Here is a 144,179-nt window from a genome sequence, read left to right on the forward strand (position 1 = left end):
AAGTGGCTTTTAGACACAAAGCAAAGCAAACCAGCCTACAGATTACAATCCCAGAGAACCTAGGCACCAATGAGGACTCTAAGAGAGACATGCATGGATCTAATCTACATGGGAAGTAGAAAAAGACAAGATCTCCTCTGTAAATTGGGATCATGGGGACCATGGGAGAAGGCTGAGGGGGAGGGGAGAAAAGGGAGGGAAGCAGAGAAAAATGTACAGCTCAATAAATTCAATAATTAAAAACAATAAAACAGACATAGTCTCAAAGAGAAAAAAAATTACCCATGTTCCCCTTCCAAAAACCCCACCTATAGCCTGGAAGTAAGCCTAGTAACTCATTGGTTTCCCAGAGTGAGCTTTGGTGGAGTTGATCTTTGATCTGTCATTGGAACTGTAGAAGGATTTGAAGAAGCTGTTTATTACTCCCACGGAGAAAATTCTTTAAGCTCCATTAGTCAATCACATTGTTGATAGTTACAGAGTTGCCTCAGCAGTATCCAAAAAAATTTTGACCATTTCACATGATGCAAACAAGCAGCAAAATCACTAGCATGGCAAAATGTTCTGGAGATAAAATAATGTGAAGGGCAATGCACCACTTCCCAGCATTCTCTGCTTCAAGAGTTTAGCTGGGTGGGTACTGGTGAAGTCTCTTTACAAGACTTGACTAGAGGAGACCTGTATCCAAGCTTGTATGATTGTTGGCAGAATTTTAATTCTTGCTAAATGAGAGAGGGCTACCTGCCCTTTTGGCTAGAGGCTCTTCTAAAAATTTTTGTCACATGGGATTCACTATAGGTTGGCTCACAGCTTAACTTGCTCCATCAAATTCTATTTATGCAGTATAATGAAATGATGTATCCATGTTGTGAAGCATTACACTGTCTGTCATAAATAGTATGAAAACTAATGATGAAATAAAGGAAACAAAAAAGAGCACATCAGATAAGGAAAGAGGCTGCTTCTAAAGGACAGTGTGCTTCCACACTGGGAGGGAAGTCAGTTCTGGGGAGAGGATGCTTAAAGAAATTCATCTTCTGGCCTTTTTGAAAGAAATTTGGAGAACAATACTATGATCATTGGGGAGGATAGTAAATGAGGGGACATTGTGTGCACAGTCTGCACAATCTACATTCTGATTGGAAGTATCTCATGGTGGTTGAAGGTTCAAGGTTGCACAGAGGCTACAACTATACAATGTGGCAGTGAGTTCAGGTAGACACAGTGCTGTTCAATGGCACTGCTGACTAGGAGTCCTTCCTACAGTGTCCAGTGATTAGATCAGAGGATGTTCTAAAACCAGCAAGGGGCTGACTCAGTGCAAGAACAAATAGAACTTTGGCTAAGCACGGGTGTTTTAATCTCTTTAAATTTTTTTTTATCATTTCAAAATAGCGCTACCCAGTGTAATCAACAATACATTTTTCTGGTCTTGTTCTGGATTGCTACTAAATCTTTTTAAGAATTGTTGGCAGCAAGCACCATATAACATAAAGTGTCTGTAAAAAAAACCTTGGTATTTTATTGAGTTCTTTATGAATTCTCAAAATTGTATTCCAAAGAATGTTTACATACTCTGTCAGAAATTATAGGCGAGGAGATTTTCAAAAAGGTTTTGAGAAATGTTAATATACTTGGCATAAATGACAGTCATTCACTTAAAATTAATTAGAACACTTATTGAAATAAAAACTCTCCTTTCTTGGTCCTTGATAAGTCTGTCTTCTTCCACCAAGAATTATTCCATGTCAGTCTTTCTCTGAATCCAGTGGTTGGGAATGTAAACAATAGTTCTGTTGACACCTATGCATGACTTAGCACATGAAAGACACATTCATAACTCATGACTGCCTGATCACACCTCTAGGTATTTCCACTTAGAGCCTGTCTGAACATTCATGTGTATGATGCAATACTAACCTAATCAGTTATTTCTGCTTCTGTCTAGGCCACAAAGTTGGGTGTTCAGAGGTGGCTTGTTGCTTGGAACATTTCGTGGTTTATACTTTTGCAGATGTTCCTGTTTTCAACTAGCTCTCGATGTTGCAAAGTTTCTTGAATCTAGTGCCTTAACCAGCTCCTGATCAAGCAAAGTTTTTAAAATTTTCCATGTCCTTACATGCTCACCTAATTATTGAGGACTAGGTAACTATTAAACAAGCATTTTAGAATAAGCAAAGGAATACCTATGTGTTAAGACAATTTCTTTTCATGAGAACTAGTATTTGTTAAAATATTTGGGTCAAAATTTTAATACCAATATTTGAGATGTTTGACCCCCCCTCCACAATTATTCATGTACTAAGCATGGGCAACTCTTGGTTTGGTATTGCCAGGCTGGGTGCTACTTCCAGGATAAATGCTTCCATTATTATGTCTGTTTGTTATATAGGTGGTTATATAAACTTCTCAGGAAAATTATCCTTCAACCAAAGAGCAGATCAATTGCATCTTGTAAAAGATTTATGTTGGTCACTTTTAGTGTTTGCCCAACTTCTTGCCTCTATCTGTTCATGTGACTGGGTTAACTGTGCAGCTTGGCATGTGCACTGATTTTTACCTCCTTGTGACCAAAGGAGACATGATTGAGAAAGTGATTATGGATTGCAGGACCACAGTGTTTTGGGCCAAAGGTATAAGGCCGTGTCCTTCTCCAAATCACCAAATCAAGACAGAATAACAAAAATTATATGACTACCCTGGCAAGCCTTTCTTAGGATGGAGATAATGAAATTTTCTCCCCTTTTTAAAAGAAAGAATTGTGGCCTGCCTACTGATCCTCAAGAACCATTATTTTAAGAGAGGTGTAATTGTCTTTCCCTTCTTCATCTTTAACAATCTATCCCTAGAATCTTAGTTCCACTCATGGCTTGAATTATGCCCCTCAAACCCAGGAAACTAAATCAAAACTTTAAATGTCAGTTCTTTTCTTTGTGACCTTATTTGAAGTAGAGAATTTGTATATTTGTTCAGTAGAAATTAGTCAAAAATGCTGTGGAAGTACTTTGTACTCCTTCAGTCAATAGCCTTTAAGATGCCTGCCCACTTGGACATGGTCTCTTATACTATAAATGCAGCTATAAAGCCTACACACTCTCTCTCTTGCTTCTGGCTCTCACTTTTGGCTGCTAAACTCTGTTTTTTTATCCTCTTTCATGCAGAGGATTGTGATATAGGAAGGTGATCTGTAAGTCTCTCCTAAATAAATAACTCTTTATTAGACATAATTCTGAACTAGTGTGATATTATTTTGTATCTTCCGCCATCATCAAAAAGGTATTAATCTAGTGTGGTTAGTGTCTGTACATGAGAAAGGACATTTTGTAATAAAGCTGTTTAGAATTTTGCCATAAATCAAGTTTTCCATAGGACTCTCAGAACCAAAAAAGAGGCCAGGAATAATACTGATTTGGAGGCATTGGATGGAGAGTGGCCCTAGCAACTCTTGATTTTGGAGTTTTTTTTTTTTAATTTTTTTTTTATTGCGAAAAGAAGAAAAAAAACATAAACAAAAAACAAGTTTCCACCTCCTCCCAGCCTCCCATTTCCCTTCCCCTCCTCCCACCCTTCTCCCCCTCCTCCCACCCTTCTCCCCCTCCCCCCACTCCTTCCCCCCCTCCCTCTCCAGTCCACAGAGCAGTCCAGGTTCCCTGCCCTGTGGTAAGTCCTAGGTCCTCCCCCCTCCGTCCATATCTAGGAAGGTGAACATCCAAACTGGCTAGGCTCCCACAAAGCCAGCACATTAAGTAGGATCAAAACCCCCTGCCATTGTCCTTGGTGTCTCATCAGCCCTCATTGTTCGCCATGTTCAGAGAGTCCGGTTTTATCTCATGCTTTTTCGGTCACAGTCCAGCTGGCCTTGGTGAGCTCCCAGTAGATCAGCTCCGCTGTCTCAGTGGGTGGATGCACGCCTCGTGGTCCCGACTTCTTTGCTCATGTTCTCCCTCCTTCTGCTCCTCCTTGGGACCTTGGGAGCTCAGTCCAGTGCTCCTGTGTGGGTCTCTGTCTCTATCTCTATCCATCACCAGATGAAGATTCTATGATGATATGCAAGATATTCGTCAGTATTGCTCTAGGATAGGGTCATTTCAGGTTCCCAATCCTCAGCTGCCCAAGGAACTAACTGGGAACCTCATCTTGGGCACTAGGGAGCCCCTCTAGGGTCAAGTCTCTTGCCCACCCTCAACTGGCTCCCTTAACTAAGAATTGTGGTTCCGTGCTCCCCTATCCACCTTTCCTTTATCCCAATTCTCCTGTTTCCCAGGTCCCCCCTCCTTCCCTTCTACCTTTTCTCTCCCCATCTCCCTTTACCCCCATCCCACCCCATCCCCAAGATCCCATTTTCTCCCCGGAAATTTGGTCTACTTCCCTTAGCCAAGAGGACAACTATATGTTTTTCCTTGGGTTCACCTTCTTACTTAGCTTCTTTAGGTTCACCTCTTGTAGACTCCGTGGTCCTTATTTATGGCTAGAAACCAATTATGAGTGAGTACATCCCATGTTCATCTTTTTGGGTCTGGGACACCTCACTCAGGATAGTGTTTTCTATTTCCATCCATTTGCATGCAAAATTCGAGAAGTCATTGTTTTTTACCGCAGCGTAGTACTCTAGTGTGTATATATTCCATACTTTCTTTATCCATTCTTCCATTGAAGGGCATCTAGGTTGTTTCCAGGTTCTGGCTATTACAAATAATACTGCTATGAACATAGTTGAACAAATGCTTTTGTCATTTGATAAAGCATCTCTTGGGTATATTCCCAAGAGTGGTATTGCTGGGTCCAGGGGTAAGTTGATCCCGAATTTCCTGAGACACCGAAACACTGACTTCCACAGTGGTTGCACAAGATTGCATTCCCACCAGCAATGGATGAGGGTACCCGTTCCTCCACAGCCTCTCCAGCAAAGGTTATCCTTGGTGTTTTTGACTTTAGCCATTCTGACAGGTGTAAGATGATATCTCAAAGTTGTTTTGATTTGCATTTCCCTGATTGCTAAGGAAGTTGAACACGACCTTAAGTGTCTTTTGGCCATTTGAACTTCTTCTGTTGAGAATTCTCTGTTCAGTTCAGTGCCCCATTTTTTAATTGGGTTCATTAGCATTTTAAAGTCTAGTTTCTTGAGTTCTCTATATATTTTGGAGATCAGACCTTTGTCTGTTGTGGGGTTGGTGAAAATCTTCTCCCAGTCAGTAGGTTGCCTTTGTGTCTTAGTGACCATGTCCTTTGCTTTACAGAAGCTTCTCAGTTTAAGTAGGTCCCATTTATTCAATGTTGCCCTTAATGTCTGTGCTTCTGGGGTTATACATAGGAAGCGATCTCCTGTGCCCATCTGTTGTAGGGTATTTCCCACTTTCTCTTCTATCAGGTTCAGTGTGTTCGGGCTGATATTGAGGTCTTTAATCTATTTGTACTTGAGTTTTGTGCACGGTGAGAGATATGGGTCTATTTTCATTCTTCTACAGGTTGACATCCAGTTGTGTCAGCACCATTTGTTGAAGATGCTTTCTTTCTTCCATTGTATACTTTTAGCTCCTTTATCGAAAATGAGGTGTTCATAGGTTTGTGGGATAAAATCCGGGTCTTCTATACGATTCCATTGGTCGACTTCTCTGTTTTTATGCCAGTGAAAGTGGGTGGGGTACCAGGTTCACACTCTGAAGGAGAGCTAGGTTTTCAGGGCCTAGCCATTAAACTGAGTCTCAGAAAAGGTCTCTATCCCTACACTAAGCAATGGAGGAGAAACCCTTAGACTAAGCCAGCATGGGGGCTAGGTGCAAGAGTTGAAGATGACAAATAAGAACGCCCAAATCAGGCTTGTCAAAAGGACCACCATGGCCTGGAATCATGACATGGAATCTGAGATGGGACAGATTTACTTCCAAGTTTTACCTAATTGATCCAAGGGGCTCCGATGGGGGCTATGGGTGCATGTTGCAGGAGGTCCTCCCACTCCTCCAGCCTATAGCCTCTGAAATACCAGCCCATTGGGGCGTGGTCTCTCTCCCTTTAAAAAAGCAGCCACTTCCCTCTCCTCTCTCTCTTCACTTCCTGCTCAGCGGGCGACCAGACTCCCTTCCTGGTTGCTTAGAGGGCTGTTGTCTGGGACGGAGATCTGTAAGTTTTTTCCCCTTTAAATAAATACCACCCTATTAATCATAATTCCAAACTGGTGTGGCACTGTTTGTGACTTATGCCTTCAGGTGCAGACAGCCTGTGTCAATACTAACCTGGGTGCTGAGTTTGGCCTAGGTTTCATCAGTAGTCTAAGCTGGAAAGACCCTTCAGAGATGGAAAAGTGAACAACACCAGGGAACTGTTCATTTTGTTCATGATTGTTAGAGACATGTGGGCAGTTTGACTGGGAGCTCCAAGAGCATCTGCTTTAGACAGACACTGAACATAAGGCTCGGAAAACCCATGATCAAGGTGAATTTAACCTGAGAATGTAGGGATGTTTCAACACACAGTCATCAGTAAATTTTATAAATTATTTTAAAGGAAAAACACCACATGGTCATTTAACAGATTCAGAAAATGCCTTTGATAGCAATTCAACAAATGGTGCTGGAGAAACTGCATGTTCACATGTAGAAGAAAAAGTTAGTTCCATATTCATCACCACTTGCATATAACTAAAATCAAATGGATCTCAGATCTAAACATGAAACCTGAAGCACTGAAACTGCTCCAAGAAAACACAAGCAGCACCCTATATGTGGAGGTGGAGGAAAGGGTTTCCTGATGGGACTTCTTTTGTCTGCAAATTCTGTTTCACATTTGACATCGGTACTCAGAAAAACTACAAAGCTTGTGCAAAAACAACAAACCAACTACTCAAGTAAAAAGAAACCTCAGAGTGTGAGAGAATCTTTGCCAGCTACATATCTGACAGAAGATTAATATTTAGAATGTACTAAGAGCTCAAAAATCAGTCAGAAAACCAAATAAACCAATTATTTAACTAAAATATAATTGCACAAGGCTACCTTTCCTCTCTCTCCTTCTTCCCATGTTCTCCTTGTATCCCGCCAAATTTCTAGACCCGTCTTTTCTTGTTTTATTTACATATACACTAACTAATCAATATAAATACATTTTACTGAGACTTCTAGTGTAGCTTTAGTGCATGATTTATCAATACTGACCCCTTAGCTCTGGATAAGCAATTAAAGGATTGATTCCTGGGAAAGACTGGTTTTTCATGCCCTAGAAGGTGTTAACTGCTTGCAGCTCTTTCATGTAAAACTGAGGCCCTGTGGATACTCTCATTATTTTTTTGAGAAATTTGTACTCTTTACACAGATTTAAAAGAGATTTGAGGAGTAATGTAAATTACATTATTATGCTGGCAAAGTTTCTGAATTTGACTCTACCACTGATTTTGAAACAAAGTTTTATAAGCAAGGTTTTGCTACTTTCCCTGAATAGATTTAAATTCAGTATGCTAAGTGTAATTTATAACACTGTCTATAGCACAGAGTTATAACAGGTGTGAGGATATGACAAAGTCAGGAGGAGACAGAGTCCATATAGGGGGATATTTCCTAGTCTGATCACCATTGTATTCATAATTGATAAAAAGATGCTATAATTAACAATCATATTACTTTAATGAAACAAAATAGTAGAAATATTGATTTCTTCCTTTTCAAAAAAATTATTTTTGGCTATTATTTCATGTAATTCTTTTACAAGTTTTAATAAATATATTTGTTAAATATATTCTGATTATCTACCATACACTCGCTTACATTTAAATTTTTTAGTTTGAAAGTACATATATCTTAACTGAACCATTAACAAACTATAAATGATAAATATATATGTGTATGTTTGTATATGCATGTATAATATCATTGTAAATAAATATAATTTTGTTACTGTATAAGTTGCATATCAAAAATTAGACTTATATGTTATGTAAAATACTGAACAATATTATGTTTTTTAAAAGGAAGTTTTTTAATCTTTATTATTTACTTAATATGTACACAATGTTCTGTCTACATGTATACTTGGATGCCAGAAAATGGCACCAGATCTCATTGTTATGATGCCACCATGTGGTTGCTGGGAATTGAACTCAGGACCACTGGAAGAAAAGCCAGTGCTCTTCACTTTTGAGCCATCTCTCCAGTTCCCAACAAACAATATTATGTTTTAAAATATATTAATAAATTATCTTAATGTAATTTTTATGAATTAGAACCTGATTTGTAGGCCTTAGACAAATCTAATCCAGATAGTGCATCATAGAAATTTTTGTGGAGGTCCAATTATCAGCTCATATAAGCCTCTGGTAGATGCTATTTTTTTGTGTTAAGTAATGATTGTGTCAAATATAAGTTATATTTAATATTATTACTCTTCTTCTGGAAAAAAATGAAGTATTATATTTTGTTGTTCACATTTTTCTGCATACAGCTATCCAATATGAAAAGCATAATTTGTTGAAGAGGCTGTCTTTTGTCTTATGTGTATTTATGGCTTATTTATCAAAAGTAGGTTTCCAAAGGCATGCCAGGATTATGTCTAGGTCTTCAATTCTATTTTATTGCCTGCTGTATATGTTTTTTGTGTGTGCCAATTTATATGATTTTATTAGCATAAGCTTAGTAATACAGCTTGAGATAAGGGATGGTGATACCACCAGGGAAGGATTGTTTTAGCTTTCCTGGTGTTTTTACATTAGGAGGAAAGTTATTTTTAATTTCTGTTTAGAATTGTGATGGAATTTTGATGGGAATTGCATTAAACCTGTAGATTGCTTTTGGTGGTTTGGCTGTTTTCACCCCATTTCTACCAATCCATGAACATGGGAGATCTTTCCACCTTTGGGCACTATCTTCAATTCTTTTTTTAGTGTCTTTTAGATAACATCATGCAAGTCATTCATATATTTGGAAAGACTTATTCCAAGATTTTTTTAGTATACTCTGAATGATATTGTTCCCCTATTTTTTCTGTTTGTCATTTGTCTATAGGAAAGCCATAAATTTTTGTGTATTAATTTTTTCCTGTTACATCGTTGTAAATAGTTATCAACTGTAGAAACGTCCCAGTGTGTTTTATGTATAACATCATACCACCTGCAAATTATGATACTTTGACTTCTTGTTTTCCTATTTGTTTCCCATTCATGCCTTCAGTTGTCTTATTGCTATAGTTAAGATTTCAAGTAGAGCAGTAACAGGTATGGAGAAGACATACTTGTCTTGTTCCTGAGTTTAGAGGAAATGGATTGAGCTTCTCTTCATTTAGCTTTATGTTGGTTGTGGGCTTGCTACATATCACCTTCATTGTGTTGAGGTATGTCCCCTATCTCCTGGTCTCTCCAGGACTTTTATCATCAAGGGATGGTGGATTCCTCAAAGGTCTTTAATGACTCTACTCTGTTGACCCCATGGTTTGTGTCTTTCATTGTTTGTGTGGTGTATTTTGTTTATCAGTTTACATATATGTCATTATGGGGTATTGGCCTATAATTTTCTTTCTTTTTGGGGTTTTTCTATGGTTTAGGTTTCAGAGTTGAATCCTGTCTTTGTGCCTTCTTTCCATGTTCATCAACTCCAATAATTTCCTCAAGTATTTCAAATCTTTTTATCATTGTCTTTTGTAAAGCCTGAATCTCCTGGCCTGTATATTTTTCTAGTGATTTCATTGAGGCACCTGGCCACTTGTCCTCATTCTGCACATATGATTTCAAGGTCTGAAGTTTCTCATTTAAAGATAACATCTCATCCTTGGACATTACTTGAATAGTGTACAGAATACCATCCTAGAGAGAAACTCTATCTGCTAACTTATCATAAATTTTTAACAAATTTTGATTGTCAAATTCAACAGTATTAATTCTTTCAAATAACTTCTTAGTACCCTTATATATAGATTCAATTTTGTCTGTCAAATTAATGTTATTATTTTTAATAGTATTAATTTTTAGGCAACTTTTGATTTTTGATGGTATTAATCCTGTCATCTAGCTGTTCATTATTAGAATGTAAAGACTGTATCATTCCTTAAAGTGCCATATTCTTTCTTAATGATAGCATATGGTAAAGAAAATTGAGTCCCAATACCCAATAAACTGAAATATCACCATAACCATTAAGCTTCGCATAATACAATCCATACTATTAACAAAAAGGTTTCTAAAAGTTTCAATATTAATGTAGTCTTACATATTGATTTATTAATGGCCTGTTAAGTGATCTGGTAAACTGTAATCTTTATTGTCCAGCAGATGTCATGGTTTCAAAGTTGTGACTAGAAGCAATGCAACCAGAGGTGATAGGAATGGTCCTGGGCTACTTAGTTCCCAGCTTCTATAGTTTCCTGCCTTGGTACTGGTTAAATACTGAGAAATATGCTTTGCTTGACAAATTAAAAGCAATTAAATCAATTCCATACACAGAGCAAGAAAACCAGAACTCACAGGCAGGGAGCAGGAACTGGAAGCTGCACAAGTCACCACGCTGCAATGAACCATGCAAAGGAATGTGGCAGTTGTGCATGCACTAGGAAATTTTCCCAATTGCCACATGCAGTAAACTTTGCTGTGGCATGGGTTCTACAAAAAACTGCTTAGATAAAAGCAAGCAAAGCAGGCAGACTTGGGAGAATGCCTGGGCCATGGACCGGCTAGGCTGTTAGACAGTCCACCAGGTAGGCATGGAGTCCGAATCCATGTGGGCGCCCAATGTGGAAGGACACTTAAAAGAAATCCCACACTAGCTCAGAATTGAGAAAGAGATGGTTATTTATTTGGGGGTAGACTCACAAATCAGATTCCTCTGGTTAAACAGAGGTCAGAAACCAAATCCTGAAGCTGGAAAAGTCAGATGCATGTTCTATACCGGCATATAGAGCTTAAGATGTCATGCCCCAGTGGGCGGGTAATCACTGGCCGTCATTCCTACAGCAATGCTCTTTTCATAGATTCCCAGTGAAAAAAACAGCGATGCAAACTCAGGCTGGTGTCACATGGGTGCTGTAAATGTCTATAAAAAAACTGTAGGAAGGCATGTGTTTATTTGCCTATGCTTTGGATGGTACCAATAGATTTTGTAAAGATCATGGTTTCAAAGAGTAGCAGTAATTTTTAATGAAATTAATAGAAGCAGCTAACTATTAAAGATTGCCTCTTCTTGTTCTACCTAGTGTGCTTTGTAGAAAATCTCCACTTTGTTTTTTTGAAGAAGTTGGGTGAAAATATATAAATAATGATATAGAGAAGTATATATGACTCAATGCAATCCTACTGAGTACAATCAGGCAAAAATAATTAAAATAGCATTGTGTTGAAAAGAAACTTTGCAAAATCTGGTTATTGTGTTATACTGTAAAACCCATATAAAAGACATATCTGTTTTATATTATTAATTATTATATGTAATTTACTCTCCACTAGTAAAAATGATAACCAACAAAATTAATGTTTTGCATTGCTCCTTGTTGATCTTGCTATATGGAAAAGGGATTTGATAAATTATTACATAAACTATATACCTAGTCAGAATTAAAGAAAACGCTGCATTTTTTTATGGGTGCCTATTTTTCCGTTTTGGATATTTTTTGTGGGAGGGGATGAGGTGGGTAGAGTGTTGAGACACGATATTTCTGTGTAACGGGTGTGGCTATGCTGGAACTTGATCTTTAGACTAGCCTGATTTCAAATTCACAGAGATCTGCATGCCTCTGCCTCCCAAGTCTTGGGATTAAATGTGTTCTCCACTACTGCATGTAGTATTTTTATTTTCTTATTTTTTCAAAACATTTCATTTTTTCAGAACAATCTTTTCTGATTTAGCATACCAAACCCAGTTTCCACTCCCTTTCCTCCTCCTGCTTCCCCACCTCCCATCTCCCATCTGCTCCTCAGAGTGTATAAGACTTCCCATGGGAAGTCAACATAGTCTGTAGCTATATTTTTTGTTATTAATTTTTTCTTTGTTATTATTGCACTATATATTTTCTCTGCTTCCATCCCATCTTCCCCTCTACACTTCTCCCTTCTCCCATGACCCCCATGCTCCCAATTTACTTAGGGGATCTTGTCTTTTTCTCCTTCCTATTTAGATCCATGTTTGTCTGTCTCAGGGTCGTCTTTGTTGTTTAAATTCTCCGGGATTGTGGATTGTAGGATGGTTTTTCTTTGCTTCATGTTTAAAAGCCACTTATGAGTGAGTACACATTAAAACAAAAGATTTAGGTAAGTGGAGTAATGGTATCTTTTTTACTGGAAGATTAAGGAAATATCCTCTATTTTTCAATTTTATCTATTGATCTAATGAAATTGCAATAAACAATATCATATTAACAGAACACTAACCTTTCAAAAGGGAGGGGCTGTACTACATCTCACTCTTTATGTGTCAAGTGTTTTGCCTTGCCAGTTTACAAAATAACCTTGGTCATGCTGCTTTCCAAATAAGTTCAAAAGTTTCAAAAAAACAAACATTGCAAACAACAAAACCCTCCAAATACAATACCATAAAATAAAATCAGACTAAAAAAAGGAAAAGAAAATAAACAAACAAAAACTCCACCAAACTGTAACCAAATTAAAGCATAAACACACAAAATGTGGAGTCCATTATGTGTTGGTCAGTTATTCTGGAAAGTGAGGCCTGTCCTGAATGGGTATCCAGTGTCACGCTATAAAAGAAAAGTGATTATCCTTGTCTGAGCTAGCGTAACTGACAATTCTTTTGTTAACTTTTATTATAGTGTCTTAAGTGTTCATTCATTGAATCATTAATACATTTTTTTAAAAATATCAAAATAAAATGTAAAATAAAACAAAAACTATCGCATCCAAGTTGGGCAAGACAAACCAACAGTAGGAAAAGAGTCCAAGAGAGGGCGTAGGAATCAGAGATCCACTCAGTCACACTCAGCAATCCCATAAAATCATTAAACTGGAGCCATAAGGTAAACTCTGCAGACCTGGTGCAGGCAGACCCTGCAGACCATGTCCATGCTGCTTTAGTCTCTATGAGTTCATAAGAGCTTTGCTCCTGTTGACTCTGAGGGCCATCTTCTCTTGGTGTCCTCCACACTGTCAGGCTCTTACACTATTTGCCACCTCCTATTTTATAAAGTTCCCTGACCCCCAAGGACATGAATTTCATGGGTACATCCCCTTTATGGAAAAGTGGTTCAAAGTCTCTCACTCTCTGTACAAAGTCTGCCTGTGGGTCAGTGTATTTGCTCTTATGTGCTACAGAGGGAAGTTTCTCAGATAATACCAGAACAAGAAACTGATCTATGAGTTTATCAAAATATCATTAGGAGTAATTTTATTAATGTATTTTTGTTAAACCTGCATTATCATAAGTGTATTATAAACTGCAATATGAAAATGTATTGTTTATATATATATTATTAATGTATTTTAAGACCACCATTATTTCAGTTTTCAATAGATCTTTGGGTTATTTGTTTAGGGAGGGAAAAATGATCAAAATACATTTAAATTAAAAATTTTTAAATAATGCAAAATATAAGAAGGAAAAATCTGTGTCTTTCTGATTGTGTGTGTGTGTGTGTGTGTGTGAACATGTGTGTGTAAGCTCAACCTGCTGCTACAAGACAAAACAAGAAGTATATAGTGCTACACACCACTGTTACCTCAGGTCAGAATAGCTGGAAAAACTAGAACTAAAGCTTTTTCTTTTTTTTTATAGTTACAATATTTATATCTTTATTTTTTACCATAACTAAGGAAAACTATAACTATATATTCTTCAACTCCATCAAAGAATCCAGAAGGATATAATATTAAGAATTATAGTTACAATATTTATAACATTATCTTTTTTTCTAAATGGGATTTTTTTATTTATTTTTTATTGAAAAAAATATTTCTGCCTCCTCCCAGCCTCCCATTTCCCTTCCCCTCCTCCCACTCCTCTCCCCCTCCTCCCACTCCTCTCCCCATCCCTCTCTAGTCTGAAGAGCAGTCAGGGTTCCCTGTCCTGTGGAAAGTCCAAGAAGTCAGGACCGTGAGGGGTGCACCCACCCACGGAGACAGAGGGACTGATCTATTGGGAGCTCACCAAGGCCAGCTGGACTGGGACTGAAAAAGCATGGGATAAAACCGGACTCTCTGAACATGGCGAACAATGAGGGCTGATGAGAAACCAAGGACAATGGCACTGGGTTTTGATCCTACTGCATGTTCTGGCTTTGTGGGAGCCTAGCCAGTTTGGATGCTCACCTTCCTAGACCTGGATGGAGCAGGGAGGACCTAGAACTAAAGCTTTTAACCTGGAAATGGTTCATTCAGGGAAGGAAACTGAGACAGGGTGGTAAAATATTCCACTTGACTGAAGAACTTGTAGTCATAGTGATCTCCCCACTGGAGGTGGAACTAAGGAAGAGCTCTAAACTGCTAAAGGCTCTTGCAGACCCCTTTCCTGCTCAGATCTACAAAATCCCTGATTAATTAATGGTTCTCCCTCCATGACAAGTGACGTGGTCTTCAAAGAACTTCTTTCTCCCGCTGTTGGTCTGAGGTGAGGCCTTAGCTGCTCCACTGCAGAAGCTATGTAGTCAGAGAACGCCATGGACAGCTGGTCCATGAGCTTCTTGCCTGATGGGGATAGGTCTGTGGGTGTGGGAAATGTGAAGGGGTGAGTGAGGGGTCAGAGGAACTTTGCACGCAGAGACAATGCTTGAGCCACATTTCTGGAGTCAGACCAGCTCTGTGGAGATGGTGTCAGAGCAGATGGGAGTCTTTTTACTGTATTTTAATGAAACAATTTTCTTAAATAATCAGACATTCCTCTCTTATATGAAGTGATCATGCAGTACAGTTTATTCTTTTCAGTTTCTTTACATAAATATAAATGCTTTATACAGTGTGGTTGTTCTGTCACCCTTTCTTTTGTGACTATCTATGCATGTAGTACTATTCAATCTCTATTCTTCCATTTTGCATAATATAATACCTTATGTGATGATAATAGTATAAATCTCCTATTGTAATGTCTATGCTTCTAATTTTCTAGTGGATTCTGCTTTTGTATTAATGACATTGGGAACCTAGTAGGCATTTTCTGGAAGAGATATTGTCCATAGTTCTAATAAGCCTGAGCAAAATTAATGTTTTCATAGTAAAAAAACAAATGGCTACAAGATCAAATTCTGAATCACCTAACTTGATATTGATACATTTTGTATCTAATGGAGTCATATACATATGTAGTTTGGAAATTTATCTAGTGTACCTGCACCATTAGTGCTATAGACATGATCCCATTGCAGTACATGCAACATGAGAGGTGTGATACACGTTTCAGCCTACCAGAGAATCTACAATGCAAGTCTGGAAAACACTCATCAGCTTCTCACAGTGTTTGCACTCTGAGTGCTGGGTTACTTGTTGGTGGTCACCCAGAACCCTCCAAAGGAGGTCTGGGATATAGGTGTCAGCATCTATAGTATAATAACAATGAGTCCTGGGTTACATCAGCTTGTCCTTCTCACACGAGTGCTTCTGAGATACAGTCATCAGCCTTCCACATTATATGCACAATCAAATATGTGTGACAGCCATGAGCCCACCACAGTATATGCACCATGAGAGGTGAGATACATATCTCCCACAGTATGTACCATGAGAGCTGGGTTATAGCCATGTGCCCATAGCAGTACATATACCATGAATGCTGGGTAATAGAGAATCCCATCCAAAAGTACATACACTATCAGTTCTGGGTTATAGCTATAAGCCTACTATTCTATATGAACAATGGATGCCAGGTTATTGGCATGGTCCACCCACAGTGCATGCAGCTTGAGTTTGGAGTTCATTATGGCACAGTACATTCACAATGAGAACATGGTGGAGGACACAAGTCCACTACACTATGTTCAATAAGAATGCTGGACTGATGGTTTGAGCCTCATACAGTAGATCACGAGTGCTGCAATACAGCTGTCCAGTTCCCATTGTAAATGCACGATTAATGCTGAGAGCTAGACATAAGAACACCACAGTACATGCTGGGATATATGTATGACCCTGTCACAGTACACCACCATGTGTGGTTGGAAATGTGTCAGCCCTCCATAGTACATGCACACTGAGTGTCAGGATACAACCATGAGCCCACGATAGTGCTTGCACCATGAAGGCGTGGATATAGGCATGAGACTCTTGCTGTATACACATGACTTGTGCTCAGTTACTGGTTTGAGTCTCACACATAACATTCACAATGAGTGCTGGATTTTAAGCATGAGTTTCCCTTTAATGTGCTGGGATTATGGTTGTATCTAGAACTCATGGCTCATGTCCTGCTGGAAGCTCTTACCAAGAATTCATTGTTCATGAATTATTGTGGGCTTATGGGTGGAAACCAGCACTGAATGTGAATGTACTGTGGGAGACTTAGATGAGTCTCACAGAACTCATGGTGCATGTGCTGGGGGAGGATCATGCCTAAACTCCAGCAATAATGTGAATGTACTGAGCGAGACTGAAGAACTAATGGTTTATGTGTGGATGGAGACTCACATAGCTAACCTATCACTCATGGGGCAGGTACGTCAGAAGTTCATGTCTATATCCCACCACTCACTGTGAATGCACTGCCCCAAATGCAAACCAGTAGCCCAGCACTTCCACTGCATGCACTGCAGGAGGCTGACACAGCTGCAGCAGCACTCATGGTGCATATCCTGTGTGAGACTGACACTTGTACCAGCAAGCATGGCGCGTGCACTGCAAGGTGCCTGCAACAGTCTTATGAACCAGCTTCCAGGCTGCTGACAGCACTGAAGGAAAGTCCACAGTGTAGCACAAACTGAAACTTCTTTATCTGAGGGCTTAGGAAATGTACACTCAGAGCTATTCTGAGGGATTCCTTCTTTATTCTCTCACGGTGCTTTCATGATGCCCCTTTGTTACCCTCCCTGCTTTCTCCATCTCTCATTCTAACTCTGTCTTTACTCTGATGTTTCGCTCCTGATTCTCTCACGTGTGACATTATTCTTCTAGCACATTTTAACTCCTTCTCCCATGGTTTTCCTCTGATGCTCCAAAGTTTCTTTGTTCTTCACAGCTTAGATATCCAAAATTTTTTTCAAGCAATATACAATTTATTTGACAAAAAGTATCATCTGATGTCAGGATAAGCTCTGGAGCACCCTATACATTCTTTGTATTAAGGCATGGCCATGTTGCTTGGTCATTAAAATGGATCCTTGGCTTGCTTCATGCCATGCTGTGGTCCTAGATCCTTTGTGGTTAGGATTATCCTAGGTCAAATGAGATGAGGGTGTGGTTCAAATGCCCTTGAATTTAAGCTTGCTCCAGATGCCTTGGTAATTAGGGATCTGCCACACTGCCAATGATGTCCCTGGTTCTTTGTATGGACTGAATGTTTCTGTGTCCCTTCCGTTTTACATGTGGTTCCAAGCTTTGAATTCTCAGATTAATGGTTTTAATTTAGAATACCTGTTAAACCCAGAAAGCATGAAATGGATCCTTAGAGGAGAACAGGCCTGGAGGGAAGTGGGATGGCAGAAGAAATGCACTGTGGATAGGGTGAGGGAATCTTCCAAGTGGAAAGGTTTAACCAGGGATGGAAGAAGTGTGGTGTTGGGGAAAGGGGTAACCAAAAGTATGCATGGAGGAAAAAATCCTTTTGGACAAATATTACATTTTAAGTTGTTTACATTTAGCATGTTAAGGTTCTTGATGCCAACCATATAATGTTAAGTTTGATGTTGGGAAACCACATAGAAAAAGGTAAGAAAATGACCCAGAAAATGATCCCCTGACCTCCATACATGGACCGTGGTTTGCCACCAAGCCTAATGAATGAAGTTGCATCCTTGGAAGCCTAAGTAAAACATCTGAATGAAGGAGCCCTGCATGCATGGATAACGTTCCTTCAAGAAGATTAAGTTGACTAAACAAAGACCCCAATACTATGGCATAGTTCCCTCTGAGCTGTGAAGTAAGGGGGGCTTCTGTCAAACATTACCAGCTCTTGCCAATGTCTGCATTTACACATGAGAATTAGATTGTAGGACTCTTCTGAACACACTACACCCTTGGATATAGGACATTTAGAAGCCATGTTGTGTCCATGCTGGCTAGCTTTCACAGTACTAGAACTTCTATGCAAGCTACTGGATGAGAGAAGTTGACAATGATTCTACCCATCTGTAGACCCTGCGTGTGACAACTTGCCTGGCAAGATATTCTCTGTGTGTTGACTCTTATAGGAACAATTAAACTTGTGATTTGATTTTAGATCTACCACATAGTGGGGAACTCTTGGCTGGTTCTGTAAACTTGGTTAAGAGCCCAATGACTGAGGCCATGGTGATGTAATATGGAAATATGTCTTATTCTAGAGACTGGAGCATTTGCTTGACATCACAGCCAGAGTTCATAACACACATTGAGGTCACTTAAGACATAAGGCTGCTCTCCTACTGTGTACTCAAATTGTTTAGCCAACTTTTAAGAGAAAAATGTAACAATTACCAACACTTTCCTTGGTCTTCATAATAGCCACCTTTTACAAATTAAACTAATACTTAATTGTAATGTTAAATTATGTCTTCTTCTGTGCCCCTGATCCAGAACAATTCAAGTATATCATTTGTATAAAAGAGCAAACATAGAGGTTGAAAACACTTCTAAATGAGTATCCACCAAAACAGTTGGGCACAGCCAGCATTACTGGGCAATCATGGTATTTGTAATTTTTTTCCTGTCTGGATGAGTTGTGTTCAGTTGTGCTCATTACCTTAATCCCTTGTAAGACTCCATGAATGATTTCTGTAAAGGATCCCACTCCTTCCCCATGTGATTCTTATGGGGAAATTCAATAAAAGAGAGCAAGAAAAGGGAAGACACACAAATTCACACATAGGGACACATGTAGGGACAGACAGACATAGGGACAGACACAGAATCAGACACACATACACACACACACACAAAACCAGACAAAAGGAAAGGCAGACTTCTTCAGAAAGGTGCAGATTTGGAGGGAAGACAGGAAACATGGAGAAAATTCAAACCTGGAAATGACTCCCAGTGGAAGTGCTTTTATTTCCTTACTGCCATGCTGATGCAGTATTGGTGACTCTGAGTTAATCACTGATGTGGTGAATCCACACAATAGGCCCTCTGTTGTTGTTTTGTTAAAATTACATGGCATCAAGCTGCCTTCTATGTACTCTCCCTGACACCTATACATTTGAGCAACTGTGATCCCTAATGAGAGAGGCTTCTTTAGGAAGTGGACTCTGCTGACTGCACAGACTCACACCTGGCCAAAGTTTAGAGAATACATAACTGTGCAGTTCTCAGACCTCAGCAGGACACCTGAACCACAACACACTGCAAGACTCAGGGATCACTTTGGAAGAGAGAGGCAGAGGTTGAAGATTGTTCCTGTGAAATGGTGTCCAGGACACAATGATAATCATACACAGGAGGGGCTCATAAGGCCCCACCCTCAGTGAGGGACTTTGCTCACTTAACATGTGCTGGTGATGGAATGTCATAAAAAGTAAAGAGGGAATGAAGGTAAGCAGCCACAGTTTAAAATCTATGGATGTTAAGGCCAATAGAGTAGTTCAGGTGGTGTTTTTACTCATGTGAGAGCAGCGTGAGAATGGAAACCTCAACATGACTGGTTTGTGCCTTGGAAAATCCACTAAAATTCATTGAACTCCAGTTTCCAAAACTGCAATTGCAGGTCCAGATACCAAGAAATGGGCTCAGCCTGGACTTTTGGAGGATTTCTGGAGGGTAGGTAAATCCAACATTCCTTAAAAACTTGTGAAGCTACTTCCTCTTCTCAAAGGGGTCATTTCTCTTCTCACTGGCAGTAGGAAAAGTTGACTCTCTGTGGTCATTATCTATTACTATAACAAGGTACAGACTAGCCTCCAGGTCCTTCAGTAGCACCAGTACCCACTGGACATGTCAGAGTCCATGCTCATGTTCTAGGTCTTCGACCCTGCTCCCTACCCTAAACTCCCTCTAGTTCAGAAGCATCCCTCTCCCAGCTTCTCATTCTCTTTCTAAACCTATCTCTCTGTCTCCCCCTGTCTCTATGTTCCTCTCCCTCTCTCTGTGTCTCCTCTTCTGTCTCTCTCCATCTGCCTCTCTGCTCTGCTTCTGCTTCTATCATAGGCAGGTGCAGTTGACTATGTTCAGCCAACATCTATTTCTGCTCTGGGCGATTTGATATGCCACTGTCTGTTCTATCTCTGATAGCTATAATAGAAGCTTTCTCCTTAAACATGACACCAAGAGGTCATGCCATCAGCTTGTACAATACAGAGAAACAGTTTAAAATATTTTCATAGTACATTTTAATGAAAAGCTACTAAAAACTTATATACAATATTCAATATATACTGTATCAATTTTCAGAACAATATTTAACATAATTTCTAAATTTTTTCTGAGAGTAAGTACAGATTTTATTTATTATTATTATTAAAAATTTTCACCTCCTCCCATTTTCTTCCCCCTCCCCTCATTCCCCCTCCTCCTCCATCTCCAGTCCAAAGAGCAGTCAGGGTTCCCTGCCCTGTGGGAAGTCCAAGGTCCTCCCTCCTCCATCCAGGTCTAGGAAGGTGAGCATCCAAACAGACTTAGGTTCCCACAAAGCCAGTACATACACTAGAATCAAAACCCAGTGCCATTGTCCTTGGCTTCTCAGTCAGCCCTCCAAGACCAGAGAGTCTGGTTTGATCACATGCTCCATCAGTCCTAGTCCAGCTGGACTTGGTGAGTTCCCATTAGATCAGCCCACCGTCACAGTGAGGGGGTGCACCCCTCGGGGTCCTGACTTCCTTGTTTATGTTCTCTCTCCTCAGCGGTAAAAAACAATGACATCTTGAATTTTGCATGCAAATGGATGGAAATAGAACACACTATCCTAAGTGAGGTAACCCAGACCCAAAAAGATGAATATGGTATGTACTCACTCATTAGTGGATTCTAGCCATAAATAAAGGACATTGAACCTATACTTCGTGATCCTAGAGAAGCTAAATAGGAAGGTGAACCCAAAGAAAAACATATAGTTATCCTCCTGGATATTGGAAGTAGACAAGATAGCCAGGCAAAAATTGGGAGCTTGGCGGTTGGGTGAGGTGGAGAGGGGGAGAGAGAAGTGAGAAGGGAAGGATGGGGAGAGCTTGGGGGAATGGGTTGGTGGGGATGGAGGAAGAGTGGATATGGGAGCAGGGAAGTATATATCTTAATTAAGGGAGCCATTTTAGAGTTCGCAAGAGACTGGAATCTAGAGAGGTTCCCAGGTGTCCAAGGAGATGTCCCCAGCTTGTTCCTTGAGCAGTTGAAGAGAGGGCGCTTGAACTGTTCCTATCTTATAGCCACACTGATAAATATCTTGCATATCACCATAGAACCTTCATCTGGCAATGGATGGAGATAGAGACAGAGACCCACATTGGAGCACTGGACTGAGCTCTCAAGGTCCAAATGAGGAAAATTTCTAAATTTTATAAAATATTTCTGACAGATTGTCACTTGAAAGCCAATGTAATAACATCATTTTTAAAGATGTCTTATATCTTTAATCTTTCAAAATAATGTACAACAGGTTAATAGTTTTTTTTTAGAATACCAAAAAAGAGGTGGAATAAGAAGGAACTAGATTACATATATATATATATGAAGGAACCAGAAACAAATTATAATTTATTTTTTATATATTTTTTCAGTATTCTTTCATCCCCTGCAGTACATTCCACATGCTTCCTCAAAAGCACAGTTTTAAAATCATGCATTCTGAAAATATTGAGCTCATTTAAAAGACCAGGTATTTTAATTGTACATATATAAATATATAAACCCCCACAGACATGTGCCATGTTGATTTTTATATTCTAGCCCTAGCTGGGCCTCTTAGCCTCAACAATTCTCTGGAATTTTTCATTTTTGAATGTTGAAGGGTGCCAAGGAACCCATACATATCTATATTTGTATTCATAAAGATGTGGCAAACTCGGCATCTAATATTTGTCATCTTTTGTTACAAATGAGCAACTCTACTCATTTTCTGGAAATCTCATGAAATTCATTCTAGGCAGAAATTGATTTCAATATTTTATCAGATGGCAGAATAATGAATTTATTGACCTCTTGGAAATACTTTTGACCCTTTGCTCCTTTCAACTCTCCATTACAGCTTCTTAATCTTCTTAGAATTCCGCACAACTAGGAGGCCTCTGATCAAGGACTAAGGGAGAAAGTCCAAGTAGCAAAATATTTTTGTTTATCTTTCAGAATTTATCAGTATGTTCCACCAGATAAAGTCAAATTCCTATTGAATTGTGTATCCCCTTAAGTTGTGTCCTCTCTCTGGGGATGCATGTACAGTACATGTTTAAATAGGTGAATGAAAGTTTAGCAAGCTTTACATGTTCTGAAAGCATAATAAGGTCTGTAGAATCAGATAAGATTTAATGTTTTAATGCCTGGCCAGTAATTCAAGGAACAAAACACTATATGTAATTTATCCACAAAAGTGGTGAAAGATGGATGTTATGTCTCCCTCCCTATATTAATAACTCACTTAGTCCAACTGATAATGTCCACATGCAGTTGGCTGTGGGGGATCCTACTGGAAGTCATACTCCTTAAGATAAATGATACAAAAATGGGATGAGGACAAGTTAGGGGATGGGATGGAGGCAGAGGACAGGGATGGGAAAGATATGAGCAACATGGGTGATCTGAATTACATACATTAAAATGCCAGAGTAAACTGAAAATATTCTTCAAACAATAAAATGAAAGAAAACCTCAAAAAATATTTCTGACAGATTGTCATTGTTGACAGGAGCTCCTCATATGTTGTTCAGCAGAAACTAAAAAGAAAAGCAAGAATTATCAGTAGTATCAAGAACATCATTGGCAGCATCGTCAAGATAAGAAGTAACAGAGGCATCACCCGTAGAATCCTATGTAGTATCAGGTCACAATGAGTATCATTGTATTTGAGAATGGTAAGAATGTGGAGTCTTGTTTCATTGGTTTTATTCTCAGAGGTTGTTTCTTTTGGGGTGTTTGTTTCCAAAATAATGCTGTCCACATAAGTCACAGTGTATGGACACAGAAAAATAACAACTAATATCTAACAGTTACATTTCCCTGCTTAGCCATTCAGAAAATACAAGTTTCACATTAAGAGTGAAAATCATTTCCTCATTCCAGCATGGGAGGCAGCTGTGTGCTTACCAACTTTACTTGATCAGTTTGGTTGGACTAAACTGATTTTGTTAATTTTATGTGCTGCATTTTCAATATGACTAGAAAAGATAAATCATTTTTCTAGTTTTAGATAATATCTAAAGAGTCCTATACAAAGTATGAAATTTATTTATCATCATGTATATTAGAGCCAAAGAGAATTGGATTTCTCGCACAGAAATATTTATCTATTTTAAGCCATTAATGTGGTCTAACTTACCTTGTTAAGCTCCTTGTCACTTTAACTGTGCAGGATTTCTAAAATAGATTCCATACCCACATCAAAGTCACCAACTGCAGCAACCACACTGGCGATGTTAGGAGGAGCAAGGATGTGGTTGCTGCCCAAATTAAAAAAAACTTGGAGTGAGTATTTCCTGCATAGCTGGTGCACTCAGTGGGACTTGAAGCAAGAACCCGCATACAAGCATTCTGAGGGTCCAACGCGTCACCTGGGATACAAACAAGAGCAGATTCCTGGTCAGTAGTGAAGCTAAGACACTGTGTTATCTTCTATGCAGGTATCAAGAACAGGGTCAGAAGGTTTCACAGGGTCCATGGTGTCACCACTGTAGCTACCAGGAGCAAGCTCAGGGACAGCATGTGTTCTCCCCCTTGCATGCCCAGTATAAGTACCTAGAGAAGGTGTGTGATCCATGCTGATGTTGTTAACAGTAGTTTCCTCGGATGACTGACGATTGTCACCTCTTTCACTAACGCTGGTGTTGTTAACAGTAGTTTCCTCAGATGACTGACGATTGTCACCTGTTTCACTAACATGAGAAGTTGATGTGGCATCGGCATGGGCAGGAGGCTGGGGCACGATGTCATGCATATTGGATGGAGGAAGGAAACCTCCCTTCTTCGTTTCAACCTTTAAGGAAATTTTGAGATGTTAGATTTCATTGAAAACTTCACTTATTTTTATTCATTTTAGAGCTTATCTGTTAATGTCAGGGTATTGATTTAGAGTCCCCAAATGTTTGTTTTCTCAGGCTAATTTTATCATTATAATCGCTGGTATCCTGAAACTTTTGCTTCCATTCTGGTTTAGTCAAAGGCCCAGAGTTTGAGAATCTTAAAAGAGGACCTGCTCAGCTTTATGCCTTCTTTTCTTCTGTTCTTTGCTACCACTCTATAATGGAAAGATAAGAAAAAAAAGACACAATGTGTCCTCTCCTGTCTTTATGACAAGGATTTTACATTCCATCCAGATTAAGAGAATGTGACAATCGGGGGCTTTGGAAACAAAAAGAACCTCCCTCTTCTGCACCACACTACTGCTTTCCCCATGGCTTTCACAATTGCCCATTAGGTTCCCGGGATAACAGAATAGTGAGGGTGACTTTTGAAATGAATGAATAAAGTGTGCCACTACCCACAGCAGATGGAAACTATGGAGCTGAAGGAAGGGTTCTGGGAGATGCCATCCAAACTCTTACTCCTTAGCTATGACTGTTTTTATATACGGCTGATGAATGCGATGGCCTGTTCCAGCATCTCTGTGATGGCTTGAATGAGAACAGACTCATGGGCTCATATATTTGAATGTTGGTTTCCAGGCAGTGGAACTATTTGGGGGGAAGGATAGGGGGTGTGGCCTTGTTGGAGGAGTTGTGTGGTCTTGGGTTTCAGAAGACTGGTGCCATTTCTAGTGAGCACTACGTTTCTTGTATAGAGTTAAATGTAACTCTCAGCTGCTGCTAAAGCACCATGCCTGCCGGCCTGAATCATGATGGTGATAAAATTGTATGTATCCCATTAGAACCATGTGCCACACTCTGAATAAACCCTTCCTTCTAGATGTTGCTTGGGGAATGGTGTTTTATTACAGCAATAGAAAATAATCTAACCATCATCCAATGACATGGACAGAGCCTGAAGGATGCATTTGAAGGGATGAAGGGGTATTTCGCAGTGGATTATGCCAAAAGAGTTGAGACAATTCCATAATGTTTTCTTAGATAGGATACAAAGAACACCACCTTATTTAATCAGATACATTTAGGAAGTGCCAGTTTTGAAAATGCATTTGATGCTGTTTGTCAGAAGGGGAGCCTCCCCAACTTTTATTCCAATTACCAATAATGATGCCAGCCCTTAATCATTCATGACATCTCAGGGAGACTCCTAACTTAGCAGTCTATGTTTACCTTTCTGTACCAGGTTTGAGGAGGATTTGTGCTACTTCTGTGAAAATTCAAACGTTCCAGAGCTTACCCAACATGATCAAACAATGTAACGTGGAGATGGTAAACAAAATAGCTTGAGAAGCATTGTTTGTAAAGGAAAACAGATGAGGAAGTACACATACTACATGTGTGTCCAAACTGCTCAAGGGCATCATGTGAAAATGTTCAGTTCATTGGTTTCCTTGAGAATGATGAGCGTGAACACATCAAAGTTCGAGATTTGTGAGCCTTAGATACATTTTCACACGCCATATGTTTCACTCATTGCTTCATCATTAACTAAATATGCTTAAGCCAGTTATAAAAAGGAAATGAAAGGGCCACATGGTACAAGTATAGTTTTCCAGGACACATGTCACATGGAAATTAGAAACACTGAAGATGACTGAGAGACCCTGAAAATATTTTCCTTATATGTTAGTTACACAACAGGAGTGCCAATGAATATATAGACACCATTTATTATCTGAATAATCAATATTGTATCATCCTAAAAAATACTGTTGGAGTGTGTGTTTGCTTGTGTGCTTGAATTAATATGCCTGTTTGTGCTATGCTAGTGCGTGTGTGTATACGTGCATGCATGTGTGTGTGTGTGTGTGTGTGTGTGTGTGTGTGTGTGTGTGTGTGAAGGGCAGAGGATAACTTTCAGGAGGCGGCTCTCTGCTTTCACTGGGTGAGACAGGGTCTCTCAATGTTTCTGTGCCTCTGTGTGTTCCAGTCTGGCTGCTGTGTAGGTTTCAGAGCTGTTCTACTCTCTCAGCCTCCAATCAGGATTTAGGGGTGTTGAGATTACGTATGTGAGACACTTGTTTGTTGTGTTCTCTGGGATGAACTCAGATCAATAGGATTGCAATGTAAGGGCTCTGATCTGCTGGCATATGTGTGTGTGTCTCTTTGTGTGTTCTAGCTTTTCAATGAAAAGAAGTGTGTGTGTGTGTGTGTGTGTGTGTGTGTGAGAGAGAGAGAGAGAGAGAGAGAGAGAGAGAGAGAGGAGAAAAAACAGAGATAGAGGTAGAGATTGGTTTTTATCAGTTCAGAATGAAGATGGAGAAAAACTCATTGTGATGTGAGCTTTTTCTTTCTCCTAAGCTAAGCATCATCTTTGTGCCTTTGAAGCCTGTGTCATTTATCAGCGTGTCTGACTGTAGCTCTTCATGAAGACTTCTGCTTAGTATTCTGTTAGCATGGGGAACTAACATTATCTAGATCAGGTGGTGATTTCATACTCGTTACACTGCAATCACCAGGCAATGGGTTCTGGAAAACTCGTGTGTTAATATGGTTTTATGCAAATCTAATGTCGTAAAAGTGATGTCTGTTTTTATTTCAGTCACATCTTTGAAGCATAGAAACAACTGCCCTTTCACTTTATTTGACTCAAGAATATGCTAAGATCTCATTTCTGTTAGTGATATTGTGGTTTGTATATTGTGGTTTGTATTCTAATCCTTTGCATATCCAAGATGTTGGTCCCTTCATGCCAAGGGGAACACTCCATGGTTGCCACACTCATCACATTACCATTTACTTTCTGTATCAACCTAAAATTTCGACATTAGTCTAAATTAATCATGTCAATTTATATGCTAATGATTTTCACTGAAATCTTGGAAGATGTCTGGCAACTGAATGTCTGTTTATTAAAATCACTTGAGATCTGTCTCCCTGCTAAGACCTCCCTTGACCAATGACTCACTTTGAGCATACATAATAGCTAATATTAATTTAGAAACCAAGTTGGATTAGGCTTAAAAGAAAGAGCATTTGAGTTTGGTTCTGACAATGTTAAAATTACAGTTACTAATGGTTTTATTAATTAAGTGTAATAATTATGTCAAGTCTGCCCCTGTCTCTCCTAATGCTGAATTTAGATGGTTCAAGGTAACTAGCTAGTTGTTAGCCATTTGTAATGGAAACTGGCAATTGGTTAAGTAGGGGATACAAACAGAGCGAGCTCTGCTGCTTGCTTTATACCTTCTGAAGGTTTAAAACACAAAAGAAAATTGTCCATTTCCTTTACATTTTCCACTTTTTTCGAATACATATTTTTGAAATATGACCTGATAATTCTCTGGATTTCCTCAGTGTCTGATGTTATGTCCCCCTTTTCATTTCTGATTTTGTTAATTTGGATTTTGTCTCTCTTTCTTTTGATTAGTTTGAATAAGGGTTTGTCTATCTTGCTGATTTTCTCAAAAACCCATCTCTTTGTCCCATTGACTCTTTGTTTCATTTACTTTGTTTCTATTTTATTGATTTTAGTCCTCAAATTGATAATTTCCTGGTATCTACTCCTCCTGGGTGAGACTCCTTTTTGTTCTAGAGCTTTCAGGTGTGCTGTTAAGATGCTAGTGTGAGATTTCTCCAGGTTCTTTATGTAGGCACTGAGTGCTGTGAACTTTCCTGTTAGTACTGCTTTCAAAGTATCCCAAAGAATTGGGTATGTCATGCATTCATTTCCATTAAATTCTAGGAAGACTTCCTTTATTTTTCCTTGATCCAGGGGTAATTCTGTTGAAAACTGTTCAGTTTCCATCAGTATGTGGGAGTTTTGCCATTAGTGTTGCTGAATTCTAACTTTATCCCATAGGTGATCCAATAAGACACGGGGTCATTTCCACTTTCTTTATCTGTTGAGATTTGCTTGTGATCAAATATGAGGTTGATTATAGAAAAAAACCCTGCAGAAACAGCTGACCCAAGGTTGTGGGAGCTCACTGGCTCCTGACTGACAACTAGGGAACTGGCACAGGACCAAGCTAGGCCCTCTGAATATGGGTGACAGTCATATGGTTTGGTCAGTTTTGTTAGTCCACTGGCAGTGGGTCCAGGATTTATTTACCCCTAGTGTGTGAACTGGCTGTTTGGAATCCATTCCCAATGGAGGGATACTTTGCTCAGCCTAGATACAGGGAGGATGGCCTTAGTCCTGCCTCAAGGGATATGACAGACTTTGTTGACTCCCCGTGGGAGACCTCATCCTCTATGAGGAATGAATGGGGAGTGGGGGAGTGGGGAGTGGGGCGGTGGGCAGTTGGGAGAGCAGGCGGAAGGGAGGGGGAGGGAACTGGAATTGGTATGTAAAATAAAAAAAAAGATCTCTTAAAGAATAAAAGAAAAAGTAAAATAAATAAATAAAAAACAAAAAAGGCTATTACTTTTATAGTTGCTGTGACAAAATATCTGACAGAGATTATTTAATCAAGGGAGGAAGGCTCAGGGCTACAGGGAACTAGTTTGCCTTCCCTGCTCTAACTGACTGACTTTCCCTGCAGCAGTTGAAGTAGGGAAAGCAAACAGGGAAGCTTTGTCTGTGGCAATGGTCTATTGCTTCTCACATGCTGGTAGACAGGGAAGAAGACAAATCTGAACTGATTCCAGAAGTAGTGATAACCATTAAGACGCACCACAGACAGCCTTCTGCTAACCAGACCATATCCCATCCCAAAGGTTAACCAATCTCCTAAAAGGTAACAGTGTATTCAAACACATGATATCCCTTCTCTCTGTGTCACTCTTTTTCTCTTGTTTGGTGGTGGTGGTGCTGGTGGTGGTGGTGGTGTGTGTGAGTGCTACAAAATTTCAGTCCAAGTGTAAATCAGAGAGCCAGTGTGATGGCTAAATGGATGAAGGCACTTGCCAGCATGACTGATAACTTGAAAATGATACCTGAGCCTAAAATGAGAAAACTTACCCCTATATACATTATCCTTTGACCTCCACACTTCTGCTTGGTGCACTTGTTCCTTGCCTCCCCCATCCTTCAAATAAATAGAGACCAGGGTGTCCTTGGACTGACAGAGAACAGCCAGCCTCTGCTTCGTGATTACAGGGATTAAAGGTCTGCACCAACATGCCCAGCCTCCTATTGCTCTTTGTGCTGCCTCTGTGTTCTCTGGACTTCAATGTGTCAAAGTGGCCTAGGGCTAGGAAGTTAGCAAACATCCTGAGACTGACTACTCATTTCCACTGATCATCTACTCTATTTGTGTATCAAACGTATTCATTCTGGGGACTGGAAAGATGGCTAGGTAGTTTATGACACTTGTTCCTCTTGCAGAGACCTGGACTAGATTCCAGCACCCACACATATGCTGACAACCATCTGGAACACCAATTCCAGGAGATCGAATGCTGTCTTGGGTGTCTGTGGGCAGCACACACACAAGGTGAATGGAGAGAATGCATGCAAAATATTTATACACATAAAATAAATCAGTTTAAAACATTGTATGTATGTTATGTGCACTCATGTTGACAGTTATGACTCCAGGAGTCTTTATTTTTTATTCTCTATATTTCATGAATCCTCCACAACTGTGATAAAAGTTACTCACTTTCTGATTTTTGTTTCCATAGTCTAATTTGCTATCACTTAAACCTTAGAACAGGGATTCTCAACCTGTGAACCCATTTGGGGATTATAGGACCTTTTTACAGAGATCATCTAAGGCCTTCTGGAAACATAGATATCGACATTATGATTCATCACATTAGCAAAATTACAGTTATGAAGGAGCAGCAAAAATCATTTTACTGTTAGGATCACCACATGAGAAAATGTGTTAAATGTTCACAGTATAAGGAATATTGAGAACTACTGTCTTAGAAGGGGACAGGCTAGCTGGGTATTCATAGGAATGAGAGTATGATGGAGGTGAAAGATATGTTCAAGGCTTTGTCTTCTCTGACATGATTTGCAACTATACAGACATAGAAACATAAAGTCAACATTCTTCTCACATGCAAATATGTTACTTATTAAATTAATAGGAATTACCATCAAGCATGATTTCTTTCTAGAGAATTCAGGCAGTGCCTCTCCCAGACTATTTAGGTCCATTACTGATTTGCTAAGACCTTCTTGGTCCCGCTTCTTCATTGCAGCGATCTTCTTGGAATACAAAATTTGTTTCTGTATGATCTGCAATGAAAAGACAGAGGATCAATTTTCCTAGTTTGATTAGGAAATGAACTCTTGATTTGGGGTGCACAATATCAAAGCTACTTTATTCCTTACTAGCTAGATTGAGAAAATCATGAACTAAGAAATTTGGCCTTTCCCTGTGATTCAGACTAAACTGAACTCACTATATTTTAAAATTTCTGAATGTTATATGAGATGATTATTAATTTTAATAGCCCCCCTTTCATCAGTGTTTCTCTTCTATGTTTGGGAGGCAAAATTCATATTATTTTTCACTTATAAATAAACTCTCACTAGTGTCCTCCATATCATAGGATCTGTGAAACTGCTTTATAGAAACCCATTTTTCTGCTGAGTCTCATTCAAAAGTCATTAATATTCAACTTCTGAGTCACACAACCCTTACTCTAAGGCTCCAGGTTACAAACAGGATTCCTAACCTCCAGCAGCTCACAGTGATGAGGTCATTTTACTATGAACACATAAATGCTAAGCATAACACTAAAATATTTTAAATAGGTTAACATGATACAAAGAATCAGAGTGTATATTATTGTCAAATACAGAGCAAATATCCAGAAACCAAAGTGCTACTATATGGTAATTGAATCTTCACATCTACAACTGCTGGTTAATTGGGGAAAAATACTTACTGTGTACCTGGAGGAAGAGTTGTCAATATCCTCCTAGTGGAATCAAATAGAAAACACACTGTAATCTCTTCATAATGAAAACTCGGTTGAACAGATTACAAATAGCTAAATTTCTTGCTAATGTAAATACAGAAGAAAAGAGACAAAAAGAGGAGATGCTCTTATCTGTGATCCTGAAATAGGAATATCCAAAGGAAGAGAAAACCTACCTGCCATTATGCTGAGAGAAAAGGCATTTGGGTGATGCCTGGACCACTACAATAACTGGACCCTTTAAAATGTATTCAGATTCAATTACCAGAGTTGTTTTTATAATCAGTCTAATGTGTATCTATTTCTGCAAACCATCCTTGATCAAGCACCAGGCACCATTGATGTGGGAGTGTCATATATCAATTTGTTGATTTCATTGGTTAAGCAATAAAGAAACTGCTTGGCCCTGATAGGTTAAAACATAGGTGGGAGGAGTAAACAGAACAGAATGCTGGGAGGAAGAGGAAGGAGCCATGCTCCTCTCGCCCGGCCAGTTGCATGCGATGAAGCTCCGACCCAGGATGGACATAGGCTAGAATCTCCCTGGTAACCCACCTCGTGGGCTACACAGATTATAAGAAATGGGCTAGTCCAGGTGCGAGAGTTAGCCGAGAAGAGGCTAGATATAATGGGTCAAGCAGTGTTTAAAAGAATACAATTGTGTGTTATTATTTCGGGGCATAAGCTAGCCAGGTGGCTAGGGTGCAGGGGATGCAGCCCTGCCGCTCATATTACTACACACCTTCTAATATATGAGAACTGCACTCAATCTTCCACTCCCTGTGTTTCCAGTTCATTCTCTTATTGGGCCACCGCTATCTGCAAGAACTTACTGCTCACTGGAATTTATAGAAAGGATGGTTCACTGATACCAAACACTTTTCTCTGACCAAATTTCCATATAAAACTGTAATAGGTAGACTACAGCTGCATTTTAACAAAATTCATAAGGAAACAAATTTCACAAAGGAGAATTTTACCTTAGTAGTGTTGGTGGCCTTGTCCTCTGTTGTAACATGAGGGTTTTCAGAGAGCCTTTAGAATAAAAACATGCAGTGAGGGGTGAGTTTGGTCCTTAGAGCATCTCTCTTAAGAGATTTGTTATCTGTGCACTAAGTGACATTTTTGCATTTATGTAATTCAATGTTGACCCCCGTTTTAAAAAGTTTTTGCTTTGGCAGTTTCAACTTGTCTCAATCTATGTAACATTCACTAAAGACTCACTCATAGTTCTATTTAAAAATGAAAATTTAAAAAAGCCAGTGGTTTGGGAGATGGCTCAGTCAATAAGAATGTTTGCTGCCAACACAGATCAACCTGAGTTTGAATCCTCAGCATCCACATAAAAAACTGGGCATGGACACATGCAGATGTAACCCAGTACTGTGGGTGGAAGAGAGGCTACCATTTGGGCTTGTTGGCTGCCAGACCAGCTCCAGGGTCAGTCAGAGATCTTATGTCAAGTGGATAAGTTAGTGAATGATGCAAGACACCAATATCCTCCTCTTTCCTTCATGTCTGCACAGAGAAATATGCAAAGCATGCAACAGGCACAGGCACATGCACACATGCAACACACACACACACACACACACACACACACACACATCCAATCACATAAGAAGGGGAAATGGCGAGTTTTGCACATACTTGTTATGATGCTTGCAGTAACTGATTGTTTTGCGCACTTAATGCTCCTATTTCATTTGTTCCCCTAAACCTAAAACACCATAGCCTATTTTTTTGTTAAAAAAAATTAGGCATTTCATGTCATAGCACTCTCTCCCAAGGAGTTGCTGTGGAAAAACATGAAATGTACTCTATGTCTAAGCATTAAGTTGCCATCAGTCTCAAGAGTCACCATATTTTGGGGCCTTGAAGCAATGTTTTGATAGTATGTCCACATGCATATGTTGGAACTCTTTATACTCATGGTATTTCTGAGTCATTTTATAGGACACTGGAGAGCAACATTGTCCCCTCAGCTTTGCTTCATCTGAACTACAGCTAAAAGTTCCAAATTTCAGGGTTTCTGATTGGCAAACTCTGGAACAAACACTTTCTTTTTCTAACTTCCTTGGGATTCACCACAGAGGTGGAACTCATTAAGACGGAAATAAACCTGCTGAACAGAAGCATGTCTATAAGGCCATTCTGAGGTGATTTTCTCAGCAAAGTCTGGGAGAGTTTTGCCCACACTCTTCCCAGCAGACAACTTGCCCCAAACATACTAGTAAACAGGATTAATAGCCTGAAAACTAATATTTTTACATATATGTACATGGCATGTTATGTAAGTATGTGTGATTTCACATACATACGTGCCAGTGTGTAGGTGTGGTGATTGGAGTACAGACTTGGGTGTTGACCCTCACCCTCAGTTATATGGGTGAATCTCATTCATGAATGCAAGCCCCAGGTTAGCAATCCAGGCAAGCCATCCAGAAAATGTGAGGGGATGCTCTGTCTCCACCTGCAGTCTCACCAAAGCTTGCCAGGATTTTAGAAGTGCACAAGACCAACAGGCCTCATGTGGACCCTAAGCATCCATCTCCCATTCTCCCATTTACACAGCCAGCACTTTATCTGCTGAATCACCACCACAGACAGGGAGTCCTAACAGCATTGCACGCTGTATCTAAGGCATAATTCAGCTTTCATTAGCAAATAATCAAGAAGCTAAAATTGTCTTACACAGAGGAAAACATGGTGCCAGCTTCTAAACTTTATATTCTCTACATACTCATTGTATTTAAAAGCTAGACATTCTTACCCGAGTGAGATCTGGTCTTGATTTCTTCCATTATCTACAGAGTAGAAAGGCAAAATATGTTATAAGCAACTGTAGAAAAAAGAGCATTGAATGCCAAGGCCAATGCTTCGTTACTACATATACTTTGAATATGTGTAGCCTTTAAGGTGGATACTGATATATAGACAATAAATACAAGGATAACTCAATTTACATTTCTTTGTATGTTTAAAATACAGAAACAATTTTACCAAAAGTCAATACTAACAATAAATTGGTGTACAAAACACCTATGATCATGAGCATTATCAAACAGAGAAACTGACATCTTAACCAGAATCAATATCACAAGCTGAAGTGTTACAGTAGTAGCACAGTGTTGCTGCTGCTGGATTTGTCTCTGGACTAGTGGTGTTAGGAGAATTGCAAGTGAGCATACTCATCTTGCATGGAAGTGAAAAGAGCCTCTCTGAAGATTAAGTTGAATTTATTTCGTTGAAGATGAAAATTCCAGACACAAGGAAGCTAAGTCTACGAGGACTGCTCCTTGCAGCATAGCAAAACTTAAGACACACAGGTAGACCAAGGGCAAAGAATTTCCAGATGCCAGGGTGGCAAAGCTACACAGAGAGAGAGGGCATTGTGTGTACTCTCCTCAAGTGCTTCTGAGGAGGCTGCAGAAGCCCCTCAGTTCCAGCTTCTGGTCCCTTGCTAATGGGCAGTGCAAAGAAGCTCAGCACTAGCTGCTATCACCTCCCATGGTAAGAGCTATGGGAAAGCCCCCTGCAGTAGCTATGCACCCTGAACTGTATTTCTAGGGTGAGAAGGATGGAAGAAACGTGGGGACCAAGCAGCAATTCCATGGGAGTAGTACCTCACAGGAAACGTTTGTGTCTACACATACACAGCTTCAGTGAGCAGCTTTTACTGCATGCTAACAGCCCGCCCTCTACAAAGGAATAAAGCAAATATTTGCTTATTTCATTCACAGTATGGGAACTGCAGTATAACCTCCTTGGCATTGCCTATGGCTCAGGCAGAGCATTAGTCCCACAACAAATGAACTGCCAGTGAGGCTTGGCATGTGGGAGACCTCCATCAACCATCGTCACCACAAAGGAAATTTAGTGTGGAAATAATGTAAACAACAGTCACCCACATTACAATAATGCTGACTCTTTTCAATAAAGTCTTTCAGATTCCTCTACACTCCACGGACTCCTATTCACTTGATGCTGTGCTCTCAATAGGCAAGGTAGGTGTGAAAGACACTGTGGTGACGGCTGAGAGCCCAAATTCTGTAGTGTTCCTCCCACTCTTAGAATCTTATCCAGACTCAGTGGACCAGTCAGTGCTGTCCCCTGCAGAATGATACTCTTTTCTCAGCCTTCCTCCTACTGTGGCAAATTGTTCTGGAAATTATGTCTATCAGCATATAAACCAAGTATCACCATATCTTACACTAATAAAACCAAAGAAAAAGGTGCTGGCGGTATAGCCATTAGGGCGAGCGCTAGTCTAGAGTGCTTAGAATGGCAATGTTCAATCCGCAGCACTGCCTACAGGACTCAAAGTCCATATTTTAAAAAGTTGACCAAGCCTATTATTTCTTATGCCAAGACATAGTCAGATTAAATAGCAGATAATTAAAGATAAACATAAAACCATATGTGAATTTCCTAATATGTCTAAGTAGAGAAATTACAGAAAGGAACAAAACCCATAAAAATGTAGTTAATTTAGTTCTCAAAATCCTTAATGAAAGTAATTGAATACTGTATTTCTGTTTTTTACATGATCACCTTTTATTGACACTAATATATGCAGCATAAATATATTTATTATAAAAATGAAAGAAAAATTCAAAATTGCTGTCACATAACTCTAGAGGACACATACTGTGGACTAGTTAGAGGTCCTTATATTTATACAAAGATACTGTGTGCATCAGAGGCTCATGTTAAATAAACAAACATGGTTCAGATAATATAGTTTGATACTGAAATTTCTCAGAAAATCATTTCTTAAGTAATTTTGAATGTGAAGAACATTAGGAGGCAAATTTTAAAAAATGAAATTGCGTTTATATCTTATTTACTTTGTTCCTTTTTTGAATGAATTAAGTTGCTATTGAAACTAGAGAAGTAGCAGCAAGTATTCATGATTACTCTTACCTCCACTGATCTGAAGAGACTTCTTAAGTATTGATTTCAGCTCTCCAGATGGTCGTACGCCGCTGTGGCATATTTTAAAAAGTAATATTTTAATATTCATACAAGAACATTTACCGAATGCTTTGATTATTTGTTGTTTGATTTCCTAACATACATTAGAGATTTACAGTCAAGCAAAAACTTGTCCTTCAGTTGATTAGGTTTGGTGACACTTTTTAAAGCTTTTCCCATGTGAAAGAAAGGAAAGAATTTAGTCCACAGAAATTAGTCCACCAAAAGCATAGAAACACACAAGGGAGAGAGAGGGAGAGAGACAGAGATAGATAGAGAGATAGAGAGAGAAAGAGAGACAGAGAGACAGAGAGAGAGATAAAGAGAGAGAGAGAACACCAAAGACACTAGTTTTGGGGGTGGAGTGGAATGGGGATAAGGGGAGATGGGGAGAGAACAGTGAGAAGGGGAGGATTGGGAAAACTTGGGGAAACGGGATGATTGGGATAACGGAAGGCTGGATAGGGGAGCAGGGAAGCACATATCTTAGTTAAGGGAGCCACCTTAGAACTGGCAAGAGACTTGAATCTAGAGTGGCTCCCAGGTGCCCAAGGCGATGTCCCCAGTTAGTTCCTTGGGCAGCTGAGGATAGAGAATCTGAAATGACCCTATCCTATAGCCATACTGATGAATGTCTTGCATATCACCATAGAACCTTCATCTGGTGATGGATGGAAATAGAGACAGAGATCCACACTGGAGCACCGGACTGAGCTCCCAAGGTCCCAATGAGGAGCAGAAGAAGGGAGAACATGAGCAAGGAAGTCAGGACCACGAGGGGTGCACCCACCCACTGAGACAGGGGCTGATCTATTAAGAGCTCACCAAGGCCAGCTGGACTGTGACTGAAAAAGCATGGGATAAAACCGGACTCTCTGAACATGGCGAACAATGAGGGCTGATGAGAAGCCAAGGACAATGGCATGGGGTTTTGATCCTACTTCATGTTCTGGCTTTGTGGGAGCCTAGCCAGTTTGGATGTTGACCTTCCTAGACCTGGACAGAGGGGGGGGAGGACCTTGGACTTCCCACAGGGCAGGGAACCCTGACTGCTCTTTGGACTGGAGAGGGAGGGGGAGAAGAGTGGGGGGAGGAGGAGAGGAGTGGGAGGAGGGGGAGGGAAATGGGAGGCTGGGAGGAGGCAGAAACTTTTTTTTTCTCAAAAAAATTTTAAAAAAAAAAGACACTAGTTTTTCTCCAGCACATTTTTTAATGCTGTAGTAACTGATAGTCACTCTTGTGCTCAATGTAATTAGTACCCCGATTCCACTTGTCATGTCATCATCTGCTCCTAGAGCATCACAGAACCCCTCTCTCTCAGGTTACTTTGTGGGCTCTCAATGCACGTGATGCTATCTCTCACAAGGTTCTTTGTGGACCATAGAATAGATTCCTGCTTCTGCTTGCACTCTGACGAGATACCATGGCCTAGGATATGCTCAAGCTGCCCCTTAGTAGTCCATTCATGAGTGAATCTTGAAACCACAATCTATGCCAAATGAGCATTGCTATTAATTTAACGAGATAAAAATATGAACAAACAGCAATATAAACTCAGTGGATAATTTCAGGTTATTAGCTTGAGACAGTTTAGAATTCCTAGTAGAAAGGAACATGGTTTTTAAGAGGTGTGTCTTTGAACAGTTGTAGCTACTGTAAATTATGAATCTGCACTTTGGACATTAACTGTGATGCATTTTGGACCTTTTAACTTGGAGTGATTTATTAATAAATCATTAGTAATAAGCAATTTACTAATGTGTATCGAATGTTTTATGATACATGTTCCCACAAATGATAACACAATTGTCCTCTATTACGAAAGTAATCAATTAAGATGAGCACAGAACTAGCTCGACATACCACCTTTAATTTTCTGCCAAATCAGTGTCTGAGATAGCAGATCACTGACAGAAGGGGCCTCTAGTCTATGTTCATGTCCTACTGATGGGGAAGACAAAGCCCCTTTTATAGACACATAAAGAGTAACCATGCCACAGTTTGGCTCTCTATATCCAGATAATCTACTGAGATCCAGAGACTTCATTACTGTAGAAAACAGCTCACAGGAATGGAAAAGTGATGGATGGAGCACTGTGGTAGGAGGAAGGCATGGGATCTTCCACCATCTATAAAAGGGTCCTACGCAGAAGAAAAGGGCCTCTGCACGTGGAGATGGTGTCAAAGGAAGAAAATAATTTGTTGGCTTCTTGTAATACTGTGTGATAATGCAGAGAGATCCCAAATCCTGTCAGCTCTCAGAAAGACAAATGCGATGAAGATCTAGTTCACTAGCTGAGTTCAGAAAAAAATTGAAAAGGCAAGGAGTGTCAGATGGACATAGTGAGTGTGGTTATCATCAGTAGGCTCATTTTCCAAAACGCAGAATTGGTACAGGGGAAATGATGGTTGAGTATACACTTCATGTCCATGATCTAAAAACAACAGTATTTCTGGCTAAAATACATTGATAATACTATGGGGATTGTAAGACAAAGCAAAAATTGAGTGTAAAAATCAGTATCTATCTGAGAATACAACTAATAATTGGCTTGTTATCTTGGAATTTCCTTAGGATTACTTTATTCTTAGACCTTACCTGCAAAAAGGCTTCTTATCAGTATTGTAATGTATTTCTAAAAAAAAAAATCAAAATGAATTTGTTACAATGCTAGAGAAATAGAACATATAAAATGATTAGATACATAGTATCCATTTTTGAGACTAATCTAGACTATTCTAGAGTAAATACTCTTTTGTAGGAAATTTTTTCATGTAGAATTAATCTATTTTGTTTATTTCAAATCAAACAAGACTTAAACTTATCAAGCATAATACCTAAAAACAAACACTCACCCTGTGATTCCCAAGACAGCCAGAACTACATAACAATAAAACTGTGTCTCACAAACATAAAAATAAAACTGTGTCTTCTGCTAGCACTCTGACAAAATTGAAAATGGAAAAAAAAAATCCATAGGCCTATACACATTTTTGTTCTTCACGGAAACGAAGAACCTTGTTGAACCTTTTAGTAAAAATTGTTCATTTTGTCAGGCAAATTCCTAACACTGGGACTATATGTATGGCTTCTGTCTTTTGTATCAGGATGAAACCTGGCAGAAAGAAAGAGAAGAGGGACAAAGACTTTTACATAACAGCTCAAGGGAGGGCAGGCATGAAGCTTCCTCTCCTCATCCCCTTTGGGGAAAGAATATCCTTAGTTCCATCTGTGTTCCCAGACTTATATGCAGCTTAAAGGATGCTCATGATAGCAGGCATCATCTCCCCTGAAATGAATTACTGGAAAGATCTCTCCCTTGGGAGTAATAACCCCAAGCTCGACCTCAAGTGCAAGAGCATCAGAGAAGCAGCTGTGAGACTGGAGCAGCAAATTCCATGGGCTTCCTTCTGACATAGGATCATTGTACAAGTTCACATGTGTAAACAATAAACTCACTCAATCCTTCACTGTTCACTTGCAGTTTGCTTTTAGAAATGAAACATTGGAGGCTGGCAGTGGTGGCTCACACCTTTAATCCCAGTGCTTGGAAACAGAGGCAGGAGGCTCTATGGGAGTTCAAGGCAAGCTTGCGTAGAGAATACATTAAAGGGCAGGCTCTAATCTACACACAGAAAAACCTTATCTCTAAAAAACTAAAATAAACATTAACCAACCAAAAAAGAAATGAAATGTTTATTTATTTTTTGTGTTGTTTAAAGTCAAGGAAACTTAGTGTGTCTTTTTAGCATTCCCACATGTCGCAGGACAGCCATTTGAGCCACCAACTAGTGGACTGGGATTGCGGCTCAGTAGGAAAGCCTATGCTTATTATGCAGGAGGCCTCAGTCAGTTCTCACCACCACAAATGCCATGAACAGCAAACTTCATAATACAGTGACACAAAGCTGTGTCCATTACAATAATATTGACTCTCTTCATCTTACCTCTTGAGGAAAGAGAGTTTTGGATGCACTACCTAGTGTGGTTGCCGCTGGCAACTTAGGTATAAAAGACACTGTGATGATGACAGTTACTGAGAGTAAATACTACGTGGTGTTCCTGCCACTGCCACAAAGTCTCTCCAGACTCAATGGAGAAGCAGATAATTCTTTGAAATACAGAATGATGTCATTTTCTTCACTTTGCTTTTTCTTTCAGTTTTTATTCTTGAATCATGCTATGCAGCATGGAAATGATATACACCCTTACCATGTTCTATTTAACTAAAACAGAAGGCAGAGATTATGGGTAGGGTGCTTGCCTAGAATGCTCCCAAAGCCTTATGTTCAACCTCTAGCACTTCAGAGAAAAGAAAGAGAAAGAAAGAAAGGAAGAAAGAAAGAAGAGAGGGAGGGAGGGATTTAGGGATGGGTGGAGGAAACAAGGGGAGGCAGGGACCAAGAAAAAGGAAGAAGGAAAAGAAAGAAAAGGAAAACATATAAGGATTGGTAAGTCTCCCTAAAATCAATGCATTCACTATAAAAGAAACACTTCCACCCTAAAGTAGGAGATTTCTAAAGAAAACAATTATACAGTATGCCAAAACTTTCCAAACTGAGAACTTTCACAGACATTTAAGAACTCAGATGATTTAATTACATCATAAGGTAGGAAATTAGTTAATGAAAATAATTGATTAAGGTTTTTTGTGACATAATTTCATTTTAGTGGCAGTGAGATGTGTTAGCGATATGCAGTACAAAATACAAGGCATTTGTCATAAACTCAAGGAGAATCTGTATTTCTGACAATCCTATTTGCTGCAATGTGACTATGGAGGACATGTGCTGTGTAAAGATGTTTTCTCATTTATTCAATGGCTGTACAGATATCAGCATTAAGGTGAAATAAGCAATGTTTTGACAAAAATACTTCACAATTGAAAGTGCTTGATTTATACTTGTTATCCTTAACTCTTTTTTGGGATCTAAAATCTTTACTCTTCCTTATTTTCTTCAGGGAAGGTAGGACAGATGGAGTAATTCTTACCATCGTTGAAGGTGACACACTTTTCCTTTCTCTGCTCCGGCTCTCTTGTTATTGTTCCTTCACTGTGACATATGTTGAAAGTGATCATCATTTAACTATCCATATAAAAACACTTAGCATGTTTCTCAATTCTTTATTTTTGAGTCCCTAACACATCTTACATTACATATTTACAAAAACATTTTTTGAAACAGGATCTCATTATGTATTTCAGCTAACTTTTAATACACTATATGTTTCATGTTTGTCTTGAAATCAAAGAGATCTATGCCTCCTGCCTCCCACATTCTGGGATTAAAGGCATGGGATAGAAGCCCAGCCAAATAATTCTGAATTCATTCTTCAACAGTTGGTGATGATTAATGACTGCTCTCCTTTCCACCTTTCCTCATGGAGAAAAACACAGAAAATTTAGCTTTTGATTGAAACACACACACGCACGCACACACACACACACACACACACACACACGCACACACACACATCCAAGCACACAAGACAGGGGAATGGCGGTTTTGCCACATACTTTGTTCTGATGGTAGCAGTAACTGATTGTTTTGTGCTCTAAGTACTTAATGCTCCTATTTCATTTCTTCCCCTAAACCTACAGCACCTTGTCCTGTTTTCTGTCAAGAAACTCTTTAGGCATTACATTTAGTCACTCACTCTCTCCCAAGAAATTGCTTTGGGAGCAACATCTTGATCTAAACATCAAACATCTAAAAATCTAAACATCTAAACATCAAGCTGCCAACAATATCAGAATTCACCATATTTTGGTGATTTGAAGCTGCTTTATTGGAAGTCTGTGCACAAGTACATGATGAAATTCTTTTTTTTTCTTCCTTTTAATCCTTTTTTTTTTTTTTTTTTTTTTGGTTTATTGAGACAGAGTTTCTCTGTAGTTTTGAAGCCTGTCCTGGAACTGCTTCTTGTAAACCAGGCTTGCCTTGAACTCACAGATCCGCCTGCCTCTACTTTCCTGAGTGCTAGGATTAAAAGCATGCACCCAAACCACCTGGATCTATGATGATCCTCTTTATATTCAACGGCCATTACTTCCTGCACAAGTCTTGAGTATTTACAGGGCACTGCAGAGCAATACAGTACCCTCAGCTCTACTCCATCTGAACTACAGCTAAGAGCTCCAAATTTCAGGGCTTCTGGTTGGTAAGCTCTGGACCAACCAGTTTGTTTTTCTAACTTCATCTACCTTGTGATTCACCATAGTTGGGGAACTCATTAAGGGAGCTATTAACCTGTAGGACAGAAGCATGTCTATAAGGCCATTCTGAGGTGATCTTTAGCAAAGCCTTGGAGAGTTTTGAACCTTGCCATATTTTTCACACTCTTCCCACAGACAACTCAGCCAAACAAATTAGTGAAAAAGATTAATGACTTGAAAATGGATCCTTTTACATATATGTGCAAAATATGGTATATACTGTGTATTTCTATGTATGTGTGATTTAAGGTACATACATGCCAGTGTGTAGGTGCGGTGATTGGAATATAGACTTGGGAGTTGACCCTAACCTTAAACATTAGTTTACTAGCTGGGTCTCTCACTCATGAATGCAAACCTCAGGCAAGCAATCCAGAAAATGTCAGGGATGCTCTGTCTCCACCTGCAATCTAACCATAAGCTCACCAGAATTTTAAAAGTGCACAAGACCAACAGGCCTCATACAGACCCTGGGAATCTATCTCCCATTTTCCCATATACACAGCCAGCACTTTATCCGCTGAATCACCTCCACAGACAGGGAGTCCTATAGCATTTCATGCTGTATCAGAGGAATAATCAGTTATTTAAAACTATATGCTTCTCCATAGATAAATATTCAGCTTTGATTAGCACTAATCAAGAAGCTGAAACTGGCTTACACAGAAAAAAACATGATGACAGCTTCTGAACTTTATATTCTCTACATACTCAATGTATTTTAAAATCCAGACATTCTTACCTGAGTGAGATCTGATCGTTTGGTCTTCGACTAGCTATAAAGTAGAAAAACAAAATATGTTATAATCAATTGTAAAATATAAGAGCATTAAATGCCAAGGCCAATATTTTTTACTACATTTGCTTTGTCCCCAAAGGAGGCTAAAATTTAAAGTGAATATTGATTTATAGACAACAAATATATGGATAACAATTAATTGAGACTTCTTTGTATGTTTCAAATGAGACAAATTTATCAAAAGTTACTACTTATAATAAATTGGTGTACAAAACACCTATGATATTAAGCACTATAAGACATCTTAACCAGAATCAGTATCACAAGCTGAAGTGTTACAGTAGTAGCACAGTGTTGCTGCTGTTGATTTTGTCTCTGGACTAGTGGTGGTAGGAGAATTGTAAGTGAGCATACTCATCTTGTATGGAAGTGAAAAGAGTTTCTCTAAGGTTTAAGTTGACCTTATTCCACTGAAGATGAAAATTCCAGACACAAGGAAGCAAAGTCTACGGTGACTGCCCTTTGCAGCATAGAAAAATGAAAAACAAACAAACAAACAAACCCCACAAGCATTCCAAGGACAAAGGACCCTGCAAAGAATTTCAAGCTGATAGGTTGGCAAAGCTCCAGAGAGGGGTCAAGGTGTGTACTCTCCTCAAGTGCTTCTGAGGAAGATGCAGAAGCCTCTCAGTTCTAGCTTCTGGTCCCTCACGAATGGGCAGTGCAAAGAAATTCAGCATCAGTAGCTATCACCTCCATGGTAAGAGCTATTGCAAAGCACCCTGCAGTAGTTATGCACCCTGAACTGTATCTCTAGGGCAAGAAGCATGAAAGAAACGTGGGGACCAAGCAGCAATTCCATGGTAGTTGTACCTTACAAGAAACATCAGAGTTCCCACAGACAATGCCTCAAGCTCCCAATACATGCTAAAAGCCCGCTCTATGAAAAGGAATGAAGCAAATTCTTGTTTATTTTATTCACAGTATATAAACTGTAATATAACTTCCTTAGCATTGCCTATGGCTGAAGCGGAGAGTTGGTCCCACCAACAAATGGGTTGCCAATGAGGCCTAGCAGGTGGGAGACCTCCAACAACCCCCTTTCACCACAATGAAAATCCAAGGTGGTGCCTGTTAACCTGCAAGCTCCGTGGAACCCTAAAACACAGATTGTTCCAATACTGAGGGCCCCCAAGTGCCTGCAAGCACCGTTGAATTCTGAAATACAGCTTGCTGCAAATCTGAGGAGACCAAAGAGACAGCCACAGCAATGATTGGACCAAGATGCCAAGACACTGCTGGCCTCATTTGAAGGAAGAGATGGGTAGGTGCCTATGCAAGAATTCCTCCAACATCCCAAAAAAATAGCATGGTAACACGAGAATCCAGTAGACACACAAAAGGAAGACTTGACCATTCTAACCCAGAAGTAGAAGAAAACGACTTTGAATGTAACTTTATGAAAATGATGAATACCTTTAAAGAGGAAGTGAAAAACCCTCTTAACGAAATTTAAGAGAAGACAAACAAAGTTGGAAGAAATTAATAAATCCTTCAAAGAAACCCAAAAATATCCATGATAAAACAATCAAACAAGTGAAAGAAACAGTTGAAGACTTGAAGACTGAAATACATGTAATAAAGAAAACACAAACCAAGGGAATTGTGGACATGGAAAATCTGGGTAAATGAACAGGAACTACAGAGACAAGTATAACCAACGGAATATAAGAGATAGAAGAAAGAATCTCAGGTGCTGAACATACTATAAAGAAAATTTTCATACGTCAAAGATAACATTAAATCCAACAAATTCTTAACGCAAAACATTCAGGAAATCTGAGCCACCATGAAAAGGCCAAAACTAAGAATAATAGGAGTAGAAGAAGGAAAAGAACTCCAGCTCAAAGGCACAGAAAGCATATTCAACAAAATTATAGAAGAAAACTTTCCCAACCTAAAGAAGGATATCCCTATGAAGATACAAGAAGCTTACAGAACACCAAATAGACTGGATCAAAAGAATAGCATCCCCTAGCCATATAATAATCAAAACAAAGAACATACAGAATAATGAAAGAATATTTAAAAGGTGCAAAGGAAAATGGTCAAGTAACATATAAAGGTAAGCCTATCAGAATTATGCCTGACTTCTCAATGGAAACCATGAAAGCCAGAAGGTCCTGGATAGATGTGTTGCAGACACTAAGAAACCATGGATGCAAGCCCAGGCTACTATACTCAGCAAAGCTTTCACTCACCATCTATGGAGAAAGCAAGATACTCCATGACAAAAACAGATTTAAACAGTACATATACAAAAACTCAGTCTTACAGAAAGTACTAGTAGGAAAACTTCAACCCAATGAAGCTAACTACACCCACAATATCACAGAAATCAGGAAAACCCCTACCAGCATAACCCAAAGAAGGGAAAAACACAAACACCACTACTCAAAGAGAACCAGAGTTAACAACCACTGGTCATTAATATCGCTTAAATCAATCTACTCTTAGACACAGGCTAAGAGAATGGATATGAAAACAGAATGCAGTCTTGTGCTATTTACAAGAAACACACTTCAACATCAAAGACAGACTCTACCTCAGAGTAAAGGGGTTGGGAAAAGGCCTTCCAATCAAATGGACCTAAGAAACAAGCAGGTGTGGCTACCCTAATAAATAACAAAAATGATTTCAAACTAAAATCAATCAGAAGAGATAGAGAAGGACACTTTATACTCATGACAGGAACAATTCATCAAGATGAAGTATCAATCTGAATATCTATGCACCAAATATAAGAGTACCCATATACTAAAAGAAATAATACTAAAACTTAAATCATACATCAAGCCCCACACACTAATAGGAGATTTCAACACTCCTCTCTCTCCAATGGATAGAACAACTAGACAGAAACTTAAGAGAGAAATAAGAGAACTAACAGATGTAATGAATCACATGGACTTAACAGATATCTATAGAACCTCCCCCCCCCAAAAGAAGAATATAACTTCTTCTTAGAACCTTGTGGAACCTTCTCTAAAATTGATCACATAATCAGTAACAAAGCAATCCCACACAGTTACAAAAATTTGGAGTAAACCCCTGTGTCTTATCAGCTCACCATGGAGTAAAGTTAGAACTCAACAACAATACTACTCCCAGAAAGCCTACAAACTCATGGAAACTGAACAGTCAACTACTGAACCACCCCTGTGTTGAAAAAGAAATAAAGAAAGAAAAGTCTTACTTGAATTCAACAAAAATGAAGGCACAACATATCCAAACCTATGGGACACTATGAAAGCAGTGCTAAGAGGAAAATTCATAGCAGTAAGTGCCCACATGAAGAAAATGGAGAAAGTTCACATTAGCGACATAACAGCACACCTGAAAGCTCTAGAAAAAAAGAAGCAGACTCACCCAGAAGTAGTAGAAGACAGGAAATAATCAAACAGAGGGCTGAAATCAACAAAACAGAAACACAGAAAAGAATACAAAGAATCAATGACACAAAGAGCTCTTTCTTTGAAAAAAAAAATCAACAAGATTGACAAACCGTTATATAAACTAATCAAAAGATGGAGAGAGATCACCCAAATTAACAGAATCAGAAATGAAAAGAAGGACTTAACAATAGACATTGAGGAAATTCAGAGAATCATTAGGTCATACTACAAAACCTGTACTACACAATATTGGAAAATGTAAAAGAAATGAACAATTTTTTAGATAGATACCATATACTCAATGGACCAATCAGTGCTGTCGACTGTAGAATGATGCACTTTCTCAGCCTTCCTCCTATTGTGGCAAATTGCTCTGAAAATTATGCCTATCAGCATATAAACCAAGTATCATCATATCTTAAACTAACTAATAAAACCAAAGGAAAAAGATGCTGGTGGTACAGTCAATAGGGCGTGTCCTACCAGAGAATGTTTATAACAGCAGTGTTCTATCCCCTGAACTGCCTACCGGACTCAAAGTCCATTCATTTCTTTAAAATGTTGAGCAAGTCTATTATTTCTTAGGCCAAGATTTTTGTCAAGATTATTCAGATTAAATAACAGATAATTAAAGATAAACATAATACCATGTGTGAATTGTCTAATATGTCTAAATTGGGAAATTATATAAAGGAGCAAAATCCAGAAAAATTTATTAGCATTTAGTCCTCAAAAAACAAAGTAATTGAATACTGTATTTTTGGTTTTTTAACATGATCATCTTATTGACATTGACACTGATGTATATAATAATATGTAGCATAAACACAATGTGGTTTTAATAAAAAATTCATTTATAACAAGACAACTTGCTGTTACATGACCATTGAGGACACATAGTGTGGACTAGTTAGAGATCTTTTTATTTATACAAAGATACCGTGTACATCAGAGGCTGACATTAAATGAACAAACGTTTCAGATGATATAGTTTGAGACTGACAATTTATCAGAAACTACTTCTTAAATAATTTTGAATCCAAAGGACATTTGAAGGCAAATCAAAAGAAGAAAGAATTACATTGCTATATTATTTCCTCTGTTCATATTTTTGAAAAAACCAAGCTGTTCTTGAAATTAGGGAGGGGGCAGTCAAGTATTCACCTTCACTCTTACCTCTCTTAATCAGGAAAGACTTCTTCAATAGGGATTTTAGCTGTCTTGCTGGTCTTACTGCACTGTGGTATATTTTAAAAAGTAATATTTTAATATTCGTATAAAAACATTTACCAAATGTTTTCCTATAATACATTAGAGATTTACCATCAGCCATTAAATTGTCCTTCAATCAGTTGATTAGGTTTGTTGACAATTTCCTTAAAACTTTTTCTCATGTGAAAAAAAGAATTTAGTCCACTAAAAACATAGAAACACACACGAAGAAAGAGACTAGTTTCTCCACAGCACTTTTTTAATGCTGTAGTAACTAATGGTCACTCTTGTGCTCAATGTAATTAGTACCCCAAGTCCACTTGTCATGTCATCATCTGCTCCTAGAGCATCACAGAACCCCTCTCTCTCAGGTTACTTTGTGGGCTCTCAATGCACGTGATGCTATCTCTCACAAGGTTTGTTTGTGGACCATAGAATAGATTCCTGCTTCTGCTAGCACTCTGACGAGATACCATGGCCTAGGATATGCTCAAGCTGCCCCTTAGTAGTCCATTCATGAGTGGATCTTGAAACCACAATCGGCCTGTTTCTATGCCAAATGAGCATTGCTATTAATTTAACGAGATAAAAATATGAACAAACAACAATATAAACTCAGTGGATAATTTCAGGTTATTAGCTTGAGATAGTTTAGAATTCCTAGAAGAAAAGAACATGGTTTTTACAAGGTGTGCCTTTGAACAGTTGTAGCTACTGTAAATTATGAATCTGCACTTTGGACATTAACTGTGATGCATTTTGGACCTTTTAACTTGGAGTAATTTATTAATAAATCATTAGTAATAAGCAATTTACTAATGTGTATCAAATGTTTTATGATACATGTTCCCACAAATGATAACACAATTGTCCTCTATTATGGAAGTAATCAATTAAGATGAGCACAGAACTAGCTTGATATACCACCTTTAATTTTTTGCCAAATCTGTCTGAGATAGCAGATCACTGACAGAAGGGGCCTTCTACTCTATGTTCATGTCCTACTGATGGGGAAGACAAAGCCCCTGTTATAGACACATAAAGAGTAACCATGCCACAGTTTGGCTCTCTACATCCAGATAATCTACTGAGATCCAGAGACTTCATTACTGTAGAAAACAGCTCACAGGAATGGACAAGTGATGGATGGAGCACTGTGGTAGGAGGAAGGCATGGGATCTTCTACCAACTATGAAAGGGTCCTACACAGAACAAAAGGGCCTCTGCATGTGGAGATGGTGTCAAAGGGGGCAAACAATTTGTTGATTTCTTTTTTAATTCATTTATTTATTTCTGCCTCCTCCCCGCCACTGCCTCCCATTTCCCTCCCCCTCCCCCATTCAAGTTCCCCTCCCTTTTCAGCCCAAAGAGCAATTAGGGTTCCCTGCCCTGTGGGAAGTCCAAGGACCACCCATCTCCATCCAGGTTTAGTAAGGTGAGCATCCAAACTGCCTAGGCTCCCACAAAGACAGAACGTGCAGTAGGATCAAAAACCCATTGCCACTGTTCTTGAGTCCTCATTGTCCGCTATATTCAGCGAGTCCAGTTTTATCCCATGCTTTTTCAGACCCAGGCCAGCTGGCCTTGGTGAGTTCCCAATAGAACATTCTAGCCATAAATAAAGGACATTGAGCCTATAATTTGTGATCCTAGAGAAGCTAAATAAGAAGGTGAACTCAAATAAAAACATATAGGCATCCTCCTGAATATTAACCTTCATCAGGTGATGAAAGGAGACAGAGAGAGAGACCCACACTGGAGCACCGAACAGAAATCTCAAGGTCCAAATCAGGAGCAGAAGGAGAGAGAGCATGAGCAAGGAACTAAGGACCGCAAGGGGTGCACCCACACACTGAGACAATGGGGATGTTGATTTCTTGTAACACTCTGTGATAATGCAGAATGATCCCAAATTCTGTCAGCTATCAGAAAGACAAATGCGATGAAGATCTAGTTCACTAGCTGATTTCAGCAATTTTTGAAAGGCAAGGAGTGTCAGATGGACATAGTGTGTGTGGTAAACATTAGGAAGCTCATTTTCCAAAACACAGAATTGGTACAGGGGAAATGATGGTTGAGTATAAACTTCATGCCCATGATCTAAAAACAATAAATTTTCAGTCTAAAAATACAGATAATACTGTGGGGATTGTAAGACAACACAAGACAAAGTGTATAAATCGGCATCTATCTGAGAATACAACCAATAGTTAGCTTGTTATCTTTGAATTTCCTTAGTCTTTATATATCATTAGACCTTACCTGCAAGAAGGCATTATGTCAGTGCTGAAATTTTCTTCTGAAAAAAATCAAAATTAATTCATTACAATGCTAGAAAAATATAACATATAAAATTATTAGACACATAGTATAATTTTTTAGATGAATCTAGATTATTCTAGAATAAGTACTTCCTTGTAAGAAATGTCTTCAGGTGGAATTCATTCATTTTCTTTATATTTCAAATCAAAGAAGACTTAAATTTAACAAGCATAATACTTAAAGGTAAACACCCACCCATAAACAATTGAGATGATCCTAAATGATCTCTCTCAGACAGATGGAGAACAGCATCCTTACCAGTATAAGCATCAATTGACTGTGTCACAAAATAGCTTCTGTGGTTCTTGTTTGATTTTGGGATAATGACACTTGAGAAAAATTCTAGAGTCTAGATGGTGGCACACAACTTTAATCCCAGCACATGGGTGGCAAAGAGAGGTCGATCCCTGTGATTCCCAAGACATCCAGAACTATGTAAAAATGAGACTGTGTCTCACAAACAAAACAATAGATTCAAAATGGAAAAAAAATCCATGAGCCTATACACATTCTTGTTCTTCAGGGAAACAAAGAATCTTGCTCAGCTTTTTAGTTAAAATTGTTCATTTTATGGTGCAAATTGCTACCACTGGGACTAGATGTATGGCTTCTGTCTTTTGTATCAGGGTATAACCTAACAGAAAGAAAGAGAAGAGGGGCAAAGACTTTTACGTAACAGCTCAAGGGTGTGCAACAGGCTTCCTCTCCTCATCCCTGTTGAGAAAAGAAATTCCTTAGTTCCATCTGTGTTCCCAGCCTTATATGCAGCTTAAAGGATGCTCAAGAAAGCAGGCATCATCTCCCCTGAAAAGAATTATTGGAAAGATCCCTCCCTTGGTAGTAATAACCCCGAGCTCTACCTCAGAGAAGAAGCCGTGAGACTGCAGCAGCAAATTCCATGGGCTTCCTTCTGACATAGGATCATTGTACATGCTTACAAATGTAAACAATAAACTCACTCAATCCTTCCCTAGACACTTGCAGCTTGCTTTTAGAAATAAACATTTGAGTTGGGCAGTGATGGTACACTCCTTTAATCCCAGCCTTGGTAACAGGGACATGCAGATCTCTGTAATTTCAAGCCTAGCCTGGTCTACAGAATGAGTTTCAGGTTAGGCTCAAAGTCAACACACAGGAAAACCCTGTCTCACAAAACGAAAATAAACATAAGAAAACAAAAATGAAATGAAACCTTTATTCATTGTTTTTGTCTTGATTAAAGTCAGAGAAACTTAATGTGCTTTTAAGCATTCCTCATGACTCAGGAAGGTCATTTGAGCCATCAACTAGTGGACTGGGATTGCGGCACAGTAGGAAAGCCTATGCTTATTATGCAGGAGGCCTCAGTCAGTTCTCACCACCACAAATGCCAGGAACAGCAAACTTCATAATAAAGTGACACAAAGCTGTCTCCATTACAATAATATTGACTCTCTTCATCTTACTTCTTGAGGGAGAGGGTTTTGGATTCTCTACCTAGTGTGGTTGCCACTGGCAACTTAGGTATAAAAGACACTGTGGTGACAGTTACTGAAAGTAAATACTACGTGGTGTTCCTGCCACTGCCACAAAGTCTCTCCAGACTCAATGGAGAAGCAGACAATTCTTTGAAATACAGAATGATGTCATTTTCTACACTCTGTTTTTTGTTCCAATGTTTATTCCTGAATCATGCTTTGCAGCATGGAAATGATATTCACCCTTACCATGTTCTATTTCAGAAAAACTAAAGAGAAAAGTACTGAAGGTAGGGATAATGGGTAGGGTGCTTGCCTAGAATGCTCCCAAAGCCTTGTGCTCCATGTCTAGCACTTTAGAAAACCAAAACAAAACAAAAAAAGAAGGAAAAAAGAGAAGAAAGGAAGGAAGGAAGAAAGAAAGAAAAAGAAAAGGAAAACATGTCAGGATTGATAAGTCTTCATAAACTCAATACATTCATTACAGAACGAAGCTTTCACCCTAAAATGGGAGATTTCTAAAGAAAACAATTATACAGTAGGACAAAACTGTCCAAACTGAGAAATTGCTCAGACATTAAAGAGGTCAGAAGATTTTAATTATATCATAAGGTAGGAAATTATTTAATGAAAGTTATTGATTACTGAGGTTGGTTTGTGACATAATTACATTCTAGTGACACCTACCTGTGGACTGTTATGCAGTACAAAATACAAAGTTTGTCATAAAACTCAAGGAGAATATGTATCTCTAATAATCCTATTTGCTGCAATGTGACTATGGAGGACACGTGTGCGTAAAGTTGATTTCTTCTTTATTCAACGGCAGTACAGATATTAGCATTAATATAAAATAAGCAATGTTTTGACAATATATTTTCACAGTTGAAAATTCTTTGAAATAATTTCTTAATTAATTCTGACTTTTCAGAATATTTGAAAACCACAGAACGGCATTTATCTTTGATTGCCTTAACTCCTTTTTGGGGATCTAAAATCTTCACTCTTCCTTATTTTCTTTAGGGAAGGTAGGAGCAGTTGGAGTCATTCTTACCTTTTTTGGAGTTGGCACATGTTTTCATTGATTGTTCTGATTCTACTGCAGCTGCTCATCCACTGTGACATATGTTTAAAAGTGAACATCATTTAACTATTCATATAAAAACACTTAGCATGTTTTCTAAATTCTTTATTTTTGAGTCCCTAATATATCTTACATTAGATATTTACAAATAATTTTTTGAAACAGGATCTCATTATGCAGTCCAGCTGACTTTAATCCCACTATATGTATCATGTTGGTCTTGAAATCAAAGAGATCTCTGTGCCTCCTGTTTTCCAAGTTTCTGGATTAAAGGCATGGGCAACAAGGCCCAGCCTAAGAACTCTAAATTCATTCAACAGTTGGTGATGATTAAAGACTGCTGTCCTTCCCACCTTCCCTCATAGAGAAGAAACAGAGAAAATTTAGCTCTTGATTAAAACTCTCTCTCTCTCTCTCTCTCTCTCTCTCTCTCTCGCACACACACACGAATGATAGCAGTGCTTTTTCCATAGATTTGCTTGGAATGCTCCAGTAACCTTGTATTTATATGCTCGTGGTGTCAGTGTTCCTGTTCCACTCATCTGCCTGCTTGTCCCTAAGGCCCCACAGTCCTATCTGTCAGAACTCTTTGGAGGTATTTTGTTGAGTACTATGCTCTCAATGGTCAGTATATGAAAAAGTATTTTTATTTTTTTGCTTCTAAGCATCCTTCTGCCTGCATTCTCAGAAGCTGTGACAGTTGTGGCACCTTCAAATTGTTTTAACAGTTCTTCCATGTGTGAATGCTGAAACCACCGCCTGGCTGTTTCTTTGTTCATAAGCCTTTTTGTGTAATCCTGAGTCTTTGTAACTCACAACCAGCTTCAAAACTCAAGGAAAGCAACACTCTTTTGTCAGCTTTATTCTTCCCAGGTTACAGCTACAGCTAAGACTGCTGTACTTCAGCGCCTATTGCCAGGATACTCTGGACCAGCAGCTTTATTTTCCTAGTTTCTGCTTTGGCTGTCATCATGGTCTTGGAGCTCGTCAGGGGACTTTTCACCTGCGGTGTGAACCTTGTCCGAAATAGCACTGCTGCTGAAGTGATCTCCAGAAAACTAAGAAAACCTTCGACCTCGACCACTATTTCCAATGTCTTTTTAGCAGATAATGATCCCCAGTCTTATTAGATCAACAACCTAAACTTACTTTTTCATCTTCATATTTGATATGCGTTCTTGTTCACATCTGTGTATGCATTTGTGTCTGTTGATCCTAGTGCATGTTTTTTAGGTCAGAGGACATCCTTGACTGGCAGTCCTTGCCTCCTAACTTAGTTTTGAGGCAGAGTTTCTTGTTAACAGCTGTAAAAAGCAAGACTGTCTAAAGTATAACTTTCCAGACAGTCTCCTGTCTCCATCTCCCATGTCCCTCAAGGTTCCCTGAGGCTAAGATGCACACATGCACATGAGGCCCTTTCTGTGTTCTGAGGAGTTGAACTCTGAAATCTTGGGTTTGTGTGATAAGTACTTTATTCCTGAGACATGTTCCTAGTCATGAATTCCTAAAACTGTGCTATTCCATGTCAAAGTCATAAGCATACTTTATTTTCATCAAAAGTACCAGCTTTACAAATTTCTGTAAGAATAAATGACCTCAAATGGTTCTTCTTAGAGGGAAACACAGACCCTCCAACTGGATTAGAGGTTTAATTGAAAGTGCTCTGCACTCAGAAGCCTTAGTTCCATAATTATAACCACCTCTTTAATTTAGGCTCAAACTCTTCTTTTAAAAATTGACTGTTCACGTACTGGCTTTGGGGGAGCCTAGGCAGTTTGGATGCTCACCTTACTAGACCTGGCTGGAGGTGGGTGGTCCTTGGACGTCTCACAGGGCAGGGAACCCTGGTTGCTCTTCGGGCTGACGAGTGAGGGGGACTTGATTGGGGAAGGGGAGGGAAATGGCAGATGGTGGCGGGGAGGAGGCAGAAATCCTTAATTAATAAATAAATAAATAAATTTTAAAAAATAAAAATTGAGTGTTTTAGAGCCAGATAGATGGCTCAGTGGGTATACTTAATTGTCACATTAGCCCAGAATTTGAATACCTGGAATTCAACAAAAAGTCAGTCACTGTGTAATGTATCTATAATCCCAGCACTTTTATAGTACAAAGGAAGTGGAGGTAGTAAGATACCAAAGAGGCTTCCCAGCCTGCTTACCTGGAGTAAGTGGCCAACTGCCAAATAAAAATTTAAAAAATGCCTCAAATAAGATGGAAGACAAAGCCATCACACAGTGTTGTACTGTGTCTTGGTTGGGAATATCAGTGCATGCATGTCCTCTGACACAAAAACAAGTACATGAAGATGAAGGATGCTAAACCATTTTTAGAATATATGGTATGTCCAAAGTGTATTTTCAATAAAAACATACACAACACACAGGCTTTACTTTTTAATTCATCGGACTTTAAGCTTGTATGTATGAACAAAAAAGGTAATCATTTGATTTTTAATGCTGAACTCATCTTAAATACCAAGTATTTAGAGCTGCTATTTCTATGATAAAACACCATGACCAAAATGAACTTGGGGACCAAAGGATTCATTTGGTTTATATGTCTGCACCATAGTCCATCATTAAAGAAAGACAGGGCAGGAACTCAAATGGGGAAGGAAGCTGGAGGCAGGAGCTTACAGAGGCCATGGAAGGGAGTTGCTTACTGGCTTGCTCATTCTTCTTTCTTATAGAACTCACGGCCATGAGCCCTGGAACAGCACCTCCCATGATGTGTTGGGCCCTTATCCATCAATCACTAATTAAGAAAATGCCTTACAACCAGATCTTATGGAGGCATTTTCTCAATGGAGTCTTAGTTCTTTGTACTCATTTTGGACAAGTGTCCTTATCCAGATTAGCTGTTTCAGAAATTTGGGTGTACATATTCACATCTGACTAACACAGTGTCAAGATATTTCAGACAGTAGAGGGGAAAAAATAATAGCATCTGGTAATATCATCTAATTGATGGATACCCTAATCTATTTGCTGATTCAAAATTCACTTAAAGTAGAGTGAGTGATCAAAGAGACAACATGATTTGAAAAAAAAATTAAGTTGAACATATATAAGAAGAAAATATATAAGGAACAGGCTAAGAATAATAAAACTATACATTTCAGTGTTGAAAATAAAGTTGAAACTTTTCAAAGTAAACAACATTAATGTGAAGTTGCCTTAACAAGTAGAAAATTGCCAATCAAATCAGATTAGAAATGACAACTTGTTTTTAAATGGGAAGCTGAGCCCTGGTACACACTGTTCCTTTGTTTATGTTGGAACAGTCTCTTTTCCAGCTCACACTCCCTGTGAGATAGTCTTTCTCAATATGTGCTTATGAGTTGAAGCCATATTCCCTCTAGCATTTTAGTGTTCATTACTTAAGCAATGACACCCTCAAGAACAGCACTAAGATTATAAAAAAGAAACAGTACCTATATGGTGTAAGCTCAGAATGTGCATCCGCACCGTTATCAATTAAAAACTGCGCCATTTCAAGTTGATTTTCAAACAAAGCGAGTTTATAGGGTGTCAACCCACACTGTAAAGGAAAAATTTCACTTTATAAATTGACATGCTTCTCAAATGAAAAATGTATCACACATTTTTGTAAACAAAATGAGTCACAAAGGGATAGATTTTCCTTCAGTCCTTGCTGCAGATTCACACACACAGGGCTTCCCTTTCCTTTGAAACATCTTCCCCTGTCCAACAATGCCCGTGAACACCACTATTTCCAGAACTTCCCACAAACACTTGCTGGTTCCAAGTTTCTTAGCTCCATGGAGATGTGCCTCCATTGCCCCAATCCTAAAACGTGGAGATAGATTTGGTATGCCTCTCTTGAATGAGTGAACTCAAGTGGCATCTCTGGAGCAGTTTCTCAACCTGTTTTTCAAAACTATTTTCCCTAACCTAAAAATTTTCTCCCAAACCAAACATCGTTTCCTGTTGTAGTGGTCCAAATGATGCTGGAGGAAGACCTCAGACTCAAGTGTTATGTAAACACAAAGAATGCTTATTCTTCAGAAATAGCCAGCATGCAACAGTCCATCACCCATATAAAGTGATAATGAGGACCACGGACAAAGACATACAGGCCCTTCTAAAGTGGACATGGGAAATTTTTAATCTTTTAAACATCTTTTCAATAATTGAGCAGTCAGGGAGCAGTTACATGGGGGGCATGTTGATTGGACAGAATTAGTAACAGTTTCATCCATTGTGGGATTTTTCTGTCACATGTGGTCAGTAGCAGCCAGATCCTGCAACTCTGGTCCCGGCCCTATACGGCCAGGTTTGGAACTGTTTACCCAATTGGCTAAACTTGACTGGGGAACGTTCTGGATTCAGTCTTAGGTCATTAATTACAATGGAATTGCTCCTTGTCTAAGACAGAGTCCCATTTTGGCCCCTTTGTTATGTACATATAAAATCTGAAAAAGTTAAGTGAAAATGTCTTCTCAGTATGTTTTCTTCAATGATCAAATTTCCACATTTACCTGTGTGCCTGTGACCTTCCCACTCTAGCCTCATCTCTGAGGGACAAGTCACATCAGTAACTTCTTAATTGCAACAGATTTCTGTTTTTTCTACAGACATTTAGCTTAAAATTATTTTTTTCTATTGTTTGTGTGTATGTGAAGTATGTGTGGGCCCAAGTCCTTTACTTCTTGAATTTTACAGAAAAGCCCAAGTCTGAAACAAAATGTGCTGTGCTGAGTTCCTTTAAGTTACCTACAAAACTATGAAAAACAGATTTGGAAAAAATGCTTTACTCTGAACAGATTCAGTGAGACTGCTTGTGCTTCAGAATGTGGAAAGTGATCTGAGTGTCATTGCTGGAAGTACATTGTGAATGAAGTTGAATGATTCTTACCTTTGTTTTGGCTTTCATATCTACATTATACTCCAGCAGTTTGCTGACAACTCTTAAGTTCCCTCTGCAAATGGCGTGGTGGAGGGCAGCATAGCCACTGTCATCTACAATGTTGGGATTAGCGCCGTGCATGAGTAGAATAGAGATGCATTCTACATTGTCCCATTGGGCGGCCTGTGGGTATTGGATAAAGAAAGAGACACTGAAATCAAGAACTTTAATAAGCATTCCAACAATTCCATTGACTAGTTACCCTTGGATCAGACCAATTGTTTAGGTCATGCATATTATCCCTCTCAAGTACCCAGACTTTCCTAAATTCATAACCTCTCCACCAAAGTTTTCCAAGTGGTAGAGTTTCAGAGGTGTGCCACCACACCTAGATATTAAAGGATTTCACTAGCACTGTTTGGCCATTGTTGTAGTGGGGGAGGCAGCTTGTTCATTTGCTTGTTTTGATAACTTGACACAGGTTGAAGACACCTGGAAAGAAGGAACCTCACTTGAAGAATTGCCTCCACCAGACTAGACTCTGGGAAGCCTGTATAGTATTTTCTTGATTGAGGTTGATCTGGGAGGGCACAGCTTCCTAGGGGTGATGGCATGACTGGGAAGGTTGTCCTGAGTAGTATAGGAAATCTGAGCAAGCCTTGGAAAAAGCCACGGAAAAGCATCGTTCCCCCATGACCTCTGCTTCATTTCCTGACTCAGGTCCTGATTGAACTCCTGACCTGGTTTCCCTTCATGGCTGACTGTGATGTGGAATTGTAAGCCAAATAAACCTTTCCTTTCCTGGGATGGTTTTGGCTAGTGTTTCATCACAGCAACAAAAACCAAACATGGATAATTTCTAATCCATTTTATACCAAAAGTGTTTCCCGATAGCTACCTTTATTAGGGGCGTGCAGCCTTCATCATCCTTCATATTAATATCGGTACAGTCGTTGGATGATAGCAATCTTACTACATTTGGATGATTATGGGCAGAGGCGTAGTGAAGTGGACTCCTACAAATTGAGAGGACATTTTAGGAAATTACAGATTATTATGTAAAGGTACACTCAAGTAGACACCAATGTGCATTTCCTTCTGATGTAAGAGAAGAAACTAAAATTTTCTTATTTACTTATTTCTCTCCTCAGGTGTTCATTTTCTGTGCTAGGCATATAGCGCATGGCTGTCCCATTCAAGGCGAGTGCTCTATCACAAGCTTCACCCTTCCTCAGAGCAGCCTCTCTGGATAACAGGAGAATGCCCAGTAGATTAAACTCAGATTGGATTTGAATCCTACTCTAATCACGGAGTGTTACTAGTTACAACACAGACTTCCTATGAGCTCCACAAATCAATCTCTCCATCTGTAGAATGGGGATTCAACACTGCAGCTCTCTTACACAGTGCTGCTGTGACGCTTCAACTCACATCTTCAAGAGCATGTACAAATGCTTCCAGTACCTGACAGCTCAGTGTTTGCTGGATACAATTACAATTTGTTCCTAATGGTAACAAACACAATATTTCAATGAAGAGAAATAGCAGAATTATACCTACTGCAGATGTGAAAGTTTTTACTCAAGTATCTTTACAATATTTTAAAACTATATTCCCTAAGCTGGCCTTGAACTTGGTAGGTAATCCTCCCAGTAGGTAGGAATGCAAGCAGTACCACCGCACCCACCTTACTTTTTATTTCACACTTTAGCATCGTTGATGTCTGCCACTTATAATTCATATTTTATGAATATAATAGGCAATGTTTTTTACTTTGCTACCATACAAAATAAAAGGTCACCATGCAGTCCATTGTGCCTTACATCCAACAAAATATGACACAATCCACAGGCCCATGACACTTCTAAAGGTCACATATATCTATGTAGCTCTTAAGACTATGAAACGTAAACATATTTAGAATAGCAATAACAAACTAAAATCTAAGTTTTCATTCATCAATACTTTAATTTTTTTCATTTCTCAATGCCCAGAATTAATGTTTCTATATTTGCTGCCAATAGGGACACAGCATAGTCCTCAGTCAATAGACAGAATGTCCATGTTAATATAGACACCAGGTGGTAGCAAATGGCTTTGCCTTATACCTCCATGAATTAGCACCAAAACTGAGCAAATATATCCAGAAGGAGATAACCCTTGGTATCATAGCTCCCTTGCTTTGATTTTCAAAAAGCTTAAAGACAAAAAAATACTAGGGATTCAGTTGAGCATCATTCCTTGTTTTCACTATTTAAATTTATAGAACGTCAGGAAAACACACTGGACAGAGAAATGTAATATTTTAAGAATGAGAAGGTCTTGAAAGCTAGTAGATTTGTATGCTGTACAATAGATATCTAAGTTACGTGCAGGGAATAAGTGGATTGGCATAACGGATAAATACAGCTGGAAAATTCACTGTTTTTAAAGAATACACTTATTAAGCAAAAATACTTTGAACAATAATTTACTGTCCTATTATTTGTATGAAACTCTAATTTGGAAGACTGAATAACTATAGACTAAATAACCTCACAACTACAGACATGATCAAGAAGCATGTGAGCTATGGAGAACCTACTGTTGAGGGTCATTGTTTCCTGCCTATAATCTAGTGAGAAACAGGAAACAAGGACTAGGAAAGAGGACCGCAGTGATTGTTACAATTCAGTTGGGAAATCACTCACCCTGCAAGCCTGAGACCCAACTTCAGAACCCCCAGCACCTTGAGAAACTGGTGCTGGAGATGTGGATACAGGAGGATCCCCAAATCTATCTTGCCAGCAAGTCTAGGTCAATCAGTATACTCCAAGACAATCAGTCAAACACAGCGGGGATTTGGGTGAGAGAATCTGTCTAAAAAGCTGAGGTGGAGGAACCACAGGGTGGTTCATGAGGTAGGGCACCTACTGGCAGAGCCAATGGCCTATGTTCAACCCCAGAATCCACAATGTGGCAGAACACAGCTGTCGATAGTTCTCTTCGGACCTTCACACACTTACTTGGCATGTGTGAGGCACAGGTGCAAACACACATATGATATTTTAATGAGATGAAAAGAAATTTTCAAAGAGAATGCCAACTGTTAGCCTTCATGTATGTACCAAAACACACACATGTATATAAGGGGCCGGGGGACAGAGTTATAGTTCAAGTTGAAAATTTCCTTATGAAATCCCTCAGCAAGCATAAAACAGACATAAGAACATAAGATTTCTTGATAATTCTTTGTTTTGTTTTTTTTTTTGGCTTTGAGTTGGCTTTTTATGTGAAAATTTATCTTATGATACAATTTTCTGTGTTGCATATAACATAGCATTAAAAACATATACATTAAAGGGCTGGAGAGATGGCTTGGCATTTACAAGCTCTAGTTTTTCCTGCAGAGGGCCTGGGTAGGATTCCTAGCACCCACACAGCAATCACAACTGTCCATGACTCCAGTTCCAGGAGATCCAACACCTTCTTCCTATGCTTGTGTGGTACACTGAAAATACACTCAAACCTAAAAAATTTTAAGTGTACACATAAAAAGATGTATGTGGTTTTTTTTAGCTAACTTCCTGTAAAGCCCTCAATAAAGTGCTCTAAAAGAGACAATGTAAAGGGATTTGTAAACTAACTGAAGTTCTTTGTTTTGCTTCTCTTAAAGAAAGTCTCAGAGATGCCCTTCCAAGGTGTGCAGGTTTCAGGTGCCTAGGAGCCTAAAGCAGGTACAAACCCAGAGGTCTCCATGAAAGAAGAGCCTTAAGCATGACATCTGCTCTCCCACAGGCTGCAGCTCTGGAAGGTATGTTTCTCCCTGGTAGACCCTGACTGTCCCCAACAGTTTCTGCCCCTCCTGCCCCTCGCCCCTCCTCAGACCCCATTACCTGCCCCTCCGGTCGCACTCGTTAACCTGGTGTTCACTGGCATTGATCAATCTCTCCACTAAAGCGACATCGCCCACAGCGGCTGCCCTCTGGAACCGTCCCACAGGATCGTACCCAATAAGGTACAAGGGAAATCGCCGCTTTTTTCGACACAAGCACCCACAACCCCGGCATGCAGACCACAGGCGGGTATACCAGCGAGTTCGCTGAGGGGCCCGAATGGTAAGGGCATCATAACTGAAATCTTCCTGCATGTTGAGGCTCAAGGCTCCACAGGCCGTCCCAGACCTCCTGGCCCTCCTGGCCTTCCTGACAACCCCGTACCCCCCTCCGGCCCTCCCGGCCCTCCTGGCCCTCCCAGCCCTCCCGGTCCTCCCGGCCCTACTGCCCCTCCCTGCCTTCCCCTTTAGCCACCCGCACCCTCCCAAATCCAACAAGTAAACGTTCAAAATCTAGTTAAAACTCCCCACTGAACCAAATAAGCGTCCTGCTTGGGCAGATCCTTGGTTCAGTGTGAGCTGAATTCTGCTTCCTCCTTAGCAACACAGTTACAGGGGCATAGTGATGCGCTATGAGCTCACAGTGGTACTCAGCAGCTGTGCACCATGTGTGTGTCCTGTGCATGCCCATGTCAGACTCAAGCGACAAAAGCATACAGTGCTCAGTACATGTAGACAAATATTGTATGTTTTCTCTTTTAAGGGTGTTAAGGTTCTGATGATACGGGAACTTCAATCTGAATACCCACAGAGGTATGGAACCTAGTAAGGGACCAGGAGAAAGAAGCGTATCTCTCAAGGAAAGGAAAAAGTCTATAGTGTTATGTAGCTATTAAGGAAAACTAGAATTGGATGGTTTAATGAAAGGGGGATGGGCAGAAAGGTAAAGGAAGGAAAATGGAGAGAGACAACCAATACTAAAGGCCCTTTGAAAAACTATATGAACACTGACTATCCCGGAACCTTCCTATACATATGTGAAAGGAATCCACAGGGAGAAAAAAAAAAAAACAACAGGGGAGAGAAGACTTCAACTAGATATCTAGTGCCACCAAATGACACCTCCGGTGCCAGGAACAGGTTACAGCCTGTTGAGTCATTCACCAAAGGGACCCATGGAAACCACCAAATAGCACAGGCTATTGCCATGGCTCTTGGTTGCTCACACAACCTGATGTTAAGGTCTTGTTTCTGGAGGGAACACTTCTGTCACTGAATATGGAGAAGTTGAGCTGGTGTCTAACTACATTATTCACCTACTAACCACAGTTCACTGTACTGGAAGGTACTCTACATGCCCCTGGAGGAGAAAAGTAGTCCTCAAAACCTCTCAGCACAAACCCTTCAACCTACAACCACACCCATATGGAAGGAAGCTCACAGATATTTATATCTAGGGGATCCAACACCCTCTTGTCTCTTTGCAGGCACCAGACATGCACACAGTGAACATACATAGATGCAGACAAAACATACATAGACATGAAATGAATATGATCTGTAGATATTGAGAAGTAATACATTTATGTAGTAAGTTCACTCTTTTTTTTTTTTTTTGGTTTTTCGAGACAGGGTTTCTCTGTGGTTTTGGAGCCTGTCCTGAAACTAGCTCTTGTAGACCAGGCTGGTCTCGAACTCACAGAGATCCGCCTGCCTCTGCCTCGCGAGTGCTGGGATTAAAGGCGTGCGCCACCACCGCCCGGCTAAGTTCACTCTTTTAAAGTATATAAGCCAGTAGGTATTTTTACTATGTTCTTAAAATTATGCAACCATCATTTTTTTACTTTTAAAATAATTTTGTCATTTGAGAAAAACCACTTTATTCATTAGTAGTTACTCTCCATTTCTCCAGACCCCCATCATCTATTAGTTACCACTCTAACTTTCTGTTTCAAGTGTCTCATTCTGGGTATTAAAGAGAAATCAAATCATCTAATAAAGAAGTGTCCCACTCTTCAGTCCTTTGGCTACATTCAGCTGAACTTAATGTTTGTGATATTTATTCATGTTATAGGATGTATCTTTTCTCTACCCCTTTCCATGACTATAAACTAGACCACTGTATTAACACACCACCCTTTGTTTTCCTACTCATCAAGCAGTAGGTAATTGGGGTATCTCCCTTTTTTCTTATATAAATGCTCAGGTGCTGGTGGCCGCACCATTTTAATCTACATTCCAGCAGTAATGTAGCAGGTTCCTGTTCTCTGGTATGTTTACACTCTCACATATGTCCCAGCACCTGTGCATGCTAGACAAGTGCTTTCCCTGTGATTTATATCCTCATCATGCAACATGTACTTTTCAGTTTTTAGACCATATTTTGCTGTCCAGCTTCAAACTCATATGTGATACACACACACACACACACACACACACACACACTCCTCTACCAAGTGCTGGAATTGTAGAACTGTGCCATCAGGATTGACTTATCTTTTGTATTTTCACTATCTTAATGATATCAAGTATCATCTCATTGAATTTTGATTTGCAACACTTGACGGCTGATGGTGTTGAACATCTTCCAGTGTGCCAGTGGGACATTTAGAAATCTTTCCAGGTCCCACGGCATGTGGGTGAGGTTCAACCCGCGGCTGGTAAGGGACAGACAAATATGCCATGTAGATGGAGATTGGGTGCGAAGTTTTATTAAAAGGGGAGGTGTAGTGGGGAGGAAGGGATGGGAGGAAGGGACAGAGAGAAAGAGAAACAGAGAGAGAGGGAGGAGGGAGAAGGAAAAGAGGCTGAGACCTGCTTTCCTCAGTGGGGGAAAAGAGAAGAAGAGAGAGAGGGAAGGGAGGGAGAGAGGAAGGGAGGGAGAGCACTAGAGAGACTGAGAGTGAACGGAGGGTCTCTTAAAGGGACAGGATACCATTTGCTATACAGCCAGGCAGATGGTGTGAGGTGCTGTGTGAGGGTGTGCCTGAATACTAACAAAATTTCTCTTCAGATCCATTTATTTCCCTCTGTGTCACTGGGCTGTCATTCTAGTGTTGAGTTATAAGAAATCTTAAATTCTGAAGAAAATTTCCTATAGGCCTATATATGGTTATATACAACACATGAGAATAAATCAAAGATCAGGGGATATATAATGATTTCTTCTGGACCCATGTATGAGGCAAGCTCACACTACCCCCAAGCTCATGCACAGCCCTATGTTTTCCTTACTAGCTAGCATTTTACAAGCATTTGCTTATTTAGGGAGGGAGAGAAATATAAAAAAAACACTTCTGTTTTTATTTTTTAATGGAAAGAAAACATGGGAAAAGGGCCATTGAAATGGCTCTGCACCTAAGGACATATTCCATACAAGTCTGATAATCTGAATTCCATTTCTGGAATCCATGATAGGAGAATTAAACCAACTCCCAGATGGTGTCTCTGACCTCTACATATCTTTCTTGTCTTTCACAAACACAAACACACACACACACACACACACACACACAGAGAGAGAGAGAGAGAGAAAGAGAGAGAGAGAGAGAGAGAGAGAGAGAGAGAGAGAGAGGCAGGCCAAGGAGCATCACTTCTTATTGGCCTGTTCCCTATGGCTTTCTCAGCCTGTTTTCTTATGGGAATGAGGACCATCTGTACAGATTGCTGCTACCCACAGTATGCTGGACCTTCCTACATCAATCATTAATCATGAAAATGACTCCAATGACTTGCCTACAGGAAAATGTGATGGAGAATTTCCCTCCCTTGTCCCACATTATGTCTAGGTTTCTGTCAAACTGGTAAAAATTAACCACCACAGCAGCACCCAAGGCTCTGGTGTTACTGTAGAAGAGGGAACAAGAAAGGGTATAAAAGTCAGAGTTGGGGGAGAATTGCTGGAAACTGGGTCTTCAGGAGAGGACACAATGACTGCACTCAGGAATTCCATGCAGCTGTGTTTTCCTGAAGCAGAGCTATATAATACTGTGGCTTCACCACTCCATCATTCATTGAGAAAGGCTCATAAGGTCCCATCCCTCTATGAGGAACTATGAGAAGTTAATGGAGGGTAGGTGAGGGATCAGCATAAAATTTTTACAGAGGAGAAACATGTATGTAAACCATTAATATACTGCTTTTTCTCTCTACCAAAATATTTGGTAATATGAATAATATTTAAGGCGGTAACATTTGGGCAGAAGGACTGGTTGCCACGTTAAAAATCCACCAAAAAGCTATTGATGCCATAAAGAGTTTTAAATGAATGATTTCTAATTAGTGCATTTTAATAGAAAACTCTTAAATATGCAAACACTTCAGTAAATTTTTGTCATCATTCAGAAAATGCTTTTCTTTAAAATTTTCATATGTTTTTAATTCTTCCTGACATAGATTGTGAATGTCAGCATACTGATCCTGAAGGAGGAGCTTACAAGGAACAAGGATGTATTTGAGCAGAACCTAGACAGAAAAGCAAGAGTGATATGCTCAATCTCAAAGGCTTAGAAATAGGTTAGCATAAGCCAGTAAGGCATATTGAGAGAACCACTCATAGCTGAGAATAAAATTATGTAAGTACCCCTACATTACAAAATGAGAAGAATGCAATATGCTTATGTTTACACCCAGATTTTGTTATCATCTAGCTAAATGCTGGATTGATTTCCTTTGTTATCTAGTCAACAACCATGTACTAAAACAAGCAGTAGACTCATGACAAGATCCACTATTCAGCAACCATATGATATAACTCTCCCAAATCAGATGGTCAGCATGTCCACACTGGCCATATTGCATGTACGTGTAGTACAGGAAACTACTGGAGCACACAGAAGGCTTATGTGTCAGACTTGGGCCAGCACTATAGGCTCTAAGGTGGAGAACAGTGAAGACAAAGTAAGCCAGAAAGACAGGCAGTACCTGCAAAAAGCCAGAGGTGAGAAAGCACACATCTGGTGGGAAGCTACAGAGAAAGGAGTGGATGGGGCAGTTGGTGAGAGGTGAGGATGAATAACTGGACAACTTAATTGATAAGGATGGGTCACTTTATTCATAGGCCACGGTGTCTGATTTAGGACTGGATACAGAACCCCAGACATGCTGACCATGGGTAGGAGAACTAAGTTTCTCTCTCTCTCTCTCTCTCTCTCTCTCTCTCTCTCTCTCTCTCGCACACACACACAAACACACACACACACAGACACACACACACGTACATACACGTGCATGTACACATAGTTTGATAAACACATATACACATGCACCCACAGATATCTTGGCCCTGTCGTTCCTCACGCCCTGGGTAAGTGGGGTGAGATGATGGAAGGAGATCTGTCTGTTGGTGGAGGCTGGTTGTTTATTTCCTTGCCACCCAGAACCAAAATAATCACACAGAAACTGCATTATTTGCAATACTGTTTGGCCGATAGCTTAAGTGTATTTCTAACTTACATGTTAAATTAACCCAATTCTATTATTTGATATTTAATCACGAGGCTCATGGTTTGCCAGTAAAGTTCTGGGCATTTTCTCCTCTGGTAGCTACATGGCTTCTTCTTGTCTCTGCCTATTTTCTCTTTATATCTCAGTTTGGAGTTGTCACCTGGCATTACTCTCTTAGGTAAAGTTGTTACCTAATCAGCTTCCTTTTTAATCAATGACAATAAAACATATTCACAGCATACAGAGCAGAATCCCACACCATCTGTTTCTTATGGTGAATAGAGTTTTAGAGTAAGGAGCTGTAGCTGGGTTTTGTTATCTTCGTCCAAAAAAAGTACAAAAAATCTACTTCCACCTTACCCCTCAATACTAGTAATTCTTTGTATATTTGGTGTGTTTTTTGAGACAGGGTCTCTCTATCAAGCTGGGTCTAAACTTCTACTTGAGATTCTCTTGCCTTAATCTCCCAAATGCAAACATTACCGGCACCCCATAATAGCTAAATTAATTTGAGTGAGGAGGTGTACTATTTAAAATTTATTCTCCACTGAGTCTAGGCCCACTTAGGGGTGAATAACACAACAGTTGGATTGTCTTTGTTTCTCGGGTTGTTTTCAATGAAGAAACAGTCTCAGAGACGTTAACGTCTTGTCACAAGTCATGTCCTTGAATTTGGCAGGGTGGTGATTGTACATACCTTACTCCCAGAACTAGGGAGGCAGAGGCAGGCAGAGCTCTGTGTTTTATCCCAACCTGATCTATGAGCAAGTTCTAAGACAGCCATGGACACATGGAGAAATCCTGATTAAAAACACAACTGAAAAAACAAAAGCAACTTGAACTTGAACTGTCAGACTCCAAAGTTTCTACCCTTGAGGCTTTTCTCTGAACCTCACAAGATTGTTTCCACCCATCAGATGCTCAATCCTCACTAGTAGCAGCTTTTCCCTCCTACTTAGAATCATCCCTTTACCTAGCTTCATTCCGTTTCCCACAAAGCAAACAAATTGTAAGAATGAGGCCAGTTTGAATGTAAACCCAAAGATCCCGTACATCCTAGCCTGACAGAGATGCTCTGGGGGCCAGGTTCAGAACAGGGACTTGTCCAGCTCTTCCCTCACTCCCCTTGTGATCAGCTATGGAATAATTCTTTTAGGTCAGCTTGCAAACTGAGTCTCCCAGTCCCCTGCCTCTGGAAAGTTTTTCCTGGATGCCTGCAGTTCACTGCTGGGCAAAGTCTCTTCTTTACTTTAACTCTCTTCAAATACATTTCCTTTCTCCCCTACATAAATTGGCACCATCTGGGTGTGGAATGTCTGGAGAAGCACAGGCCAGTCAACTGAGCTGTCTGCTCAGGTTTTACACTCAGCATTTGATGCAGAGGCAAAAGTAAAGTCGGGTTTGCTTTGCTGACTCTAGAGCTCTCATATTAATTCCCTCATCAGGTTGTCTCTCTGTGCATGGGAATCCACCTCAAGGCTTTAAAACAAGAGTAGGTACTGTATAACAGGGCCTGGTAGAGGATGGAGTAGAGTATAGAAACAAAGTGGATGAGTGATGTGGGATTCCCCTTTATATGCTGTGAATATTTAATGTGCTATTAAAGAAACTGTCTTGAGACTGTGACAGAGTAGAATAGAGCAAGGTGGGGAAAATTAAACTGAATGCTGGGAGAAAGGAGGCAGTGTCAGAAGTCACGTAGTCTGCTAGAGCCAGACATAACTTGACCCAGTAAGGCACAGCCACATGGCAATACACAGATTACTAGAAATGGGTTAAATTAAGATGTAAGAGTTAGCCAATAAGAAGTTAGAGCTAATGGGCCAAGAAGTGATTTAATTAATACAGTTTTGTGTGATTATTTCAGATCTGAGCAGCCAGAAACAAAAAAAGCAGATTCCTTACAACAAATTGGTGCTCCAATGTGGTTGACTATATCCATGTAAAACCTAATTAAGCTTGAAAAGGAACTCTAGATACACATAAAACCCCAAAGTTTAGTCCTTGGGCAGCTGAGGAGAGGGCACCTGAAATGGCCCTATCCTATAGCCATACTGATGAATATCTTGCATAGCAAGATAGAAACTTCATCTGGCGATGGATGGATGGATGGAGATAGAGACCGAGACCCACATTGGAGCACCAGACTGAAGTTTCTGTGTGGTTATTTTGTGTGTAAGCTAGCTGAATGGCCAGGACGAAAAGCAGACTCTCCCTCATCCCCTACAACACTTGGCGCTCCTACGTGATCAACTAATTCCACGTAAAACCCAAGAGGGCTTAAAAATTAATTCCTTCTAGACAAAAAACAACAACCCAGTTTTGCACAGCTTTTGCTGTTTGCTGGTGGAGTGCCACAGAGAGATTTTCCTGACTCAGCCACGCCATTTTAAAACAAATCTTCCTGGGCACTGCCGCTGATACAAACTCTGGCTATGGGGCATTTGTGAGCTCAGGTGTTTGTGTGCCCACTCGGGGTCAGGAGGAAAGTAGCTGAGACCATGCTCATGGCTTGGTTCATCCTGCCTGAGCAGGCAGTGGGATCAGGTCTACTAGGCTTAGGCAGGCAGAAGAGCATGGCCAATTCCTATTGCTATACAGAGAGAAGCTTCCAGGTTGTGCAGTGCTCTGCATGGCAGATTTGGTTGTAACTCAGAAAAAAGGGTTAATGTCCTCCACACTCATTCTCAGGGTTAAACTGCTGAGCATGACTCCTGCCTGACAGCCCCAGAGCTAACAGTAGTGGTGCTTCCACCTTTTTAAAATTGGAGAAAGGCAGAGCCAACATCCAGAGCAGCTGAAACCAAGCTATCAAGCTGCTTAGCATTTTAAAAGCTCTTCTAGACAGTAAAAAATTACAGACAACGCAGTAAGGACAGATTCAGACATAAAAGACCTAAAAATGGGTTACAGTGTTGGATAAATGTATGTAAGCTTGAGAGAAAAAAAGAAAAAAAGAGTATGAAGAGTCATAAATTTAATGCTTTAAAAAAAGGGTAAAGTCTTTAAAGAGACAGAGTATATATAGTCATAGATGAAAAGAAGTAATGAAAAACAAGCCACATAAAACTGGAAAATTCCCAGAGAGTCTGGATTATGTATTTCATTGTGTTTTCTTTGCTTTTTTTGACTGTGAAGGAGCTAAATACAGAGAGACATTTCATTGGCTGCTAAGCTAAACCAACATGTATATCATAAAGGTATATGACTTCCAAAATTGAGTCTAAGTTACTTTGGAAAAGAGGTTCTTCTTTTGTTTTCACAGAGCATGAGAACCTGTGGATTGCCTCCAGGCAAATATGGTTTCATGGACCAAGACCTCCTGACAGGTTGTCACGTACACCCTCAAAAACTTACTTTACTCAACTGCTGACTGAGATAAACCTAGCACACAAGATAAACCATAAAACACCTGAATAACAGTTAGCACAAAACAGTTTGGAGAGAAAAAAACTATACCCATAGTCCCAAATATCATTTTAAAAGTTCTTTTACATTTAAATGGGGATATGATATAGATATGAACAATTTGCATTTGGTATGGATCTTTGTTTTATTTATACAATTTAAGGTCAATCTTGTTATAAGAATATTTCTTTTCTTGATTGAGGTGTTGTGATTGTGTAGTTCATTTAAAACTCTAATGTATAATTAAGAAATTTAGGTTAATAGATAATCCTCTATAATAGTCAAGTTTGGGATTCCCTGTCCTTATGTTGAGAACAATCCAGACCGGTGACTGGGGAGGGCATTCCAGGAAAGGAGCACAGGGGCCCTCCAACTCCTGCTGCAGGGGCTTCTTTGTCCACATGAACCTGCCTACCCCAAGCCTGCCCTATTGTCTGTGATGTCCTTGGCCCAGGAACAGTTCTTGCTCCTACACTGAGGCTATCCACCCAGAGTGGTGAGGGAGTGCAACACACCTTATGCTCCGGCTGCAGGGGCTTCTTTGTTTCACATAACCCTCCCCTCCCACCAAGTTCACCCTTTTGTCTGTGGGGTCCTTGGACTTCCAGGAGTCCCTGTCCCTGTGCTGAAGAGAACCATCCAGAACGGTGAGTGGGTACCATCCTGGGGTGGGGAGGATCATCAGGAAAAGGAGCACAGGGCCCTGCCAGTTCTTGCTGCAGGGGTTTCTTTGTTCCACATGACCCTGCCTACCCCAAGCATGTCCTATTGTCTGTGAGGTCCTTGGTCCAGGAACAATTCTTGCTTCTGCACTGAGAAGATCCACCCAGAGTGTTAGTACAGGAAGGATTGGACCAAGACGCCAAGACTCTCCTGGCTGCATTTGAAGGAAGAGATGGGCAGGCACCAATGCAAGAATTCCTCCAACAACCTGAAAGGCAACATGACATCACCAAAGTCCATGGATCCCACAACAAGAAGATTTGAATATCCTATTCCAGAAGAAGTAGAAGAAATCGACTTTCAACATAACATTATGAAAATAATAGAGGACCTTAAACAGGATGTGAAAAGCTGCTTTAAAGAAACAGAGAAGAGGTCATCCTACAGGGGCTATACTGCCCGATACCTCCTCTCTCTTCCTATCCCATCCAGCTTACATCCAGATCCCCCCACCCTCTGTCTCCCTCCCTCCCTCCCTTCTTTGGCGGCATAGCACCTCCCAGCTCAGCCTGCTTGGGCACTGGGACCGAACCCGAATCGGGAGGGCAAAGGGGAGGGCGGTAGCTCCTTTGTCTTCCATAGTCTGCCTGCAGCAAACAGGGTGGGCCCTTTGTATGCGAGCTAACCAAGCAGCACGGAGATCTGATCTGGACACCAGGAGAAACATCACTGGAGAGTGACATCACTGGGAAGGTACATCAGTGGGCAAGAAGACCTGATCCTGTAAAAGAAGATCCATAGGGGAGTATTGGGAGGAAGAGATGGGCAGACACCAATGCAAGAATTCAAACAACAATCTGAAAAACAACACGAAACCACCAGAAGCCAGCGACCTCACAACAGGAGGACATGAACACCTTAATCAAGAAGAAGTAGAAAAAATTGACTTCATGAAACTGATTGACACCCTTAAACAGCATATAAAAAACGCCCTTATAGAAATGGATGAGAAATATAACAGAAAGTTCGAGGAATTGAGTAAAACAGTGAAAGATACCCTAGGAAACCAAGGAAAAACAATCAAGCAGAAAATGGAAACAGTTCATGACTTGAAAACTGAAATGGAGGCAAAGAAGAAAACACAAACAGAGGGCCGGCTAAACATGGAAAATCTAGGTAAATGAATAGAGACTACAGAAACAAGCATAACCCGCAGAATACAAGAGCTAGAAGAAAGAATCTCAGATTCTGGGGATAACATAGAGAAAATAAACGCACTGATCAAAGAAAACAGCAAGTCCAACAAACTCGCAGCACAAAACATTCAGGAAATATGGGACACAATAAAAAGACCAAACCTAAGAATAATTGGAGTAGAAGAAGGAGAAGAAGTGCAGCTCAACGGTCCAGAAAATATATTTAATAAAATTATAGAAGAAAACTTTCCCAACCTGAAGAAAGATGTACCTATGAAGGTTCAAGAAGCATACAGAACACCAAATAGACTGGATCAAAAAAAAAAAAAAAAACATCCCCTCGCCATATAATAATCAAAACACAAAATATACTGAATAAAGAAAGAATATTAAGAGCCGCAAAGGAAAAAGGCCAAGTTACTTATAAAGGTAAACCTATCAGATGTACACCTGACTTCTCTATGGAAACCATGAAAGCCAGAAGGTCCTGATTATATGTACTGCAAAAACTAAGAGACCATGGATACAAGCCCAGACTATGATATCCAGCCAAGCTCTCGTTCATTATAAATGGAGAAAATAAAATTTTCCAGGATAAAAACAAATTTAAACAATACATAGCCACAAATCCAGCCTTACAGAAAATAATAGAAGGAAAATTACTAACCAATGAGTCCAACAATGACCACAATAACTCAGACACCTAGAAAACCTTCACCAGCGCAACTCAAAGAAGGGAAACACACAAACCCTACTACTAAAAAAGTGACCGGAGTTAATAACCAATGGTCATTAATATCACTTAATGTCAATGGGCTCAACTCACCTATAAAAAGGCACAGACTAAGAGAATGGATACGAAAACAGGATCCAACATTCTGCTGTCTACAAGAAACACACCTCAACCACAAAGACAGGCACCTACTCAGAGTAAAGGGCTGGGAAAAGGCTTTTCAAGCAAATGGACCTAAGAAACAAGCAGGTGTGGCCATACTAATTTCTAACAAAGTTGACATCAAACTTAAATCAATCAGAAGAGATGGAGAGGGACATTTTATACTCATAACAGAAACAATTCATCAGGAAGAAGTCTCAATCCTGAATATCTATGCCCCTAATATAAAAGCACCCACGTACGTAAAAGAAACATTACTAAAACTCAAGGCAGCCATCAAACCACACACACTAATAGTAGGAGACTTCAACACTCCTCTCTCACCAATGGACAGGTCAATCAGACAGAAACCTAGCAGAGAAATTAGAGAATTAATGGAGGTAATGAAGCAAATGGACTTAACAGACATCTATAGATTATTCCACCCAAAGAGGAAAGAATATACCTTCTTCTCTGCAGCTCATGGAACCTTCTCGAAAATTGACCACATACTTGGTAAAAAAGCTAACTTACACAGTTACAAAAAAAAAAATAGTAACCACCTGTGTCTTATCAGATCACCATGGATTAAAGTTAGAATTCAACAACAATGCTACCCCCAGAAAGCCTACAAATTCATGGAAACTGAACAGTCAACTACTGAACCATAACTGGATTAAGGAAGAAATAAAGAAAGAAATTAAAGTCTTCCTTGAATTCAATGAAAATAAAGAAACAACCTACTCGAACTTATGGGACACTATGAAAGCAGTCCTAAGAGGAAAGTTCATAGCACTAAGGGCCCACTTAAAGAAAACAGAGAAAGCACATATTGGAGACATAACAGCCCACCTGAAAGCTCTAGAAAATAAAGAAGCAGACTCACCTAGGAGGAGTAGAAGACTGGAAATAATCAAACTGAGGGCTGAAATCAACAAAATAGAAACACAGAAAACAATCCAAATAATCAATGAAACAAAAAGCTGGTTCCTGGAGAAAATCAACAAGATTGATAAACCCCTATCTAAACTAATCAAACGAGAGAGAGAGAATACGCAAATTAATAAAATCAGAAATGAAAGGGGGGGAAATAACCACAGACACAGAGGAAATTCAGAGAGTCATTAGATCTTATTACAAAAGCCTGTATGCCACAAAACTTGAAAATGTAAAAAAAAAAAAATGGACACTTTTTTAGATAAATACCATATACCAAAATTAAACCAGAACCAGGTGAACAATCTAAACAGACCTGTCAGTCGCAAAGAATTAGAAGCTGTTATCAAAAATCTCCCTACCAAAAAAGCCCAGGACCAGATGGATTCAATGCAGAATTCTACCAGAACTTCCAAGAAGACCTGATACCTATACTCCTTAATGTATTCCACAATAAAGAAACAGAAGGGTCATTGCAAAATTCCTTTTATGAAGCTACAGTTACTCTGATACCAAAACCACACAAAGACTCAACCAGGAAAGAGAATACAGGCCAATCTCACTCATGAACATCAACGCAAAAATCCTCAACAAAATACTGGCAAACCGAATCCAAGAACACATCCGAAAAATTATCCATTATGATCAAGTAGGCTTCATTCCTGTGATGCAGGGCTGGTTCAACATACGAAAATCTATCAATGTAATCCAGCATATGAATAAACTGAAAGAAAAAACCATATGATCATTTCATTAGATGCTGAAAAAGCATTTGACAAAATTCAACATCCATTTATGTTAAAAGTCTTGGAGAGATTAGGGATACAAGGGTCATACCTAAATATAATAAAAGCTATATACACCAAGCCGACAGCTAACATCAAATTAAATGGAGAGAAACTCAAAGCCATCCTGCTTAACTCAGGAACACTACAAGGCTGTACACTCTCGCTATACCTCTTCAATATAGTGCTTGAAGTTCTAGCAATAGCAATAAGACAACATAATGGGATCAAGGGATTCGAATTGGAAAGGAAGAAGTTAAACTTTCGTTATTTGCAGATGATATGAAAGTGTACATAAGCGACCCCAAAAACTCCACCAAAGAACTTTTACAGCTGATAAACACCTTTAGTAATGTGGCAGGATACAAGATCAACTCCAAAGAATCAGTTGCCCTCTTATACACAAAGGATATGGAAGCAGAGAGGGTAATCAGAGAAGCTTCAACCATTCACGATAGCCACAAACAGCATAAAATATCTTGGGGGTAAATCCAACCAAGGAAGTGAAAGATCTATTTGACGAGAACTTTAAGGCATTGAAGAAAGAAATTGAAGAGGATACCAAAAAATGGATGGACCTCCCTTGCTCTTGAATTGGGAGGATCAACATAGTAAAAAAGGCAATTCTACCAAAGGCAATTTATAGATTCAATGCAATCCCCACCAAGATCCCATCAAAATTCTTCACAGATCTGGAGAGGACAATAATCAACTTTATATGGAAAAACAAAAAACCCAGGATAGCCAAAACAATCCTATGCAATAAAGAATCTTCTGGAGGCATTACCATCCCTGACTTCAAACTCTATTACAGAGCTACAGTAATGAAAACAGTGTGGTACTGGCATAAAAACACAGAAGTCGACCAATGGAATCGTATAGAAGACCCGGATTTTATCCCACAAACCTATGAACACCTCATTTTCGATAAAGGAGCTAAAAGTATACAATGGAAGAAAGAGAGCATCTTCAACAAATGTTGCTGGCACAACTGGATGTCAACCTGTAGAAGAATGAAAATAGACCCATATCTATCACCGTGAACAAAACTCAAGTCCAAATAAATTAAAGACCTCAATACAAGCCTGAACACACTGAACCTGATAGAAGAGAAAGTGGGAAATACCCTACAACAGATGGGCACAGGAGATCGCTTCCTATGTATAACCCCAGAAGCACAGACATTAAGGGCAACATTGAATAAATGGGACCTACTAAAACTGAAAAGCTTCTGTAAAGCAAAGGACACTGTCACTAAGATACAAAGGCAACCTACTGACTGGGAGAAGATCTTCACCAACCCCACAACTGACAAAGGTCTGATCTCCAAAATATATAGAGAATTCAAGAAACTAGACTTTCAAATACTAATGAACCCAATTAAAAAAATGGGGCACTGAACTGAACAGAGAATTCTCAACAGAAGAAGTTCAAATGGCCAAAAGACACTTAAGGTCATGCTCAACTTCCTTAGCAATCAGGGAAATGCAAATCAAAACAACTTTGAGATATCATCTTACACCTGTTAGAAGGGTTAAAGTCAAAAACACCAAGGATAGCCTTTGCTGGAGAGGTTGTGGAGGAAGGGGTACCCTCATCCATTGCTGGTGGGAATGCAATCTTTGCAACCACTGTGGAAGTCAGTGTTTCGGTTTCTCAGAAAATACGGGATAAACCTACCCCTGGACCCAGCAATACCACTCTTGGGAATATACCCAAGAGATGCTCTATCATATGACAAAAGCTATGTTCAACTATGTTCAGAGCAGTATTATTTGTAATAGCCAGAACCTGGAAACAACCTAGATGCCCTTCAGTGGAAGAATGGATGAAGAAAGTATGGAATATATACACACTAGAGTACTATGCTGCGGTAAAAAACAATGACTTCTCGCATTTTGCATGCAAATGGAAGGAAATAGAAAACACTATCCTGAGTGAGGTGTCCCAGACCCAAAAAAATGAACATGGGATGTACTCACTCATAATTGATTTCTAGCCATAAATAAGGGTCACGGAGTCTACAATAGGTGAACTTAAAGAAGCTAAGTAAGAAGTTGTACCAAGGAAAAACATATAGTTATCCTCTTGGCTAAGGAAAGTAGACAAAATTGCCGGGGAGAAAATTGGGATCTTGGGGGTGGGGTGGGATGGGGGTAAGGGGAGATGGGGAGAGAAAAGGTAGAAGGGAAGGAGCGGGGGGACTTGGGGAAACAGGAGGATTGGGATAAAGGAAGGTTGGATAGGGGAGCACGGAACCACAATTCTTAGTTAAGGGAGCCACTTTAGGGTGGGCAAGAGACTTGACCTTAGAGGGGCTTCCAGGTGCCCAAGCTGAGGTCCCCAATTAGTTCCTTGGGCAGCTGCGGATAGGGAACCTGGAATGACCCTATCCTATAGCAATACTGACGAATATCTTGCATATCATCATAGAACCTTCATCTGGTGATGGATGGAGATAGAGACAGAGACCCACACTGGAGCACTGGACTGAGCTCCCAAGGTCCTAATGAGGAGCAAAAAGAGGGAGAATATGAGCAAAGAAGTTGGGACCACGAGGGGTGCACCCACCCACTGAGACAGTGGAGCTGATCTACTGGGAGCTCACCAAGGCCAGCTGGACTGTGACTGAAAAAACATGGGATAAAACTGGACTCTCTGAACATGGCGAACAATGAGGGCTGATGAGACACCAAGGACAATGGCACGGGGTTTTGATCCTACTTAATGTGCTGGCTTGGTGGGAGCCTAGCCAGTTTGGATGTTCACCTTCCTAGATATGGACGGAGGGGGGAGGACCTAGGACTTACCATGGGGCAGGGAACCCTGACTGCTCTTTGGACTGGAGAGGGAGGGGGAGAAGGGTAGGAGGAGGGGGGAGAAGGGTGGGAGCAGGGGGAGGGAAATGGGAGGCTGGGTGGAGGTGGAAACTTGATTTTTTCCCTCCTTTTCTCAATAAAAATAAATGAATAAATAAATAAAAAAAAGAAACGGAGAAGACAAACAAAAAGTAGAAGAAATGACAAAATCTCTCAAAGATACCCAACAAAACCAAGAAAAAGCAATCAAACAGTGGGGCTGATCTATTGGGAGCTCACCAAGGCCAGCTGGACTGGGACAGAGAAAGCATGGAATAAAACCGGACTCTCTGAATATCGCTGACAATGAGGGCTGACTGAAAAGCCTAGGATAAGGGCCCATATTTTGATTCTACTGCATGTACTAACATTTTGGGAGCCTAGTCTGTTTGTATAAAAACATTCCTAGACCTGGATGGAGCGGGGGGGGGGGGGGGGCTTGAACTTCCCACAGGACAGGGCACCGTGACTTTCCTGAGTATTGAAGAGCGAAGGGGAGGGAGACTGGGGGAAGTGGGAGGTAAATGGGAGGATGGGAGGAGTTGGATATTTTTAATAAATAAATAAAAATAAAAAAGAAACAGAGAAGACAAACAATAATGTAGAAGAAATGAATAAATCTCTCAAAGATACCCAACAAAACCAAGAAAAAGCAATCAAACAGGTAATGCATACAGCTTAAGACTTGAAAAATGAAATGGTGGTAATGAAGAAAACACAAACCGAGGGAAGGCTCGATATAGAAAATCTGGGTAAATGAACAGGAAATACAGAGAAAAGTATAACCAACAGAATACAAGAGATAGAAGAAAGAATCTCAGACACTGAACATACTATAAAGGAAATAAACTCAGTGATTAAAGACAATAACAAATCCAACAAATACTTAACACAAAATATCCAGGTAATATGGGACATCCTGATAAGACCAAACCTGAGAATAATAGGGGTAGAAGAAGGAGAAGAATTACAGCACAAAGGCCCAGAAAATATGTTCAAGAAAATTATAGAAGAAAACTTTTCCGACCTAAAGAAGGATATTCCTATGAAGGTACAAGAAGCATACAGAACACTGAATAGACTGGATCAAAAAAACCCATTCCTTCGCCATGTAATAATAAAAACACAAAACATACAGAATAAAGAAAGAATATTAAAAGCTGCAAAGGAAAAGAGTCAAGTAACATATAAGTGGAAACCTATCAGAATTATACCTGACTTCCCCATGGAAACCATGAAAGCCAGAAGGTCTTGGATAGATAGATGTGCTACAGACATTAAGAGACCAGACTATTATACCCAGCAAAGCTTGCATTCACCATCAATGGAGAAAACAAGATATTCCAGGACAAAAACAGATTTAAACAATATGTAGCCACAAACCCAGACTTACAGAAAATATTAGAAGGAAGACCACAAACCAAGGAAGCTAACAACACCCATAACAACCCAGCATCTGACAACCCTCTACCACCACAACTCAAAGAAGGGAAACATACAGACAATACCACAAAAAAACCCCAGATTTAACAACCACTGGTCATTAACATCACTTAATAACAATGGACTCAATTTACCTATAAAAGGGTACAGGTAAAGAGAATGGATACGAAAACAGGATTCAACATTCTGCTGTTTACAAGAAACACATCTCAACCTCAAAGACCTACACTACCTCAGAGTAAAGGGTTGCGAAAAGTTTTTTTTTTAATCAAATGGACCAAAGAAACAAGTGGGTGTGGCTATACTAATATCTAACAAAATTGATTTCAAACTAAAATCAATTAGAAGAGATATAGGACATTTATACTAATAACACAAACAATTGATCAGGAAGAAGTCTCAATTCTGAATATCTAAGCCCCTAATATAAAAGCACTTGCACATGTAAAAGAAATATTACTAGAACTCAAAGCATACATCAAACTGAACGTGGTAGACGGATGAGAAGCTAAGGACAATGGTACTGGGTTTTGATCCTACTGCATGTACTGGCTTTGTGGGAGCCTAGCCTGTTTGGATGCTCACCTTCCTAGATCTGGATGAAGGGGGGAGGACCTTGGACTTCCCACAAGGCAGGGAACCCTGATTGCTCTTCGGACTGGAGAGGGAGAGGGAGAGCAGTGGGGGGAGGGGGAGGAAAATGGGAGGCAGGGAGGAGGCAGAAATTTTTAATAAAAAAAACCCAACTTATTAGGAGGAAGTCCCAATCCTGGATATCTAAGCCCCTAATATAAAAGAACCCACATAAGTAAAAGAAGCATTACTAGACTCAAAGCATACATCAAAATCCACACTCTAATAGTAGGAGATTTCAACAATCCTCTCTCACCAATGAACAGGTCAACCAGACACAAACTTAACAAAGAAAAAAGAGAATTAACAGATGTAATGAACCAAATGGGCTTAACAGACATCTATAGAACATTCCATCCAAACAGAAAAAATATACCTGCTTCTCAGCATCTCATGGAACATTCTCAAAAATTGATCACATAATTGGTAACAAAGCAAACATCCACAGATACAAAAAATTGTAGTAACCACCTTTGTACTATCGGATCAGCATGGAATAAAGTTATAATTCAACAACAATTCTAACCCCAGAAAGCCTACAATCTCATGGAAACTGAACAGTCAACTATTGAACCACCCCTGGGTCAAGTAAGAAAAAAAGAAAGAAATTAAAGTCTTCCTTGAATACAATAAAAATAAAGATATAACATATCCAAACCTATGGGACACTATGAAAGCAGTGCTAAGAGGAAAGTACATAGCACTAAGTGCCCACATTAAGAAAAGGGAGAAAGCTCACATTATACTTAACAGCACACCTGATATCTCTAGAAAAAAAGAAGCACATTCACCTAGGAGGAGTATAAGACTGGAAATAATCAAACTGAGGGCTGAAATCAACAAAATAAAACAGAGAAAACTAACCAAAGAATCAATGAAACAAAAAGCTGGTTCTTGGAGAAAATCAACAAGATTGACAAACCCCTATGAAAATTAATCAAAGAGCAGAGGGAAAACATGCAAATTAACAAGATCAGAAATGAAAAGGGGGACACATCTGCAGACACAGAGAAAATTCCGAGAATCATCAGATCTTACTACAAAAGCTTGTATGCCACAAATTTGGGAATTTTGAAGGAAATGGACATTTTTTTTTTAGATAAGTACCCTCTACCAAAATTAAATCAAGACCAGGTTAACAATTTAAATAGACCTATAAGTCAAGGAATTAGAAGCTGTCATCAGAAACCTCCCTACCAAAAAAAGCCCTGGACAAGATGGTTTCAATGCAGAATTATACCATAATAGGGGGAGAGTCTTCTGTTTTAATTTCATTGGTTAAATAAAGAGACTGCCATGGCCCTTTAATAGGACATAAAATTAGGTAGGCGGAGTAGACAGAACCGAATGCTGGGAGAAAGAAGCTGAGTCAAGAGGGTCGCCATGATTCTCCCACTCCAGACAGACACAGGTTAAGATCTTTCCTGGTAAGCCATCTCGTGGGCTACACAGATTATTAGAAATGGGTTAGCTCAATATGTAATAGCTAGCCAATAAGAGGCTGGAACTAATGGGCCAGGCAGTGTTTAAAAGAATACAGTTTCCATGTAATTATTTCGGGGCATAAGCTAGCCATGTGGGCGGCCGGGTGCCGGAGACGCAGCCCTGCCACTCCATATCACAACAGAGTGGCGCCTAGACGTGATGGATTAAATACACTTAAAAACCTGAGAAGGCTTAAAAATAAGGGATAGAGAGTTTAACACAGATTTTTGCTGTTTGTTGGTGGCGTGCTGTAGAGAGATTTCCTGATTCGGCAACAGCAGCAGAAAAAAATGCTGTGTCATTTTAAAGCGCGGCTTCTTGGGGCTGTGCTGCCAGCGTGAACTCTGGCTTTAAAGCATTTCAATGGCTTTCATGGGACTGGATGTTTGTGTTCCCACTTGGGATCGGAAGGCGAGTGCTCTGAGACCGTGCTGATGGCTCAGCGCTCCTCTCCTGCACCTGGGCAGATGGCAGAATCAGGCTTAGGCAGGCGGAAGAGCATGGCAGATTCCTGCAGCTATACAGAGACGTGTTTTCAGACTGCGCAGTGCTCTGCCTGTCAGATTTGGCTGTAACTTGGATGAAAAGAATTTCTGTGCTGCACGCTCTGTCTTAGAATCAAAGTGCTGAGTGCCACTCCTACCTGGTGGCCCCAGAGCTAGCACAAAATGGTACATCCTCCATTTTGAAATTTTCCTGACTCAGCAGCAGGAAAAAACTGGCTGCTTTAAAATGCCGGCTTTCTGGGCTGTGCCGCCATTGCGATCTCTGTCTGGCTCCTGCGGGAGACAGAGCTTTTGAACGGAGCATTTGGAGTAAAGTGCTACGATTTGTTTGATGGCAACTAGACTCACTGTGTGCCTAAAAGGAAGTCATTGTGTGCTGTGGCTCAGAGGCACAAGCAGCTCCACCACACTACTGGTGCAATGTGCAAGGATCAGAGGCACGAGAGGCTCCGCCATGTTGGACTGGGTGGGGCAAGCAGGCAGTACCTGTTTTTGACCTAGGAATTGTCACAGCTTAGATTCTTAAGCGCTTAGTGATTTAAAGGTGCAAAACAAAGTGCTCCTGGATAGTAAAAAAAATTGCAGCCGGGCGTTGGTGGCGCACGCCTTTAATCCCAGCACTCGGGAGGCAGAGGCAGGCGGATCTCTGTGAGTTCGAGACCAGCCTGGTCTACAGAGCTAGTTCCAGGACAGGCTCCAAAGCCACAGAGAAAACCCTGTCTCGAAAAACCAAAAAAAAAAAAAAAAAATGCAGATTAACAATAGAACAGATTTCAGACATAAAAGACCTTTATGGATCACAGTGTTGGATGAATGTACGTAGGCTTGGGAGAGAGAAGAAAACGAATATAAAGAATAAAGTTAATGTTAAAAAAAAAGGTAAAGTCTTTAAAGAGACAGAATAAAGTAAAGTGATAGAGTAAAAATAAGCCAGGTAAACATGGAAAATTCAAAGAGAGTCTGGATTCTTTGTATTATTGTGTTTTCTTTAAAATTTTTGACTGTGAAGGAGCTAAGTACAGAGAGACATTTCATTATATGGGTTGCTAAGCTGAACCTGCACATATGTTCTAAAGGTAGCTTGACTTCAGAATTTGGATCTAAGGTTATGATGCTTTGGAAAAGTCCTTCTTTTGTTTTCACAGAGGATGAGACTCTATGGATTTCTTCTATTCCAATATGGTATGAGAGACTTCGCCCTCCTGAAAGGTTGCTGTGAACACCCTCAAAAAATTACTTTGCTCAACTGCCGACTAAGATGAACCTAGCTGACAGGTTATCCCATAAAAGACCTGAATAACAGCACCCCCATTCAGCAGGAAGCAGTTTGGAGAGAAAAAACTGCACCAATGTTCCCAAATATTGTTTATAAATGTTCTTTTACATTTAAAGGGGGAAATGATATAGGTATGAATAATTTGCATTGGTATGGATTTTAAGGTCAATTTTGTTATATGTATTTCTGATATTGACTAAGGTATCATGATTGTGTAGTTCATTTTTAAAATGTAATGTATAATTAGGAAATATAGGTTAATGGATAAAGAGACTGCCTTGGCCCTTTAATAGGACATAAAATTAGGTAGGCGGAGTAGACAGAACAGAATGCTGGGAGAAAGAAGCTGAGTCAAGGCAGTCGCCATGGTTCTCCCATTCCAGACAGATGCAGGTTAAGATCTTTCCTGGTAAGCGCACCTCATGATGCTACATAGATTATTAAAAATGGGTTAAGAGGCTAAAACTAATGGGCCAGGCAATGTTTAAAAGAATATAGTTTCCATGTAATTATTTCGGGCATAAGCTAGCCATGTGGGCGGCTGGATGCTGGGGACGCAGCCCCGCCGCTCCTATTTCAACAATACCAGACCTTCCAAGAAGAGCTAATACCTATACTCCTTAATGTGTTTCACATAATAGAAACAGAAGAGTCATTGCCAACCCCTTTTATGAAGCTACAGTTACCCTAATTCCAAAACCACACAAAGATACAACCAAGAAAGAGAATTACAGACCAATCACACTAATGAACATCAATGCAAAAATTCTCAATAAAATACTGGCAAACCGAATCCAAGAACACATCCACAAAATTATCCATTATGATCACGTAGGCTTCATCCCAGAGATGCAGGGCTGGTTCAACATACGAAAATCTATCAATGCAATCTATAACATAAATAAACTGAAGGAAAAAAACATATGAATATTTCATTAGACACTGAAAAAGCATTTGAAAAAAATCAACACCCCTTTATGATAAATGTCTTGGAGATACTAGGATACAAGGTTCATACCTAAATATAATAAAAGCAATATAGAGCAAACCGACAACTAACATCAAATTACATGGAGAGAAACTTAAAGCCATTCCACTAAAATCAGAAACAAGACAAGGCTGTCCACTCTCTCCATATCTTTTCAATATAGTGCTTGAAGTTCTAGCAATAGCAACAAGACAACATAAAGATATCAAGAAAATTCGAATCAGAAAGGAAGAAGTCAAACTTTCATTATTTGCAGATGATATGATACTGTACAAAAGTGACCCGAAAAACTCTACCAAAGAACTCCTACAGCTGATAAACACTTTTAGTAATGTGGCTGGATACAAGATCAACTCCAAAAAATCAGTAGCCTTCCTATACACAAAGAACAAAGAAGCAGAGAGTGAAATCAGAGAAACATCACCTTTCACAATAGCCACAAATAGCATAAAGTGTCTTGGGGTAACTCTAACCAAGGATGTGCAAGATCTATTTGACAAGAACTTTGAGTCTTTGAAGAAAGAAATTGAAGAGGATACCAAAAAAAATGGAAGCATCTCCCATGCTCTTGGATTGGTAGTATCAACACAGTAAAAATGGCAATATACCAAAAGCAATCTATAGATTCAATGCAATCCCCATCAAAATCCCAACAAAATTCTTCACAGACCTAGAGAGAACAATAATAAACTTTATATGGAGAAACAAAAAACCCAGGATAGCAAAACCAATCCTATACAATAAAAATACTCCCAGAGGAAATACCATCCCTGACTTCAAAGTCTATTACAGAGCTACAGTAATGAAAACAGCTTGGCATTTGCATAAAAACAGAGATATTGACCAACGGAATCAAATCGAAGACCCCACCATGGGCCACAATTTCCCCTGCTTCTGAGAGTCGAATGGAGTGGCAAATTCACAGTCAGAGTCAGTAGGGAAGCATGATTGCTTCAGCCAAGAACTTTGTGGTCAATTCCCATTGCAGAGCAGGGAAGTCCTGTTGTGGTTGCAGGGACTCTTACCATCCTGAGAACTGAAAGCTCAGTAGTAGGTTCTCCAGAAGCTTTGCTGAGGGGTGCCAAGGGTGCCAGAACCCAGTTTGGGCACACAGGACAGAAGGAAGGCCTTGCTTCTGTCAGTATTAGCATTTTCTGAGTTCCCACTAGAGTTTGCATGGGATTTCCTGGGTCCCTGTGTAGGTCTCACAGGGCTATGCCATGGAGGTGGCTTCTTCCAGGCAAAAAGTAAAAGGGTGGTTCCAGGACATATAATGCTGCTGTTTTGGTGATCGTCCAGGAATGTCACAGATGTAGAAGCTGAGGCTCAGACAGGCCCATATCCTCTTTAAGAACCCAACTCAAGAGACAGAGAACTGGGATGTCACCTCTGGAAGCAAGAACAGAGACCTCTGACGTGATTTGGACTGTACACAGGTCCATCTGCCTTGGATCCCTTTCTGTGGTTTTGAAGGGTAACACAATGGGAAGGACTTTGTTTTCCTCCTGGTGGTGGATGTGTTTATAATTGCCTAAAGTTCCTCAGACTTCTGTCTCGATCTCCCAGTACTGGGGGTCTAGGTTTATGTCTTGTCTAGCTATGGCCCTATACCCTATGGTTGGCACCTCTGACTGATGGGTATATTTTGTGCTGATTCACTCCCTGCACTGGCTTTTGGACTATAACCAAGAGACTCAGAGCATGGTTTAGAAAGTTGTGTTAGACCTGGAAGAACAGAAGATGCTCAGATGGAATAATGGGAGTACCCCTGACACAAAAGCTGGGATACATGAGCATGCGGCTGACTATCTGAGACCAAAATGGATGTGTGGAATGAGGCCTTTGGTCAGAGATTGGGGCTGCAAGATGACAGTTTGCACTGGTTCCTGAGTCTCTCCCAAACCCACTTGCTACTGAAATCTACCAGTCTGTGGCTTCATCTCTTGGTGGCTCAGATTCCTTAAGATTTGGCTTTGTCCCCATCTCCTCTAGATCTCATTTACTATCATCATGACTCCTGTCTCTAGATCCAGCTGGTCCCCACTTTCACTAGCATCCCAATTAGAGGTTGAAGCCATTGGGAGTCATTATGATAGTAACACAAACACTTGTCTTAGCTGGGTGCATTAGTATCTGTCTCTAATCTCATTACTAGGGAGGGCGAAGCAAAAGAATTGCCAGGAGTTTCAGTATTGCCTTTACTGAGACCCCGTTTTTCCCTTGCTTTAATTTCTAAAGCTCCTGCATGTGGATTCAAAGTCTGTGGCCACAGAGCCTTTGCCTTAGCTGTCTTGGGGCTGCTGTGGATACCCTTCCCTCCCATTGTCTGTCTACCTGGTCACCTTTCTGGAGGAAATTCCTGTTTCTTTTTGTTCCAGCTAGTAAGAAAGCTGCAGAAAGTCCTTCAGCACTAGGCACTTAGTCATCTCTCACTAGCACTGGCAAGGAGGGACATCATGATACCAGCCTCTGTGCTGAGCACTGCCTTGTCCATGTACTGATCATAACAGCTTTCAGAAGGAGGCACTAATAGAATTACCATTTGCTAGGTGGATAACTGGACGCTCAGACAGGTGAAGTCACTTGCCTGGAGCCACACTGTGACTATTCTACCACTGGGTTACATCCCAGGTCTAAACTCATCTTCTACAACAATTACAGGGCAGGCTGGATAAGGGTAGTCAGCTGTCAATTTGTTCATCCCAACACTGGTTGAGAGAATGCTTTCAAGACAGGAAGTATTTAGTTATCTGGGAGATAAAAAAGAAGTCCACAGTCTACTCTATGAAATAAGGGTAGTTTAGACTGAGGAAGGCTGACAAGAAATTGCCATCTACCTACACAAATGCCAGTAGAAGAAGCCAGGATAATACCCATCTGGCAGCATTTACCAAAGCAGCCACTCTGCTGAGGACACACAAGTGAGTAAGCTATAGCTGTCCCAAGATCCAACAAGGTATTAAAACAGACAAAGAGACCCAATAAATATAGTAATAACTTAGCAGTGTGGCCTAACCCAAGTCTTGCATAGTTATCAGTGTATCTATAGATGATGGCTCTTTCTGTGTCAGGGTCATCTCAGAAATAGGAGTTGACCTATGGCAGAGAGTAGCCAAAGCCTCTACTATAATTCTTTGCCTGCTGAGTTTGTAAATGCCTGAGGTTGTCAGTTCCTGTCTGGGGACCCACAGGCTTGCTTCCTTCCACATTTGAACTCTCTGATTGACTTCCAGTCTCAGAAATTGGATCTGCTCCCAGGAGTTCTACAATCATGAAACAGTCACCTAGAAGAAACCTCTCCTCAATATACTCTGACATCTCCAATGGCAAGGGGCAGAATCAACTGTTCATCACATGCGCACAAATGTACAATAAGAAAAACATCCATTCACATAAAATAAAAAATAAATAAATCTAAAAATAAAAAAAGTACATCAAATGCATGGGCAAGGACAACAGCATCTAGACAAACGCTGCTGCCCTAAGTGACTTGGAAGGTCATTATCTACGTTGTGTGCTTATCATTGGTGATGGATACATATGAATACTGATTTCCTCATAAAGTGTGTATCCAGGGAGCAAGCCAGGCTATCCACAACCAAGACACCAATAACCTGTGTAGCTCTGACTGACTGGGAAGTCTCTATGCAGCTGATGCTGCCTGGAACATGTAGGGATCCATGTCTGTTTGTGAGTTCTGGGGTTACAGCAGAGTAGCACAATTCCAGAAAAAACAAACTGCTCTTAAGTGTGAAAAAATTTGAAATCACTTTATATTTTATTAATAAACACCACATTTTTCTCAAATGAAGCTTTTAATGGGCAATCAGTGAATGATACCCTTAGCAAATTATGAAAAACAAGAGCAAATAAAATCAAAATAACAAAAGTAAAACCTAAACAACCAAAATAAAAACCTAAACAAAATGACAAACAAAAATTGAGCTGGCAGGATTCTCTCACTGCAGATTGAGCAGCACAGACCTAGAGCCTGCGGCTGACCTTGGACAGGTGGAAGCAACACAGTCACTGATTGTTACAACCTTTTCAAGATGAGAAGAGCCATGCCTCTTTGGGGTTTTATACTATATGTCATGTTCTCGCCAAGATCAACGATTAACATGTTACAGGCTTTGTCTCAAAGACTGTTGAATTCACCTGAGTCATGTCCACTAAAGTGGCCTAGATGGTCCATCAGGACAAGCATTGGTTACACTCGTGGACTCCTTCTGGAGGTCCACAAGCTCTGGATTTGCTTCAGTTCTTTTCTGAAGCCCTCCCCTGTGCATCCTTAGCTAGAGTGGTGTCCCAAACTCCTTCATTTGCAGAAACATCTTAAGTATACCTGGGCCAAGGCTTTTCCTCATCTGCAATCATTTCATTCCTAAGGATATAAACATTCTGAAACTTCATCTTCCTAATGCACACTGATACTGTTGTACCATACAGATTCTAGCAGTCTGAGTCTCCCTGGTGCTTTGTCCTGAACCTCACAGCTCTTTCATTTTCCTTAGGCATCCTGCACATAGCCATGCATGTTTATATCCAGTGTAACTTCCTCAGCTCTGAACTGGCTGAATCTTGTGTAGCTGCATCTGTGCCCGTGAGTTCGGGGTTCTAGGAGTTTGACACCACACCTGACTAAAGAAGCTGGACTTAAGTGTGAAAAGCTGTAATTGCTTTTTTATTCATGGACATAGATTTTTTTTTCTCAAAAGGGGCTTTAAATGGGCAGTCAATATAAACAGTGAAAAACCTTAGCAAATTGGGAAAAGCAAGAAAAAGAACAAATTAAATCAATATAACAACAAAACAAAACCCTAAACCAAAAACCAAAGAAAATGAACATAAGTCGCATTCTCTCTCTGCAGATTGAACAGCACAGAGCAACAACATATGCTTTGCCTTGGAGACCTAAGAGGAAGACAGTCACCAATTGTAACAGAATTTTCAAAATGAAAACAGCCACTCATCTTTGGGGCTTTATATGTCATGTTCTCCCCAAGGGTGAGAAGGCATTTTCCTCCTTGTGAGTTCCCAGTCACGAAGGGGTGCCTGTTTATGAAGAGGCCTAGATCCTAGGGTAAAAATAAGATGTTTTCAAGATGTCTATGGGTTCCTTTGGCTTCCTCAGTTCCTACAACAGTGTTGTCAAGGGGGAAAAGGAGTCAAGACCCAGAAGCAGCCATGCTGGATCACTGGCTAGACATAATCAAGGCCTATTACACAAAGGAAACCAAATTTGAAGAACAAAATGCATTCCCAAAATTGAGTAGCTTCTGGAAATGGGGATAAACTGGTGGTTATTACACTAGCAGCTCCTTCTGAAAGTGGCCCTCAGTCTGGGCTGTAGCCTGATCAAGCCCAACCTGAAGATTCTTGGACCTGGGAGTGATGTGTAGGAGGTTCTACTGTCTATATGTTGCTTTCATTGGTTGAATAAAGAAACTGCCTTGGCCTTTAGATAGGGCAGCACTTAGATTTCATGCAAAAGAAAACTGTATGCTGGGAGAAAGATGGAAGGCAGGGAGACCTGCCATGGAGCCTCCAGGTCAGACATGCTGAATCTTTCCTAGTAAGCCACAACCTCGTTGAGAACACAGATGATTAGAAATGGGTTGCATCAAGATGTGAGAGGTAGCCAATAAGAGGCTAGAATTAATGTGCTAGGCAGTAATTTAATTAATACAATTTTGGCATGGTTACTTCAGGGGTTAAGCTAGCTGGGCGGTGGCTCACGACCCACTCCTCCTTCAACACAGTGGCTGCCCAATGTGGCCAATGAACATCACGTAAAACCTGAGAGGTCTTTAAAAAAATTCTAGACACACAGAAAAAAAACAGACTTACACATAGCTTTTTGCTCTTTGCTGGCAACATGCCAAAGAGTGATTTTCTGGATTCAGATGTAGGAAAAAAAAGCTACACAGTTTTAATACGCTGGCTTTCTGGGCTATGCTCCTAGCGCAACCTCTGTCTCTTGCGAAAGACAGAGATTTTGGATGGGGTTTTGTGAGTAAAGTGCTATGGCTTGCTTGATGGCAATGTGGACTGCTATGTGCCTGGAACTGTGTGTGACTCAGAGGCGGCTCCACTATGCTGAACTGGGCTGATCTCAGGCAGGAACTATCATAATTATCATAATAACAGCATGGTTCAAGTTAAGACTGGGCAGGAAACAGGTGGTACCTTATTACCCCTATATGGCACAACTGAGTTTTTAAGTAGTGCTTCGCATTTTAGTAAGTACTCCTGGATAGTTAAGAATTACAGATTCACAGTAGGACAGATTCAGACATAAGAGACCTCTAAATGGGTCACACCGTTGAATAAAGGTACGTATTAGGCTTAAAAAAGAAAAGAAATAAATAGTATATAGTCATAAAATAATGCTTTTAGAAAAAGGGTAAAGTCTTTGAAGAGACAGAGTAAAGACATAAAGAAAAACAAGCCACATAAAAATGTAAAATTCACAGAGAGTCTAGATTATCTATATTATTTTGCTTTCTTTAAATGTTTTGACTGTGAAGGAGCTAAATACAGAGAGACATTTCATTGTGTGGTCTGCTAAGCTAAACCAGCATATATGTTTTAAAGATATTATGACTTCCAAAATTTTGGTCTAGGGATATGATGCTTTGGAAAAACGGTTCTTTTGTTTTCACAGTGGATGAGACCTGTGGATTGCTTCTAGACCAATATGGTATGATAGACCACACCCTCCTGAAAGGTTGCTGTGAACACCCTCAAAAAATTACTTCAGTCAACTTCAGACTGAGATAAACCTAGCGCACAGGATATACCATAGAAGACCAGATTAACAGTTCCCCCATACAGCACAAAGCAGTTTGGAGAGAAATAGCTGTACCCATATACCCAGATATTGTTTAGAACAGTTTGTTTACATTTAAAGGAAGATATGATATAGATATGAATAATTTGCTTTGGTACAGATCTTGGTTTAATGAGAGAAATTTAAGGTCAATTTTGTTGTATGTATATGTATTTTTGATCTTGATTAGGGTATTGTGATTGTGTAGTTCATTTAAAAATGTAATGTACAATTAGGAAGTATAGGTTGTTAATGGATAATCTTCAATAATAGTCAAGCTTGTAGTCATGTTAGATTTTCTGGATATAGAGATGTATTTCAGTTAGATATGCATTCTTCATATCTTTCAAAGATTACAGAATATGGCATTAAAATGTTTTAAAAAAACTTAGGGCTTTTCATGAAAATAAGACACATCTGCTCCTGGCAGCACCAAGCTACTTTCTGAGGAAGACGGGCATCAAAAAGGCTCCTTATGGAGTTTGCTTGCAATGTGGGCAAGAAACTGCTTGTGCCTGGACTGTTGCATAAACTGGACATGAAGAACCGATATAGAGAGAGGACTGTTAAACTTGCCTAAAGTTGAGATGGTCCTTCGGGGTTTCTGCTTCATGATAGTCTGCAAGACATTCTGCAGGATACAAAAGAAAGTGACTGAACTGTCTTTGAAATTTCCTGCTTCATGGAAAAGTCTGATGGATATTATGCACCTAAAGGCCGAAGATGGATGTTCCAATGACACAGAAAATCAACAATCTGCTATTTACAAGAAACACACCTCAACCACAAAGACAGACATCTACTCAGAGTAAAGGGCTGGGAAGAGGTTTATCAAGCAAATGGACTTAAGAAACAAGCAGGTGTGGCCATACTAATTTCTAACAAAGTTGACTTCAAACTTAAATCAATCAGAAGAGATGGAGAGGGACATTTTATACTCATAACAGGAACAATTCATCAGGATGAAGTCTCAATGCTGAATATCTATGCCCCTAATATAAAAGCACCCACGTACGTAAAAGAAACATTACTAAAACTCAAGGCAGCCATCAAACCGCACACACTAATAGTAGGAGACTTCAACACTCCTCTCTCACCAATGGACAGGTCAATCAGACAGAAACCTAACAGAGAAATTAGAGAATTAATGGAGGTAATGAATCAATTGGACTTAACATACATTTATAGAGTATTCCACCCAAATAGGAAAGAATATACCTTCTTCTCTGCAGCTCATGGAACCTTCTTGAAAATTGACCACATACTCGGTAACAAAGCAAACTTCCACAGTTACAAAAAATATTAGTAACCACCTGTGTCTTATCAGATCACCATGGATTAAAGTTAGAATTCAACAACATTGCTACCCCAAGAAAGCCTACAAACTCATGGAAACTGAACAGTAAAGTACTGAACCATACCTGGATTAAGGAAGAAATAAAGAAAGAAATTAAAGTCTTCCTGGAATTCAAAGAAAATAAAGATACAACCTACTCAAACTTATGGGACACTATGAAAGCAGTCCTAAGAGGAAAGTGCCCACTTAAAGAAAACAGAGAAAGCACACATTGGAGACTTAACAGCCCACCTGAAAGCTCTAGAAAAAAAAGAAGCAGACTCACCTAGGAGTAGTAGAAGACTGGAAATAATCAAACTGAGGGCTGAAATCAACAAAATAGAAACACAGAAAACAATCCAAAGAATCAATGAAACAAAAAGCTGGTTCCTGGAAAAAATCAACAAGATTGATAAACTCCTATAGAAACTAATCAAACGGCAGAGAGAGAATATGCAAATAAATAAGATCAGAAATGAAAAGGGGGACATAACCACAGACACAGAGGAAATTCAGAGAATCATTAGATCTTACTACAAAAGCCTGTATGCCACAAAATTGGAAAATGTAAAAGAAATGGACACTTTTTAAGATAAATACCATATACCAAAGTTAAATCAGGACCAGGTGAACAATCTAAATAGACCTGTTAGTCACGTAGAATTAGAAGCTGTTATCAAAAACCTCCCTACCAATAAAAGCCCAGGACCAGATGGTTTCAATGCAGAATTTACCGGAACTCCAAGAAGACCTGATACCTATACTCCTTAATGTATTTCACAATATAGAAACAGAAGAGTCATTGCCAAATTCCTTTGATGAAGCTACAGTCACTCTGATAACAAAACCACACAAAGACTCAACCAAGAAAGAGAATTACGGTCCAATCTCACTCATGAACATCTACGCAAAAGTCCTCAACAAAATACTGGCAAACCGAATCCAAGAACACATTAGAAAAATTATCCATTATGATCAAGTAGGCTTCATCCCAGAGAGGTAGGGCTGGTTCAATATACAAAAATCTATCAATGTAATGCATCATATAAATAAACTGAAAGAAAAAAAACCATATGATCCTTTCATTAGATGCTGAAAAAGCATTCGACAAAATTCAACACCCCTTTATGATAAAGGTCTTGGAGAGATTAGGGATACAAAGGTCATACCTAAAAATAATAAAAGCTATTTACAGCAAGCCGACAGCTAACATCAAATTAAACGGAGAGAAACTCAAAGCCATCCCGCTTAACTCAGGAACACGACAAGGCTGTTCACTCTCTCCATACCTCTTCAATATAGTTCTTGAAGTTCTAGCAATAGCAATAAGACAACAAAAGGGAATTAAGGAGATTTGAATTGGAAAGGAAGAAGTTAAACTTTGATTATTTGCAGATGATATGATAGTGTACATAAGCGACCCCAAAAACTCCACCAAAGAACTCTTACAGCTGATAAACACCTTTAGTAATGTGGCAGGATACAAGATCAACTCCAAAAAATCAGTTGCCCTCTTATACACAAAGGATATGGAAGCAGAGAGGGAAATCAGAGAAACTTCACCATTCACGATAGCCACAAACAGCATAAAATATCTTGGGGTAAATCTAACCAAGGAAGTGAAAGATCTATTTGACAAGAACTTTAAGGCATTGGAGAAAGAAATTGAAGAGGATACCAGAAAATGGAAGGATCTCCCTTGCTCTTGGATTGGGAGGATCAACATAGTAAAAATGGCAATTCTACCAAAGGCAATTTATAGATTGAATACAATGCCCATCAAGGTCCCATCAAAGTTCTTCACTGATCTTGAGAGGACAATAATCAACTTTATATGGAAAAACAAACAACCCAGGATAGCCAAAACAATCTTATACAATAAAGGAACTTCTGGAGGCATTACCATCCCTGACTTCAAACTCTATTACAGAGTTACAGTAATGAAAACACCTTGGTATTGGCATAAAAACAGAGAAGTCGACCAATGGAATCGTATAGAAGACCCTGATTTTAACCCACAAACCTATGAACACCTCATATTCGATAAAGGAGCTAAAAGTATACAATGGAAGAAAGAAAGCATCTTCAACAAATCGTGCTGGCACACCTGGATGTCAACCTGTAGAAGAATGAAAATATACCCATCATACACAAAACTCAAGTCAAAATGGATCAAAGACCTCAATATCAGTCCGAATACACTGAGCCTGATAGAAGAGAAAGTGGGAAGGACCCTACAACAGATGGGCACAGTAGATCGCTTCCTATGTATAAGTCCAGCGGCACAGACATTAAGGGCAACATTGAATAAATGGGACCTACTAAAACTGAGAAGCTTCTGTAAAGCAAAGGGCACTGTCACTATGACAAAAAGGCAACCTACTGACTGAAAGAAGATCTTCACCAACCCTGCAACAGACAAAGGTCTGATCTCCAAAATATATAAAGAACTCAAGAAACTAGACTTTAAAACTCTAATTAACCCAATTAAAAATGGGGCACTGAACTGAACAGAGAATTCTCAACAGAAGAAGTTCAAATCGCCAAAAGACACTTAAGGTCATGCTCAACCTCCTTAGCAATCAGGGAAATGCAAATAAAAGCAACATTGAGATATCATCTTACACCTGTCAGAATGGCTAAAATAAAAAACACCAATGATAGCCTTTGCTGGAGAGGTTGTGGAGGAAGAGTTACACTCATCCATTGCTGGTGGGAATGCAAACTTGTGTAACCACTTTGGAAATCAGTGTGGCAGTTTCTCAGGAAAATCGGGATCAACCTATCCCTTACCCAGCAATACCACTCTTGGGAATATACCCAAGAGATGCCCTATCATATGACAAAAGCATTTGTTCAACTATGGTCATAGCAGTATTATTTGTAATAGCCATAACCTGGATACAACCTAGATGCCCTTCAATGGAAGAATGGATGAAGAAAGTGTGGAATATATACACATTAGAGTACTACGCTGCGGTAAAAAACAATGACTTCTCGAATTTTGCATGCAAATGGATGGAAATAGAAAACACTATCCTGAGTGAGGTAACCCAGACCCAAAAAGATGAACATGGGATGTACTCAGTCATAATTGGTTTCTAGCCATAAATAAAGGTCACGGAGTCTATAATTGGTGATACTAAAGAAGGTAAATAAGATGGTGAACCCAAAGAAAAACATATAGTTATCCTCCTGGCTATGGGAAGTAGAGAAAATTGCCTGGGAAAAAATTGGGATCTTGGGGGTGGGGGGGATGGGGGTAAGGGGAGATGGGGAGAGAAAAGTGAGAAGGGGAGGATGGGGGAAACTTGGGGAAACAGGATGATTGTGATAAAGGAAGGTTGGATAGGGGAGCAGGGAAGCACAAATCTTAGTTAAGGGAGCCACGTTAGGGTTGGCAAGAGACTTAAACCTAGAGTGGCTCTCAGGAGCCCAAGGCGATGTCCCCAGTTAGTTCCTTGGGCAGCTGAGGATAGGGAACCTGAAATGACCTTATCCTATAGCAATACTGACGAATATCTTGCATATCACCATAGCACCTTCATCTGGCGATGGATGGAGATAGAGACAGAGACCCACACTGGAGCACCGGACTGAGCTCCCAAGGTCCCAATGAGGAGCAGAAGGAGGGAGAACATGAGCAAGGAAGTCAGGACCACGAGGGGTGCACCCACCCACTGAGACAGTGGGGCTGAGCTATTGGGAGTTCACCAAGGCCAGCTGGACTGGGACTGAAAAAGCATGGGATAAAACCGGACTCTCTGAACATGGCGAACAATGAGGGATGATAGAAGCCAAGGACAATGGCACTGGGTTTTGATCCTACTTCATGGTCTGGCTGTGGGAGCCTAGCCAGTTTGGATGTTCACCTTCCTAGACATGGACGGAGCCGGGAGGACCTTGGACTTTCCACAGGGCAGGGAACCCTGACTGCTCTTTGGACTGGAGAGGGAGGGGGAGAGGAGGCGGGTAGGGGGAGAAGGTTGGGAGGAGGGGGAGGGCAATGGGAGGCTGGGAGGAGGCAGAAAGGTTTTTTTTCTCTTTTTCTCAATAAAAAATTAAGAACCAATAGAGAGAGAGAGGACTGTTAAACTTGCCTAAAGTTGAGATGGTCCTTCGGGGTTTCTGCTTCATGAAAGAGTCTATAAGATATTCTGCAGATATAAAAGAAAGTGACTGAACTGTCTTTGAAATTTCCCGCTTCATAGAAAAGTCTGATGGATACTATACACCTCAAGGCCAAAGATGGATGTTCCAATGATACAGAAAAACTTTGGGTGACATTCCACGAAGCGAGATGTTTCTGTCATTTCCAGAGTTTTAGAAGTTGCTTACTTCTTGTTTACTTAAGTAATATTATATCCTTCTGGAGTCTTTGATGGAGTTGAAGAATAGATAGTTATAGTTATCGTTTTTCTTTGTTTTATAAAAGATAAAATAGATCTAAATATTGTAATTGTAATTCATGCTTGATAACTGTTTTGTCATATGTAATTTTACTATGTTAAAAAGAAAGCCTTTCTTTTTTGTTTAAACAGAGAAAGGGGAAATGGTATAGGAGGTTCTTCTGTCTATGTTTTGCTTTCATTGGTTGAATAAAGAAGCTGCTTTGGCCTGTGGATAGGGCAGCCTTAGATAGGCAGGCCAAAGAGAACTGAATGCTGGGAAAAAAAAGGCAGGGAGGGAGAGCTGCCATGGAGCCTCCAGGTCAGACATGCTAAATCTTTCCAGGTAAGCCATGACCTCGTGGTGAACGCAGATTAATAGAAATGGGTTAGATCAAGATGTTAGAGTTAGCCAATAAGAGGCTAAAAATAATGGGCCAGGCAGTAATTTAATTAATACATATATGTGTGGTTATTTTGGGGGTTAAGCTAGCTAGGTGGTGGGAGATGAAAGCAATTAGAACACACGTGAGAAGACATGGCATTTCAACTGTCTAGCTATCACCTTCCACCACCGTACGTGGCCTGAACAATCAACATTGGTCTTTGAAGTGATATCATTCTTTTTATCCTCAAAGGAAAAGGATCACATAGTAGCTAGGCCTAGCATTTTTTCAGTCCTAAATATGTCATATTTTAAACACTGTATAGTGGTCTTTCTACTTGAATGAATAGGACATTCTCCTAAAGTTCAGAAAAATCATTTTGTAAATAGCAACAGGTTATTAATACCACGTCCAAGAGTATATGAGCAATACAATTGTTATTGATGATGAGTTACTGATCAACTATATCATTTTATTGATAGCCATAATAAAGCCTTGCCATCTAGGAAGCTAAACAAGGTCATGAGGCTAGCTGAGTTCTCATGTCCAGGAAACAACTGAACATGAACATCATGCAGGATAGAGACTCTCATGCTAGAGCAGCATTTCCTGAGATGTGTGCCTGATAACCCTGGTCCTGCCAGGGATCTGGAACCAAGCAGAAATTTACGATTTCCTTAGGACTAGAGCTGGTAACCTCCATCCTGGCTCTCTTTCGGAATCTGTAACAGCATACTCTGAGAAGGTTCTGGTCTTACCTGCAGCTGAGGCATCTGCCTGTGTCATCCTGGAAAGTTCTTAACCTATTCTATTCAGAGAACACTTTGCACAGGAAATGGGTAATATTGCAGAAAACAAAGTTCAAAGGTAGAATTCTCGTCTCCACAAGGGATGTTCCTAAATAAAAGTGTTATTTCAGCCAGGTGTGGTGGTACATACATTTCAATTCCATTACTTTGGAGCTGAAGCAGGCAGATCACTGCCAGTTCAAGAAACTTCTGCTCAGAACATAGAGAGTTCAGAAGGGAGGAAGGGAGACTCAATTCTGGAGACACACTGAGTATCAAATATATTGTTTTCTGGACAGAATTTCTTGTTGATTGGACCAGGACAATTCTCATAGGTATTTTTTCCCTGTTTCTAGTTGGAAACCATACATGTGAGCAGAAGACTATAAAAGACAGAGATCCCAGGTAAAAGGGACCCTCTGGGCTCTACTTCCTCCCCAATTCTGGGTTCCTACCTCAGCTGGGAGAATTCAAAGTGATGCTGTAGCTTTTCTGCCAAGTCCTTTTCCTGCATGGGCATTTCCTTCTGCCTCCACAGCAACTGAAGACTTTCCTCCAATCTCTTGAGCTCCAGTTCATTAGAAGACTGTGTTGTTAGTGGAGGGTCACAGACCATCATACATCTCTAGGCACATACGAAAGATCCAAATAGCTTGCTGGCCAGCTAGGTAGACAAAACAGTAAAAGCACCCAGGAGAGTTAGAAACCCAGATTCAATTTAGAGACTGATCAGAAACAGAGTAGTCTCCTTTAGCCAATCGCACACATGCATGACACACAAGATCACCTAAATACTTATACTACTACTACTATCACCATGCAACACACAATCACACACACACATACACACAAAGGGAGAGAGAGAGAGAGAGAGAGAGAGAGAGAGAGAGATATGGAGGTAGGAAAGGAGGAAAAAAGAAAGATAATAGAAAGAAATATCATGGCAGAAGAGGACATCTAATGTGGGATTCCCCTCTGTATGCTTTTAATATATTTTATTGCCATTGGTTAATAAAGAAGATGTTTTCTGTCAATAGCTTAACAGTGCAAAGCCAGGCTTGATGAGCTATATACAGAAAGGAGGTGGGTGGAGTCAAGGAAAAGATATTTAGATGTCCCCAGAACAGACATACCAGAACCTTACTTACCAGAAAGCTACATCACCATGGCAATTCTGAGATTAATAGAAATAGGTTAATTTAAGATTTAACCAAAAATACACTTATGCTATTGGCCAAATAGTATTGCAAATAATATAGTTTCTGTGTGATTAATTCAAGTCTGGGCAGTCTGAAAATGAACAAGCAGCCTCCAACAACAGACTGCTGTGCCAATGTGGGGCTGATTACATCCTTGTAAAACCTGAGAAGCTTGAAAATGAATTCTAGACACAAAGGAAAAGAGATAAGAATGGCTTCTTGGTAGCTGGCATTTTTTGGATGGGCTGTGTTTGTTGGAGGGGAGTGAGAGCACTGTGATTCCTTTATAAGAGGTTTTCTTTATTTGGTAGTAGCAAAAATACTGGGGTTTCTGAAAGGAGGCTTCCTGGTGTGTGTTGTCAGCATGATCTCTGGCCCTTTCAGGAGGCCAAGCACTTGAACAGGGTTTGTGAGCAGTGTGCTGCAAGTTATTTGGTGGCTACATGGGCCAACAGGTTACTAGAGTTGAGGCTGTGAGCATGGCTCCCACCCGGTAGTCTCGGATGCACTGAATGGATCTCTGCCATTTGGATTAGGTGGAGCCAAAAGGCAAAGCAGCCTTAGGGCTAGACACACCACTTTGCATTTTAAGAAAAGGATTACATATACACAATAAAGACAAATTCAGATGAAAATGAACTCTAAATGGGTCACAGTGTTGGAATAAAAAATATATTCAGTTACAAAAGGAAATAAATGGTTATAAAAAGCTTTTAAGGAGATAGACTACAGAGAGTCATAGATAAAAGGAGTAATAAAAATAAGCCACATAAAGATAGAATATACACAGAGATTTTGGATTATGTATATTACTGTGTTTTCTCTGAATTTTTGACTGTGAATGAGCTAACTACACAGAGCTATTTCATTGTACAGACTGCTAAGGTAAACCAACATATATATTTTAAAGGTATCTTGACTTCAAACTTGGGTCTCAAGATTTGTTGTCTTGGAAAAGAGATTCTTTTGTTTCCACAGAGGATGAGAACTTGTGGATTCTTTCCAGACTAATGTGGTTTGGTGGACCAAGATCCCCCAAAAAGTTACTGTGAACACCCTTCAAAATTACTTCACCCAACAAAAAGCAGGAAGTAGTGGAGAGAACTACATCCAAATTCCCTAAATGATTGTTTATAAAGGTGTTTACATTTATAGGGGGATACTCTACAGAGACGGGTACTTTGCATTGGTATAGATCTTTGTTCAATGATACAAATTTTAGGTCAGTTTTGTTATTTGTACATTTATGCTCTTGATTAAAGTGTTGTGTTTGTGCAGCTCATTTAAAAATGTAGTGTATAATTAAGAAATATAGGCGAATAATAGTCATCTTCAATGATCAAGAATGTCATCATGTTAGTTAGGCTATCTAGATATATAGAGATATATTTCAGTTAGATAGATAATCTTCAAACCTTTCAAAGACTAACAGAATATGGCATTTAAAATGTTTTAAAAACTTAAAACTTTTCATGACACATCTGCTCTTGGCAGCACCAATCTACTTTAAGAGGATGATGGACATCAAAGAGTCTCCTCATGGAGTTTGTTAATCATGAGGGCAAGAAACTGCTCTTGCCTGAATTGCCTGACTGGACTTGCAGAACCCAAAGAAAAATGACTACTGAAGTTGTCTGAAGAATGTAAGATGGTCTTTCTGGGTGCCTGTGTCATGAACAAGTCTGCCAGACATTCTGCAGGATACAGAAGACCGTGACTGACAAACTACCAATATACGTGGAACTGTCTTGGAAATTTCCTGCTTCATGGAAAAGTCTACCAGATACTATGTGCCTGTGGTCTGAAAATGGTATGCCTCAAAGTTACAGAAGAAATTTTCATGACTGTCCAGGCAACGAGATGTCTCTGTCAATTCTGGAATTTCAGAAGTTGCTTACAATGCACTTCCTGCTTACTTATGTAATATATCCTTCTGAACTCTTTGATGTCTTTGAAGGAATTGAAGAATAAGTAGTTACAATTATAGTGTTCATTAGTTATAATAAAAGAGAAAGTAGATATAAATATTGTAACTATAAGTCTTGAAAACTGTTTTGTTGTATGCAATCTTGCTATGTTAAAGTTAAAACCTTCCTTTTTAATTGAACAGAAATGGGGAGGTAATGTGGGATTCCCTTCTGTATGCTGTTAATCTGTTTTATTGCCATTGGTTAACAAAGAAGCTATTTTCGCTGAATGGCTTAACAGAGTAAAGCCCAGCAGAAAGAGAGAAAGAGAGAGAATAGGCAGAGGCAGAGAAAAATCATGTAGCCCCCCACAGGAGTCAAATGCACTGGCAACTTGCTGGTAAGCCAAAGCCATGTGGTGATACACAAATTAATAGAAATGGGATAATTAAGATATAAAAGTTAGTCAGAAATATACTTAAGCTATTGGCCAAACAGTATTGCAAATAATATAGATTCTGTGTGGCTGTTTTGAGTCAGGGCAGTTGGGAAATGAACAAGCAGCCTCCAACAACACACATTTTCAGTTCAGACTAACCACACCCAACCTTTCAAAAGAATCTCACAACTCACACATAATTCCCTGGGGAGAAATACTATTGTTAAAAATATGATATTCCTTGCAATCTTGTGCAACCACTGTAGAAGTCAGTGTTTCGGTTTCTCAGGAAATTCGGGATCAACTTACCCCTGGACCCAGCAATACCACTCTTGGGAATATACCCAAGAGATGCCCTATCATATGACAAAAGCATTTGTTCAACTATGTTCATAGCAGTATTATTTGTAATAGCCAGAACCTGGAAACAACCTAGATGCCCTTCAGTGGAAGAATGGATGAAGAAAGTATGGAATATATACACGCTAGAGTACTACGCTGCAGTAAAAAACAATGACTTCTCGAATTTTGCATGCAAATGGATGGAAATAGAAAACACTATCCTGAGTGAGGTGTCCCAGACCCAAAAAGATGAATATGGGATGTACTCACTCATAATTGGTTTCTAGCCATAAATAAGGACCACGGAGTCTACAATAGGTGAACCTAAAGAAGCTAAGTAAGAAGGTGAACACAAGGAAAAACATATAGTTGTCCTCTTGGCTAAGGGAAGTAGACCAAATTTCCGGGGAGAAAATGGGATCTTGGGGGGGGGTGGGATGGGGGTAAGGGGAGATGGGGAGAGAAAAGGTAGAAGGGAAGGAGGGGGGACCTGGGAAACAGGAGAATTGGGATAAAGGAAAGGTGGATAGGGGAGCACGGAACCACAATTCTTAGTTAAGGGAGCCACTTTAGGGTGGGCAAGAGACTTGACCCTAGAGGGGCTCCCTAGTGCCCAAGATGAGGTTCCCAGTTAGTTCCTTGGGCAGCTGAGGATTGGGAACCTGAAATGACCCTATCCTAGAGCAATACTGACGAATATCTTGCATATCATCATAGAATCTTCATCTGGTGATGGATAGAGATAGAGACAGAGACCTACACAGGAGCACTGGACTGAGCTCCCAAGGTCCCAAGGAGGAGCAGAAGGAGGGAGAACATGAGCAAAGAATTCGGGACCACGAGGCGTGCATCCACCCACTGAGACAGTGGAGCTGATCTACAGGGAGCTCACCAAGGCCAGCTGGACTGTGACCGAAAAAGCATGGGATAAAACCGGACTCTCTGAACATGGCGAACAATGAGGGCTGATGAGACACCAAGGACAATGGCAGGGGGTTTTGATCCTACTTAATGTGCTGGCGTTGTGGGAGCCTAGCCAGTTTGGATGTTCACCTTCCTAGATATGGACGGAGGGGGGTGGACCTAGGACTTAACACAGGGCAGGGAACCCGGACTGCTCTGTGGACTGGAGAGGGAGGGGGAGAGGAGTGGGGGGAGGGGGAGAAGGGTAGGAGGAGAGGGAGAAGGGTGCGAGGAGGGGGAGAAGGGTGGGAGGAGGGGATGGGAAATGGGAGGCTGGGAGGAGGTGGAAACTTATTTTTTGTTTATGTTTTTTTTCTTCTTTTCGCAATTAAAAAAAAGAATTAATAAAAGTCAGTGTAATACAATTGGGAAAATAGTAAAAAAAAAAAATATGATAATCTTGACCAGACTGTGTTGAACTAGTTAGAAAATTCTCCTCCTAAAGCCCAAGTCTCACCCCATCCACCACCAGCTTGTCAAAAGCCCACAGCAGATCATCCAATAACCCCAGACTATATACAGCTGGATGGCAGAACTGTCCAGCACCACTCACAGAAAAGAGGCTGACAAACTGCTATTCAATTTCTATTACTGTAAACCAAGAGCTGGGCAATGGGAAGAGAAAATATTGGGATGCAGGAAGAAAGGAGAGGGCCGCATGTCAACCACATCCATGACTGCGAGAAGCACTCATTTGGCATGTGCATGGGGATTTCCTCCTTGCAAACTGCTGCCCATGTGTGATCTCACAAGAGCCCTGCTGAGTGAATGAGCCCCAGGACCAGGAACTCACTTACTCAAAGCTCTGTGCACAGAATGCTACCTATCATAATGACATGTGGGTGTATTATATGTTATTGACCCATCTCCTTCACTGGACTGCAACTCCAAACAGAGACTCAGGGATGGCTTGCCAATAATTCAGTTTCTCAAGAGAGGCTAACGCCCCAGAAGTACTTGTGCATGAACACTGAAATGAACACCCCAGGTAGCATGAGGTGGGTGGCTGGATGGGAACATGGATAAGTAAGGTGATGGGTGAAAGCACAGGTGGTTAAATAAGTAGAGAGGCAGTCAAATGGGCAAAAGGTGCCCAACTTTACCCTGATTTATTTGTCTGCACCTACATCTTGTTGCTGGGTCTTGAGGCCACTAGTCTCTTCCTCTCGGTCCTCACAGATCACATTCAAGTCCTCCAAGTGGTGCTTCAGTAGGAGGCCAGTCACCTAGTTATCCAGCAGTTTCTTTTTCTCCTGCCTCAGCATGTGCAACTTCTCCAGTTGAGTCAGCTCCCCTAGGAGCCAGCTGTGCAGACTGCTAGAGATGCTCTGCATAGTAAGATCCTGCCAGCATTCTACTGCCACCCCTGCCTCCAGGAACCCCTGCCTCCAGTTAAGAATCTCTTTCACATGTAGGAATATTAGGTCCAAGAGACAAAAGTTCAAGAGATGCATGCTAGAGCTGCTTGCTAAGAAGCGGAAAGGCTAGACCCGGAGTTGCGGACGCTGAATCCAGAGAAAAATGAAGGCAATGATGGCCATTTCACAACTTTTGGGGTCCATGCCAAGATGGGCACTTACTGATAGAAAACTGTCTCCTTGGTCAGCTCACTGAACTTCTCTGAGGTCTCAGTGTAATCAACTTCCAAGGTCCTTAGTTCTGACATGACCTGTACATGCTCCAATTCAGCTTTTCATAGAAAGGATATGGCTTGTGGTAGGGCCTAGAAACAGGAGGAAAGAACCTTGTGAACGGAGGCTTCAAGGATCATGAGAACTCATTTTGTATCCAGGTCTACCACAGTCCAGTGAATGCCACATTCTGCATCCTATGTACAGGGACCTCCTGGTGCTTTTAAACTTGTTATCTTGGCACTAGATCAGCTGGCTTCACAGATGGAGGATGCCATGGTTGCATGTGTTCTCTGAGTATGCTTAGAGACTCAGTGTAGCTCTCTATGTTACCGGGATTTATGCTACACGTCTTGCCACACCAATATTACAATGACATTTTTCCCACTTCGGAACAGCGATTCTAGGTCCCCTGTGACTATTACACAGGATAGTGATATGAACTCCCACAAGGGATGCCTAGGGGTCATGAAGGGGAGTATGTAGGACAAGAGCTATGCTGCTTAAAGTGGGGTTTTCTGATCTCAGCACTAGCAACACCAGGAAATCGGTGCAGGCAAATCATCATGTCCCTTACAGATCCCTGAATCCCAGAGTCTCTATAGACACAAAAACCTGAAAATGCATGTGCGTGCGCGTGCACACAAACAAACAAATAAAATCACAAACACATTAGGGAGAGGAAGCAGAGAGGGGAAAAAAGGAAGACAGACAGAGAGAGTGAGAGAGAGAGAAAGAGAGAGAGAGAGAGAGAGAGAGAACCATGTTTGCATGCTAAAGAAATTATTCACGGAGCATTATTGTCTAAGAGTATGAGACACAAAGCCAGAAAGAAACTGTGATGAGCCCCAGGACTTATAGTTATGCACACAGATGGACAAAGTGGGAACGGGTCTCTCCAGCCTCTACCAGGAGCTTCCAGTACACAATCAGCTTTCAGGCAAGTTCAAAGACTCACACAAACTCACAGCAGCTAGTATCCACCCAAGCCACCACCTGTCAGGTCCTTCCCAAATGCACTCAGGGATCGAGGAAGTGCATAGTACTATATCAATCCCTTAGTTGTGTGACTCAGACCACAGGCTCTGGTTTTCATTTAGAGAAAGAAGACTAGCTAGAGTCACCATCTCCCTCCCCTCAAGCTTCAGGTCTGCCTCTCTTGAGAAGAATTTAAGACATGGGTCACACTGGAGGTCCGGTACTGAGAACCCAAAACCTTAAAGGAAAAAGGTTAGGGTGACATTGCTGAAGGTCCCATGAAGACTGAAACAATGAACACCTATTTTCCATGGTATCTTCACTGATGAAGGTTGGGCGATCTAGCAGCTCATTTCTTTGGCTGGTGATCAGCTGCAGTTCTGTGGTCAGCCTCTCCACTTCCTGCTTCATCTGCTTCTTGGTGAGGAGCACTGGGTGGGATTTTGGCACCATAGCAGCATCTGTGGTTAGACAGAACACAAGTGAAACTGCACAGGACAAGGCATAGAGGACAGACAGACCACCCTGAGGCCCAAACAGAAAGATCAAGTTTGGAACCAAGTGACAAACCAAATTTTTTGGCCCGGTTGAGTTGGACCCTCTGTGAATGTAATCTTTCCCATTACTATGTAGAGATGTGGCTACATAAGAAGCCAGGGATTTTCTCTGCTTCCCTACACATGTTTCAGGTGAAAACAGAGACCACCTCTTCAAGCTTATTCATAGCAGGACAGGATGCAACATGGCCCAGGGCCCTGACTGTGGTTTCAGAAAAAAAAAAATGGAATAACAGAGTGCACAACCTCACAGGTACTGTGAGGAGCCCAGATCTCCTGCCTGGAAGGGTTGTGAAATGAAAAGTCATGCAGGAGCAGAACATGATCAGTAGACTCACTAAGTCACCCCACTGACAGTCCAGAACACGGAAGTTGGCATCAAAGAGTCGATCTCTGCCGTAGTCCCATGCCTCTGAGAGTTGTTTGGCTACGCTAGAGAATTTGCTGCCCCCCTCAACTGCTGATCAGAACCCTAAGTGGGCCACTCTCAGGGAGAGGTGGTCAGAGGAATTCTGCTGTACAGTCTGAGGACACAATGCCTTAGCCAGAAGCACTTTTCTCTCCATGTGACTAGTGTCAGAGAGCCACTGAACCTAAAGGAAGCTGCTGAGTGTGAGGTGCAGTAAGGCATGTCCTAAGGTGGGGACACATTAGTGCCTCCCTGCCTCCTGCTGTTTGTTCTCCTTCTGTCCCCAAACCCCAGTAAATGTAGAAGCTAGATACTCCCACATAACAGTTTTGGCATGGTCAGCTCCTAGATTAGGGAATGGACAAACTAATGTTCTGGAATCCTTGACTTTTAGTAGTTATGATAAACAGGAGAGCCCATTTGCATCTCAGAGTCTCTAGCTCCTCTGCCCCATTACTGGAAGGCCCACCTCCTCCAGGAAACTCAACATCTCCTGCCCAGGACTCACTGTTTCTATCCAGAGCCATTCGTTTGATCTTGTTTACTCTTCTGCAACTCTCTTCTTTCTGGATGATGATCACCATTCTCTCTCCAAAGTAGACTCCTCAGTCTTGACAACATCTCTAATTGTGTACCCTACAGGCACTGAAGGAATGGCCTAAGGGCAGCTGGTATTGCAACATCACTGGTGGCATCATGGGATTCCAGGAGCTTTCCAGGATACAATAGATTGTGCAGAGAAGAAACTGCTGATGTCATGGGGAACAGCCTTTGCCACCGTGTAAATTAGCTTTCCTGAAATGACCAGAAGCCCAGGTTCCCTTTCCAGGAGCCTCTCATGGAACACAGGAGAAGATATTCAGTAATTCTTCATTCTAAAGATAGCATTCCCTTAGCTTGATTGGAAAGCCCATAGTACTTTCTTTTTGAGAAATGAGCTATGCTTTTCAAATAGTGCCCAGAAACTTATTGTTCCTTCCCTAAAATCACTCTATTCATCAATATGAGCAATTAAATATTCCTGAGAAGTCATGTTAGGATAAATGTAAATGAGAAAACATCATGTTCCCAAAGTACAAGTGTTTGAAAACACACACAGATGAACCTTCAGGGCAGGCTACAGTGTAGGATTTGGTATAAGAGTACAGTCATAGAAGCCATAGGCTTAGATGTAGAAAACTGTCCCAGGTGCACTTAGAGAATGCACTCATCAGGCTACTGGCAAAAGTTTGATGATCCATTGGCAGAGGAAAGCTGAAATAGTGGATCCACCATGATGAAAGGCCTCAGGCTGAGTGTGATGCTCTCCACACTGCACGAAAGACACCAAAGCAGGATTAGTAACAGTGCTCTGCCCACCCTAAAGTGGCTCCCTTAACTAAGAATTGTGGTTCCGTGCTCCCCTATCCACCCCTCCTTTATCCCAATTCTCCTGTTTCCCCAAGTCCCCCCTGCTTCACTTCTACCTTTTCTCTCCCCATCTCCCCTTACCCCCATCCCACCCCACCCCCAAGATCCCAATTTTCTCCCCCGCAATTTGGTCTACTTCCCTTAGCCAAGAGGATAACTATATGTTTTTCCTTGGGTTCACCTTCTTACTTAGCTTCTTTAGGTTCACTTATTGTAGACTCCGTGGCCCTTATTTATGGCTAGAAACCAATTATGAACGAGTACATCCCATGTTCATCTTTTTGGGTCTGGGTTACCTCACTCAGGGTAGTGTTTTCTATGTACATCCATTTGCATGCAAAATTCACGAAGTCATTGTTTTTTACCGCAGCGTAGTACTCTAGTGTGTATATATTCCATACTTTCTTCATCCATTCTTCCATTGAAGGGCATCTAGGTTGTTTCCAGGTTCTGGCTATTACAAATAATACTGCTATGAACATAGTTGAACAAATGCTTTTGTCATATGATAGAGCATCTCTTGGGTATATTCCCAGGAGTGGTATTGCTGGATCCAGGGGTAGGTTGATCCCGAATTTCTTGAGGAACCAAAACACTGACTTCCACAGTGGTTGCAAAGATTGCATTCCCACCAGCAATGGATGAGGGTACCCCTTCCTCCACAGCCTCTCCAGCAAAGGTTATCCTTGGTGTTTTTGACTTTAGCCATTCTGACAGGTGTAAGATGATATCTCAAAGTTGTTTTGATTTGCATTTCCCTGATTGCTAAGGAAGTTGAGCACGACCTTAAGTGTCTTTTGGCCATTTGAACTTCTTCTGTTGAGAATTCTCTGTTCAGTTCAGAGAAAGTGGGAAGTACTCTACAACACATGGGCACAGGAGACCACTTCCTACGTTTAACCCCAGCAGCATTGAATGAATGGGACCTCCTGAAACTGAGAAGCTTCTGTAAAGCAAAGGACACTGTCACTAAGACAAAAGGCAACCTACTAACTGGGAGAATATCTTCACCAACCCCGCAACTGACAAAGGTCTGATCTCCTAAATATACAAAGAACTCAAGAAACTAGACTTTAAAACTCTAATTAACCCAATTAAAAATGGGGCACTGAACTGAACACAGAATTCTCAACAGAAGAAGTTCAAAAAGCCAAAAGACACTTAAGGTCATGCTCAACCCCCTTAGTGATCAGGGAAATGCAAATCAAAACAACTTTGAGATACCATCTTACACCTGTCAGAATGTATAAAATAAAAAAACACCAATGATAGCCTTTGCTGGAGAGGTTGTGGAGAAAGGGGTACACTCATCCATTGCTGGTCAGAATGCAAACTTGTGCAACCACTTTGGAAAGCAGTGTGGGGGTTTCTCACCAAATTCGGGATCAACCTACCCAAAGACCCAGTAATACTACACTTAGGAATATACCCAAGAGATACCCTATCATATGACAAAAGCATTTGTTCAACTATGTTCATAGCAGCTTTATTTGTTAAAGCCAGAACCTGGAAACAACCTAGATGCCCTTCAATGGAAGAATAGATGAAGAGAGTGTGGAATATATACATATTAGAGTACTACGCTGTGGTAAAAAACAATGACTTCGTGAATTTTGCATGCAAATGGATGTACATAGAAAACACTACCCTGAGTGAGGTAACCAAGACCCAAAAGGATGAACATGGGATATTCTCACTCATAATTGGTTTCTAGCCATAAATAAAGGACATTGAGCCTATAATTCATGAGCCTAGAGAAGCTAAGTAAGAAGGTGAACCCAAAGAAAAACATATAGTCATCCACCTGGATATGGGAAGTAGACAAGATTGCCGGGCAAAAACTGAGAACTTGGGTGTGGGGTGGGATGGGGGTAAGGGGAAATGGGGTGATAAAAGTGAGAAGGGGAGGATGGGGGAATGTTGGGGGAATGGGATGTTTGCGATAAAGGAAAGGTGGATATGGGAGCAGGGAAGTATATATCTTAATTAAGGGAGCCATCTTAGGGTTGGCACGAGACTTTACTCTAGAGGGGCTTGCAGGTGTCCAGGGTGATGTCCCCAGCTAGTACCTTGGGCAACTGAGGAGAGGGAACTTGAAATGACCCTATCCTATAGCCATACTAATGAATATCTTGCATATCACCATAGAACCTTCATATGGCGATGGATGAAGGTAGAGACAGAGACCCACATTGGAGCACCGGACTGAGCTCCCAATGTCCAAATGAGGAGCAGAAGGAGGGAGAACATGAGCAAAGAAGTCAGGACTGCGAGGGTTGCACCCACCCACTGTGCCAGTGGGGCTGATCTATTGGGAGCTCACCAAGGCTAGCTGGACTGGGACTGAATAAGCATGGGATAAAACCAGGCTCTCTGAGCATGGAGGACAAGGAGGGCTGATGAGAAGCCATGGACAATGGCACTAGGTTTCGATCCTACTGCATGAACTGTCTTTGTGGGAGCCTAGCCTGTTTGGATGCTCACCTTCCTGGACCTGGATGGAGGGGGAAGAACCTGGGACTTCCCACAGGGCAGGGAATCCAGACTGCTCTTCAGACTCGAGAGGGAGGGGGAATGGAGTGGGGGAAGGGGAAGAGGAGTTGGAGGAGGGGGAGCAAAATGGGAGGCGGGGAGGAGGCAGAAATTTTTTTCAAAAAAATAAAAGACTGGAGGGGAAGGGAGGAGAGTGAGTGGAGGAGCATGAGGGGAATGAGAGGAGGGGAGGAAGTGGAAATTTTTGAATGGAAAAATAAAAAAAAAGAAACCAAAATATCATTTGCAGTATTTTTCAAAGAAAACTTTAACTTTAACAGATGCCAAAGAGATGCAACTGAAATGAACATGAAATGACATGACTATTTTGTTTCAATATGAATGACAGGATACTTTAGCTAGATCCTCTTCGGAAATTAAAACAATCAATATCACAGCATAACTCCAGTCAACGGGTGCAGGGGAATGAATGCAACCCAAATTTAAGAAGGCACGTGCTTAATGCAGTCTGTAAATCCCCAAGAAATGAAGGTGTACAAAATGACACCAATTTATATCAGAGTCATCCCAGCTCATGGGGACGCTTGTACAGACAATGACCTTTCAAAAGCTGGAGCACTTCACCAGACCCGGAAAATGGAATGGTTTAAAAACATGAATGAGCGACTTCTGGAAATAAATAGGGAGGATAAGGGAGTGACAGTGGTAAGCAAAAAAAAAAAAAAAAAAAAAAAAAAAAACAAAAAAAAAAAACATGACTTTGGCAATGAACTCTCAAAACAGCTTCATTATGAAGTAGAAAAGCAAAGACCGAACACTAAAATCCAATTTTCCTTGTGAATTCCTGAATTCACAGTAGGGTCTGAAAACTTAGCGTGACCCAATCTTTCAGAGGCAAGATGGGGTGGGAATGGGGGTAGATAGTTTCTCAACTAGAAGAAAACAGGGTTTTCTACATCGTTTCATGCATCCCGCCAGTTCTATTTACCAAAAGCAGCTACTAGCTGGGTATTCACTAGGGCCCCAGCTGAGGATCTTAATGCAGTTTTCTGAGCATTGGTCACGCCCCCTCCCACAGAGAAAGCGTGGGAAAATGCCCTAAGACTGCCAGTGCAGGCAGTGCTTACCTGACTGATCCACTGTACCAGGGAGCTCTTTCCTGCGATGTCCACGCCGAGCAGCTGTCCTTCAGAGGAAAATCCCAGCAGGAACCACTGAAGATGGTCGCAGGAGAATGCGCATCCATGGAGGCTGGGATCAGTGGCCGCGCCACCCACCCCGGGCCACGGATGCTAGGGAAAAGGGTCCACCACACGCGTTGCTCTCGCCTGACCCGGGTCCTGTATCTCGCGCATGGCCGCGGACAACCGAGGCAGAGACGCCATTGCACGCGACCGCTCCTCACGTTCAGACTTCCCTCAACTCCCTTGAGCCCTCACCGGTCGGCTCCCCGGGCTCACCGGTGGCCAAGTCCGAGCAGCTCCGCGCCTAGGCGGTGACCGACAATAGGCGGCAGCTCCTTGGAGGCGGCTGGGGAGAGGTTGAGGCTCCCTGATGTTGAAGGAGCCCAGAAGCTTAACAGGGGTCTCCTTGACTCCCCCTGCATACAGCCCCGCCCACCCGCGCATGCGCTGCCTGTGGACCTTGAGTAGACAGCTGCCCCCCCCCCAGGAACGCCCCTTCTGGGGGCGGGGCTTCTGAGGAGCTGTTGACAGTTGATCTCTTCAGGGAAAGAGAGTCAGTTTGAGAATTGGAACCCATTTGGTCAACCATGTCTCAGTGGATGCCCAACTCCAGTCCCTATACTGGCAGCAGAAATTGAACCCAGTGAATTATATATATATATATATATATATATATATATATATATATATATATATATATATATATAAAAAAGTTGAGAGGGTTGGTGTGGGTGGATATGTCCAAAATATGTTATATGCATATATGAAAGTTTCAAAGAATTATATCAACACTTTCCCCTCGCAGTCCTAGGACTACAGGATTGAACCTGTGCAAATCTTGTATTTGCTGCCACAGTCTACATGAGTTCATATGTACATCAGTCCTTCTGTGCCTGGAAGTCACTCTTTCCTTGGAGTCATGCATCACCTCTGGCTCCTACAGGTTTTCTGCCTTCTCTCCTCATACCTCCCTGAGCCTTGTGGGGAGGGGTTCAATCAAAACATCCCATTTAGGACTCAATGCCCCAATGTCTGTCACTTTCTACACATTGTGCACTTGGGGGTTTCCCATCTACTAGCAGAAGAAGCTTCTCTGATGTGGATTGGGCAAGGTGCTATTAAGAGACATTTTATTGCTATGTCCCTTTATCAGAATAATAATAGCAGGCATCCCCCAAGACCGTGACATATCAGTTTGGGGTTCTAAGCCACTTTGTCAGTGTAGGTCTGAGCTTTATCTCATGGAATCACAAAGTGGCTGGTTGCTCCCATAACATTTGTGCCTCTATTAAACTAGAATGTCTTGCTGTTGTAAGTCACAGGTTTAGTTTGGTAATATTGCTGATTACCTTTATCTTTTGGTATCAAGCAGAATAGCTTCTACTACCATGACGGCTAATCAATAAAGGCAAAATTTCTAATTAGGCACTAACTCAGCTATTCCATATTGAATGATAAAAGTGAATGTTATTTTCAGCAATAGAGCCTTCCTATCAGTTTATGGAAAGTAATCACTGGCATTGGAAATTACCTAATATATTTGGGGGTTTCCGTGGGGCCTCTTTGGCCAAAATCTCAGTAAAGTATCACCCATTTCTGGCACTGGAGGTTTTACTTGGTGGCATAAGATGTCCAGTTGTCAACGCAGTTATTTGGTAACTCCATTTAGATCCCTTTCAAACAAGCATGTGTTTTAGGAATCTTCTACAGTAGTAGGTTTCCACGTTAATTTCTCAAACGTCCTTTAGTGTTAGTTGTCCTCCCCATAGTCCCTCCTTTACCCTTTTCTCCCATCTCCTCCCATTTTAATTCTCCTAGTATCCCTGTCTCTCCACAACAACATATTCTATCTTTTATTCCTTCGGGGAGTCTCTCCTTCCCCCAGTCCTTTACTTGGTATTCAACCTCTGTGCAAATAACACATATATTGAAAGCTTAAAAGCTTACATCTACATATGAGAGAAATCATACGATGTCTTTTAGGATCTATGTTACCTCAGTTGAGACGATGTTTTCTAGCTCTATGCATTTACCTGAAAAATTTATGATTTTTAATAGTTGAATAATATTCCATTGTCTAAATGTATCACATTTTCACTATCCATTCATCAGTTGGTGGACATCTAGGCTGTTACCTGTTTCTAGCTACCATGAATAGAGCAGCATTAAACATAAATCAGCAAATATTTTCATATATGGGATATATACACAAGAATGGCTCAGCTAGATCTTGAAGTAGATTGGTTTCTAGCTTCCTTGGGAACCACAGTGGCTAGAGAAGGTTTACTCCCACCAGCAATAAATAAGTGTCACCTTTTCTCTACATCATTGACAGCACATGCTCTATTTTATTGATATTGGCCATTCTGGCTGGTATAAGATGCAATCTCAAAGTACTTTTAGTTTGCCTTTCCCTGGTGGCTAAAGATGTTGATCATGTCTTTAAAGGTTTCTCAGCCATTTCTGTTTCATTTTCTTGAGGGTTCTGTGCTTAGTTCTCTATCCCAAGTTTGAATTGAATTATTTGTTTATTTGATATTCAGCTTTTAATTTATATATTTTAGATATTAATCATCCATCAGATGTCTAATTGATAGAGAAATTTCCCACTCTATAGGCTGCTGCTTTGTCCAAATGATAATGTCCTTTACCATATAGAAATCTCTCAGCTTCATGAGGTCCCATTTATTAATCATTGGTCTTAATGCCTCTGCTATCAGTGTTCTGTTCAGAAAGTCTTCCTCCGTGCCAATGACTTCAAAACTATTTCTCCACTTTCTCTTCTGTCAGATTCAGAATTTCAGATCTTGTATTTATGTCCTTGATCCATGCAAGCATTCAGTTATATTGGCACCATTTGTTGAAGATTCTGTCTTTTCTCCAGTGTATATTATATATTCAACACAATCGCCATCAAAATTCTAACACAATTCTTCACAGAAATTGAAATAAAAATCTCCAACTTTGTATGGAAACAAAAAATTCAGAATATATACAACTTTGTTGATTTATTATTTTTATTAATAATTGCTATTGGTGGAATAGCCATTTTACAACATTAATCCTACTGATCAATGAGCATGGGAGATTACTGCATCTTCTGATTTCCTCTTTAATTTTCCATTAATTGCCAGTTTTTACTATACAAGTCTTTCACTTTCTTGGTTAGAGTTATCCCAAATTTTCTGTCTTTGTCTTAGATGATTTTGAAAAGGCTTTGTAATTCTTCAATCTTGTTGATTTTCTTCAGGCTTCAAGAACCAACTCTGTTTATTGTTTATTTTTGTAATTATTTTTGTTGGTTCTAGTTCAGTGATTTAAGTCCTCAGTTTACTTCTTTCCATTTATTCTTTTGGGGTATTAATTAACCTTTTTCTAGAGATTTCATATTTTCTTCTAAGTTCAAATATGAGAACTCTTTTTTTTTTTTTTAGGTAGGCACTTAGTGCTGTGATCTTGTCCCTTCAAATTCCCTGAATTGTGTCCCATAGTTTTGGATATGGTGTGTTTTCATTTTCATTCAATTCAAAAACATTTTAGTGTTAAGTTGATTTTGGTTTTGACCCATCTTTTATTCTGTACTGAGTTTTTCAGTTTTCATGATTTTGTATAGTTTATGCGGTTGTTGATAGCCAGTTAAAGCCATGGTGGTCAAATATAATACAGGATTTTATTTCAATTTTCTAATATTTTTTGAGACTTTTCCTATGGCCTAGTATGCTATCAATTTTGGAGAATGTTCCATGAGATTCTAGCAGAAAATATGTTCTTTAGTGTTTGGATGAAATAATCTGTAGACATCTGCTAGTTCCATTTGATTTATGGCATTGTTTATTATTATCATTATTATTATTGTTATTATTATTATTATTATTATTATTATTATTTTGCGTTACCTGCTCTTTATTGACACTCAGGTGGGCTCTATAGCAACAGCCTGGAGATGCTGCACAGTAGAATGGAATTGGCGAGTGCAGGGTGTGACTGCAGTGACAGCTGAGAAGTGCACAAGGAGCAGTGGGGGAGGCCAAAGCTGTTGGGGAAGAAAAGTCAGGCCTAGGGGCCAGAGGTAATTATCTACACAGGAACCTGGGCCCCATGCCTTAAGCCCCTACTCTTGCTGTCTCCTGACTCCAGGCCAGGGCTGGGAGTTCTCTGGGCAACTTTCTACAGGAGCAAAGTTCACAGAGATGTTGCTGCCCCTTTGTGATAAAGCTAGAGGGTTTCCAATTCTGCATTCCTCTGTTACCCCTGGCTTGGGTAGACAGCTGGGCTCTATTCCATGTTTCGGTGACAGTAACTTTCCCGGGTGTCCCAGCTCACCAGCGCCACACTCTGGCCCAGAGTGAGCACTACAAGCGTTGCTGGCCTAATGGATGGGATGGGGGAGGGGATGGGACAGGGGCTAGAAGATGGGCTCCAGAGGGCCATCAAGGCACAGGCACTACATGCATGGTATTGGTGAAGCCAGAGCCAGGACCCCACCCAATCAGCACAATGACCACATCTCCCTTCTTGAAGAAGCCTCGGGCCTTGCCAACATTCATGGCCAAATTCACACGGAGGTCTACATCCTCAGCCCAGGCGTCTGCACTGCATCCTTAAACAGCACAGGGAAGATGGATTTATGGCATTATTTAACTCCAGCATTCCCCAGTTTAGTTTTTCTCCATGCTGTTTGGATCTAGCAGAGATCCATCTCTGTCCGTGAGTAGGATGGGCTACATGGTGAGTTCCCAGTCAGTCAGAGCTACAGAGGTTATTGGTGTCCTGGGTATGGATAGCACGGCCTTCTGCATGGATACACACTTTATGATGGAATCAGTATCCATAATTTACACGTGCTATCATAAAGGATACTTCCCCTCAAGGTGTCCTTTTCGTTTACTTTGATGTAATACCTGAGATTCCCTCTTCTATGTTTTGTGCTTTCTTGAAGCTTATCTTTGAGATTTTGGCTTGACTTTTTAAGTCATACATTTCCAGTTTTATTTCAGTTTGCGTTTTCCTTAGTAATTTTCTTTCTACTTGCATGCCTTGAAGTTTTTCTTCATGTTATTCCACTGCTTGTTATCTTTTCAAATACTTCATGAGATGAGTTTTTCATATCCTCTTTAGGATCCTTCATCAAGTTCATATTATCTATTTCTGATATTGTCTTGTGGTTCAGTTGTATTGCATTTTCAGGATCTGTTGTAGCATGGTTACTGAGTTCTGGTGGAGACATATTGTCTTGGCTATTCATGATTATATTTTTGTGCTGGTGTCTGTGGTTGGGATAACTGTGTTTCTATGTGTATCGTCTTTGTTCTGTCCCTGGATTTGTTTTCTTCCCTGGATATGAACTCTCTGGGTCTTAGCGAAGTATTGTTATTATGGTATGGTAGAGAGTGCTTTTATGGCCAATGTGTGGCAGAAAGAAACAGATGTGGGCTAGGAGAAAAGACTGGGAAAGGCTTCAGTAACAAGCTAAGTGAATCCTCTTCACTCCTAGAGGTGGGATCCACAGAGTGTTGGGGTGTGGTGGGAAGAGGGGATTCTGCATGCAGGTTGTAAGACTTATATAAAGAGATGGGGATGGGAAGGCTAGGGACTGGGACTGAACCAAGAGTTGTAGAGTCCAGTGAATAAAATTGAGAAAGGGGACATGCAAGCAGGTTGTTACCAGGCTGAGCGTGAGAACAGCGAGATTGTAGTGGAGGACAGGAAGGATAGTGTGAATAACCTGCTTGAGTCCCTGCCAGTGTGGCCACTGGGGTAGAAAGTGCTTTTATTTATTGGAGGGTGACACTAAGGGAAGGGAATTAACTACAGGGGATGCTGAGAGGATCCACAGGAAGGAGGGAAGCTGGGTCCTCTGCAAGGTTTGTCAGAGTCCTTAGGTAATGGAGGCCAAGAGGAAGGACATGCCTGTGCTACAGGGTTGGGGAGAAACCGGGGAAACTGAAATGTGGGACAGGAGGAGAGTAAGGACAGAACTACCTGCTCCCAGGAATGTGCGACAACCACATTCCCATCTGGAGAGTAAGGATGGACTACCTGCTCCCAGGAATGGGCGACAACCACATTCCCATCTGGAGAGTAAGGACAGACTACCTGCTTCCCAGGAATGTGTGATAACCACATTCCCATCTGGAGAGTTTCTACTGGCTTTCAACACAATAGAATACGGGTGAGTGAGGAAAGGAAATGCAGCAAGGTTCTACTGAGTCCTCAGTGAATGGACTAAGAGTGATAGGATAACTAGGTAGTTTGCACAGGACAGAGGATAGTACCAGAAGATCTAAAATGGAGAACAAGAAGAACCGTTGATCTGACCTATCTCCTTTCCAAGTCTATGGGTTTCCAGAGAGATAGTGTTTGTATGTGTTCATAATTGAGACAAAGAAAAGGCAATTGGCTAGAATTGGGGAGGGAATGTCCAGAGGAAGAAATAAAGATGAGTTTGCTGCAAGGCTTTGAATATTCTCCAGGGAATCCACCATTTCTCTTCTATCAGTAATTCAGTCTAGATGCTGTGGGAGTGGGCAAAATGGATGATTCCATCCTGAAGATCAAATGACTTCTGAGAACTTTCTTAAGAGTAGGGGGTGTGTGCTTGTGACACCAGGTCAACTCTCAGGAAGATATGATGCATGTATAAAAACATCATATTGGTTTTGTCTCAGTGTAATGGAAAGAATATCATCATTTTGCAACTGAAAGCCCGAAGGGATCCAAAAATGCATGTTCTTGGGTGCTATGGCTCTCAAGGACAAATATTGACCTAAGTATCTGTCACCAAGCAAAGGAGGAGTGGCAAGATGAATGACCTGGAAATTCTATGATACGGGAGTATATCAATAAACACAGTTCTAGACATAAGGAATGTCACACAGACAAACACACACATGAATACATCATATATATATATTTATATATGAAAGTGTCATGCATATACATTTATATATAAAATATTTTACATAATCTATGGTATGTTTATATAGGATAAATAGAAGACTCACTAGTGTGTACAAATACCATTCTTGTTATCTCAGCACTAGGACCCACTTGATATGACATATTGCTTTTTTATGTGTCTGCGTCCCTCACAGGTTACAGAACCCCTAAGCAGAGACCTCACTGGTTAAAGATGCAACCGCCAGGTGGTAGTTGACCTCAGCTACTGGAGGGTACGGAAAGGACTCACTTCTTTGTATGCTGGTTGTGCAGGCTTAGGGCAGAAGCACAGCCTTTTCCCCAGAGTCTGAGTTGATGACAAGAGGTAGAATTGTTACTGAGAAAGAGCAAAACCCTTGTAGCTGTAGTTATCCTGCTAGTCACAACTGTACCCAGGATCTTAGTTTAATTGGAACACATGTTCCTACTTTTTTGTGTTTCTGTGGCTGCAGCTGGATGATGAGTTAAGATTTTAGGGCCACAGAATATTCAGTGGGTATTTCTGAGACAACCAGGAGGACTTCTATTTTTGTCATTTATATCGTAGAAAAAGAATCCTGGATAGTGATGGCCTGACAATCATTTTTTTTCTGTCTTTCTACATAGGGGTGTGCCATGGCCAGCAGGTGGAACAGCATCCTTCTACCCTGAGAGTCCAGGATGGAGCTAGCACTGCCATCAACTGCACATATGTAGATACTGCCTCATCCTACTTTCCTTGGTATAAACAAGGACATGGAAAGCATCCTAAGCTCATTGTAGACAGTGGTTCAAATATGGAAAGAAAGCAGGATGAAAGACTGATAATTTTATTGGATAAGAAAGCCAACCACTTCTCCATGCACATCACAGACACCCAGCCTGGAGACTCTACCATGTACTTCTATGTTGCAAGGTCACACTGCTCCCCAGACACCTGCAGCCACTCCTCAAACCTGCCACAGGGCCTGGGGCCCCATCAACATCCTGTACCACAGGCCTTCCAGTACAGCATATGCCAGTTGTTGGTTGGTCAGTGCCAACTATAGTGTAGACATTAAAAACACAAAATAATAAAGTTAGCTTCAAGTCCCTCAATACAATTTAGGATAGTTTATTCTGTTTTTAAAAATTGAAATATAATTTTATCATTCCATTTCTGTGGTTTCAGCACATGGTGATTGTCACAGAGAACCAGAACACTGCACTGCAGAGAAGAACAGATTGTAGCACACTCACCCACAGATGGGACATCTACATTACACACTTTCCTCCCAAGAACAGAGGAGGAAGGAGGGGTGGAAAGAATGTCAGAGACATAGATGGGGATGACTACAAGGAGACAGTGTTTTCTGGACACAGCTGGGCAGCTGCACACATGAACTCACAGAGGTTTACAGCACAGGTAAGACTTACAAGGATCAGGACAGACAGAGTTCCAGGAAGCAGAGGGATGATGGGCATTCCTATCCTTAGTTAAGGAGCTATGGGCAGTTTGGAGCTGCTGGGAGAAGGATTCAGGTTTCTTTATTGGTGAGGCCTTGGTTGCATTGACTACACTCCACTGAAGGTCACACATCCAAGAGAATATGTGCTGTACAGCTTGTAAAGCAAAAAATGAGTTTTTTCTTTTAAAAGTGTGTGTGGGTTAATAGGGAAGAGTAGATGGATCTGGTAGGAGTGTAGGGGACAAGGTGGATATAATCAAAACCTTTTTTTAAAACATTTCCTAAGATGTAATAAATGAGAAAAAGAAAAATTTTAGGAGCTAGGTGAATGTGTGTGTGTGTATGTATGTGTATGTATATCAATAGATACATTTTATGTATATTCATCATAATAAATAGCATAGAATACATATGGTTTAGTAATACTGGCAATTGCAGACATTCACTGTGGACTTGAGACCTGCCACCTTTGCGTGAGGTGTCAAGTTTATTCACAATGTGCTGAGCAGTTTGAAGGAAATCAGCAGAGGGCACTGCCTCTTCAGATGTGGTTAACATCTCATCCAGGTGGTAGTTTCACATGATAGACTGTCACTGTGCAGAGTGAGAAGCTTCAATAAGGTCCTGGGGAGAATTGTCCTGTGAGTTTGGTGAACTCAAGAACCAAGTGTTATTGATGTCTATGAACATGCTTCCTGACACCTGCTCTGATCTGGTGCTCCTGTTAATGCTCAGTAAGTTACATTTACCCTAAGTGGTGCTGATGTCATTCTCTCACAACTGTGGACATCTTTACCTTCTTCCTCATAGAAAAGTGATATTTATTTATTTATTTATTTATTTATTTATTTATTTTCAGGGAGGAGCAATGGAGACTCAGTGACCCAGACAGAAGGCCTGGTTACTGTCACAGAGGGGTTGTCTGTGAAGCTGAACTGTGCCTATCAGACTACTGATTCAGCCCCTTTTCTCTTCTGGTACGTGCAATATGTCCAAGCCCCCTCCCCCTTGGCTACTCCTGAGGAGCTCCACAGACGACGAGAGGACAGAGCACCAAGGGTTCCACGCCACTCTCCATGAGAGCAGCAGCTCCTTCCCCAGGCAGAGGTCCTCAGTGCAGCTGTGGGACTCTGCCCTGTACTACTGTGCTCTGAGTGACACAGAGAGGGAGACTGCAGGGGAAGCTGCACACAAACCGAGGGGACAGGAGGGCTGAGGGGAGTGGGCCTGTGAGGGAGAGCTGTTTGCCTTCTCTAAGTCGGGTTTACTCAGTCTCCTAAAATACAGCATCAAATTTCAGATCAAAGTTCTTGTTTCTCAGAATTTGTGGTTCTTCTGACAGGATAGGATGGAAGTCATTGCTAGAGACAACTCGGGCTTTGTTCCACAGAAATACTGTTCTCTCCCTACGTGGAGGATCTCTCACAGAAAACATCTCCTGGAAAATTCTGACAGGAGTTATCTCTACCAAGATGTCTTACAAAACTTAGTGATTGATATTCTCCAGCAGTCTTCTGTTATTTCTCTGCAAATTTATGTCCACATGACAAATACAGACGCCAGTCTTTAAACATCTGCTTCAGTCTCAGTCCACAAGATATTTAGTTTCTTCCTCTCTTTCGTCCATGTTACAGATGGTTCAACCTAACTTTTGGCCTCAGTTATTTTTCTATTGCTGTGAAGAGACACCATGGAAGACAACTATAAAAGAGATCATTTAAGTGAGTTGTTTTTCTTTCTATGTATGTGAAAAAGTCTTGACATTTTATTTATGAGTCACATGTATTAATGTTGTAAAAATGGATATTCTACCAAAAGCAGTATGTAGGTGTCATGCAATCACAATTAAATTCCTGGTAAAGTGGTTTCACCTTCCTCCTCCAGCATTATTTGTGTTTAAGGTCTTGTGTTGAGCTACTTTATCAGTTTTAATTAATTTTCCTCCAGTTAATGAAGGTATGATTTTTTTCTACTACATAAAGATATCTATTTTTATTACCATTTATTTAAGGTGTCTTTCACCATTTTATCTGCTGTAGTTATATTGCTTTATGAGTCTTCAAGAATAATTCCATTGGTCTGTGTGTCTCTTTCATTAATGTAAAATGTTATTTTCCTCCCATGATGCTGTCCTATAATTAGATATCATAAATTGTGATATCTCCTACCTTCATATTTCTACTTATGATTAACTTTGATGATTCTGGGTATTTTGTGAGTTCATATGTTATTAATGCTTTTATAACCCTATGAATTATATAAAGTATTGGTATTTTGATATTGGTGTTATTTAATCTTTAAATTGTTCTCAGTAGAATACCCATTTCTCAAAATTAAAAACAAACAAACAAACAAACAAACAAAAATCTTGGCAAGAAAGCTGTTGTGTGGCCCAGTAAGTCACCCAGTATACTCTTGGGTGCATACATCTTTTCTGATAAGACTTTCATTCCTCTAGGACATTCCTTATGGGAGAAGGGTCAGAGTGCACCTGGACCTGGATTTTTTTTCAGTTTTTAAAATCTGCTAGAAGATGAACTGAGAACTACACTGTGCTGGACAAGAAATACAGCACATTTCTCCAGGTGTTTAGATAAATAATGGTGAAACAATGCCTGAGTAACAGCGCAGGACAGATCTGCATGGCCTTGAGAAGATACCAGGTGAGTGTGAGCAACCTGGTAAACTCAGTGTTGACCCTCTAGGGGAGCCTACAAAATGAAAGCATTGAAGTTTCTAATTATTCCCACAGTACAGAAACATGCCTAGGTTCAACTCCTCAACCATTAAAGCTTCCTATAGGCAGAAAAACTGTTTTCACAGGAAACTGATGGTCACTCTAGAGAGTCTATAATTAGCAGGATTGTGTTGAATGCAGATCTGCCCAAAGGTAGGAACTTCTTTCTAAAGGTGATCCTATAAAAGGAAAGTAAAATTGCAGGAGCACACAGTGTCCTCCACAACTAATCCTCATCTTGCCTGGTTTAGCACTACCATAGGGAGATTTATAGGGAAAACAAAGTAACAGGTACTAAGAAGATAACAGAGAGCTCAGAAGGGAATAAGGCATAACCAATCTCCAGAAACACTAAGGATCAAAAATAGTGTTTCCTCGTGAAGTTCTTGCTGTCTGGACTAGCACAATACCATGAGGTGTTCCTTCCCTGGCTGTGGCTGAGAGACATCCAGATGGTGAGAATCCCAAAAAGAACAGAGACCCAGTGGTGTAGGAAGGTCTTCTGTCTATGTGTTACTTTCATAGGTTAAATAAAGAGACTGCCTTGGCCTAGTTGATAGGGGAAACTCAGGTAGGCAGGGAAGACAGAACAGAATTCTGGGAGGAAGAAAGCAGAGTCAGGGAGAGCTGCCCACCATGAAGCTGCCAGGTCAGACATTCTGAATTTTCCTGGTAAGCCACGACCCTGTGGTGACATACAGATTATTAGAAATGGGTTGAATCAAGATGTAAAAGTTAGCTAAGAAGAGGCTGGAACTAATGGGCCAGGCAGTAATCTAATTAATATAATTTCCATGTGGTTATTTCAGGTATAAACTAGCTGGGTGGCGGGGACACAGCGTGCCGCTCCATATTACAACAGAATGGAGCTCCAACGTGGTAACGAACTCCACGTAAAACCTGAGAGGGCTTGAAAAGGAATTCTAGACACACACACACACACACACACACACACACACACCCAGAGTTTAACACAGCTTTTTGCTGTTTGCTAGGGTGTTCTGCAGAGAGATTTCCTGACTCACCAGACAAGGGACACAAACATTTAGTAAGCCTATCCTGTCCCGCAGACACCTTGGTTCACCACAGTGGCCTCCTCTTCATCTTCCTGTACTGAATTCCTTTGATTTGCTCAGAAGACTTTTCTTGCAGATAGACCATTGAATTTTAATAGTTTTGTGTGCCTTTGTTCTCGAGAGCTAGGTGGACTTGCAGAAAGATGGGCAGCAGCATACAGTATTTGATGGACACAAAGTAGGCAATAACATTATTTTCTCAATGAAATTGGATTCCATCATCATTAAAGATGCTTCATGAGTAAGTGAACATACAAATATGCAGAAATACACACATGCAAACATATACTTGCACATAAAAGCACCCATGTTCACAAACACCCACAAAAGCACTTATCCATACACATTCAGGAAACATGGCCCCACACAACCATACTCAGCCACACATGGGCACATATACACACAAAGGGATACTACTGTGAAAACAACAGGCAGCAGACACACACAGAGGCACACACAAACACACATAGAAATCCATACACACACAGATGAGCAGAAATGCACAACACAACAATATACACATACTTACACACACACACTCACACTTCTAAACCTAGAATGGATGGGGAGGTAACTGCTGCCTTTCATAACCTTTCTGATACGGACTGGAGGTAGTGGGTTCTCGTTTTGTTTACAAGACTCTTAGGCTCAGCCAGGTTTTGCTACCCCAGCCTGCATTTACTTTTCCTTCCATGATCTTTATCCACACTGAGACCCTTTGATCCCACAGGTTCCAAGTTGATCCATCACTAAACTTACCCTGGCTCCTCCACATTTAACCTTGACAGCTCAGGTGAAAGAAATTGACCCATGGTCAACACCGAGGAAGTTTTCAACAGGTTCCAGTGCATATAATATGAATTCATCCCCAATGTAAGTCACAAGGAGGCTAGTGATGTAACCCGCATTGCTTTTTAGGAATGCAGTGTTCTGTACAACTGTGTGAGAGAATATTTCCTAAGACATAGCCATGCCCATGACATAGTCAGTAACATAATGTCTGCTAGGAGATACACTGTGGGATTCCATGCTGTGAAGTCAGTGAGACAAACCAGATATTTTCTGTGGTGTTAGCTCTGTGCAGTGAAAGGAAAGAAGTCTATTTGTCATTTTTAAAGTACCTGTATTATTTGAATTTTGTTATTTATTGCAAAATATGTTAATTTCCAAAACAATATTTATGTGTAAAATGAAGAGAAATGTACTACATCCCTTATCTTTCTGAACTATTGAAACTTGTAAAAATTAGGAGACAAAACAAGACAGAAGAGCCACCTTGGAGAGGAGAGGAGATCCAAAAAGTGCTAGCCAGCCAGATTAAACTAAATAGAAAATTTCAGGTTCCCTGAGAGATCTGGGCTGAAGAGAATATTGGAAAGATCATCAGAGGATAACACTGGATGTCATTATCTGATCTGGAAACACATCCACCAATATATGTGTGTGTCCATCTATACACACATAATATATCACACAAGAACCACCTAAAACATAAGTGAGCAGGAAAAAATGAAGAGGACTTCACACTGAATGAACAGTTGAATTTAGACCATGCACACCAGGCTTTGCGACTGAGTCCCATAACACTACAATCCATCCCTTGGGGAATAAAATTCCTAGGGACACACACAGCTTGCTTAAACTGTGTTGAGGTGATTAGAGAAAATGTTCTCTTGCAGCCTCCCAAGTGTCATCCCAGTCCTCAGCCTGTAAAAGTCCTCCTGCATCTGTGGTCATCCAGTCATCTCCAGACTGAAAGCTCCAGGACAGGGGAACTGTTCCACAGCACCCACAGAAAACAGGGTTGACAAGCTGATACTCAGGCTTCTGTCATTGTGAACCAAGAGTTGAACAAGGGGAAGAGAAGACATTGGGATACAGAAGAAAAGAGAAGACAAAACTCCTGACCACAATGAGAAACACCCATTTGGCATTGGGACTGGGCTCTAGTCCTTGCTTCCTACCTGTGATCTCATGTGACCACTGCAAAGGAAATGAGCCACAGGCTGCTGACCTTATCAATGAAATCTATGTTCTATTCCCTATGTAGCTCCCTGCATAGAAACCCTCTGACCATAATGATAAGTAAGTGTATAATATATCACTGACCCATCTCTCTCAATGGATTGCAGCTTATAGCAAAGCAGGAGGTTTGCTTGCCAATTATGCAGTTTCTTGCAAGAGACTAACTCTCCAGAGAGACTTGTGAATGATCACAGAAATGAACAATTGGGTGGTAGAAGATGGAAGTCTGCATGGGTGGGTGAATGGTTATTGGGTGTCTGTATGTGTAATTGGACAGGTGGGTAGCATGCCCCCGATGCCTCAGCCTACCTGCTGCTGCTCAACACAGGGGTCACAGATCTTCTCACGGATCTCCTTCAAGAGTTTCTTCACCTCCTCACAGGAATCTTGCAGTAAAACTGCTTGTCCCACAGCTTTCTCTTCTTGACTCTCAACATGTGTACATTATTTTTCAGCTCAGGCAATACTAGTTGGATCTGCTGCAGAGGTAACTGAACCACCATCCAAAAATGGTGAGCCCCATCCAGTCTCTGTTTGTCATCCCTACCTCCAAGTACCACCAGTTCTGAAAAGTCACACATCCCCAGACAACCCAAGACTGCAGTTCACAGTAGCCAAACCAGGATCACTAAGAGTCAGGCCAAATCCAGAGGAAAAAAAAAACAAATTTCAGAAAGATTCAAACTACTTTTGAAAACCCTGGCACCAAAACTAATACTGTGCACCTGAGAGCAGGGTGCAGCCCACACCTGTTCTTAACTCTCCATGGTATGGGGAAGGCATCAGCAGGCAGAGGACAAACACTCTCTGAAGGAGGGCAGAAGTCCCAACAGGAATACATTCTGCCTGCAGGTCCCATTAAAACAAGTTCTGTGAAGCCACTGTCAGAGTCTCAGAAGCCCTGGGCTGCCTAACATCCCCTTCATGGTGAAAATCTTTTTTTTTTTTTTTTTGGTTTTTCGAGACAGGGTTTCTCTGTGGTTTTGGAGCCTGTCCTGGAACTAGCTCTTGTAGACCAGGCTGGTCTTGAACTCACAGAGATCTGCCTGCCTCTGCCTCCCGAGTGCTGGGATTAAAGGCGTGCTCCACCACCGCCTGGCTGCAAATCTTTTTTTCTATTTAGGGGCCACTATCTAGAAAGGTTCTGTGTCTTTTCAAACTTAGAAGAGCAGGGTCTAAGAGGCTCAAGGCCAAGTGCTATAAGACAGGCTTCTTGGTAAGAGGCAGTCAGGCTAGAATCTGAACCCTCCCTTTGGGTCAAAGACAAAGAGGGCAGTATCAGTCTCTCTCCCAAGCTATATCAGGCACTTACCTGTAGGGTTTTTTTTTAATATTTATTTATTTATTATGTATACAATATTCTGTGTGTATGCCTGAAGGCCAGAAGAGGGCACCGGACCTCATTACAGATGGTTGTGAGCCACCATGTGGTTGCTGGGAATTGAACTCAGGACCTTTGGAAGAGCAGGCAATGCTCTTAACCTCTGAGCCATCTCTCCAGCCCCTTACCTGTAGGTTTTGTTTTCCTTTCTCAGCTGCTTGCACTTCTTCAATCCATCACTGTTTTGTCATGTGGCTGTGACCTACCGGCTAAAGTTCTATCTGGTCCCAGTGGGGCTACATGGCTTCTCTCTGATTCTCCCTCATTTTTCTCAGCATTCAGTTCTGTCTTCTCCACCTAAATTCTGCCCTGCTATAGGTCAAAAGTGGTTTCTTTATTCATTAATGGTAATCACAGCATACAGAGGGAAATCCCATAGCATTTACCACAATACTTCTACAGATTACATTTCAGCCATCCTAAGTTAGCAAATATGTGATCAACTTGCAACAGGTTGGGCTGGAGATACTAAGAACTGGGATTCCCCAGGGAAGAACTCAACACAAGAGCAGATACTGCCATGAAGATTGATGGATCTTTCCTGCTCTCAAGTTTAAGGAAAGATGAATGGCTATTGCGAGAACACACACAGTTATGCAAAGGCATTTCATGATAATCAAATTTCTCATACTCATGGAAAAGATATATAGTATGTCCCTGCTTTGGTGCATCACCTAGTGCTAAATAAAAGCCAAATTCCTTGATCTGGAGTCACCTGTGACAATGGACCTGCCTTAGGAAAGGGGATACAGCCAGCTTAAATTACAATACACATCAGAACGTGAGAAGTGCAGGCAAAGGACACAAAAGCAGAGAAAATTGGGTCCTTGTCTCTAGACCTTTCTAAGAGCCCCACTTCACACTTTTGAATTTACTGGAAGTCTGGAAATGAAGAGCTAACACCATGTTCATCCTGGATTGAAAATTCACCAGAAGTCTTGACTGTAGCTTCAGGAGAGGTCTTGGTGGACCTTTGGAACAATTGAGTGATGTGAGATGAACTATGTCCATTCAGATGTCATATCACACTCACAACCATGTTAGACATGAGTAGGTTAATCAGTAATACCCAATTTTAGAAGTCAAAGGACAGAACCTGCCCCACATACAACCTCATCACTGTCAAACTCAGGAAGTGACTGACAGATGAGATTTTGCCCAAGCAGTTTCTGAAAGACCAGACTTGAGTCTTCCCCTCTGTGGGTGTCAGTTCTCCCTTCTTTCTACAGGGAGGTGCAGGTATCTCAGAAGTTACCTGGTTTCCTCTGTCTCCTTGTACAAGGACACTCAGAGGACAGTCTCCTAAGGCCTACAAAAAGCTACAGAGGATGCATCTTGATTTTAGAGACCTCAGCCATGTGTGGTATAGGAGTTCCTTCTGTTTGTGTGTTGCTTTCATTGGTTAATGAATAAAGAAACTGCCTTAGCTTAGTTGATAGGGTGGAACTTAGGCAGGCAGAGAAAACAGAATTGAATGCTGGGAGGAAGAAGGGCAGAGTCAAGGAAGTCATGGATACTCTGCCTCAGATGGATGCTGGTTAGAATCTCTGGTAAGCCACTGGCACATGGCGATACACAGATTAATGGAAATGGGTTAAACTAATATGTGAGAGTCAGACAATTAGAAGTTAGAGCTAATGGCCAAGCAGTGTTTTAATTAATGCAATTTTTGTGTGGTTATCTCAGGGGCTAAGCTAGCCAGATAGCTGGGAAGAACAAAGAGGCCCTCCTTGTAACAACTGGCAGCCCAATGTGGCCAACTATATCCATGAAAATTTAAGAGGGCTTAAAAGGAATAAAAAAAAAACCCCAGAGTTTAACAAACTTCTTGCTGTTTGCTGGCTGCTTGCCACAGCTCCTAGTGAGATTTTCGTGATTCAGCCTTAGAAGTAAAAAAGCTGTGGTGGATTTGAAATTCTGGATTTCTGGGCTATGCTGCCAGTGTGACCTCTGGCTCTTTCGGGAGACCAAGCTCTTGGATGGGGGTTGTGAGCATCGTGCTGCATGTGGCTTGCTTGATGGCAACATGAACTGGCTGTGTGCTTGGAATAGGGCACTGTGCATGGCTCAGAGGCACAATCCGCTCCACCATGCTGGACTGTGCAGAGGCAGGCAGGAACTAACATTTTTACCATAATAACAGTGCAGCTTAAATTTTAGACTGGGCAGACAAACAGGTGTTACCATATTACCCCTACAAAGGGCACAACTTAAGTTTTTAATAAGCCTTTTCATGAAATGTTCCTAGACAGTAAAGAATTACAGATTCACAATAGGATATACTCAGACATAAAACACCTTTAAATGGGTTGCAATGTTGGATAAATGTACATAGGCTTGGGAGAGAGAATAAAAAGAGTAAACAGAGTAATAAAATAAAGTTAATGCCTTAAAAAGGGTAGAGTCTTTAAAGAGAAGGTACAGATAGTTATATATTAAAAGGAATAAAGAAGAATAAGCCACGTAAAAATGGAAAATTCACAGAGAGTGTGAATTATGTATATTGTATTTTCTTTGAAGTTTTTGACTGTAAAGGAGCTAAGAACAGAGAAACATTTCATTGTATGGGCTGCCACGCTAAACCAGCATGTATATTATAAAGGTATCATGACTTCAGAATTTAGGTCTAAGGATATGGTGCTTTGTTAAAGAGGTTCTTCTCTTGTTTTCGCAGAAGATGAGAACCTTTATTTGCTTCTACACCAAAATGGTTTCATGGACCAAGGCTTCCTGAAAGGTGGCCGTGAACACCCTGGTACAGATGGGTACAGCTTATATGGCCAGGTACCCCAGGACATGGACAGTCATGCTGAGGCCAACCATGAAAGGGGCATGCATCTTCCTTTGTTTGGCTCTCCAGAGTCTATGTTGTCTTAGAGAGGTCAGATGTGGAAGAGGGGACTCACCTTTTCTGGGCTGTCAGTCCCTGGAGATACTAGCTGTGGATGAGAGGACACAGCTTCCACAGGCTTTCAGGCCCATGGGTAGCCATGTGTAGAAGAGTGTCTCAGGCCAGCCATGGAAGAGGGCACAGCATTTATAGCTTTGCATCCCAGGTCATGGCTGGCCTTGGAAAAGTCATCTGTGCAAGAGGAGGGATGCATGTTCCCCAGCCTACCCAGGACATGGCTGGTACTGGGGAGGACAACCATTGAAAAGAGGTGTCAAATTTCCTCAGCCTGTCTCCCCAGGCTATGACAAACATTTGAGAGATCTGATGTGGAAGAAGGGGGTGCCACTTCCCCACCTTGGTACCATAGGGATTTGCCTGTCCAGCGAAGGCCAGCCTTCAAAGAGGGGCTCAACTACATTGTCCTGAAAGACCCTTGAGAGACTATCGGTGGAAAAGTGGGTGCAACTTCCCCATCCTAGGTCCTCAGGGTGCCTGCAGCCCTGCAGAGGAAGCTTTCAAAGCTGTTTCACTTGCTTTGTTCCCCTGGGTCTGTCTGCCTTGGGGTGGCCAGTCTTGGAAGACCAAACACAATTTCTGTATCCTGGCAGGACCTGGGGAAACCAGTCACGGAAGAGGGGGCACAGGCCATCCATGGAAGAGGGGTCACAGCTTGCATGACCTGTCTCCCAAGGCCATGATCATCCTTGGGAAGGCCAGCTGTGGAACAGGGATTACAACTCTCCCAGATTGGGGAGGCCAGCCATGGAAGAGGGGTACACAGTTTCCCCAGCATGGCTCCACATGCCTAGTCCAGTGCTGTGGTGACCAGCCATAGAAGAGGAGTTGCAGATTCATTGGTCTGGTTCCGCGGGACTTGACTACCCCAAAGGAGACCAACTGTGGAGGAGAGAGATACTACTTCCATAGCCTTGATCCTCAGGACTTGACTGGCCCTGGAGAGGTCAGTCGTGGAAGAAGGGGCACAGGTCAGCCATGGAAAGGAGGGTAATTCTTCCATTGCCTGGCTCCTCTGTTCATTGCCTTCCCATGGAAGGTCAGCCATGGATGAAGGAGTTCAACTTCCCTGGTCTGGAAGTCCAGGGACCACCCGGTCCTGGGGAGGCCATCTGTGGATAAGAGGAACACAGATTTCCCAGCCTGGCTTCCTAATTATTGTCCACCCCTGCCAGTCATGAAAGAGGTGGTGAAACTTCCTTGGTCAGGCAGTCCCTAGGGAGGGTAGATGTGGAAGAATGGGCACAGCTTCCATGGGCTGGCAGGCCCTCTGGAAGCCACCCATGAAAGAAGTGGCAAAGGTCAGCCATGGAAGAGGAGGTATTGTTTTCTTGGTCAAGCAGACAAAGAACTGGCCTGTCCTTGGGAGACCAACCTTGGAATTAATGGGTGCTGCTTTCCAGAGATGGCTCTTCAGAGACCCTCTGGGACTGTGGTGGCCAGTTGTGATATAGAGTCTCGGTTTCCCCAGGCTGTCTACACAGGGACTTTTCTACCCTGTAGACACTCTCCGTAGAATAGGTGGTCACAGCACCCTGGTCTGAATCTTCATGGCCTGTCCAGCCTGTGTGAGGACACCTATGGAAAAGGGGGCCTCACTTTCCCAGGTCTGGCTCCCTAGGTCTTGCCTAGTCATGCTGAGGTCAGTCACATTAGAAGGGGATCATAGCTTCCCCATTATGGCTCCTCAAGTCCTGTCTGGTCCTGCAGAGGCTACCAGTGACAATGGGTCTCAGATTCCCCGACCTGGCTCCTCAAAATATGTCATAAAATAAGAGGGTATAACTTCCCCTGCCTGACTCCTCAGTGCTTGTCTGGCCATGTCAAGTCCAACTGTGGAAGAGTGGGGAGCAGGCTTTCTGGCTTGGCTACCCAGTGTCTGTCTGGACCTGTGAAGACCAACTGTGGAAGACAGGCTTACAGGTTCCAAAGGGTTTCCCTGGATCCAAAGGGTTTGTATGGCTTTGCGGAGGTCAGCCATGGAATAGGGGCACATAATCCATGGACTGGATCCTGAAGACATAGTCACCACTGGTGAGGCCGGCACAGTAGAAGAGGGTCACAGCTTATATGGCCTGGAACCCCAGGACATGAGCTGCAATGGTGAGGCCAACCATGGAGGGGGGCAGCTTTTCTGTCCAGGCTCCTAGGACATGTCCTGTCTTGTTGAGACCAGCTTTGGAAGAGGGTCCACAGCTTACCTGGCCTCAATGCCATGGAGAGGCTTTTTGTGGAAGAGGGGGCTCAGATTCCCTGAACTTGCTGCCCCTGGAGATACCAGTTGTGGAATAGTGGGAACTGATGTGGGATTACTCTGTATAATCTGTGAGTATATTTTATTACCATTGGTTATTAAAGAAGCTGTTTTGGCCTATGATAAGGCAAAATATAGCAAGGTAGAAAATCCAAGCAGAGAAAGAGGAGGTAAGAAGGTGGTGTCAAGATGATGCCATATAGCTGCCAAAGAAGAAATATGCCAGAATCTTACCAGTGAGCCACTGCTCAATGGGCACAGGTCAACCGTGTAAGAAGTGGCACAGCTCCCCAGGGTCTGTCCTGTTGTGAGGATACCAGCTGGTGAAGAGGGGAGACAATTTTTATGGCCTTCCAAGTCTTGGTGAGGCCTGTCATAGAAGAGCACGGCACAGCTTCCCCAGCTTTGCTCCACAGGGCTTGTCTGGCCCCTCTGATGTCATCCATGGATGAGGGGGACACAACTTCCAGGAACAGGCTTCACAGGAATTGGTAGGACTTGGGTAGGTCGGTCGTACAATAGGGTGGTGCAGTTTAAATGGCCTATGTAAGCCAGTCATTAAGAGGCACAATACAGCTATGGACAGAGGTACTCAGGTTCCCTAGCCTGTCACCCAATGGCCTGTCCTGTTTTGGGGACACCATCTGTGAAAGGGGAGAGCAGATAACACAACATTGATGGTTCTAGTGCGACCAGACATGGAAGAGGGGAGTGCTGATTTCCTGACCAGGCTCCCTAGGTCCTGTACTGTCCTGGGGAGGCCAGCCATTGAAAAGGGGTTGCAGCTACCCCAGAAATTCTCCCCTGGGATGTCCTGTCCAGGGGAGACCAGCCATTGTAAAGAGGGCACAGATTCCCTGGCCTGCAAGACACTAGTGGGCTGTCCTTGAAAGAGTGGGTACAGATTCCCTGGGACTGCAGGCCCTTCATAGCCCAGTTTCCACACCCTGACTGTCCAGGGACTGTCCAGTCCTGCAGTGGTTAAACTTGAAATTAGGGGAACAACTTCCTCAGCAGGACTCCCCAGGGTCAGTTCGGCCCTACTTAAGACAGCAATGGAAAGGGGGCACAGCATCCATGATCTGACTCCCTAGGGTCTTTCAAGCCCAGCAGAGGCAAATTGTGGAAGAGGGCAATCCAGCATCCTTGGCCTGGCTCCCCAGGGCCTGTCATGTCCTGTGGAGGTCAGCTGTGCAAGTGGGGCTGGTGTGCAGCTTAAGCAGACGGGTAGGCCCTGTGAAGGCCAGTCATTAACTATGAGGTACAGTCCAACTATGAAAGAGGGCATCTCAGATTTCCTTGCTTGTCACCCAAGGACCTGTCCTATCCTGGTGAATTCAGCTGTGGAAATGGGGAGTGGGATTCCCAGACTGGCTCACCAGGGCCTCTATGATTCTGCAAAGAAAGATTTTGAAGAGGGGGCACACATCCACGACCTGGATCCCCAGGAAATGGAAGCCCCTGTGAGGCCAGGGTTGGAAGAAGAGGCACAGCTTCTATGACACAGCACCTCAGTCCCTGGCCTGACCTGGGAAGTTCAGCTGATAGAGAGGTGGTTCAGATTCCACAGCCTGCTATCACAAGGCATGGTGGAACATGGAAGGCTACCTGTGGAAGAGGGAACACATTTTTCCAGCCTGCCAGGCCTATGGAGGCTATCTGTGAAAGAGGGGACACATTTTCCCCACCTGCGAGGCCTATGGAGGCTATCTGTGGAGGAGGGGATACAATTTGCACAGCTTGTAGTCCCTGGGGAGGCCAGTAGTGGAAGAGGAGCCTCAGGCCAGCAAAGAAAGAGAGGGTTGAGGTCTTCCGGCCCAAGCTGCCCAGGGAATGTCCTGTTCTGGGTAGGCCAGTCATGGAAGATGGTGGCAGAGCTTCCCCAGTCTAAATCCCAAAGAACTGCACTGTACAAGGGAAGCCATCCTTAAAAGAGAGCGCACAACTTCCCTGGCTAGCAGACTGTGTGGGTACTCTCAGTGGAAGAGATTGTATTGGTTTCCTAAGCTCTCAGGCCCTTACAAGACCAATAATGGAAGAGGGATATATGTGCCAAACATGGAAGTGGGGACACCACATCTAAATTCTGGAACCCCAGGGCTTGAGTGAGCAGGGGAAGGTAGCCATGGATGAAGGGTCACGGCCCTCCCAGCTTGTCACCACAAGTCCTGTTCTGTCCTGTGGATGCTAGCTGTGGAAGGGGGGGTCACAACTGTTCCAACATGCCTTTCCGGGGACTGTCTGGCAATTTGATATCCAACCATGGAAGACGGTTGTGCAGCATCCCAGAAATGACTCCCCAGGGTCTGTCCAGTCCTGTGGAGACCAGCCATAAGAGAGAGAGAGAGACAGCATTCCTGGCCTGCCACTACACAGCTTGTCTGGCCTTGTGGAGCCCAGTCATGGACAAGTGGAGCTCAGCAATCCTGACCCAAATTCCCAGGGCTTGAATAGCCCTGGTGAAGCCAGCCCCAAAAAGGGTGGCTCAGCATTCTTTGCCTGGACCCCAGGGCCTGTCCAAAGCTGAAGATCCCATCATGGAAGAGGGAGTATTAGGATCTGGGGTGCTAAAAGTAAAAGAGAGGACACAGTTTATCCTACCAGGCAGACTCTAAGGAGGCCAGTGGTAGAAGAGGGGCCAAGGGCCCACCATGATATAGGTGGAGAGGTTTTGCTGGACTGGCTCCCCATTTCAATGAAGAGGCCAGCCATGGAAAAGGAAGGTGCAGCTTGTTCGGCCTGGATTCTCTTATTCAGCCTGGTACAGGGGAGGCCAACCGTGCAAGAGGTGACTTCAGGAAAAACATATAGGCATCCTCCTGGATATTAACCTTCATCAGGCGGTGAAAGGAGACAGAGACAGAGACCCACATTGGAGCACCGGACTGAAATCTCAAGGTCCAAATCAGGAGCAGATGGAGAGAGAGCACGAGCAAGGAACTCAGGACCGCAAGGGGTGCACCCACACACTGAGACAATGGGGATGTTCTATTGGGAACTCACCAAGGCCAGCTGGCCTGGGTCTGAAAAAGCCTAGGATAAAACCGGACTCTCTGAACATAGAGGACAATGAGGACGACTGAGAACTCAAGAACAAAGGCAATGGGTTTCTGATCCTACTGCACTTACTGGCTTTGTGGGAGCCTAGGCAGTTTGGATGCTCACCTTACTAGACCTGGATGGAGGTGGGTGGTCCTTGGACTTCCCACTGGGCAGGGAACCCTGATTGCTCTTTGGGCTGACGAGGGAGGGGGACTTGATTGGGGGAGGAGGGAGGGAAATGGGAGGCAGTGGCAGGAGGAGGCAGAAATCTTTAATAAATAAAGAAAAAAAAAAGAGGTAACTTCAAATTCCCAGGCCTGTTTCCCATGGCGTAGCCTGTCCTGCAGAAGCCAGATATTGTAGAGGGGTCATAGTGTCCCCCACCCTCCTTTCCAGGTGATGACTATCCTTGAGGACATAAGGGAATAAGGGGTTGCAGCTTCCTTCACTTGGTTCACCCAAGCTTTTTCAGCCCTGGGGAGGACAATTCAGGTTCCCCAGATTGTGTCCCCAGGGCATTGCCAGCCCTGAGGAAGGCTGACAAGAGAGGTGACGCTAACTACCCCATCCTAGCTCCCCAGATTCAGACCTTGGAAGGCCAGCTATCACAGAGGGTCACAATTTCCCTTGCCTGGCAGACACTTTTTGTTCTCTCCATGGACGAAGGGTACACATTTCCTGGGCTTTTTGGCCCTGGAAGACCAGTTGTGGTAGGGAAGATGAATGTCAGCCAAGGAAGAGGGGCCACATCTTCCACAGCATGGCTCCACAGGGCATTGCTGGCCTTGGGGAAACTAGCCATCGATGACAGGGCACAGCGTCCCTGGCCTGTCAGAACCTTGAGATGATCTCTGAGGCAGAGGGTCACAGATTCACTAGGAGAGCAGGGCTTGGGGAGGCCAGTTGTAGAAGACTTGACACAGACCAGCCATGGAGGAGCAGGTGAAGCTACCACGGCCTGGCACTCGAGGTCATGGTCATTCAGGAGTTGGTCAACCATGAAAGAACATGTGCAGCTTTGCTGGCATGACTCCTGAGGACTGTCCATTCCTGTGGGAGTCTGCCATGAAAAAGGCTGATTCAATTTCCTGATCAAGATCCCCAAGGCCATGGAAGATGGAGTTGCAACTTCCCCAAAATGGTTCCACAGACACTGACAGGCACTCTGGAGGCCAGTTTTGTAAGTTGAGGGTGCTTCATTCCTGGCCTAGATCTCCATGGCATGTCTGGTTCTGTGGAGGCCAGCTGTGTGGATGAGCGGAGCACAGCATAGGCCAGCTCTGGAAGAAGGCAGAACAAATTTTCCAACCTGGCTCCACAGGACAAGGAAGGCCTGGGTTACAAAAAGTGGAGAAGAGAGGGGCAAACCTTCCCCAGCTTGGCAGAATCTGGTGAGGCCAATAGTGAAAGACGAGTACAGCCCAGCTAAGGAAATAGGGAAGAGCCTTCATGGCCTGGCTCCCCATGACATGACCAGCCCCTAGGTGGTTAGTCATGGTGGAAGATGTCCCACTTTTCCAGCCTGTCATCCCAGGCCAGTCCTGTCCTTAGGAGGCCAGCTGTGGTAGAGGAAGTACAACTTCCCCAGCCTGGCAGGCCTTGTAGATGCCATTCCTGGAAGAAGGGGCACAGGCCAGGACTGGAAGAGGAGACAAAGCTTCCCAGACATATCACTCCTGGAACTTGCCCATCCTGGGGAGGCAAACTTTGGAAGTGTGACACTTCCCTGGCAAGACTCCCCTGGGACTATCTAGTGCTGCAATTCTAGCTCTGTAAGAGGGAGATAAAGTGTCCATGGCCAGGCTCCCAAGGTCCTCTCTGGCCCTGTTGAAGCCATCTGTGGAAGAAGGGGATGCAGAGTCTCAGCCTGGTTCCAAAGGGTCTGTCCATGCCAGCAGAGTCCAACCATGTAAGAGTGGAGCACAGTATCCCCGCCTGGCATCACAGCACCTGTGTACCCATGAAAGAGAGAGTGGCAGCTTCTGGAGCCTGGCTGTCTAGTGCATGGCCAGACATAGAAAGAGTGGATGCAGCTTCCCTGGCCATGTATGCCAAAGCCTAGCCTGTTCTGGGTAGAACAACCACAGAAGTAGAGGGAGCAGCTTCCCCGACTTGGAACACCAAGGCTTGTACACCCCTGGGGTCCCATCAGTGGAAGAGGGGTGCAACTTCCCTGAACTGTCAGATCCTGGCAAGGGTATATGTGGAAAAGTGGGTAGAACTTTCCTGTGCTGGCAGACACTGTAGAGGTCACTCATGGAAGTAAGGTCACAGGCTAGACATTGACTAGATGGTGCAACTTCCCAGGCCTGGCACCTTAGGACATGTTCTGTCCTGGGGAGGCCAGCTATGGAGGAGGATTGGCACAACATCACCAGCCTGCTTTCAAAGGGCCTGTGCATCCATATGGAGTCCAGGTGTTGTAGAGGATGATGCAGGACTCCTCTCCATCTCTCAAGGGTGTATCTATTTCATCTAAATAGGACAGCCATGGAATGGGGCCTGCAGCTTCCCCAGTCTTGCTCCTTTGTGCAAGAATGGTCCTGGGGAGGACAACTAAGAATAGGGTGTGGAGTTTCTGAGGCCCAGTTCCCCAGGGCATGACTGGCCCAGGGGAGGCTATCTGTGCAAGAGGGGCCAACACCTCAACCACCTTAGATCTCCAGGTAATGGCCAGTCCTGTGGAGGTCAGCAATGTAAGAGGGAGGTGCATCTTCCTCATCTTGGATGCCCAGACATGGTCAAACCTGTCCAGGCCTGCAGAGGCTAGCTGTGTAAGAAGATGGTGCATCTCTCCCAGCCAGGCTCCCCAGGGCCTATGTGGATCTGTTTAGGCCAGTTGAGGTAGAGGGCCACAGGTTCTCAAGCCTGGTTCCCGAGGGAATCTCGATCTCTGGGAAGGCCACCAGTAGAAGAGAGGGATGCATCTTCTCTTGTCTGCAATACCCTGGGGAGGCAATCTTTGTTAGAGGGACACATCATCCAGACATTGGAAGGCTCTGGGAAGGCGAACCATGAAAGTGTGAGTGCAACTTTCCTGGCTGTCTCCCCAGGGACTGTCCTAGGTAGAAGAGGCCAGCCACAAAAGATAGGGCACACATTCCCTGGTCTAGAAGGCCCTGTAGAACCTATCATTATTAGAGGGGGTGCAATTTCCATAACCTGGAAGTGCCTGAGGAGCTGCAGAAGAAAGGGTGCAGGTTCCCAGGACTGTCTAGCCAGGGAATGTTGGCAACTAGAGAGGGAGCAGATGAAGAGGGGAGCACAGCTTAGATGACCTGGCATCCCCTAGGCCTGTAAAGCTCTGTTGAGTCTAGGCCTAGAAAAGCAGATGTAGCATCACTTTCCTGACTCTCCTGGACCAGTTCATTCCTGTGGAGGTCAGGCACAGAAGAGGGGAACACAGCATCCCTGGCCTGACTCTGCAGGGACTGTTCATCCCTTCCCAGGCCAGCTGTGGAAGAGGGGCATGGTCAGGCCTGGGGAAGCCAACTGTGAAGAGAAGGGTGCAGTTTACATTGTCTGGCACCTCAGGACATGGCTGGAGTTGTGGATGCCAGTTGTGGAAGAGGGATGTGCAGCTTCCCCGGCAAAACTCACAAGGTCCTGCCCTGTTATTAATAGAACAGCCATGGAAGAGTTTACACAGCTTCCGCAGCTTGACTAGCCCTGGGTAGACCAAATGTCGAAGAGTAGACACAGTTCATCTGTTCTGCCCAGACTCCTGGAGGCCAGTCATGGAAGAGCAGTCACAGACCAGCCTTGGTAGAAATGGTGCAGCTTCCACATTCTGGCACCACATGGCGTTTCCTTTCTGAGAGAGGCCAGCCATAGAAGAGGAGGGTCCAGCTTCAGTAGCCTGTTTCCTCAGGGCCAGTCTTGCAGTGCATAAGCTAGTCTTGTAAGAGCCGGATCAGAACTAACTTAGGCTGCCTTCCCAGTGCAAGGCCAGACCTGCAGGAGTCAGCTGAGGAATAGGGGCAGCAGTTTCCCCAGGCTAGCGACCCTAGGCATTGCAAGACCTGTGGAAGCCATCCATGGGAGAGGGCAGCACAGCTTACCTGGAATCTCTCCCCAAATCATTGCCAGCCCAGTCCAGGGCAGCCAAGAAAGAATGGGGCACCGAATCCCAGTCCTGGCACTGCAGGGCATTTCTGTCCCTTGATAAGTCAGCTGTGGAAGAGCAGAACCACATCTTCGATGGCCTGGCTCCCAAAGGAATTGCCAGCCTTGGAGTAATCAGCCAGTGAAGAGGGGAAACAGCTTCCTTGGCCTGGTAGCCCTTTTTGAGGCTCTCTCTGGGAGCCAGGGCATATATTCACCAAGCTTTCTGGCTCTTTGGAGGCCAGTATTGGAAGAAGGGGTACAGGCCAAGCATTGAAGAGGGCATGTGGAATCCATGGCAAGGCTCCCTTGACTCCAGACATGGATGAGGGTGCACAGCTCCCTGGACAGGTAAACCCATGGGAGGCTCTCTGTGGCAGAGGAGGCACAGATTAGGAATGCAGGGCCTTGAGAAGCCACCCATGGTAGACTGGGTACAGTCAGCCATGGAAGATGGAGTGAAGCTTCTACTGTATGGCAACCTAGGGAATGACTGATCAGTGGGAGGCCAACCATGGAAGAGCATTCACAGCTCCCTAGCCTGGCTCTGCAGGGCCCAGGTAACCCAGTGATTACAGAACATGAAGTAGGTGTCCACAGAGAAGATAGACAATGTCACGATTGTAGCAGCAATCCGCAGAGTAGCCTCACAGTGAAACTACCCAGATCTCCACCATTTGATGAGTGAAAAAGCACAATGTGATTGAGCCCTTCCATGGAATGTTGTTCACCATGAAATAATACACCATTTGGCCCTGACTTAGTCAGCGTCACTCAAAGAAATTCCTGACACAATCACCTCACAGGGAGGAATTGTTGATTTTGACTCCTGGCTCTCTATTTTCTGTTTTCCTGAGCTCATTGCTTTGGGTCTGAAGTCAGGCACCCTATGGCAAAAAGAGCTCCTTTTGGAGGAAGTTGCTCACCTTGGGGACAACTGGTAACTTAACAGGACCAGAGGGCAAGTCCACTAGCAACCAGTGGTCCTGTGCTGGGAACATTCCTGTTCTCCACAGCCTGGGAAACTTTCTGAGCAGGGTTGGTTAAGGAGCCAGGACTCCAGAGCTCCATCTGTCTGTGAGGATGGACATTTCAATGACTGAGCTGCCGCTCTCTCATGCTCATGTGTTTCTCTCATGCAGCAAAGGTTAACCTTCTTGTCAACAGTATCCCCGGGGATTTTTCCTTATACTATCACTAACTGGTAAACTAAACACGTTACTGCATTACAGTGTGCTTTTATGTGTACATACATGTATTTGTTTGTGTTCATGAGTCATATATATGTGAGCAACCCTCCTATGAGAATTCAATCTTCTAATGAACAGGCGAAAAAAAGTGTGGATGAAAGACTGAAGAACCTGATGAAGCAAGAGATGGTTGCCCAAAAAGGAACTTGGCAGCTGAGGAGTTCCATCTGGACGGGTGAGTGTGTGCTATCCAGGGGCGGATTGTCCCAGAAGAGAGCACAAACTCCCCTCCCCCAGCTTCTTCTGCAGGGCTGTCTTTCTTACACATGACCCAGCCCCCCAGCACCAACCCCAACCCTGCCCTGCTGTATGCTAGGACCAGTGCTCAAGAACAGTTTTAAGCTCCTACACTAAGGCTACCCACCCAGAGCAGTGAGTGCCTGCATACCGGGCAGGCCTCAAGGTCCCCTGTAAGGGAACCCGGATACATTCAGCTTGTGCTCCAGGGTTGCCTGTGCTCTCCTGGCTCCCGCCCTTCCTGCCCCTTCCCCGGATCATTGGGCTAGCAGGCGGCCCTGTTTAGGTGCTGAGGAGTTCCATCTGGACGGGTGAGTGTGTGCTATCCAGGGGCGGATTGTCCCTGAAGAGAGCACAAACCCTCCTCCCCCAGCTCCTCTGCAGGGCTGTCTTTCTTACACACGACCCCCCCCCCCAAAGCCTGCATTTTCTGCTAGGTCCTTTGCTCAGGAACAGCTTTCTGTTCCTACACTAAGGCTACCCACCCAGAGCAGTGAGTGCCTGCCTACCAGGCAGGCCTCAAGGACCCCGGAATGGGAGCACGCGCACCTTCAGCTTTTGTGGCAGGGTGTCCTGTGTACTTCAGACACTGAAGATACCATAGAGAAAATAAACACACTGATCAAAGAAAACAGCAAAACCAACAAATTCTCATCACAAAACATTCAGGAAATCTGGGACACAATAAAAAGACCAAACCTAAGAATAATTGGGATAGAAGAAGGAGAAGAAGTACAGCTCAACGGTCCAGAAAATATATTTAATAAAATTATAGAAGAGAAATTTCCCAACCTAAAGAAAGTTATTCCTTTGAAGGTTCAAGAAGCATACAGAGCACCAAATAGACTGGACCAAAAAAAAAAAAATCTCGTCGCCATATAATAACCAAAACACAAAACATACAGAATAAAGAAAGAATATTAAGAGCTGCAAAGGAAAAAGGCAAAGTTACTTATAAAGGTAAACCTATCAGACTTATACCTGATTTCTCTATGGAAACAATGAAAGCCAGAAAGTCTTGGATAGATGTACTGCAGAAACTAAGAGACCATGGATGCAAGCCCAGACTACTATACTCAGCTAAGCTTTCGTTCACTATAAATGGAGAAAACAAAATTTTCCTGGATAAAAACAAATTTAAACAATACGTAGCAACAAATCCAGCCTTATAGAAAGTAATAGAAGGAAAATAACAACCTAAGGAGTCCAACAATGACCACAATAACTAAAACATCTAGAGACCCGTAACCAGCACAACTCAAAGAAGGGAAACACACAAACCCTACTACTAAAAAAGTGACCGGAATTAACAACCACTTGTCATTAATATCAATTAATATCAATGGACTCAACTCACCGATAAAAAGGCACAGGCTAAGAGATTGGATACGAAAACAGGATCCAACAATCTGCTGTTTACAAGAAACACATTTTACCACAAAGACAGGCACCTACTCAGAGTAAAGGGATGGGAAAAGGTTTATCAAGCAAATGGACCTAAGAAACAAGCAGGTGTGGCCATACTAATTTCTAACAAAGTTGACATCAAACTTAAATCAATCAGAAGAGATGGAGAGGGACATTTTATACTCATAACAGGAACAATTCATCAGAATGAAGTCTCAATCATAAATATCTATGTCCCTAATATAAAAGCTCCCATGTACGTAAACGAAACATTACTAAAACTCAAGGCTGCCATCAAACCGCACACACTAATAGTAGGAGACTACAACCCTCCTCTCTCACCAATGGACAGCTCAATAAGACAGAAACATAACAGAGAAATAAGAGAATTAATGGAGGTCATGAATCAAATGGACTTAACAGACATCTATAGAAAATTCCACCCAAATAGGAAAGAATATACCTATTTGCAGCTCATGGAACATTCTCAAATATTGACCACATACTTGGTAACAGAGCAAACTTCCACAGTTACAAAAAAATATTCGTAACCTCCTGTGTCTTATCAGATCACCATGGATTAAAGTTAGAATTCAACAACAATGCTATCCCAAGAAAGCCTACAAACTCATGGAAAATGAACAGTCAACTATTGAACCACACCTGGATGAAGGAAGAAATAAAGAAATTAAACTCTTCCTTGAATTCAATGAAAATAAAGAAACAACCTACTCAAACTTATGGGACACTACGAAAGCAGTCCTAAGAGGAAATTTTATAGCACTAAGTGCCCACTTAAAGAAAACAGAGAAAGCACACATTGGAGACTTAACAGCCCACCTGAAAGTTCTAGAAAAAAAAAAGAAGCAGACTCATCTAGGAGGAGTAGAAGACTGGAAATATTCAAACTGAGGGCTGAAATCAACAAAGTAGAAACACAGAAAACAGTCCAAAGAATCAATGAAACAAAAAGCTGGTTCCTGGAGAAAATCAACAAGATTGATAAACCCCTATACATACTAATCAAACAGCAGAGAGAATATGCAAATTAATAGGATCAGAAATGAAAAGGGGGACATAACCACAGACACAGAGTAAATTCAGAGAATCGTTAGATCTTACTACAAAAGCCAGAATGCCACAAAATTGGAAAATGTAAAAGAAATGGACACTTTTTAAGATAAGTACCATATACCAAAGTTAAACCAGGACCAGGTGAACAATCTAAATAGACCTGTTAGTCGCGAAGAATTAGAAGCTGTTATCATAAACCTCCCTACAAAAAAAAAAAAAAAAAAAAAAAAAGCCCAGGACCAGATGGCTTCAATGCGGAATTCTACCAGAACTTCCAAGAAGACCTAATACCTCTACTCCTTAATGTATTTCACAATATAGAAACAGAAGAGTCATTGCCAAATTCCTTTGATGAAGCTACAGTCACTCTGATAACAAAACCACACAAAGACTCAACCAAGAAAGAGAATTAGAGGCCAATCTCACTCATGAACATCGACGCAAAAATCCTCAACAAAATACTGGCAAACCGAATCCAAGAACACATTAGAAAAATTATCCATTATGATCAAGTAGGCTTCATCCCAGAGATGCAGGGCTGGTTCAATATACAAAAATCTATCAATGTAATCCATCATATAAATAAACTGAAAGAAAAAAAACCATATGATCATTTCATTAGATGCTGAAAAAGCTTTTGACAAAATTCAACGTCCCTTTATGATAAAAGCCTTGGAGAGATTAGGGATACAAGGGTCATACCTAAATATAATAAAAGCTATTTACAGCAAACCGACAGCTAACATCAAAATAAACAAAGAGAAACTCAAAGCCATCCCACTAAAATCAGGAACACAACAAGGCTGTTCACTCTCTCCACATCTGCAATATAGTGCTTGAAGTTCTAGCAATAGCAATAAGACAACATAAGGGGATCAAGGGAATCCGAATTGGAAAGGAAGAAGATAAACTTTTATTATTTGCAGATGATGTGATAGTGTACATAAGCGACCCCAAAAACTCCACCAAATAACGCTTACAGCTGATAAACACCTTTAGGAATGTGGCAGGATACAAGATCAACTCCAAAAAATCAGTCGCCCTCCTATACACAAAGGATATGGAAGAAGAGAGGGAAATCAGAGAAGCTTCACCTTTCACGATAGCCACAAATAGCATAAAATATCTTGGGGTAACTCTAAACAAGGAAGTGAAAGATCTATTTGAAAAGAACTTTAAGGCATTGAAGAAAGAAATTTAAGAGGATACCAGAAAATGGAAGGATCTCCCTTGCTCTTGGATTGGGAGGATCAACATAGTAAAAATGGCAATTCTACCAAAGGCAATTTATAGATTCAATGCAATCCCCATCAGGGTCCCATCAAAATTCTTCACAGATCTTGAGAGGACAAT

At 41.4% G+C, this 144,179-nt stretch overlaps 1 protein-coding gene across 3 annotated transcripts; it reads right to left on the reverse strand.

Moving 5' to 3' along the window:
* Window positions 1-21,312: 21,312 nt before the first annotated feature.
* LOC121435121 lies at window positions 21,313-111,390 on the reverse strand. Of its 3 annotated transcripts, XM_041634213.1 has the most exons (20): window positions 110,909-111,390; window positions 106,387-107,190; window positions 105,214-105,373; window positions 103,884-104,026; window positions 97,909-98,117; window positions 57,423-57,596; window positions 52,512-52,573; window positions 49,941-49,977; window positions 47,643-47,704; window positions 43,015-43,048; window positions 41,048-41,109; window positions 38,654-38,690; window positions 36,004-36,065; window positions 33,851-33,884; window positions 32,058-32,112; window positions 31,045-31,077; window positions 30,245-30,388; window positions 23,906-24,143; window positions 23,490-23,721; window positions 21,313-22,887 (listed from the first exon to the last, which is right to left on the reverse strand). In XM_041634213.1, the coding sequence occupies exons 7-19, from the start codon at window positions 52,537-52,539 to the stop codon at window positions 23,528-23,530; spliced, it is 1,020 nt and encodes a 339-aa protein (XP_041490147.1). In that variant the 5' UTR covers window positions 52,540-52,573; window positions 57,423-57,596; window positions 97,909-98,117; window positions 103,884-104,026; window positions 105,214-105,373; window positions 106,387-107,190; window positions 110,909-111,390; the 3' UTR covers window positions 21,313-22,887; window positions 23,490-23,527. The 3 variants fall into 3 exon arrangements, with proteins under 3 accessions (XP_041490147.1, XP_041490148.1, XP_041490149.1); XM_041634214.1 differs by lacking the exons at window positions 57,423-57,596; window positions 97,909-98,117; window positions 103,884-104,026; ... (1 more) ...; window positions 106,387-107,190; window positions 110,909-111,390 and adding an exon at window positions 54,329-54,370; XM_041634215.1 differs by lacking the exons at window positions 52,512-52,573; window positions 57,423-57,596; window positions 97,909-98,117; ... (2 more) ...; window positions 106,387-107,190; window positions 110,909-111,390 and adding an exon at window positions 50,259-50,363.
* Between the last annotated feature and the right edge of the window lie 32,789 nt (window positions 111,391-144,179).

This window comes from Microtus oregoni, unplaced genomic scaffold (assembly GCF_018167655.1).
Source record: "Microtus oregoni isolate MIOR12 unplaced genomic scaffold, Mior012 000045F_ref0000178, whole genome shotgun sequence".
Classification (NCBI taxonomy): Eukaryota; Metazoa; Chordata; class Mammalia; order Rodentia; family Cricetidae; genus Microtus; species Microtus oregoni.

What these genes read in the sequence shown, in the direction of transcription:
- LOC121435121 (XM_041634213.1), bottom strand. Translation starts at nt 52,539, where the DNA reads ATGAAAACATGTGCCAACTCCAAAAAAG. An exon ending in GTGTGTCACCTTCAACGATG is followed by an intron (nt 38,691 to 41,047) that starts GTAAGAATTACT and finishes TTTTTTTTTTAG; the next exon opens with AAATACATTACAATACTGAT. An exon ending in ACTCTTCCTCCAGGTACACA is followed by an intron (nt 30,389 to 31,044) that starts GTAAGTATTTTT and finishes TTTTCATTGCAG; the next exon opens with ATCATACAGAAACAAATTTT.